Source organism: Corvus cornix, chromosome 3 (genome assembly GCF_000738735.6).
Source record: "Corvus cornix cornix isolate S_Up_H32 chromosome 3, ASM73873v5, whole genome shotgun sequence".
Classification (NCBI taxonomy): domain Eukaryota; kingdom Metazoa; phylum Chordata; class Aves; order Passeriformes; family Corvidae; genus Corvus; species Corvus cornix.
This window is the reverse complement of record NC_047056.1, coordinates 90302246-90428636: the sequence shown is the minus strand read 5'-3', so window position 1 is coordinate 90428636 and position 126391 is coordinate 90302246. Positions and strand designations below refer to the sequence as shown.

At 37.6% G+C, this 126391-nt stretch overlaps 1 protein-coding gene across 2 annotated transcripts; it reads right to left on the bottom strand.

The window, feature by feature from the left end:
* Positions 1-37164: 37164 nt before the first annotated feature.
* BMP5 (bone morphogenetic protein 5) lies at positions 37165-94728 on the bottom strand. Of its 2 annotated transcripts, XM_019286072.1 has the most exons (8): positions 94508-94728; positions 93529-93896; positions 69590-69782; positions 63649-63797; positions 53112-53309; positions 45126-45202; positions 43152-43262; positions 37165-39475 (listed from the first exon to the last, which is right to left on the bottom strand). In XM_019286072.1, the coding sequence occupies exons 2-8, from the start codon at positions 93776-93778 to the stop codon at positions 39326-39328; spliced, it is 1128 nt and encodes a 375-aa protein (XP_019141617.1). In that variant the 5' UTR covers positions 93779-93896; positions 94508-94728; the 3' UTR covers positions 37165-39325. The 2 variants fall into 2 exon arrangements, with proteins under 2 accessions (XP_019141617.1, XP_010404313.1); XM_010406011.2 differs by having other exon boundaries at positions 93529-94728.
* Between the last annotated feature and the right edge of the window lie 31663 nt (positions 94729-126391).

Sequence of the window (126391 nt, the reverse complement as noted above, 5' to 3'; positions counted from 1 at the left end):
CATACTATGTACAAGAAAATGATACTCAATAGCACTTTCAGAGCGAACATCAGGTTTCAGCTGCATAATCGCTGTTGTTTCGCAGAAGATTATATATCTAAAAGACCTATTAAACGCTTTCAGAATTTATGACTGTATAACTTTTCCCAGTGTTAAGTTAGTCTAACTGTAAGCAAAAATATGTGGTACAAATATGTCGCTGTCACTGCGCAAATAAGTTTATTGGCTGCTGGAATATAGAAGGTTTAGAGAGTGCTGCTCCTACTGAGGTCATTGGGAAAACTTCCAATGACTCCACTTGCCACAGAGTTAGGTGTGGAGGGAATAAGATTTTCTTTCTCTTTCATGGACTATGGAGTTGAGTTGGGTTGGGTAGGGTTGGGTTGCATTGTGTTGGGTTATGCTAGGGGTCGTTGCCTGCACTGAAGAGAGGGGAGGAGGAGAGAAACTGCTGCCCAGGGTCTTGACATTTCTGAAAAGCTTCTGGGCAGGAGGCACCACTAGTAGAGATCTGCCTATTCAGCTCATGACTCTTGAAGAAGAAATATATAGTAATGCCAATTACTCCACTGATCACCTGGCAGCTGTTACTGGGCAACAAGAGCCAACAGATTTACCAACTACATAGTTAAGGAACAGCTATATGTGGTTATGTAGATCAGACACCTAGCATTGCAGCATTTTGATGTTGTATAAACTGAAAAAGGATGCTATACCTAATTTTGATAATTGCATAAAATTTCTACATTTTTCCATTCTGAAAACATCTGTTTCATATATTATTAAATATTTCTTTTTAGACATAAGGGAATTTAAATATATCCTAATGAAAGATCTTATCAGATGCCTGTCTTTTTAGCAATTTTTTTTACCCAGATACGCTTTCCGTAGTTTGCAATCTCTTCAGCAAAGACAGAAACACCATCTGAAGTAATTAAAAGGAAATAAGTGTCTCTTTAAGTATAGCTTTGCAAAATTTTGGAATCTCAGAAAGACAGCAGAAAAAAAAAGGCTTCAGATTTACCTTAATTGATAAACCGGTTTGGCAACTGTACCTATTCAGAATGTTTGTTATGTCTTGTAATGAACTGTAGAGGTTTTGAAAACAAATCATTCATTAGAATAATTTTCACAAACCTTAGGAATTCATTTTAAAACCCAACCAAAATAATTCTCCTCCCAATTTATGTCTTAAAAGTCCTAAAGTCGCATCAAAAAATTGCTATTTTGGAAGCCCTGTTTAAAGTGCAGCTGTTCCATCTCCCGTTTTAAGAAGGTTCAGCACTTTTCTTGGAAAGATTGGTTTCTCTTAGATACTTTAATAAAATGTGTAGGCTTTCGGATTCATTATATTGAAGCCTCTTTTTTTATTCATTTCATTTTGGAAGTAATTACGTTTTGGAGGTGTTATCTCTGTTAAATACTTCCTGAACTTTTGTACATCTGTCAAATCTATTTTGCAAATATGATACTGTTCAGAGGAAGTCTGAGGCACTCATACAGAATTCAGCTGGATTAAGTGCTGTAATGAAAATGCTGCCCAAGTGTATTACTACAGTAAGTACTTATTTCAGAATTCAGTTATACCTACAGGAATATATTCTATGTCTGGTTATCTGGGAATGCCAAAGATACACAGTGTTTTGGCAGAATGACTACAACTCTGCTAACTAAGCTAATGACTTTGAAGAGGAAATTGGGTGAAAATATTACGTACAGCCTGAATTTCTTCCTCTGGTCTACCAAACAATGGCATTTACGTGATAGAAGTGAGAACAAGAAGGCTGGTGTCTTTGCTACCTCTGTAGCTTTTCCACTACAGCTATATAATTGGAAATGTTACTGCTAGACCTTTTTAAATCACAGCTTAAGAAAAATAAGAAAAAGAATATGATAGTCATGGCTAGTACTCAGTAAGAGCTAGGCTAGGATCCTCCCACAGCACAAACAAGAAAAAAGGGAAAAGAGAAAGAAATTGCCAGGCAAAAGGATGGGTTGCCTTGATATTCCGTTCTGAATATGTTTTGAGAAGTAGCAATCTTAAATTTTTACTGTGTTTGATTAAGATTTTAAAATTTTTACTGTGTACTGAAGAAGAAAAATAAATAACATTTCTGTTTGCATTTCTTGCCATTTATATCATTCACTCCTAAGCAGAATTCATTGATAGTCTCTCCCCCTTTTAGCTGTAGTGAGTTCTTTCAATGATATCTTGATGTACATTCAAGAGCTTTTCAGATTTAATGGTTCATTGACTACTTGGAGACTTCATATTCAAACAAATTCAATTTTACCATCAGTTTGAACTACATTTTGGGGTTTTATTTAGAGGTTGGATTTATGAGCCATTTAGGACAGTTCTACTGTTAATTACCTTTTTTATCATCTTTATTCATACATTTTAATTTTGCAAAATAGTTCTTTATCAAAATAACATTACTTTTAATATTAAATATATTGCTGTTGTGGACATAAAGAACAAAATATACAAAATCTGACAGTGAATGTAATTCCCGTTAAATTGTATTATCATTTTATTTATAATTTTGCGCCTCTTAATCTCTAGCAGCTTTACTATTCATTACTTAGTGACCCATCCTTTTGTCTTTATTAAAAGCAAGCTAACACATTCCTTTCTTATCTTTCTGGCATCTTGATACAGTGAAACATTTTAAACTTTTAAAAGTTTTACAATGTGTTACATGATAGTTCCCACATAGAATTGCCCATGTTTTATCTTTAAAAGAATTTAGAAAACTCTGTATATTTAGCAGATATCCAAAATGAATTTACAGACAAGCTCAGAATAGATCTCCTACAGATTCCTTAGTCTGTGGTTTTCAATAATACAGGACAAGGATTTTAGGGGGAGTAGGTATTTACTAGGTCAATGGTGTTAGAAATAACAGATACACTTAGAAACACAGGATCTGTCTGATCTGAAATGCAGGCAGCAAACTTCAAATTAATTGCAGACTGATTTTAACTCTCCTGAATTAATTATATTGTTCAGACTATTTGAATAAAGGAGGGTGTCAGCCACAGGAAAACTTAGGAAGTTTGTAGTCCTTAAAGAGCCAAGAGAGACATAGTAAGGAACCATGTTTTCTGAAGGATTGTAGTTCACAGTTAGGGGGTTTTTTTGAATGTAGCTGAAATGGAATGTAGAATATTCTATTCTATCCATTACAGTGAACAACTTCTGTCCTGATTCCCCCAACACCTCCTTGCTCAAAGCAAGTCAATTGTTATGTCAGGCAGGTAGTTAAAGAAACCTTTCTAATATATTCAGGATACCAAAATATCAGGTATAAGGGGGGAAAAAAAGTTTGGAAAGCAATATAAATGAATGCAGAGATGAGTTGTTCTCCAGCCGATCCTCTGCATGCAACAACCTGTGCAATTCCAGCTGCAGTACATTGTAATGTGCACTTGGTGTGAGTGATACTCTTTTGCTTTGGAACATTCTGAGAAGAGCATATTGATGTGGCTTAACTACATCTGATTTGCAGGTGCCAGTTTTAGGAACTGGAATTATAACACTGAGTCAAGACTCTGCATTCCCTATAGAACAAATTGAGAAAAATAGCCTCCTTGGGAAGTAGTGGATAACACCAACCTACATGTGACAAAACCAAAGGAGAGTGCCCAGACTTCTGACCCTCACACATACTTCACCTGCTCTTTAATGTGGACGCAGATGTTGAAACTGCTGTCCTAAAATGTTACATTTGGTTTTTTGATGCCAGTGGTTGGCCTGTTCTTCAGATAAGAGGTGACAGTAGTACTACCATCATTCAGTAGTATTCTGATGCCTATGGTATGCAGCCAAGGTCCCACCTTAACCTCAGGTGATCTGGATCCTTATCTTCTTCAGAAGATGAAACCACTTAGTGACTGTCCTTCTGGCCTGCCAAGAACATAAATTGTGGAATCTAAAGGAATTATGGTTCTTAAAATAAGGGTGGAGAGACGCTGGAATATATTGCCTAGAGAAGATGTGGATGCCCCATCTCTGGAAGTGTTCAAGCCCAGGTTGGATGAGAATTTGAGCAACCCGGAAGATGTCCCTGCTCATGGCAGGGGGTTTAGCACTAGATTATTTTTAAGGTTCTCTCCAACCCAAACAATTCTATGATTGTACAAGTGCTGTGTACATAAGATCAAGAACATTCTTGCATTTTGTATCTATATACTTTACATGCATAGACAGAATAAAGAACATAATCTTGATAGCAAAGACTAAAACAGATAGTTTGTTATTAGATTATGCTGATAGATTTGGCTAGAGAAATATTTTTTTTAAATCAGTATTCTGATGCTAATTGGTTCTTCCATGAACTTGACAAATATAACCATCATCATTTTCACTTCATGAAGAGCTATGTTATAACACAGATTACTAGAATCACTGACTACACTACACTTAATTCTATTGACATGACTAAACCCAGGAAATGTGAGCTCATGTCAGAGAAAGTTCTATTAATTTCAGAGTATTAATATCTTTTGGCTTGTGATTGTCTATGCTAATTTTATGCATAACAGTTTTCTTTAATTAAAGTTCTGTAAAGATACAAATAAAAATGAGTAACTACATCAATTTGTAATACATTAAGATAGAAATATCTATAGCGCTCAGCAATGAATCTGGCAATAAATTGTTACGCTTTGACTGAAGAATTCAGTGTTTGGCGTCAAGATCTTCTTAGCTCTTCTCTCATCCAGGCTCCTACGAAGTCCTCAAAATACGCAGAATGATATATGGAGTTCTGTTTAATCACTGAGCATATGAATTGATGGGAGTTTTTTAGATGGGAAAAAGGGCTCTGAAGTATATTTTTACGGTCTACACTTCTTTACTCATGTTTGAGCAAACACAGACGAGTCAAACATTATATATTCTCTCAGTGAAAGAATATTATAATCAAGCTGATATTCTTCTCATTTATATAAGCAGGGGCTTTTTTTTCCTGTTTGGGAACCTTCTTGACTAACATAACCCATCTGTGACAGCTGCTGTTGATAAAACTTTTTAAAAGCTGCTCTACTTGAAAACATCATGTGCTGCTTTAGGGGTTTTTTCTTCCTTTCACAACACTAAAAATTATTAGAAATGATTGATTGGCTTTTTAATCTGCTATTTCCAGTACCTAAATGTCTAGGTTCGTTATCCATGGAAGGCAATTCTAGTCAGAAGGAGCAATCAAACTGAGGATTTTTTTCAGCAGTTGATTGGAAACCTATATTGGATAACTAATAGATAGTTAATTGAAAAAAGAATAAAACAGTTCAAGAAAATTTTGTAAAGCAGACACTGTAATAAAAGATTACATGTTGGGAAACAGAGAATAATGCACATTGTGATTAAGACTTGTAAAAAAATCTGATTGCGTTTTATACTGATGCAAACTATATAGTATTTTCTATATTAATGTTTTATTAAATCATAAATAAAATCACATATTTAAAATATGTACTAAAAGGTTAGAAATGCCTTTTGATCTGGAATTTCCCAAATTATGAGTATCTGAATACACTATTAGATTACTATTTTTTATGTATGAAGAAGGTCTGGGTTTTTAATTCTAAAGGAAATTTAATAAATAAATAAATAAATAAATAAGATAAAAGAGAAACCTGATATAATAGCCCTTTGATCTCCCACTACACCAGACAAAGTTTCTTCCACTTGAACAAATGAAGTAACTTGATATCACACTTGAATGGGTCTTCTTCTTTGTTGATTATCACTGGAAGGGATAGGTCACACTGTTAGCATTTGCTGATAGCAGCGTGATAGCAGGGACAAGTGTTGGGGTCTGGATAGAGAAGAGCTGCCTTTGGTGAGTAAGGACTGCCTGCTGTGACGTAGCCCCTTCTGGTCTTCTGAGCCACCTTGATTTTGGCCTCTTCACCAATCAAGTCTGAATATATGATTACTGAATATCAGAGTTTTGCTATAAATACCCTTATTTTTTTCTTCCACGAAGAATCTTTGTCCTGGAGAGATTTGCATACCCCGCCTGTCTGCTTTTCTGGTCAGAGAAGTAGCTATTTGGGCTACTGAATGCTGAGAAACATCAAAGGAATGGTTACAGTGCAGAGGCAGATTCAGAAGAGTTGTGAATTCAGTACATCAGAGAGAAACATCAGTGCAGTAATTTTAGCATGTCACAAGTAAAAAATTGTCCATTAGGTGCCCATATATATTGCCCGTATTTGGGGACCCTAGATTGAATGTTATGTGATACGGATGCAGCCAAGTCATCAGGTGTCAGAGCTAGAGTTCCTGGCCCTTTTAGATCACTGAATGTTGGCCACAAACATAATGTGCAGCTGACAAATGCATGATGCATTGTGAGGCACGTCCTAAGGACTTGTAGGATGGGTGTCAGCCACTTGAGTTTTGGCAGCAGTAGAACCTGGAGCCCTGTCAATCAAGGGACGCTAGAGTGCAGCCTACAACCAGTAGATGTTCCTTCAGGTGGCTGTAGCAACAGCATACAAAGCTGCAGTTACAGGGCAGGTTGCAATTTCTGATGTGTTTGCTTAAATCTCAGCCAGATTTGGACACATTACCAATGAAAGAGTATTCACTTCGATTAGCAGCTGCTACTATGCCAGCAAATGAGCTGGCAGGCACTCCTGCTACTGTGAAGGCATCCGTTCTCACCAGAGAACTGTGGTTTTTAATGTGGGAAAAGTACTGCTTGTAAAGCAAAGCACTGGTGTCCTTAACTTTCAGAAAACTACTGAAGGGTCTGATAACTTCAAATAAATATGCACATGCCTCTTACAAACTTTTGAATCGGAGGTAGGCTCTTGACTTGAAATGTGTCAGACCAAATAGTTCAATTTCAGCAACTGGAAATTAGATTTTGTGGTGGAAACTGCCAGGCAACTTTAAATAAACAGAGCTGCCAGCCCTGCCGATAATAAAAAATTGCACATACACAAGTGCACACACATGCACTTCCTCAGAAACCTCATTTGTGCCCATGTGTCTGCTCCTGGATAGACTCAGCAGAGCCAGCCAGAGGAAGATGGGAAGAGAGTTACAAGAGCAGGAATAAACAATCTGGAGTCAGACAGAAAATGAGGCTCCCACCTCTGCAGATGTTGCTCATAGGTCGTGGTTGTGCAGCATGTGTGAGTGATAAACTTGAGAGCTATGAGTATTTAGAACGTCTTCCAGGTCATATGTGTGCAGACGTGGCCAAAGGGCAACAGCACAAGCTGGATGTCAGTTCTGCCTAATAATGAGGGTGGCACCATTCCTTTCTCATCAGCACTAAATAAACCCCTCTGTAATATTCCCTGACTGAATAAATAGCTGTCAAACAGGACAAGGTCCTCAAGAAGACAGGAGTAAAGAGACACACAGAGTATTTCATTGCACCCCTTGACATCATTCCCATTAGGCTAGCTGCCATCAGGAGTGGAGAGAAATGTGAACTGTACTTCTTGAAGGGTGGGTGGCCTATTTAATGCCTAGACTAGTGTGTGGTTATTAATGTAACCTCTCAAAACAGAGGAAAACCACTAAAGCTGCATGTTGAGGGAGTTTAGGGGAACTCCCATGGACTGACAGCTTCAGGGAATGCTCTCTAATAAACACAGGTCCCTAAGAAACAAACCAAATGGCAATGTATTATGAAAATTAAACCCACATTATTAAAAGAAGGACTTTATGAAAGTACTTGGACTATTTTTCAGGTTTCTTGGCTCACACTTTCCTCCCTGCTGTTCCAGACTTTCCCACAAGCATTGTCACAGCTATAGGATTCGACAGCCCTTCGTCTACTCTTGAGGTTCTTGCAACTTTTTTTCACCCACTAAAAACTGCACATAGAGCTCTTTACTAGTGCCAGTTTTGTTTTCTTTTAATTTAAAAAAGTAGCTTATAATGGGAAAACTTCTTTCTTGAAATGAGCAGTAATAGTAAAAAAAAGCTTACATAGAAAGAGAAAATACCAAAAATATTCTTCTGTTTCTATTTTGCATGCTTTTTTTTCCTGGCTTGTATTTCTATTGCTTATTGCATTTCTCTTTTTACAGTGGTAGCCTCAACTTTCTCTCCATGATGGCTTTCAATCCCATCACTGATAGCTATGAGGGGGGAAAAAAAGAAAAAAAGGAAAATCAAATTTGAACAGTAGTCAGATCCATGGCTCAGAAAACAATTGTTCTCTGCATTGGGCAATGGGGGATTAAGAAGTAGATAAGTACTTGTTTGGGCTGGCAGAGGAATGTATGGGTTCTATATGTTGGAACCAATCATCCATTTACTAATACTTAACTTTTACTGTATCACATTTAATCTCCAAATACCTAAGCAACAAAGTGTGTGGGGATATAATTTTAAACTTGTTCTTATAATTTGTAAAGAGTGCAAGAGACTGTTCTAATACTGTTGTACTTTGATAAATAGGCAAAGAAAGGAAAAAGATTGTCATGTTATAAACAGTTAAGTCTGTTGCAATTGGTACTGCATTTAATACCAGAGGGCAGAGTCAAAAAGAGGTATTTGCATACGTTGTGTGTGCTCTAATTATAAAACAGGATATCCTTTTTTCTGTTTGTTTTTAATCTTCTAGGATCATGACACAGTTAACTTTTTTGTCCCTTTGTAAAATAAACTGTAGACAAGCAATGTTCCCTGGTCTCCTGATGACATTTAGAACATCATCAAACCTCTAAACAATACTTAGGACATTGTTCTCATAAGAGTAACAGCTGTTGTCAGGTCATATCTTTCCAGAAAAGAGTGAAAACATTATATTTACCGAGATCATGTCCAAACATGAAGTATAACTTTGTATACCTAAATGTGTTAACACTTTAACATAATTAAAAGTGCTAGAAGAACATCTTAGCAGTAGTTTACAGCGGTAAGAAGGCACATTTTTTTTCCCTTGAAAAATTCAGTTTCAGTCACCTAAAACTAAATATAAATCCTGCTGAATCTATACAATAGCTTTGTTTGGTTTGCTTCGAGCCAAATTTTGCACAAAATATCTGGTGTGAAGAACCTTTCTCTGTTCTTTTTCAGTAGTTCAGGGGTTAAAGCACTAATCTAGGCAGTAGCTAATGAATTTTCTGGGTTAAAGGATTTTAACACATCTTTAAAGAAGGGCTTGAAAATTAGAAACCTTCTGGGAGCAGGTGGGTAGACTCAGCTTCTTCTGTTGAAGCATTGCTGTTTTATACACTAGATCAGGGACTGAAATCCAAGCAATGAACAGTTGTGTGAGTAACTCAACTAGAACCAGAATTTATATTACTGAGTCAGGAACATAAACCAGCCCTGTCCTATGCAGTACTGGGTGTGACTTCTTAGTCTCCTCCCTCTCGCAGGCCAGTCGCAAGACCAATATTGATACTGTCCTGCAAAAACAAAGCTCATTAGTTGGGACTTGATTGCTCATTCACATTTGTTGTGATCATGCCTTGTCTCCCAATTTGGAAACCACTGGTCTAAGGTTTACAGAAGTCATCTGGAGGAGGATGACCAAAACTTAAAACTTCCCTGGTGGTAGAAGACAAGATAGCACGCTTCTTGAAGTTTAACACTATTCATTCATTCTTCCCAGATAAATCACATTTTCAAGACCTCTGCTCTCCTTTCTTATTTGAAATGCATCTTTTTTCCTGAAGTGTGAGGAATAAAACTGGGCACAGCAAGACTTGATCAGAATAGGATTATTTAATGAGCCCTTCAGTCTGTTAATCTCACATTAGAAAAGACCTTTATTTTAAATTCAGAGACTCCTGAAAAACTCTTGCTCTGTACATGAGTTGAGTACATCTTATAGAGGCTTCAGAGCCTTCTTTCTACTCCTGCTACAGCTCCCAGCAAACACTGAGGGGGTTAACGATTAATTAAACCCAGGTGGCTTTTCCCTACATCCGATAATTCATCCTATCTCAGCAACCATGGAATTAAAACGAAATAAAACAGTCATTAAGAACCTGGGTTTTCCTATGTACTGCTCACTAAGAAGTAAGCAGTCTTTAGGCCAATAATTAATCCAGCCAGTTTTTAGACCTTCTCCTACCCAAAACACAGCATCGAATTTCTGTATTATGGAAATGTATCCAGGAAATCATCACCCAAATATTTAGGGTGTGAGTAGCAGGCTGTGCAAATAATTCCTTTTTCTATATGACCACAGAACCAGAATATACAATGCAATTCTTATTTCTTCTCTCACTAATCAAAGTAACATTAAATAATTGTTTCTTAGATATTTTAGGAGTTTAAACAGTTCACCAAGAGTGCCAGTGAGAACTGTCACACTGCATTCAACTGGAAGAAGCTGGAAACACTTCAAAAGTGAAGATAGAGGGCTTGAGTAGGACATCTTTTAAGCAAATATCCAAGCTACCATGTTGCATCTTACCTATGGGTGCACTGACAGTGGCAAGAGAGTTATGAAGGGCACCTTAGACTTGCTATGAACAAAACCATAGGATTTAAAGCCTTTGGAAATTTCTCATTACCGAAATTTGTCTTTATTTTTCACTTGGCAGGAACAATTAAAAAAATGCAAGTCAAATTTGCAACTTTTTTATAAATGCCCTCAAATTGTATTTTAGAAAAGGAAATGAGGGGGTAAAGGTAATTGTTATGGGAAGAAGAAAAATCATCCAGCTTCAGTAGTTAGCATAAGCAGAATGCACATCTGAGCCTCTATTCAAAGCAAAACACTGAGAAAAAAGCCTACGAATTTATCATGACAGTATAATAAAAATTTAGACAATATAAACCACTTTAAACTGCTATAAATAGTAACTTTTACTTAAACTCACATGTGGATGAATTTTTCTTAAAATGGAGGGCAAGAGATTAAAGATGTTCTGCCAAAAAAACAGGATTAAAAGATAGAGTTCAAATGTATATTTAGGGCTGGGAAAGATGAGGGATGGTAGTGATTATTTTAGAACTCCACCAAGCACCTTTGTCCAATTATCCAAATGCTTTCTTTTTCAGAATTATTTGGAGGAGTCCAGGGTTGCTGGCTGGCCTATGGAGCAGATGTAAGTACTGTTGCTGGAGATTGTTAATCTTATTGTCTTTAGATTTGGTATTCTGTAGAGTGAGAGAAAAATACTTCCACTTATTCCGAAAGGTTGAGTGCAGGTACAAGAGCTGCATAAACACAACAAGACTTTGCTTCATAAGAATTTTGAAAATGTATTCCTTCACTTCACATTTTTTCTCTCTCTCACCTAGACCCCAAGTCTGAGATTCCTCTTTCAGAAAAAAAGATTGGGCTGTCTCCCTAAGGGGCCCATTTCTCTGATTGTTTCAACATTCTCACCCTGATGTCTATTTTTCTTGAATTCCATAAAACCTTGCATGTGACAGTTTAAATGAACTAAAATATTTTGATTAATGTATGGGAATCTTAATAATGATTATTTCAGCAAATACTTTTAATAAAGCAAATCATCTTCAAATCAAAAATATTAGATGTGTAAGAAAACTCCATCTGAACATTGCTGATAACATCAGAAGGTTCTTATGGAAAAGATTTAAATTATTACTAAGACTGAAAAACAGTAATAACAATAATAGGGTTTCCCTCTCCTTTTCAGTAAAAACTACCAGAATAAAATGTGGGTAGGTCATGCTCTAACTTTCTCATTGCTAGAAGATGGTGGTTATTTTCATATCCAAGAACCTTCAGATAGCTCCAGAATCTTGCTGCATTTTTTAAATTACAGCAGCTTCAAAGTACAAAACCCACCCCAGGGGATTTCTCTTAAGCACTAGAATAATTAACACTGTGGTAGCTGTACCACTAGAGGAGTTATTATCGACATAATGAGTCAGCCCACTGCTTTTTTTGTTTGTTTGTTTGCTTTAACAAACAAAAGGGTTGGGTCAATACAAAATGATTAGCTAGGCTCTTTTATTTAACTCTTTTCACTTAGTTCAATCTTTAAATTAAAATCTTTTCAAATGCAGAAATAAGCTTTAGCTTTAAAAGTTCCAAAGCAAAAAGATTTTCCACTTTCGCTCTGAATTCATTGACATTTGCTAGTGGTTTCAGTCCTCATGAAACTCCTGCTCTGGATGAGTTTACAAGGTCAAAACGTTTCAGCAGATGTACTTAAACACAGTGAGCAAGTCACCACTTTGTCTTCTTTTTGATAACCTAAGCAGATTGAGGGGGTTTAGACATTTTCTCCAGCTCTCAAATCATGTTGCAGCCCCTCCAGTTTCTCAACATCCTACGCAAAATGCAAACACCATAGATGTCTATGATGTTTTTTTAGTATCCATCTCATGGATGAAGTTGGAAGTTAAAAGTCTGCTCCCTAGTGTGTCAGGAGAACAGGATAGGAAAATAATATTGGGGAAAATTCAAAATATCAAGAGACACTGTAAACATAGTGGAACTACTCTTCCCTTTCAGCTGAGGATGAGTATAGATGGTAGGAAGATTACGGCTGTGTCTGTGGGCAGTGAAGCAAGTTTTCTGTGAACAAGTTCAGCACATCCTGCACATCTCTTTGGAAGCAGTATGAAGACTTGTACCTTTTAAACATCACTAGCACAGCACTGATTTCAGAAAGGTGCTTCCTCAGTTTCAGAAGCAAACTGATACTGAATGAGGAAGAAGCAGTTTCTCCAAGGATTGTGGTCTCCCTGAGGAATGAAGGTAAAGATACAGAAATGTGAAACTGCCCATTCTATTTGATCAAACATATCTACTTCAATCTCTACATCCCTGTGGATTTGACTGAACACAAAGCATGTGCTGCCTTGAGGGCTCAGTGTGTGCTTACTGGTATTTAAGTAATGGAAATGAAGGAGATGGCCTGGAAATCAGCACATTCTGAAGCTACTTGCAGAGGAAGGGGGAAGGGTTTAGTCTTCAGGTACACACTCTTTCGACAAGCCTGCCGTTAGACCCATCTCCTGTGGCTCCTTTGGAGAACAGCTGTGTCACAGCCGTAAAAGAGAAAGCAAAGTCTACCACGAGAAACAGCCCAGCATTAACATTCCAAATTTTATGTCCCTGTAGCACCACTACATTGATCTTGCAGACAAACACCTTCCTTCTGCACAGGCAAGTGGACAAGATTCCTACCACTGTTGTCAGCCTTATCTTGATGATGATGACTATTCTTATTATTAGTAGTGGGCGTGGTTTCCTGCTAACTTTATTTCTACACCCTTTTCTTTTTGTTTTGCAGCATCCTCTTCCATTACAAATGCCCAGAACATCCCATTAAGTACACTGGAAAAGTCAACTTCCTGGCATGCCCTGGCAGATGTAAAAAAGGCTGTTAGAGGAATAAAAATGCAAATATAATTACAAATATATAGTTTCTTTATCATCACTCTTTTGGAGTCATATTGGAAATTGCACATTTGTTAAGAGTGGGCTCTTTAAATTCTCGGATCATGATCCCACTATGGTGTCAACTGCCCGTGTCAAAGCCAGTTAAATCACCCAAATTCCTGGCACTCCTGTTCACTGCAGCAGACCATCTGCGCCAGAAATGTCCACCAGAACACTTCCATTCCAGGAGGGGTAAAACATCTCAGGCAGGAATAAAAGGAGCAAATCAAAGAGCAGTGGCCACTAGCGTGGAAACCTAAACCCGTTAAAGCCCAAGAAGTATAGTGGGGCCAGGATTTCACCCCAGCCTCTTTTTTCCTGCTTTAAGTGTGTGATTTGGCAGGGAAAAAGTTCAATTGAAGGCACACAGTCAGGCTATACATACAACAGAAAGGCGGGGGGGGGGGAGGGTGGAACAACACAAAGGATTACTTTAAAGTTAGACCTCAGCTCCTTTAGCTTTACACAATGAAGGAAAGCACATAGGTTTCAACAGGATAAAAGCAGACTTTATTTTGTAAAGAGATCTCAGGATGAAACAAAGGACTGTAATTGTACCTCCTATCTGCAAATCTGAGGTGGTGAAGGAAAAGAAGGTGGGTGGATGGTTAACAAGAATAGCTTGAAACCATGCTTTGTTAACAGAGTAAAATTAGCTTGCTGAGAACCTATATTTTCCACATAACTTTTAACAGGACCATTATTTAATATACGTCTGTGGTAGAGACCCCATTTACAAATTTGCAACAAGAACTCCACTGAACACTGAACTTCAGCTAATTTTTCTCTGTTTTCTGTTTCATCTGCTTAATTAATGACAATACTTCTGAGTTGGTTTCCTAGCACATCTATAGCTGAAAGTTTGTCAGCATTTCCATTCTGGGCATCTCAGGCTTTCACACTGGCTTAATTTCACCCTGTGAAATCAAATCTGGAAAAGGTTTAGAGGTAAAAGTATTGTTCATTTAAAAAAACCCCATCATTCATATAGCTCGGTTTGAAATGTTGCATGAACCAACTAAAATTAAAACAGCGGAGGAGTCAATTCGTATGTCCTTTTTGTTTGCTCATTTTTTAAAATATGAAAAGCCACAGATAGGTCAGACCAGATATTTGTCCAAGCTCAGCATCTGCCTGCTTAGAGAAAAGTGATCCCTCTGCCCCCTCCTGCCATGCCTCCCAGCTACTGTCATAGCATTGTCCCACATGTACACCATAGAAATGAGCTGAGATCTGTAATTTCTCTTTTTCTTCCTTTACAGTTGCATTTTAGCAGATGTATACTGTACTTGGCATCATAAAAGTACAGTTTTTTACCTGCTTCTAAGTACAGTTATATTACTGTCAATTCATTCTGCCATGTCTACAAAACATCTGCGGTGGGGCATGTGGGAAAATACTTTTACTCTTGAACATTTCTGTTTGCCTGGTGCTTAACACCAAGGAAGTGGTGAGACCTGTCAGTGCTGCCATCCAAAACCAGAACTCACCGTCCTGTTTTAAAAATCTGGCAACTTGTCTCTTTTTCTTTTCTAACCCTTTCCACAATCTTGCAAATGCAAGATGCAGGCTATCCCTGTCATCCATTTCAAAACCTGATCGGTTTTTGGCTGGAAGTCCCCTCTACAACTCCACTTTCAAATTCAGAAATAGAGATTTTCCACTCATTTTTTAGGACTTTTCTACTTTGTGAAGTGAATTTCATTATGACTTATGTCATGGCAGGTGTTCATCTCCCCTCACCTTCTTAATGCAGGAAGCATATGGGGCATTACCCACAATAATAACCCCACTGAATGTGTCTACCAGTAATGATGACTGGAAAGCCAACTGGCCAGTCTGGAGTTCCCTTTCGTAAGGGAAATTCTGTGGGAGTTATGGGGCTTGCATAATAAAAGCCTTATTCTAGAATATTTTCCTATATGAACTTCATGTTCGGGTTATGGACTTGGGGAAATGTTTTTTTAAAGAAAGAAGTAAATGTTTCTGAATAGCAATTCAAGAACACATCAATTCAGATTTAATTTCAAATTGTCATGTTCTGAGGATTATAGATTCAGACTCTTGATCTTATCAGACTGTATTTTTCACACGTTTCATTCTTCTTTTAAGTGTTTTATTTCATTTAAATTTATTTAGCAGATCCCTCTTTGGAGGAGGAAATCCCAACATTATTAAATTTAAGGACTCAAAGAAAGGAAGGTAGAAAAAATATGTTACTTGGAAAAATCTGTTGATTAATACAGAAGGGCTCTCAAACCAATTTAAAATTAAGATTAATCTGAATCCATATAATATATGGAAAGTCATTCTAAAAGTGCAACTTGAGAAACTGTATTTTAATCTTGAAAAGTTTTATTTCTTCTGCTACACCAAAGCGAATGTGTATTTGCACTCTGAATTATACATGATTCATCCTCCAAATAATTTTTTGGAGTATTCATTAACTGTACAGTAATATTTTTCAAACATTTTGTACAAGCATTTTTTTGCAGTACAAGAGTTGCAATATAAAAATGCAATACAAACCATATAATATAGATAAATTTTAGGGGGGTTACAGTGCTTCATTATTCCTTGAAATATTTCCAAAGAATTTTTTCCTTTCTAATTTCCCTTTCTAATTTAACACATCAGTCAATCTTTCTTTTCTTCTTCTGTGGTTTTAGCCGAACTGTGCTGCCCAGTTCAGAGTTGTTTATACTCTGCTCTCAGACTGGGACAAGGCAATCTGTTTCCCTGGTAGTGGGAAATACAGAATTTCCACTGCTCAGTGGAAGTGCTATTCTAAAGCAAGTTTCTTGCTGGGACAGACAATGCCTCTACACTACACAGCACAGGTTGAAAATTGACCCAAATGCATAGATTTCACAATGTTTCCATAAAATTTTGTGGCACACCCTGTCTACATATTCTCCTACACTCCTTCTAGCCAAGAAATATTGGCCAAGCAACCACTGAGATAACATATGAAAAACAGATAATGAAAACTATTATTTGTTTTCTCTTTTCTCAAGCACAAAAAAAGATAAAAGTACAAAAAGGACAGAAAATAAAGATGCATAAGAAGTAAATTATTAAATTTAAAATAAATATTATAGCTACTCAAAGATATTTATTAACACAGCTGAGGGAGACTGTGAGTTGGGGTAAATATGACTTCCTACTGCTACTATGCTCCTGTAACAGGGAATGGTGCACCACCAGACAATGCTCAGCTATGGGATTGAATTTATAGCAATAAACTTGTGCAGAGATTTACTTATATAATGCTGCATAAAAATCTTTCTAGTGCTAAATCCTGTGTTTTCAATCATGTATACTTTTCCAGTATATGTGCTCAGGTATTGTAAGAAAGATTTAAGTGCTATATTGGAGGAGGATTGAAAATACTTTTATTTTCTTAAATCTTTGGAAAATTCTCTTAAACCTCTGTAACACATACTGATCATTTGGAGACAAAACCCTTTAAAAATGGGACGTTTAAGGACCCTGGTATATGGGGAGGAAGAAGTTGAAAAAATGCAAGATAGGACCACTAACTGTGCTTCTGTATAATCCATACTCTGCCTAAGGGTGCAGGTAAGTAGTGCCCTGATGTGGAGCAGAGCTTGGTTCTTTTGCCTTTTCCCGTTATGAAGAGTTCCCAACAACAATACTACAAGACCAGGACAGGAGAAGACTCTCAGTGCTAAATTTGAGTGTAGTGAATAGTTATAGCCACAAAGACTGAATGGTGCCTTGATGCTAAAACTTAGGCTTTTCTCAGATTTCAAATTTCACTTCTACAAATGGTTTAGCTGTTGTTTCATTATAAGAGTTCAGTAACACATGTAAAGTATTTTCAGAGAAAATGGAATAGAATTTTTTTCATCTACTTTAAACACCAAATGGGTACAGATGCCATAAAGTAGTAACATTAGAATGAACAGTAGATTTCAGAAAGCAGCATGAATAGCGTAACTATAAGGATTCCTCCTGACTGGCTCTGCTCTCACACAGATCAATACCTCTGTACGAATTGTCACTACATTGCATTTTAAATTAAGAGATCTTTATCCCCTGAACTTTGCTGGATCTAATTAATGCAACGTGAAGCAGAATATAAGTTCACCACGTGATTTCCACTATTTTTAACATTTGGTGGTCTTATTTCAGGCATGCAGAACAGACAAATCAGGTTATCATCAGGACAAAAGGTTTTGATACAATAAGGAGAAAAACTGAGATTGTTCACAGAAGCTAGAAACTAAGATGGTTTGCTAGTTAAACACCATAGCATTAAAACTAGTGTTAGGTCTCAAAAATGGTGGCATATGTACTTGATGGGAAGTGGTCACAGCACCAAGCATGTCAGAGCTCCAGGAGCATCTGGATGAGGTTCGTAGTCATTCGGTTTAATTCTAGGTAGTCCTGCAAGGAGTCAGGAGATGGACTTGTTGATCCTTACAGGTCCCTTCTAACTTGAGATATTCTGTGACAATACCAATTTATTTTTGATGCAGACTGCTGCAGAAGTTTTTGGTAAGGCCCAAATTGTATTGTAAGCAGCTGTCAAATTATCACACTGTCAGTCACCTGACAAGATTGGTCCAACCACTGTTTCTAATCCAATTACAAATACTGGTGAAATAAATATGCAATGTCAGAAGATGCTCCTGCAAGTCACAGAATGACAGAATGGGTAAGGTTGGAAAGGAACACGAGTCCAACTTCCCTGCTCAAGAAGAGCCATCCTAGAGCACATTGCATGGAATTGCATCCAGATGGTTCTTGAGTATCTCCAATGAGGGAGACTCCTCAACATCTCTGGTCAATCTCTTCCCATATGTGATCACTTTTGGTAACTTTCTCAGATTCAGGTGGAATTTCCTATGCATCAGTTTCTGCCTGTTCCCTCTTGTCCTTTTGCTTGGCACCACCAAGAAGAGCCTGGAAACACCCTCTTGATACCCTCCCTTCAGATACTCATAGACATTGATGAGGTTCTACCTCAGATGTCTCTTCTTGAGGTGAACAGGCCCAGCTCCCTCAGGCTTTTTTCATAAGAATTGGTCCAGTCCCTCAATCATCTTCATAGCCCCCACTGGACACAATCCAGGAGCTCCATGTCTCTCTTGTACTGAGGATCCTGGAACTGGACACAGCACTCCAGATGTGGCCTCACCAGGGCTGAGCAAATGGGCAGGATCAGCTCCCTCAACCTGCTGGCAGTGCTCTACATAATAGAGCACATTTGCTTTCTTAGCAACAAGGGCAAGCTCTGGCTCATGGACAGCTTGTAGTCCAACAGGATCCCAAGCTTATTTCCTGAAATATGTGATGTTTTATGTCCCCTAACATTCTCATCTGGATATTTGGGCTTTACTACTCTATTTCTTGAGGGTTAGAAATATACTGGTAGATATCCAGCCTCCCTCAGATCCAGTCTCAACGAAGTCTTGCAGCAATGAATTCCACCAGCTAACCATGACTGGTATGAAGAAACATTCCGATATGTCACTTTTCTTTGCAATTGCTGGCAGGAAATCACTGTTTTTCCTTCTTTATTTCAGCCAGTTGATCTTTCTACTGAACAAGGTGATCCACCCAGACCTAGCAGCTGTGACTGGCTGTGATTCACACGGAGAGGAATGTGGTGAAACATGGGATTTTGTACCGAGGCAGAAGCAGATCCATGGGTTTGGAGGCCTGATCTACAACATGCACCATGGCTTTCTTTGCAGACAGATTCTGTAGTAACCTGTAGAACTAGTTTGTGGTTTGAAAGTAGATGAGTTAAGCGTCATTGAGGTATTTTTTTAAGTGCCACAGGTATTTTTAAAGTAATTGTCTGTATTCCTTTGAACTTTGCCTGAAGACTAACAAGTGTAAACATTCCTGCATAATAAGAGGCCTCATTAGCAGATCATCAGCGATTGTCTTGGAAAGAAAAAAAAATGTGAAATCTGCATGGCTTGAAGGAAGCAGTCTTTTTTTCTTTTGTTTTGTTTTTCTTTTTAAAATTTTTTTCTGGTGCACTGAATCTGATGATGTTTTGGTTGCTTTTTCAGTTTAAAACAGTATGTGTTTAACACACTTTCCCCAGTGACATTATGAAACAACTATGTTTTTGTGATACTAGGAAGCTATGCGGTTTGCAAGGCAAAATTTGGATGCTTATAATGACACTGTCTTTTTTTATTTTTATTTTTTTTAAGATCAAATTGTCCTCTAAGGAGTTTATTCATATTCTACATATTTGTTGAAAGTTGTTGTGAAATCTGGCTTAGTCAGTAGCATGACCTGTTTCAGATGCTTTCCCCAACTTTCTGGCCAACTAACGGTATTAGTCTTTATTAAGTGACAAACAGTGTTATATTAACTTTTATGAGTTTCTACCACAAGATATGTAACATAGGTAAAATCATAGCGAATAGATTCATCCTGGAAAACACAACATACATGGAAAATGTTCACCCTGTACTTGAGAGGTTAATTATGCATACATTTATTCCACATGCTTTTTTTTTGCGTGTGTATAAAGTGTCCATTATGCGATCTCTTGAGAGCTGAAGGGTAGCAAATTTTTTCCAAAATATTTTTGAAGGTTTTGCCCTTTTGTCGTTATGGAACATTTGAAGGAGACAAGTGTGGAGTCTTTTTTTTTTCTTCCGTGGAATAGACAGTGATACAAAACAATTTTTCTTCAGTCTTACTCAGGGAAATTTTAAAAATAGAGTTAACTGAGTAATAAGTGCAAAATCAAACAAATACATTAAAAAGACATACATGAAAACATTCTGAAAATTAAAAAGAAATACTTTAAAAAAGAACAGGAAGTTACAGAAAATACAAGACTTTTTAATGGGTTTTAAAAAATTAATAGTTGGTAGTTATGTAGACAAAACTTCTTCTATATCTCCTAATCAGTGGGAGCATGGATAACCTTTTCCCAAATTTTATTACGTTTATAATAGTTTTGGCATCGTACCACAACTGCTGTCAGCAAAGGCAGAAAGCACACATAGCTGTTTCACTCCCAGAGATACCATGGCAGCTACTCCACCTGATATGACCTGGCTTTGCTTGACAGGAATCATCTTTGCATGCCCACAAACTCTGCTATTGTTTTCACCACCCTCCTTTGCCAGTAATTTGACACTATGGATTGCTGGCACCATTGAAATCTTTCAACATGGAAGCACTTCATCACCAAGGTAAATAAGGAAGCCACAGTTTCAGTTGCTGAATTTTGTGGCATGTCAGCTTTAAATTACCTCAGTCCTGTACCGGCTGCTAATCTCCTCACCTTGAGCCTTACTGTACCTGCTGGTTTCTGCTCGGTGTATTTGAAAAAAGCCCAGTGGTGGAGTCTCCTCTTCCAAGCCATACTGTTGCTGACTTTCCATTGTGGACCCATTGATCCACCCCTTCTTAATGGTTTAAATGCACAGAAATGCTGCATTTATCCACATTCTTGACATGCTAAAATATATGTTATATTTAGGCCTTATATGGTAAACTAAGAGTAATCCATAGGAAGACTTGGTAGCTTGTCTTTCATTGGTTGGAGCCGGTTTTCCCTCAATGAATTCAAAGTTCATTTGCTATTTTAATGGAGCCCAGTAAGATTTTATTCTGTGGGAGGGCAGTACAGTGGGGAAACAGTGAAGTTTGGCTTGCAGCCAGAATTAGCTGGAGAATTTCTGGATTTTGGCTGCACTTGTTGTAATAGCAGATTAGTCTATGCTGAGAGACTTATCAGGGTCTGCACAAAATTAGAAAACCAAATCTGCTCATGGTGAAAACTTCTCTACCATGTCAAAGCCCGCTTAGGTATTCTTGGTGCAATCCACCACTACTTGTCTCCCTCAGACATCTGATGACTGAATAATAGCAAAGCCATCTGAGAAGTCATTTATTTTGATCCCTTGGATGAGCTTCTTGATTATATTCAAATGAAAACAAAGACAGAGAAAGAACAGAAAAAGTCTAGAACTTCATTCTCTTCACTGTTTCTCCATAGCCTAGCAATTATTCAAGAGATAAATGACTGAATTTTAATATACATGGCAAAACATGTTTTCATTAATATTTGTGAATGAGCTACAATTATGAAACTGTTTTGCTGTCTCTGATTCTTTTGCCAAGCCTCTTCCAGGCGGACTATTTTTTGTCATGGGAATTGGCCATAAACATTTTATGCTTAAGCATAAATTTAAGCTAATTTATTCTGGGTTTATATCAGTATATCTCATTTTAGTTCATGGCATTTTTCCTTATTTAAAACAGTACAAATCTCAGCAGTGTATAACTTAGTAAAGAGAAGTATGGAGGTTCTGTGAATAGTGAAAGTAATTTTTTTTCAAACGAAAAAGCTCTATGCCTATGTCAATACTATTGAAAAATGTTTTGTGTCACAATAGTTAGTGCATAAATATTCATTAAATCTTGGTTTGCTGTAAGGGATTTCAATCATTTCTGCAGCTTTTTTTTCCACTTTGCTCACACAATTTGTATATTTGTATTTTATACTGAGTTACTTCTAGAAGAGTAAAGGTATTTGCATATATAAGTCAAATTTAGAAATGAGAAACATGAGAAAGCCATTTCATAGAAACAGCATCAGGAAATTGTGGAGAAATAAAAATTCTATCTCATCTCTGACCATGAGGTCATACTACACCCAGTTATGAAAAGTCATTTATATTTATAAGCTCCTACCTCTGTGGTTTTGAAGGAGGGGGAGGGTATTCTTAGTTTGCACGCTGCAAATCACAAAACCAAGGGATTTGCTCTTATGGGAAGAAATTTGTGAGTTATATCAGTCTAAAACTGGATACTGCTCTTAAAACCAGGGTTACATTATTAAAATACATAAATAAATAAATACATAAATAAACAGAAAGCCTCACAGGGACAGAAGGAGCAAGTTATTTGCACTGCAGCAAGAAATCCTCAGATCAAGTCGCCTCTTTTCAAAGTGTGATTGTGGAATGTAGCAGCTGCTCAAAATTCTGCTAACTGTGGAAGATTCATGACCAGTAGATTAATTTACTTTTCACCAATTATAATTTATCTTACATCAGACTGTTTACAATTTCTCTGCCATCTACATGCATTAGCACCAGGTTAACATGCAAACCATGTACTAAATTATGTACTGGATAAATCTCTCCTGCTAAATACCACAGTCCTTGTCCCTACTTCCCAAGAATAACCTTTGATCTTCACATCAACAAAAAAAGTATAATTACTATCTTTGCCCAACCCAGGATAAGTAATTTCACTCCTAAATAACTGCACAGCTGGAGACAGATGTGTTCTTCTCTCTGGGCAGACCCTACAGGGTCTTCCAGAAGGCTTTATATCATACTTGTCATTCGTTTATCAGTATCCAAATGTTGTACACTGAAAATGTGTGTAAAACATTCTCAGAATTTCAAACAATAACAAATCAGAATGGGGGAGGGGGAGAAAAGGCTGCAGGAAAAAATAGAAATCTCCCAGCTGTGCAAACTTAAGTGGCTGGATTAGCAGAAAATGCACTCCAAAAGTTACATTTTTGCCATCTTCAGCAGAAGTTGATTAAAGGAATGCATTATTAAATTTTAAATCCAGTCCCAAACTAATGAAAAAAATTTTCAAATCTTCCTTTAGCATGCACAAAGACATCCAGACTATAGTATTCTGTTCAGAGAACTCTTGGAACTTTTTTTCCCCCAATGACCTGGTATTTTCTGATTAAGACAAAGAATTCTTAATATCTTCCATTTTTTCAGTTAAGGAAGATTTTTCTTTGACGCATATGTGTTAATGTTTGGTTCTGATTTTCTCTTCTATCATCATGTCTCTTTTAGGCACTCTGGGTACAATATTTTTATTGTAGAATATTGAAGAATTTAAAGGAGAACAAAAATAGAAAATATAAAGAAATATTTTTAACATTAACTTGTGAAATTCAGTATTACAATCAATATGATTATTACAATATATATATACTGTAATATTGTAGTATTGATATATATACTGATATATAATTTAGTAAAGATTAATGAAAATAGTTGTATATCCTAAGAGGAATATAAAATCCTTCTAAGCCAATTTAATGAGCCAGCTGATATTAAACAAAAATTTAAACAATGTTCTGAGATCAAATGTCATATGAATTCGATCCAATATGACATGTGCAACTCAAAATGAAAAAGAAACATGAAGTTAAGCAGCCTGGATAATTAGTATTTTAAATATCTTTTTTCTTTTAATTCAGAAATCATTAGGATTCAATCAGAAAATGTCAATCATGTCTAAATGAGGGAAGAGTTGCCCAATTTCATTAATTTTTTTTCCTGTTCTTTTTAACTATCTACTTTGTTCTTCCCTGGTCTCTGCAGGAAGCATGGAGAGTCCTGGATTGCTGCTCCTTTGTTCATTATAACCTTTTCCACCTGACAGTGGCACCTCTCCCAGCTCTCTTAAAACATCAGGGTGAAATCAAGTGGGAAAACAATCTGGAGGGAAAAAAGTGAAATGGCCTGTTATCAAATGGCCATGTTCAATTGGCTACTCTTTCTATACTCTGCTATTTGAGAAGTCTGGACATATCAGTCTTCTCTGTCTGAAAAAAAGGTCTCACCCTTGCTGAATGTTGTTTTTCATCCTGGCAGTGGGCTGTTGCCCTCTGTAGATCCATACTAATGAATAAAATCACTGAGGGCTCAAAGGACAAATGGTTTGGCAGGGTGATGTCCATAGAGACAAGTCCACTGTGTACTCGTCTCCTATGCAGGATGGCCTCATACATCCTGCCTGTTGGCAGCAGTCCTCTAGCACATACCATCCCTGAACTGAGCCTATGAGACAAGCCTAGCTAGTATGAGCCAAAACTGTGTCCAGAGAAAAACCTGCAATTATTAACCAGCAGTTTGGACATGGACAACAGAAGAACACAGAAACAAGCTGATCCCATGCCCCATCCGTGTTAACCTAGTGCAGACATAGTTACAGTGACTAAAATTGCCATTCTGCTTCATATTTCAAGATGAGGCAAATGGACAAAACTTTTGTGAGCATTTTCAGATCTGATGTTCATGGTCTTACACTCTTTTAGTTATAGGCAATTCTCAAACACCACAGTCACAAGGAAAACACAATTTTTACGGGCAACCATAGAATAGAACTAAAGCTAACAATGCAAAACAAGAAGAAAAAGCTCCCATACTTTTAAACTGCTTGCTGAAATACAGTCATGGAAGCAATTCCTTTATTTTCTGCAGTGAAATCTCCTAAAATAGGGAGCTGAACCTGATGAAAATTAGATCAGCTACTATGTGAGGGTCTCACATTACACTTGCCAGAGAAATGCAATAAGCTTTCTTGGTCTACATCTCTCTAACGTGTCTGTGAATGGGAGGCTTCACAGTGACCACAGGGTTCAGAGTCCAGATTACATATCCTGAAGCAACCAGGGAGTATCACATTCTGTATAAAACATTTTTCAGCTAATATGGCAGGCAATGATACTTTCAAAAGCTTCTAAGGGACTTAGAAGTTGTAAGCTCCCTTTCCAGCCAGGACCCCGGTCTCTATATAGGATATACTCACCAAAAAGCTAAGCGCCATAACCCCAAGGGTTTGCATATGTCACTATCCCCAAGAGTAATCAGCAAGACTGAAGTTGCTGTCTCTGAGCAGAAACTGAGTGGAGAACTGACTAAGCTAATGAACAGATACTGCTAAAGAAAGTTTTGAAGATTTGCCAGAAAAGAAGGCCCTGTGTAACTGGAATTCCTGCCATCAATTCCTTTGTGAACTAATATTTTTGCAGTCTTAGGCAAAAAAAAGTGTGGTATTGGTGGTAAAAAGTAGTCATGCCAGTGTTCGTTTTTATCCAAAACACAGTGTTAGAGAGCAAGATGCAGTAACGTGGGGTTCAGAGCAGCCTGAGGAGGTTACAGCCCACACATCCCATGTGAGTTCTTCAGCCATGAAGGCAATGACCTTCATAATCATAAACATATTTTCTCTGCTACACAAAGATTTAAGTATGCTACTGAAAGAAGAACAATTCTGTCAGACAATTCGGAGACCATTTTATCCCAAAATATCCTTCAGAACAGAGAGTCAACTTGCAATACCTAGTTAAGGCCCATGTGGCTGAGAATGGCAAGAAGTGTGGCACATACCTGGGAAAGCAGAGAGGGCATGGAGGAGCTGCAGGAATAGTCCGTGGTTGGAAGATGACACTGGCTGCCCAGATTCCATAGGGTGGAGTAAGCTGGGCTGGATGCTCAGCCAGGTTCCATGAAGGTCTGGCAGTGTCTGCTTCAGTTCTCGAGTCACCTGCTACCGCAGAAAAAATTTGGGATGCACAGTAGCTCATGTGACAGGGTCAGGTGATTTGGCCTCCAAATGAGAGCCTAACTTATACTGCTCATGAGCAAATAAAGACAGATGGAAAAATGAATGTGCAAATCTTCCATGGTTTAAGTGACTGGAAACAACCTTCACAACCACCAGGGTGAAGAAAACATCTTCATTCCTGCTTTTTCCATATGGTCTAATCCAGCATTTGCTGATGTTGGGTTCCCACAGCAGGCTGAGCCAGATGGTTCTGCCCACCCTTTGCTTCTACCCTTTCTACTACACTCACCTGAGCATTTGGTTGGTGTTGTGTTGATCCTGGTCAGCATGCTGAGGCAAGAAGTGCCTTTTTTCACATCCAACATTTTCTGTTGCATTTGCATGCTGAAATGATTCAGCACAGACAAGGCCAAACAAGCTCTGAAAGGGAGAGGTTAGGACCCTGGCAAAGGGTGTGATCTTGGAAAAGCTAAGGCAGGTTATGCTTGCACACCAACCCATTGAACCAGCAAGGAAACAGGTAGGGAATACCTGCTGTAAGCATTGAGGCGTCAGGCTACTAAGCAAGTGTAGCCAGTACTAAAGCTCTCAAGGGGAGGTATTTAAGCATTTTATGGAACTTTGCCAGAAGAAATTAGAGTTCAGGCAACTTAAGGGTTTAGTGATGCCTACACGAATGTTTATCTGAACTTATGTTTGGACGATGGTTTTTGCAGCATTTAAATAGCATTTGGTTTCCTATATCAGTCTGAGGTTTCTGACTCATGATATCAAAGGTACTTTTGAAAATGTTATGGAAGTCCTTAATTAGCCTGAGTATTTTTGAGAATTTTAGCCATTCTATTTCCAAGCCATTCAAGGCTAATTATAAAGGCTGTAATAATTTCTATGTTGTACAAGAGACTCCTGATTCCAAGTGCCATATGTTACTAAGCACTATTTTATCTAATACTCAGCTAGAGCCTTTTTGAAAGACAGATTGTAATTGAGTGTGATAAGTTCTGTTTTCTGATAGCTATTATTACTACAGTGCCAGAATAAGTGGTTGAAAAATATATTTATATGAATCAATTTTGATTGTATAACTTACAGTGCTTACTTTATTAACTTAGTCTCATACAATCTTGTTTCCCAATTCTTAAGAAAGACATTTTAAAAAACACAACCCCTAATTTCCTATTCTTCATTAGGCACATTTATCCAAACCTTGATTAGATTTCTCTCACTTTCTGAGTGATGCTGCCCTATGGAGCATCCAGCAAGGCCAACAGTCTGCCATTCCCATACTTTTACTTATTCTTCAGACCTTCATGAAGAAATTTGAAATGCAATTATAGCAGTCATAGCAAAAAATATGTTAGCCAAAAGGACAATGGAGGATCATATCTTTATGCATTTTCATGCATTTTATTATTAATAATATCTTCCTGTGGATGTCTGATCTCTGAGAAGTGAGAAAAAAATCTGAATATCACGTACAACAAAAATATAAGAGGAAGGCTAAATTCTCAAATTCTATTTCAAATTAAAACAGAAAAATTCATGGGAACCAAGAGGAAAAAGAGTTTATACTAGCATTCTATTCAGATTTCCATCACCTATTAAAATTGTTAACTTACAACATATGTAGCTTTTCATCAAAACAACAAGAGTAAGATTAGAAATAATCGAAATTAAAGAATTTTCAATTGCCAGTACAACCCATGGAATTAAAATCTGGGCTTTTTATATCTTTCCATTATTTGTCATTGAGATAAATGCTTGCTGTTGGATAAACTATGAACCCAGGTTTTCTTTCTGTGCACACAGCACTATATGACATAGGAAAGCTTCATTTTTCACTGCTGCAATGAAATGACAGTGTAAAATCTCTAGGGGATGCCAGTCAAACATAGTAGCACTGCTCCAAAATGTCCCAGCTGCAGATCTAGCCCAAGGACCAAAGCTTCGAGTCTTATGCATAATTAGCAAAGTAATAGAAAGTGGTAACAAAATAGAAGCCCAAGCACTACTTTTTTCCTGCAAAGGCGTTGATGCCTTTTGACAATGTGAATTTGAGCTGATACCTGTGGTCAACAGTCCCAAAATAACAGCAAAACTTGTTCAAAGGAGGACAGGGGAGCCCTAAAGCATGGGTCACATGCGCAGTCCTTCAGGGAGAAGTCTTGTTCTACTCTTGAACACACAGTGCTGCATACACTGTCTGGAGAACCCACAAATCAGCCAAGCACAGATCCGTCACCCAGAGAGACATGGATTTTTCCATGTGATTTTTACCTATATTCCAGGGAATTCAGAAAGATGAAAGCAAAATGTAGAGCTTGGGATCTTCACATTGTGTTCTGACCTTTCCAGCAGTATACTGAGTCCATAAACTGATTCGTTTTGCTCAGTGGTTCTCTGGTTTTTTGAAATGGATGTAGTGAAAAAGGCTCCATCTATTTTTACATCCTTTCCAAAGACCAATCTGTATCCCAACAACAGATGTTTTCTTTATTTATACATGCAAATAAAGTACAATAAAAATAAATATCACATGGAAAGACACAGATATACAAGTGCTGAGAACATATGTTAACAAATAGACATCTAAAACCATTTTTCAATGATAATGTGTGAAGAGGAAAAGTGCTTAGATATCAAAGGGATGTGCATGGTAAAGTCAATAATGTATTGAATACGAATTCAATATGCATTACAGTTCACCAGTGTAAACAGGGTTAGAGCCAGGAAAGTTAAGAAAAAAATTAAGAGAAATATGTTTTTTGGGGCATCTGTATTCTTCACTATGGGCTTTTGGTCCCTTGGGGTGTTCTGACCCTACTTTTTGTTGTGCAGAAGATGAAACAAATATGTATAGCTAGATACCAACATAAAAACTAAATCCATCTGGGGTATCATCTCACTAATATGTTAATTGAATACATAGTCTTCTTGCTCCAAGCTAAGATAGTTCTTTTTTTCTTGACCTTTTAGATGAGGTCTACAGTTACTTCTACATTTCTTTTTGTTCTAAAGATGCAAGAAATGGTAGCAGTGAGTATTCTGATCCAGCAAGTTCACCATGACTTTGGAGATAGGCTTCTGAAGTGAACAACTGTAGATGGCCCTGAGTGTGCACAAGCCCCAGACTATTTCATTTTTAGTGACACTCAATATCCTGATGGAGCTATACAGTAAAGGATATTACTATAACCAATGACATATATTTCCTTTTCATTTATTTACTTTTAGGTCATGAGGGGAATAAAGATCAACACAACTACAGTGTCTATTGAGGCATTTATTTCAGTTCTCTCTGCCCTGTACCTTGCATTAACGCGTGAGCCTCTGAGAAGACTGCTACAGTGCAATGAATCATCCCACTAAATCACTAATTAGAGAAAACTCCTCTCAGATTCAGTGAGTCATCAGCTTTGCATATTATGTTTTTCAGACTTTTTCACAATATCTAGGATATTCTGAGAACAGGAAGAGTAACATTTCATAGACTGGAGAAAGTCACTTGGGAATAAACAACAAAAATAGGTTGAGCAGATAATTTTTTTTGTTAATGACTAAAGGAGCTCTTTAGGATTAAAAAAAGTAATACCTTGAATTGAAGTGAGCAAATTAGAAAAAATAAACAATTTTCTAATGAAGGAATATTCCTCTAATTAAGATATCTATCAGATGGCATGTGTTTACGCACTTGCATTTGTATATGCAAATAACAAATACGCACAAACAGGACTATCTGTTACCTGAGCCCCTCGTTAATATTAAGGTATTTATGCTCTCAATTCTTCTTTGATACTTGTCGCTGTTGTGGCGGTCATGACACGCATGGACAGTGCCTTGGATTAAGTGCCAAAAGCCATTTATTTAACAAAGCAGCCTCTTTCATAAACATTCTGTATGTTGTCATTCGTGTTACAGATTCATTGGCTGCTAAACTACTACAATACTCCTACTGGCTGCTGTTAACTAAAACATGCAGTCATTGGCTACCTATGGCATAAGCGTCCAAGCATTCAGAAAAATAACAGGTGCAGATATGTTGCTGTTTTTCTCCTGTTGTTTAACTTTCATGCTTCTGTTGATACTATATTCTCATGGATAAAAACTAACTGCTTTTCTTCTCATGGGCTTTTCTCATGAATAGAGGTTAACCATGTCCAAATTAAGGTCTGTGAAGACTCCAGACCTGCTGTCGGCCTCAACAGATACTGGTAAATGTTTTATTATTGTATTAAAAATGAGAACTGAAAGAGTCAAATATATCCTTGAAAATTTTGGTTTATCACAAAAAGAAGTGTATGGCAGATAAGAATTCAGAAAAAAACCAACAGCATCTAATGCCACAAATAGCACTATTTTTGCTCTGCTTAATGGATCTGAATGTCAAAATGTCTCACAAAGCCTAATTAATTTCACTTGCCCTTTATAAATGCGTGACAAATCCATGCAGATATGGAATATTTGTTTTCCAAAGTTTCATTGTGAATCAATGATTGAAGCAGGGAAGCAATCCAGAACTTTTAAAGCTATCTCATTTTCTTGCACCAATTAAGCTTCTGACTCTGCTTTTATGCCCTTTAAACTGTATCTGAAGTTTTAATAATTTTTATGAAGTCAACTGGATAAGTGACTTCAAATATCAAAAATTAATTGACTAAATTGCTTTTATAGTCAGCTGACAGTCACTTCTGTCATTTCTTTACTGTCCAGATAGAAATGGGAAGAAAAGACCCATATGTATTAGAACACAGCCAAGAGTTAAAGTGAGTCTGATATGAAAATGATACTGTTTCCTCTTGGAAAATCTATCCAACAATTTCTAGTAATTTGAAGATCTACATCTTTGTGCATAAGCAAAGGTTAAATAAGGTTGAAACTTTACTAGCTGGGCTGTATTTATACTGTAGTAGACTCTTCAAAATATCCAGCATACAGTCTTGACCTTGGAAGAGACTGAAAATGCAAGTGCTGTCAGTGGTACTGACAGTAAAGTACTTATACAAAACTGAGTCAGCATCAAAAATGTCAGCAGAACATTTTCTGTTTTAAATTAATTCTCTCAACATTTTCATTGGAAATGTGTGTACATTTCAACATTAGGCTGCCAAAGTTAAGGAATTCTCAGCTCTGCACAGATGATTGTACTGTGTGGTTAACCACTTCACTGCATCTCTGGAGCACTGCATAAAGCAGGAGAGCAGTCACCTTCTTCACAGAAGTAGGACTCTCAGAGTTCCAATGAACCAAAGATAAAAATACTCAGAAGTACTCCTGACAGGATGTTAGTCAGAAGATGGTGCTATTATAACAGAACTTCTAAGGCAGCTGAGTCTCTACAGGAAAATGCAAAAGTAAACCCCAAGTGTAAATTAAAAGCTGATTTCACTGTGAGCTGATGCTCTGCCTGTCACTGAATACACCTCACAGAAATGCACTCACTAGGACACCCTTTAAGTCTACACCTTGGCTTGCTTGCATCAAAGAGGAAATGCACCAGAGAACACACTTTAAATTGCCATTCACAAACTTTTCCACACCCACTTGGATCTTAGCCCATTTTAGTGACCCTCAAGTGATCAACAACATTTTAATGTATTTCTGTACCACATAGTGTATTTCCATGTCAATATATAGGTTCTGACTGAATTGCTGCTGGTATTGCAAACAACCTGGAAACAGGCAGTAATACAATTTTATGGCTTCTGGAGCATTATTAGCTCAAATATCTACATAGAACCACTGCTTTGTGTCATATAGAAATAGCTTTGAAAACACTTCCTTTTGTCTTCATAAGGGGAAAAAATGGAGGTTGCCCAAATCTTCATAAACAGAATACAAAATTTTCCGAAATGTGAAAAGATTGCATTTTGGCTGTGAAGGAGAAAAAGCTGATGTTGGTGGGAAAATGAGGAAACAAACATATAATTACTAAAACATCTGGATGCAAGTAAATGAGCATGGTAATTACCTACACAACAAACGGGTGATTAGAAATGCATGAAATTAGAGCAGCGCACAGGAAAGCTAATTATCATAATTGATATGATGAGTGATATGGATTCTGTAGTCTTTGGCCAATTGTGAAAACTAGATTATAGAGAAAAAGGCAGAACCACTAAGTAGAAAAGACCACAGATGCATTTTACTGTCTGACAGAGATCTCTTCCTTGCTAGAAAATTCATAGTGCTGTTCTTAATATCTAGAATATAATGAATGTACATGTACATAAAGAAGAACAAACTGGGGACAGGTGTTCTCATCATGATGCAAATATGTTAATGAAAGAGGTTACCACTCCTGGCTGCACTCTAGTGCCCCTCTGAAGAATGTCACTCTATTGACTAAGCTTTCAGTGGAACAATCTGTTAAAAAAATTGCAAAAATCATATCTGTGAGATGAAACAGCTTGATAGCCTGGTATTCCTTCAAAGTTCAAGCAGACTGCTCTCCTGGAAGGCTGATAGGCCTTAGTGTTTAGGGCAGTGCCATGAAACTAATGACTGCAAGGAGAATGATATAAAAGCTGTATATCATGTTTAGTTACATAATTAAAACAATTTAAATATGTACATTTCACCTGATTTCTGCCTTAACAATTATTATTTGGCTCATTTCTTACAGCTTTTTTCAACAGCAAAGGTCAGCTAAGGGAAAAGATTCAGAGGAATAAGCAGGAAACCTTGTAGGAAATATTTTGCAATTCGCTATTCTTAGCTATTATTAGTTACTTAGCTATTCTAGAGTAAATCCAGAGGAACACTGCTGCTTCTACTGCCGTGTGTGTTTACATCATGGGAAAAACTAAGGGAATGGGAAAAGAGACAGTCAGTGGAAATGGGGTGTAACGTGATTGAAGAGAAGGGTCAAATTCTTTCCTGCCAAAAATGAGCAAACCTCTGTGAAAATGTCAGTGAAGCTTCACTCAGAAATGCCAGGAGATATTTTAGCCAGAGTGGGAATTTCACAATGAATACGTTTCTGGTTTTGAAATAGAGCCATACTTTTAAGCACTTTTATGATTAAATGCAAGAATTTTCAGTGGGCTCTACTGTGCACCATTCTACGAGACACTTCTGTCTCCTTGCCGGACAGCCCCTGTGTCTGCACTGGGTTGGAGAAGGGAACCCTGCAGCTTCCCGGCTCCTTTCCATGAATGTGGGCTGCTGGCTCCTCACTGAGTATGTCAGTGCCCTGCAGCCACAGCTTCTGCCAGGCTGATGGGGCTCCTGCCAGGTGTCAACACAGTCCTGGCTTCTCTGCGTCAATGGCCACTTCTACGGCACTGGTGCGAGCTGTGCAGAACTCCAATAATCTTTTAAAAAACTTATTAATAACTGCTTTCATTATTGTTTTTAAAACTTCTAAATAAAGTTTGGGAACTTCCACATTCAGTTCAATTCTGAAGCGAGAAATTAATTTCCCATAATTTTAAGTTACTTTCAGCTGTATTTTGTTGTTGATAAGTGAGAAGAAAGAGTAAAAACATAAGGCCTTATTTATAAGGAGAGGAAATCTGAGTATTAAGGAGTTAATTGTATTCTGGCATGAATAACATTCTCATTACTTCACTGTCCAATATGGGTAAACAGAAAGAATAAGAAATACGTTTACGAATATTTCAAGGGCACTGTTAATTTTGATAGGTTTTGTATATACACCAATATATCTGAGAATATTGTTCTGGTCCTTGGATACATGTCCTGAGGTGCACAACGTAGGTCCTGCTAACGAGAAACTCTTACATTTTGATTAAATTTCAAAGCATGAAATATAATCAGGCTCAGTAGTGTGTTAAAAACTATTTGCTAAAAACTGTTTGCTTTACAGGGAATAGAAGTAGCTATATTAATTCCATTTCCAAAGAGGAAACTAAATAGGGAGCTTTTTTCTTGCTAAATGCACAAATCCTTTTCACAGACAGGCTTTGTGGAACCCTATGCACTTACCTACATATTTCTATCCACAAGAATTCATACCAAGACACCAAACCAAGAAAAATCCAAATGCATGCAAAAATGAAAGAAAAAGTAAGCAAAAAGTTTTCTCAAAGATTCACATCCCAGTTAAACAAGTAACTGACTTGGCAGGTCTTGTCTTTGTTCTGTCCCTGCAGCACAGTCTAGGAAAGAGCACTCCCAGTGGGAGCTGTTAGTCTTGAATAATAAAACAGATAACGTGTAGAGAAGGCTGAAAAGAGCCATTGCAGAGGTTAAGGGAGAAACACTAATTTTGGAAAGGAATCCCAGTGGTGGATGTAAAATTGGCCCGAATAAAAGGGAACACGTTCTTGTGGCAGAACAGCTCAGCAACCAAGAAAATAACCAGGCATGAAAAGCTTTATTTTCCAATTAGATCAGTTTAGGGAGTTTGATATATGCACTGTGTTTCTCTACCATGTCTTGTCCAACCTTTGGTGTCTCTGCAGTTGAGTAGCTCCAGGTTCAAGTCTGGACTTCTCCTTTGTCAAAGAATTTATGGGGGCAGAGATGCCAGAAAGATCCCCCACAAAGTTTCCTCCTTACAATGTAGTCAAAGACCTTTTTCATTTTCACAAGTGTTTCTGCTCATAAGTCAGCTGGAAACCCAGAAGAGACCAGGACAAGTTTTACAGAGATCTGCTCCCATATCTCTGCTTCAATATTATTCTCTGAGAGCTGTTCCCTAGAAAATATGTTGCTCTCACATCTCCAGCCAACATCTGGCCCGAGAACCCCTGCTACACAGATATGAATACAGTCCCAGTCTTAACACATTGCTGAACTTCCCACTGAGGAGGCGGAAAATGTAAGAAAAGAGAGGGATGTAACACCGCCTTCAAGTCTACTGGTACAGATTTATGACCCTGCTGAAAAGGTGCTCCAAGATCTGCTGCAAGATAATCTCTGTTGGCTCCCTAAAAGTAGCTTTTAAGTATAGCCACTCCCACTTTGGAAAGGTGTGGTCTACATTCTGCAAAAAAATAACAATGAAAATAGAAAAATACTTTGTAAATGCAAAGTATAGGTCCAGGTAACCCCTAAGACTGCCTATCTTTCCTTAAGGTTATGAGCTGCATGGACAGAAGTGCCAGGTGTATGCATCACTCGCCAAGAGCGTGCAACAGGGTTTAGAGCACTGGGACACTGCAGGTCTGGTTGTCTTCCCTATACTGCCTCTCATCTGCTCTTCTCTTTGCCAAGCCTGTCCACTTTTCTGTACACATAATGCTTAGCAATACTAATAACACATGCTTCTTTAATAAAGCATTAACATCTGCTAAAACAATGAAAATATTCATTCATATTAATAAGAATAATCAGTGGTGCCTATTGGAAGCAAAAACGGGAAAAGAACAGAAAGTATTTAGCTGGAAATATAGCAGTTGGGAGAAGTGTCTCTGTCATGTATTATGAATGTGGAAAACAGAATACAAAAGGCCCATTTAATTCACATGAGATTCATGACCCCTCATATACCATGTTTGGTGCTGATTTATTTGAATTAAGATGGCCAGAAAACCTCCTCTAACTGTTTTTTGTTGAATTATTTAGTTCAGTTTTCTTTTGTTTTTAATCAAGCTCTTGCTCAAGCCCTGTGAGTAAGAATTCAGTAACACATTGTAAATCACATTTTGCAAGTTCTGTGACTTCAGATGAGATAGTAAAAGATAATGCTGTATAATTCACATGTGGCTGGTTTGTCATTCAGGCACCACATGTCAGATTCTCTCTATACACAGCTGAATGTGTGAGCAAAAAAGCTGAGGAGACTGCAAATAACATAGTTTTAAGGTCCTGGTAAATAGAATGCTTTTGTTATTGCTGAAACAATTCAGAGTCTTATGAGTACAAGCCTAAACCATTTTTTTTTAACAATCCTTGACTCAAATTCAATTTATCGTGAAACTTTTCCAAAAGAGGAATTGACAAAAAAGCCCAAAAACCAACAACTAACCAAAACAAAACACAAGAAAAACACAGTCAGCAATTCAACCTTTCCCAAGTAAATGGTAGAGAAAATTATATTCCAAAACAGAAGTGTGACATCCCATCATGATAACAAAAGATTTCTCAAAGCTTCACATACAAAATAAACATCTGAGTAAAACTTTTTCAACAATGTAATGTTATTTTTAAGGTGTCAGGGATTGTCACTGACTGCAGTTGCTCAAACAAGGTCTAAGCAGAGTCACTGTCCTAAAACTACTCTCGAGTCTTTGGAGAGAAATAGGTGAATTGCAATCCAAAAAAGCAACTTCTCTATATTGTCCCTAAAGAAAGTCTCAGTTAAGGTGTCTACGGCATAGATGTAACTCACACCACTCATGGATCTACCATTTACCAAAATGAGGCCCCAAATGGTCTGACAATTGATTCACGTAATCTAAAGACTAAGTACTCTTCTATAGTGTTATACGTCCCAGTATGCAAACCAAACAGCTGCGCTGTCATGTGCAGCTAAAAAGGACTGGTGTCTTATTCCTAGAGATACCCAGACTCCTCGTGTGGCTCCATTTTCACTCCCTACCTAATCCCTCACACAAATACATATTTACCTACACAGACCACTGCAGAAGGACGAGTCATGGCACTGTTAAGGGCGTATCAGTCCAAACAACCTTTCAGATAGATGCACCATGGAATGAAGTATGATCATCACTTTGTTTGAAGACATCCACACCAACGACTCTCCAAGATGTCTCTAGCTGGGCTTTGCACTAATCTGATACATTGCTATGTTGTCAGCTACCAGACAGCTTTGAAACACTGATTCTGTACTGGACTTCTACTGGGTGTTTTTGGCTTTCAGCCATTGAGGTTCCCACTGTTAAGGATGCCAAAAGCTTAAACAGCTTGAAAAAAAATAAAGCTCGTGTCCTAAATGATAACGGAATAGTCTTTATGACTAGAGGAATAGATGTATCTACAGATAAGGGTATATTTTCATATAATTATATACCCATTGCATTAAATCCAAGTGTATATATATTATGCATAAATATATATAAAATAACAGATATTTGATAGGACCAAGCAAAAGAACAAAAGGTCTTCTATTAGTAGGTGCTACTGAAGAATATCTTACCTGAACAAGTTTACAAGAAAACATGTATATATTTACTTCTCCAGAGCCTGCAGAATGTTTGCTGCCCCTATCCTTCATTTCAACCAGGGGAATGACCAGTTATGGATTTATAGGGAATTTTAAAAAACATTTCTCCTCTCTAGTGTATTTTGAGGAGAGTACTAGCACTTGGAGGTATGATTTGAAGGCATGATTTTTATTAGTAGTGTAGATGGTTCACCATCTGCTGTTTAAGAAACAACAAAATAAGAGTAATTTTGCAAAATGTTTGTACTAAAAATGAACTATAAAAAAAGCTGTCCATAACCATTGGTTATCTGCTTTTCCTTTTAAAAGGATACATCAAGTCAGTGTCATTTTGTCATGTGTCTAAAAAGCAAAGCCACAGCAGAGGAAAATATTATTACAGGTTTATTATGTCTCAAAATATAGAAATATATTCCGACAGCATATTTTAAAGAATAATATAACAATAATCTTCAGCTTCTTAGTCTCAAAATGGTACACCATTATTTAAAAATATATTACTTAATGTACCCAAAATTTAGGATCCATCAAATTCCATTTAGAATAAATTGAATTCAAAAAAAGCATAACCACCTACCCAATTTATACAAAAAACCATTAATTTTTTTTAAAAAAAACAGAGGACTTTAACTTTTCTAAGAAGGTAATTCAGATGGAGACCTATTTTCCTATACACTCTTGTGCATGAACTGCAACTAAATGTAGATATGTAGGTAATGTCAGTATAAAATACAGATGGGAGTGTAAAATGGTACTGTTCTATTAAGGGGAAAGAGTTCCCAAGGCTGAAATCAGAACTGATAAATTTTTTTTAATTGAGTGTATGCATAGAAAGGATTTATGTTTTACTCCAATAGCAAGATAAAATAAATTAGTTTCTGCAAAAATGACAGCTGCCTATTCACATGCATACGCAGTCACACACACATGCTGATTTTATCAGTCTGTAATCATCTGAGTTTTCTGAGATATGTTTTAAATAACCAGAGAAGTCAGAGTTTACATGAATATACTAAGAAGAAACTTACAAATTCTATCCATTTTCAGCAACTATTTGAGAATTGTTTAAAGGAAGCATTTTTAAAGAAGGCAATTCATGATAAAAGCATATGTTATAATTAGCCATGTAATAGAGAGAAAAACATTTCTATTTTCCCATTTTCATAACACTAAAATAAAGGGGTACCCAAAGACATTAAATGTAATTAACTCAAAATAAACATATGTGTAGTGGTGGTGGGAATGGTAATCTGAAATTGGTTGTGTAATTCACAGCCAAAGGATTTAACTTCGGGCCGAAATTTGGTGGGATTAAAAAGTTATTTATATGGATTTAAGAACTATCAAAGTTGCAATAATTAATGCTAAATAAAAGGAAAAAAATCCCATATTAAGTCTCATTATTTAAACCAATCCCCACCTGATAGAAAAGCAGATGGGACTGAAAGTAGGCTGCACCTTCTTATGAAAGATGTTTTTTATCTTTTCCTGAAAACAGCCACCACTGGGGATAAGATTTTTGATTAAACAAGTGACAGCTGCTGCACCCCATGTACCTTCCCTTGCACACTCATAAAACACATCCAGAAGTGGGAGCTAAATAAAGCAAAGCACTTCCATACCCTGTATTCTGTATACTTTGTGTGTATAGTAACTTGTGTATGTAATGGGAAGGCTTTTGTTTGATTTTGGCTTGGTTTACACTATTATAAAGATACCTGCCAGAGCAGTGTAGTAGATAACAAACTGATATGATTTGAGGTAAGAATGTTGTAGTTCAATTTTTAGCGTTAACTTGGAAAGTCATAGATAGAGGCAAGTCTGTCTACACGGGATTTCTGAAGCCTGGAGCCATTTACAAACTCTTCATCACACAGGCCAAAAAGTAACATACTCCTCCAATTACACTCATCTTGTTAAAGAAAATAGTTATAACAATTATGTGCAATTTTTTCACTTCTATTTTTTACCTGCTATTTATTTACTTAAGCATGGTTCAACATTTCACTTTTTCTAATGGAGCAGAACTTCTAAAAGAAAAAATATGTTCAGCCAAGAAGTTTTGTTTAGTTTTTTTCCTCCTGTGCCTTTTTCTAAAGAAATATCTTGCCACAGTTTTCATTGGCACAATATGACCAAATGCATTTTAGTTCCTCTAACAATACAAAGCAGTTACAGAAGTTCTGGAGTTTCTAGTTTAAAAAAATTCTATACAAAAAGGCTTTACTTTACAATATTGGAATGGGATAAAGCAGATTTCAGCATGGTCAATTGAAAAATTAATTTGTGAACTTCTATTGCATAGTGAGGTGACCCATTAAATAAATGGTTCTGAAATTTTGCTCATACAAAAGAAACTATATACTTTTAAATAAATAAAAGCTACTATATACATTATACTGTACAATTAAATGAGAGATGACATGAAATGGAATAAATTTAGGCCTGCCTTTTCATCAGCAAGGCTCATATCTTGACTTTATTACAATTTTGAATAAAACCCTCTGCTTTAGATTATTTTTTTATTTTAGTGGCAGCCACATGAACGCACCACCATATTCCTGTATTTTTTTAAAATAACATTGGAACTGTCATCAAAGTAGAGCACGGAGATTGCATTCAGTTTTGTTGGTGCACAGCATGGCTTTGGTACGTGATCAGGGAACATCAAGTGAACCTGAAAGACAGATGAATACATAGCTCATATATCAAACAGAGAGGTACAAGGACAATGTCAGTGCAAAACATGTCTTTGCAATTCAGCGAGGGCTGTGGTCACAAATTTTCCTCGGTTAGCAACTTTAAAGCACGGCTTACCTCCAGCACATTTCTCTGATTTCAATTGCGCGGGCAGAGTTATACAATAAAAGCAGATGCAGAGATAAATGAGGAGAAGCAGCCAAGACAGAAAGTTGGTTTTCAGATGAAATTTAGAGAAGAATTGGAGTTAGGCGGCTGCTCAGGAAAACATTTAAACATATTGTCTGTACCATCTTTGCTGAGGGCAGGGCATAATATGAAGCAAAGCTCAAGCCCCAGGTCTCACCAGGACCCCAGCATGTGCTAAAATGCTTTCCTGTCTTGGGGGCTGCATGTGGAGGAAAATCTATTGCAGACAGCAAAGGCTGTGCAGGCAAAGCCTCATAAAGACACTGTTTTCAGCCTATGAAATGGTAAGATGTGGGGTCTCAGACAGTATGAGTGCATTTTAAGGTCTTAATCTAGGTACCAGTGGATCCAATTCTACTTCCACTGGATTAAAAATCGGTTTATAAGGTGGGTGCCAGCTGGACAGAATGTTTGGGGAGGGGCTGAAGCGGAGAAGTCTTCATGTTCACCAGGCTGAAATATATCAATGAAAGGTTAAAGAGAAAGAAAAGAGTTTTGAAAAGTGTCCCAGAACAAACAAGATCTAGTGGAAATAAAATGGGGGAAGTACAAGTTCTTTGTACTTGAAAGAAGGTTGGATGTAATATTCTACACATGCTGAAGACTTGGAAACTGGAGAGGCCAGAGAAGAGGGAGTTGTAATAGAGAGGGCAAGAGATTATTAAGGCATGGATGAAGACTTCAGCAGTAATAGGTTTCATTTGTATGTTAAGTCTTTGTAAATCTGTTAGAGCCATCTGTCTTGCAGTGATATAAAGCCAGAGCCTTTGCCAGACAACAGAGAACAGTCTATCAGGAAACGATAGACTGTTTTACATAACAGTTACCATGAGAAGGTCTTTTGAAATGTGTAATAATAAATCCTGAAGCAGCAGTTTTGTAACAGTTTAGGCACACATTTAAAAACTATTTAACAAATGAACAGCAAAGCACTGGAGAAAAAAATGATTGTGCTTCACCTAGGCAGATGTTTGTCCTGCCACAAATCCTGGTCCCACCAGCCCCTGCCACCCCTGATGGAAGATCCGTGGCCCCACAATACCCCCATGGAAGTGATGTCCACAGCATTTTCAAGAGTTTACCCCAAATTCAGTGCAAGTCGACCTGATGATCCACTGCCTTGCATGACCAGGAAGTCAATGCTACCCCTGTGCCTGTTCTGAGGGTAATGGAAAGCAGGAGAGGAGAAGACAGTTTATAGAGCTCATTAAATGCACCCTATCTTTCATTTATATACATCTGTATTCTCTGTTTGCCTGAGTTCACTTGCAGAAAAACAAGAGAGAGAGAGTGTGAGGTACTGGCCCAGTTTCTCCTATTTTTTGTTGCAAAAGAAAATAAAAAAGAAGCAGTAAAGTTTGGAGGGGTACCAAGGAACAATCACTTCCCAGCCCAAAGAGTAGGCTTTTTCAGAATGGTGTAATCAGTATGGCTGGGAGATGACTGCATTTGGATTAGGGTGGAGCGTATGAATAATTGCTTCCCAAGCCATCCCCATATGCACACCTTGTGTAAATCTGAATTTTGTATAATTTAAACCAGAAAGCATTCAACTACTGTTATCTCATCTAATTTATGTACAGCTAAAATTTAATTAGCCTCATGATTTTTTGGCTGCACAACTGAATGCATGGACAGTACATGCAGAGGGATACACACAATTCCAAAATGGCCATAAAAAGGGGGAAAATTAAGTATCCAATTTAAAAAATAGGACAAACTACACACATTTCTTAACAATGGGAAAATAACCACTTTTGGACAGGAAAGACACACGAGAAAGTAGCACTGGGCCAACTCTTATTTAACAGTCCATAATTGCAAGAGGGAGCTCTAACCTGGGGATCTCAGCGATATTGGCAACTTTTCTGGACAATGTTTGCATAATGCTAAACTATCGCTTTGCTGACCTGCGTCTTTTCAGCTCAGGATTGCAGATATTCTGTTCTTCATTGTCTTCTAAGCATATTGCTATATTCCTTGCCAGCTGGCATTTTCTGTTCCCTTTCACCTGAACCCCTTAACACACTTCTACGTATTTTCAGCCTCTGACATTTTCCTCTCTTTTTGTAAATCTTGCTGAGTTGAATTCTAGTATAGAGGAATAATGTTGCATTGGTAACTGGCCTTGGAGAAGGTAAATGAAAAGTTGAATGGAAGGGAAAAGGTCTCAGCACATGCTGAGTTTTTAAAAATGTCCCTCTCATGTAGAAATTCTTGGCAAATTTCACAAACAGAATTTGCTTTCGATCAGAAAGAAATCAAACTTCATTTTTGTTTGTTTGCTTGTTTGTTTTTGGGTTGGTTTTTGATGTGAGGTTTAAATTTGAGGGGGATGTTGGGGCCAGTATCCCAGGTAGTAACTCCACTCATTTCTCAAGGGGGAAAGGTTTTTCAGGTCCAGATTTTTAATGTGTAAATAAAAGAAAAAGATCACTATCCATGGACAGACTCATCAGCATAATCTGATGGTCAGGATACCTTACCATTATCAGTTTAAATCAAAGGGAACCTTAAATTCACGGTTCTCTAATCGAAGTTGAATGCCTTGGTCTTTCCAGAAACTAACTGGGGATGGCAACCCTTTCCTGTTCTCATTTCATGCTGTTGCTCCCTCCTTGTGTATAATCTCTCATTCCTCTACTTCTTAAAATCATTCTGCTAATACCAGTGCTATTCAGAGTCAGTTCTTCAGCTGGCACAGGGGAAAAATCAGTTTTTGACCAGACTGACCAGACTTTGACCTCACAACATTACATTTAGTCATAGTCTAAAGATCATGATTTCTGTAGCTGAATGCTGCTGGGGTAGAGGAGGCCTAGCCAGCTGCCTCAACTAAGATCATCTTTTTGGCTGCTCCAGCTGAGGCACAGGACTAACATAAGAATTAGCAGAGGCAGAAAGCTGGCTGCAAATCCCCTTTTACATGTACCAGGCAGAGCAACAGATCCAAACACACTTATTTTTAAATTGCATTTGTAAGCCAGGCATGACTGAACACAATTTCTTACATGCAAATGCATCTGTTTGCAAAGCTTCACATTAAATTACAGTGTAAGAATCTCTGCCAGCAGTTGACAACAGAGGTCCACAAAGTGGCCAAGTGTCATCATTTCTGGAAGGTATAACATGTAGATGTTAACACTGAGCTTCAATAAGCTGCAAAAACTCTTGGAAGTCAGACCAGGGGGCCCCTTTGCTTCCTGTCTACACAATTCTCCAGTAATATAACACAGTCTTCTCATGTGCTATTGCATGCATGAAATGGAGGTGAAGCCTACCACACAGGCCACTCTGAGCAGCTCATCCTCTCTCCAACAAAATCACTAAAGCAGGTTTTCAAAATGAGCTATGATTTACCCAGAAATAATCAAAATTCAGTAGTGGTAAACAGAAGAGTCAGACTCTAAGCAAAGACACAAACAACTGAAGCATAGGCAACTATAACACAGTCAGAGGCGTACCAGAGTCTGAACAATGGCATGGTTTGTTGCATTCATGTGGGCATTGAGGGGGAAAGAACACTCTCCATCACAGTAAAACGCAGCATAGCCCTCCGGTGCAATAATCCAATCCTAAAACAAGAACAAATAAATCCACTCATTATATTTTCTTGCTCAGGGAATTTATAACTATCTCAAACTAAGACTTGCTCAATGAGAAAATGAACTTCAGAAGGTGGCATGTGAAATGAATGGGTTAATTAATCTTTTGAACAAACAATGTTTTTTTTAAAAAAAATACTTGCTTTGTTCATGAAAATTGAGATGAAAACTAAATTGAACTTAAAAATCTGTACCGAATACCAACTAATGAGGCTATAAGGGAGATTAAAAATTAAAAAATATTTGCAGAATACTTTCCCTTCCAGGCTAAAAATCTTGAGCACTTCTTGGTGCAACAAAAGTCATTAAAATGCATTCTCCTCCTTCAGCTTACTCAATACTGTTAACTGTATTATTGCGTGAGACTGAGGGTTGCTAGTGATTACCCGTTGGCAAGTCAATGAATCATACATTTTCAGTATTTCGAGCAACACAGCATGGGCAAAAGACCACAAGAGGGAAAATATTTAAAAATGTTAATGAAAGCTCTGTGTTTAGTTTTCTGAATTCCTCCTTTGCCAGGTAATGGAGGTGCTGCAGGAAGGCCAGAGAGGATCAAGTAGCTACTTCTTGGGATTTGTATCTTTTTTTTTTTGTATCTTATTTCACTCCGGGTTTCACTGATCAGATATTGTACAGTGTAGCTCTGGCTTTCTGGCAGAAACTTTTAACTCTTCTGGTAGTTTTTGTGTTAAAAATAGATTTTCTTTTTTCTATGGCTACCTTGGGCACTATGGCCACTGATCTGAGAGCCTGGCACATCTTGGAGCATACCAGAATTTATTGTTTAAAAAAAAATTTAAAACTTTTGATAGCTGAAAAAAACCCCTGTAATCTAGAGACAATGGCTCACTTGTTCAGTGGCCTGAGTTCAATACCACAAGCCTGCTCTGTGGCCCTGGACAGAGTAATTATGCTTTGCAGGCTTGGGAAAACATCCTCTGCCTACTTCTTCAGGCTGCTGTGGGGATAAATATACTACAAAATATCAGACAGGATAATGAGGCCATATGAGAATCTGAGCTGGATACATAAAGGATGAGCTGTCACTAGGGAGGTAGCATACTTTTTCTCCTCATAGACTTGTTCTGCTCCTGGAGAGTGGTTTTAAAATAATTCAGAGAAATGTGAAATGCATAGACAGCCATCCCAGAGTTCTTACCTACATATGCAATACTTATAGGTTGCTGATGGCCTTCTTGTTGTTTCTTTACAGAGAGTTCCTTGCTTTCTGGAAAAAAACTCTAGATTGATCTCTATTTTCTTTTCCCATAATGCACTGCCTTTGACTTCATGACCTTTTACTGTAAGTACATTTTTTTTTTTGTTACTGTATGGCAGGATTAGTTTTCCTCAGAAATTATATAAAATTAGCTATGGTGTTGCAAAGATCACTGAGCAGTGATCCAAGATTTATTTCCCCAAGGACCCTACCTCAGCGAAGTCTCTATGGCCTGCAGTAGACAGCACTGAACCAGGGAGGTTTAAATCTGAACTAATGAAAATTTAAAACGTTTCATTACTTGGTGTGGGGATTTTGGTTTCATTTGGTTTCATTTGGTCTCTTGAGCAGTAGTTCAAATTTATCTTTATGTAAATGAATCCAAATTATAAAGCTGCTAATGTATGCAATATCTTTGAGAGAACAACTAAACAGGTAAAGTTATATTGATAGCAATGCTGATAAGGATTTGTTACAAAATGCATTTAAAGTATTTGTCTCTCATTATTGAAATACTAATTTCCATAAAGAAAACAGAGTGTAAATAATGGGAGACTTCAAAATAGATTGTCCCAGTTTGAACTGATGGGAAAGAGCATTTATCATCTTACCTGCCATCCTAAGTCTCGGAAACTCACATAAAGTTCATGTTTCTTACATGCTTGCTTTTGCTCGCTTGTGTTATAATCTACAGGAAGTAAATAACATTAATAAATTATTTGGAAGCATTGATAGAACTGACAAGTTTTATCTATTTTTGAGATCCTGACCAAGCTATATAAAGGAAAGGAAAACCATACTGTCATTTATATTCCTAGGGTTAGTTGTAAAGGCAACGTAAACCTGGAAATCCAGAATCAGCATAGTCAGACTGATACAATTTCTGTACACTGGCATACATTCTGTACAATGCATACAACATTAGGGGAAAGAGGTTTACAAGATGTCTATTTGCTGGCTAGCTGGGGAACACCTCTGATAATATCCACACAAGTAATCAAAGAGGACAAGTGAGAGCCTGATCCAAAATATGGGGAAGTCATCTGTAGGTTGGCATGTTTTTTATAGCCAGGTAAAGAAAGCAGCTCAATCCAAAAGATGAATTAACAACAATAAAAAATGTCCTGAAACAAGGGAATTTCCAAAAGTCTCTTAGTTAAACACGTAGTAGCACATTTTATACTTCTTAATTTTTACCATATTTTGTGGAAATATTCACCACTTGTTGATCTTCGGCTGGTAATACTAATGTAAACAACTAGACTAACAGGTGCTATTTAAAGGAGTGAAAGCTCACTGTCAGAGATGTGTCAGGACAGGAGGACACAGAGAACCTTTCATACATGCTTCTGCACAACAACCTTACTCCTGGAGAAATTCTAGCACTTGCTCCTTTCTGCTCCTAAGTAACAGGAAAGGAAGGGAACAGGGTCATGCCTTAATCACATTAGTCCCCAAACTTGGTTTATAGAGCTATTCATGTGATGCCATATGTGAGGCATGTGACAGAGCAGGGAGTACAGGCTGTCTCCTCTGTTTCCAATTCAAGAATTCTTAAGGTACTTTTTTGAACCAAAATAACCATTCTGGGAAAAAAATTCACAAAACAATTCACAAAAACAACAACAAGAAAGAGCAAACAAACAAGCAAAACTCCACAAAACCCAAACAAGGAAGACATGGAAAAAGAAACAAATCCTTCAGTTTCAGGAAAAGAATTTTTTAAGGAACATTTCTTTTTAACATTGTAAGACTTGAGACTGAAATGGGAAGGTCTCTGAAAAATTTCAGGATAATTAAGAGAGAAACTCCTTTTTCACATAAAATGAAAGGAACTTCTGCAGTATATGAACTAATCTGTGTAGTTCATCACTATTCTTACAGAAAACTCTTCTAAATATATGGTCTAGAGGAGTTTTTCTGCAAATTTTCTGCTTCTTGTCAGCCATCCTGACCTCTGCTACCATTGCTTCTCTGGGTTCTCTTCAGCTTCTCTGTGTCTTTCCAAAGACGTGATGGTCACAACCAAACACAGTGTGAAATAAAGTAAAATAGTTGTTTCATATTATTTCAGGCTTATTTTCTAGTAGTATAACCCAGAATAGGAGTTTTGCAGCAAACCCACACTGTCAAGTGATCTGCTTCCAAACTTTTTTTTATATATTCCTGCCTTGTCAGCCTTAGGAGTCTTTTGTAGTTATATAAATCAATTAATAAAGAACAGATTGGGGATGAGGATGCTGATGAGAACTGTAGCATGATGAGGCTGCAGCAACCATGGTAGAGTTATGGTTCTGAGGGATGACGTCAACAACAGCGCTGCAACCCATTGCAAGTCTAGCAAGTATGGCACAAATCCCCTGTGGCTGACTAGGAAAATCTTGACTGAACTCAAATTCAAAAAGGAAGCAAAAGTAATGTGTAATTGGGACAAACTACACAGAAATAATATAAAAAAATTGCCTGGGTATGCAGGGATGGATGTTAGGAAAGTTGAAGCTGGACTTGAAACATGAGGGATGTGAAAGTCAACAAGAAGCACTTCTATAGGTACATTCACAGTAAAAAGAAAACATAAGAAAAATACAGCTTTGTTGTTCTGTAGAGCAAAGGACATAGTTACAAGGACTCAGAATAGGTTAACGTAGTCAATGACTTCTTTGTCTTGTTTTTTACTGGCAAGATTTGCCCTCAGGACTCCCAAGTCCCTGTTCCTAGTGGCTGAAGCTCTACCCACAGTAATAGAGTTAGGAATCAGTTAAGCAACTTGAAGATACATGAGTCCATGTGAGCAGAACGGATGAATTTCAGGGTGGGGATTGAGCTGACCAACACTGCAAAGTCACTTCCTGCCATTTTTGAGCATTCATACACTGAAAGACATTTCTGATGATTCAAAATGGAAAATATCACACCCATCTTCAAGGCGGCCAGTCAGCTTAACCTCAGTTTCTGAGAAGCCTTTGGAACAAATTCTCATGGAAACTGTCCAGGCACACAAAGAACAAAAAGGTGTTTTGGGAACAGTCAGCATGAATTTACTAGTTCAAACTGGGCCTAACCAATCTGACTGTTTTCTGTGATGATCTGACTAGCTTTGTGGGCTTTTGAAAAGCTCTGGGTGTTGTTCCTATTACTTTTAGGAAGGTTTTGGATATCTTCTCCCCTAGTATTCCTTGAGTCAAATTGATCAAACCAATGAATAACTTTAATAGGTAAGAATATAATGGATGGAAACTTAGCAAGACTGCTGGGCCCAAATAGCTGGGATCAGTGGTACAAAGTCCAGATGGCAGCTGGTGACTAGGGGGGTCCCTAAAGGATCAGTACTGGTATTAACATCTTTGTTAGTAACTTGGACAATAGAACAGAATGTGTTCTCTGGAAGTTCACAGAGGGTATGAGATCTGAGAGGAGTGCTCAGTCATCCAAGTTACCAATAAAAGGTCGGACTGAACCAGATGCAGAAGAGACTCAACAAGATGTCATTCAAAATACACAGACAAATTTTTATCTTATTGTTAACATGCTCTTTGAATAGGCTTTTTCTTTATTTTTTAAACAGGGTATGTACCTACTTTCTATTGAATACACATGAGCCCAATATGACTCTCAAAACTGTGGCAAAAGCTGTCCTCAAGTCAAGATATGTCCATTTGCAATACTAAATAAGCATCAGGGATGTTAAGTTAGGCTTTCTAAGCTATAACACCTCAAATCCTCATAATTTTAAAGACAAACACTACATTCTTTCCTGTGGTATTTTCCTAGCCCTTCAATGACAGTCATTAAAGGATCTCCACATATAGCTGGTTATGTGTTGCCATCTCAGATACTCTCAGTTGTCCCAGGGCATGCAGAGTCGAAATATACACCCACATCCCATGGGAGTTCTGTGTCTTTTTGGAGTAGCAACTGGAAGTGAGGCAGGATGCCCTAAGATATCACAAGTTTTCAAAAATCTATATGCCTTTATTACAACCAAAATCCCTAAGTCATACCTTGTGCTGAGTTGTCTGTAATAATCTAATGGGTTCTGAACACACTCTAGAAGTACAGTGAGGGTAGTTGAAAGTAAAGGAACTTAAAAAAATGGAACTGAGACTACTGGTCACTCTTCACAAGGATCTATACATTCATTTTCACTGACATCAGTGCTCATACGAGGTCAATATTGAGCTTTTCTGTCTCAGCTATTAGCGGGAATTTAAAACTCATACATATAGAATACAAGTCACTTTGCAAAAAAACTGTAACTGAAAAATGTGGAAAAGATGAACATGAGAAAGTCAGGAAAGTCACAATATGATTTTAGATAGCACACAAGCAGGCAAACAAATGAAAGCTGAAGATTGTGTTTTTGCCAGTTTTCTCTGCAGTGCCATTTTTATATTCAAGAACATGTACAGAAGTTTTACTGCCAGGATGTAGCAGAAGTCCATACAGTTAAAGGAGAAAATCTGAATAATACGTATGTAAGTCATCGCACAGATGTCGCCATTGTTGTGATATCCTGAGCCATTTGAATATAGGTTCAAATGATGTGTGGTCACACCAGAACACCTGATAAAATGGCTTGTGTGTACAGAATGCAAGCCATCTAATCCATTCACCTACAAAGAAAGTGAGACTCAGGAAGGTCTCTATTCCTTCCTTGAACTCTATCTTTCATGAAAGACAAATGTTGTGTGTAATATAACATTTCATGTAAGTATCAAATGTGACATTTATAATAAGATCTGGTGCCAAGGATTCAGTTTCACATACTGTAGCTTCAAGTCCCATATGCTTATTCTGTCAAGAATCAAAACCATAGGCTATTGTGATTGAGAAAGCATTGTTCCTCAGCTATTCAGGCACTGCAGTTGGAATCTAAACCCCTACATAGGAGAAATAGCTGTGGAAGGAGGGCAGTAAAATATATGTATAAGAAATTTAATGAGATTTTTTTTCCAGGGGAAATAAAGACATAAAAACATGCTTATACATACTATTACAATTATATATTATTATATACATACTATTTTGAATTAGTTAGTGTGACACCAATCAATAACATACACAAAATGCAGCCTTAAGTATTGTCTTCTGGTTTTATTTCACTCCATATAAACAAAAATTATGTAGCTTCATTTTTTAGTTTCCTGGTGTAAGTCACTATTCAGTATTTAAATGTGGATATTCTCTAGTGCCAATTACACTGTAACTCTTTTTAGACAATGTTAAAAAAATTAAAGTTAAATGAGCTTTTTTTTAGAGGAGAGCTATTTTATGTACTTTGTAAACAACCTGTCTGTTTTGGTTTGGTTTTGGGGTTTTAATTATTTTTTCTTTTATCTACAGTTTGACAAAAATAAAACTGGGTAAACAATAGAGTTCCATCCTCTGTGCATAGCAGGCAGGCAGAGCCTGAATGCTAAGCTTAATTCTGTCTGTCTTTGCACTGCATTGATGTCATCTCGAAGTTCTTAGCAACACAGGGATGATGACCTGTGACCCCAATTTCCCAGGTGTTATAATAAGCAATACATAAGATTTTATTTTCTTCATATTGCGATTGTGTATATGACAGAATCATAGAATGTTAGTTGGAAGTGACCTTAAAGATCATCTAATTCCAACTCCCCAGGGACAGGGACTCCCCTGATTTTCCACTATACCAGGTCTCTTCCAACCTAAACTATTCTGTGATTTTGTGAAAATTCATTAATAATTTTAAAAATGTCTTGTCCTTTGGAAGGGAAGAGCTGAGTTGCCCAGTGAGGCTTTCCTTTTTGACATGCTGAGAAGACAGTAAAGCTAATTGCTGAAATTGAAGAACTTAAAAAATAAGAAGGGAAAAAGAAGAAGGCAAAATACAAAAGGCAAGAGGCAAAAGAAAGATGACAAAAGGCAAGGGCAAAGGGAAACACGGAAAAAAAAGATAAAGAAAAAAGAAAAGGGAAAAAAAGGAAGAGAAAATGAAGAAGAAAGAAGCAAGGAGAAAATGAAGACAAGATTGTGGTAAAGTTGAGACTGATGTATAGAGAAATATCCAAAGTCTGCCACATATGAATGACAACATACCTGTCTGGGTCTGGCTACACTACCTCTGGCTATGTAAGTGAGCGTTTTTCACTGTCAGTGTCTGTCTTAGATGCTATAGCTACAAGATTATGGAAGAAGCTTAGAAATGAAAAGACCTACATCACAAAATTATCTTTGCCCATCACTGTGTCAAGTGTCTTGCATCAGGGAGTGAATGAGAATTGAATACAGTCTATTGACAGTCTTCCATGAGAAAGAGGATGGACACAATTCTTTGTTTTTTTCCCCAAAAACTTTTGTGTTTAAATATGAAGAGATGAATTATACTTTTGAAGTGCTGCTCATTACTGAAGCTGTAGAGAACTTGGACAATTAGCCTTCTCCCACAAACCTGAAAGGAGCAGTATGTCCCCCAGATCCTGGGACTGGTGAAGAGAAGAAAAAGAGCATAGCAGAGCATAGAGCCTCTGATAGCAGGCTCTCCACATGGAGGGACTATATTCTGAAAAGACTCAAAGATCAGAGAAATTAGAACATGTTCTCTTCTGTGTGTCATTTTTGCACACTGGTAGCATCTGGATAGAATCCATAGCCTTCAGCATGCTCATCCACAGCAGTTGATGAGTATTGTTGCAATAGTTATTAAAAGTGTTCTGGACACCTATAATGTGAGAAGTTCAGTGAGCAATCATTAATGACACCCAAATAAAAGAAGTTTGTTATTTGTGACATGGGGGTTGTTGAGGCAAAATGCAAGGCAAGAACGTGGAAGCTGATTTGCCACAGTGCAGGAGCTACACCTCCAAGCAGTTCTGCTGCAGAGGATGTTGCTGTGTGAAGCTGTGGTCACTCATCAACCTTCAGTTTTGCCGTCTTTTCCAGCCTGCCCATATCTTGCTGCGGCCCTCTCCAGGCAGTGGTCAATGACTCTGATGAAATTGCATGAGTAATTGCTTCTTAACGTGATCTTGTTTAAACAGTATGGTTTTCTTGAACTGCAATCTCTTTTGAAAGAGACCTGCCCATGGATCAACATATGTAGTGATTTACTCTGTGCTTATGTAGACCTTAAAGAGATTAGGATAAAATTTGTTTCATAATGCACATTTCACTAGAGATATTCTGATTTTTCTTGTTTTACAACAGGTCTGGAGCACAACTGAATTCACAGACAAGGTTGAAAAGTATTTTGAGACTTACAGACAACTCCCCCTGAGGTAATTCTTATGTCAATGCAACTTGCCAGCATTTGATAAGGTTGTGTTTTTCCCAGTTTAAACCAGGAAGGAGTTTGTGTTCAGCTTTCCAGCTACAATCAATGAGGACTAAGAAATCTGTTCAATTCTCATTTTTTCATGCTCTAGATACATAAGATTCAATATGAAAGTGCGATATTTATATTTAGGTATCTTGTGTGTACCATGTACTTAGATGATTTTCCCTTCACCCAAAATAATGCAATTCTCAAAGTTAACAGACTTTTTCCAGGGAATAGGAAAAATTATTTAAGTTATTTCTTTGACTTCTTTAGCAATGCAGTAGTAGTTTTTGGTTGTTATGGTAAAATTACCCTTCTGCAAAAGATCTGGGAAAGGTTTTTGTGTTGCATTAGAGTGGTCTCTAGCCTGCCTCTGTCAAGGTTCTGAGACAGATATAAATAAGGCATATTGCTCATAACACTTCTCCTCAAATAGATGAGCCGCACTCCCAGGCTAAATTCCTTCCACAAAATACTGATTTCCCTACTTGTAGACATCCATGGGGTTTAAGAACAGCACTTATATTAAGGTTTTGATATGCTGTTATTAAATCTGCCATGCTTCTAGAAAGATACACTTTCACACCCTTTTCCCTAAAAGTAGAAATGTTTGTTCAAAAGTGAGAATATTTAGAAAGTTACTTTGTGCCTTTAGCTGAAAGGACCATTTCAGGAAAAACTGGAGCAAAATTTATTCCAGGCTCTAAAGTGATTAAGAACATTTTCATGTGCATTATTGTCAGTACCTTTCAGGTAAGGGACTAAATTCACTCAATTGAGGGATATATTGTATATTTACAGCAGTACTTGTCAGCTGATCTGAACTCCTAAACAGCTTACAATTTTTCAGATAGGTTAAGCTTCCTCATTTCCAGTATTGAGATTTTTGTGTTACATCTTGTCGTCTTCAGCTGGGAGGCAGTTTAACAAGAGTCTAAACACCGTCCTTTGCTGAGGCTTCCTAGACAAGCAGTAGGGGTGCAATCCTTCTCTTTACCCTCTACTTTTTAGTTACACGTAACAAAGATATCATCCAGCTGAGTATTGCGTAGGCCTAGTTTCAAGTTCAGACACAGCCTTTCTTAAACTACTTGGTCATTTCACCTTCCTGGGGCCCATGATGCATGTAACTGATCTGACTTACAGAAGGTAGACGGTGTCCAGGGCCAACATAACAAAAGAGGAGTGGGAACATGATTTCTGACAATTCATCCAGTGAGCAGCATCTTTTTGAGCTGTCGTGACTGCATTGCATTTGAGCAGGTGCCCATAATTCCTATGAAAAGACTAATAAATCATTGCTCCATCTTACCCCCAATGCTTGGCATCCTAGAGGACTCCTGTTGACTACTGGATTTGTTGCGGTTCTGGTTTTTCCTTTTATTGTTGGCTGCTCGGACAGAACGGAAAAGCACTTCACTTGCCTTGAAGAATGCAACCATGAATGGTTGCTTTGACTGAGGCCCATGTCTTCCAACCAGGCCAGCAGATTTAACATTGATACTTCGACCTGTAAAGCAATGGAAGTTGCAAGTTGAAAGGTGAACTTCTGCCCTTCCCTAAGCCACAGCAGCAGTTCAACTGCTGACTGACTCATAGCAAGGAATTTGCTATAATCCTGAATTTACAGGATTAGGAGTCCTATCTGTGTTTTGTTGAACAGAACTTAAAAAGACAAAAAGCTCAACCATTTGCAAAAGTTTCAACAGCTTTACAGGTACAATTTGTTATTGCATAAAATTGCAGTCTCTGTGTGCTATATACCTTATTCATTCCACAGCATTTTAATTCAGTCTCGTGCATACATCTATAGAACTGAAAAATAAATGAGCCCCATTAAAGTCTATTTTCTATAGAAGGGATAATGTAATGCAGTCTTCTAATTTTGAATCGTTTCAGTGTGACCTGGAACCTTATATCCCCAAAGCAAATCAGTAGCAAATAGAAGTGTAGATAATAAATATAATTCTCCTTTAAAAATAAATATTGTGCAGTGTTACTCAAACTGATGTTCATTCACCAGTAAAGGTGGGAAGCCATTCACTCGTTCAAGAGAAGAGAGTTTGAAATATGTACATTATTGACTCTGGTTCTGTTCCCAGGGGATGTGCATATTTCTTTAAAATATTTGTTCAGTCAGGACTGTGTGGTAACCTCACTATATTATGTGATCTAAACCTCACTGAAAGAAAGGAAAGCAAAACAAGTCACTGAAACTGCATCAGTGACATTTTAGCAAATAAACCCTTGCTCTTAACAGAATTTATTTTGGCAGCATAAACACTTTTGTGCGTACGTGTATTATGCAGAGCCATTCAACCGTCAGAAAATGAGACAGTGTCATGTGAAGCTGTGCAGCTGTGCAGGGTGGGGGACACAGAGGTCCTTTAAGCAGGAAGGTATGGGCACTGGCACCGCGTGTGCTGGGCGGCATCGGGGTGCCTCAGGGCTCTTCTAAACCCACTGGAAATGTTTGTTATGTGGGCAATGAAGGAGCATCTGCCTCACAAACGTATAATGCTGTTAACTCAATCACCCTGAAAAAGAACTTGCAAACAAGCATAGGAGTAAACCTTATAGAAATAAGCATATAGGTTTCCTTTTCAAACACAAACTTACAGTGGCTGCATGCCAGAGTCTATATTTCTTAAAAAAACTCTATCACTGGCATAAATGAAAGAGGCAGTTTGATTTGTGGTTAAAGTAGTTTCCATTCTACTTCCACTGTAACAAATGTATTAATTCAGCTCAGACTTCCTCCTTCTGGCAGCCCTTTTGCAGTAAAAAGAGAAATTAGAAGTTCCAGCCAAATACCATACCTTGAACTGACCCACTTCAATACATAAACACTTTTACAACATGTTTATTCAGGTGTAGCACTTTAAATTGGTTTAAGATGTTTCCAGTGACAGAGAGCCCAGCAAAGGCAAGAGAAGAACTGAGAAAGTTAGCAGTTACGGAGCAGAGTAATTGGCAACATATTCTGAACAATTTTGATAATTACTTTTTTGACTGCAAGGGAAAAATATATTTGTTGAAGCTTCTGATTTCATTTAAAGTGCCTTTTTAGTATTTTGTTCCTTTAATTCTTCTTTTCATGTGTTTGAGTTACTATTAAATAATTCAGTAACATTAATTTCTGTATGTTCCAATCTTCTGTTGCAAGCCAGATATGAAAAACTGTATACACTATTCTCTATTCATAACAACGTGGACAAGCTAGCTTCTTACCACAAAGTTCCATATTTCCCTTCATTTCTAGAGGGAATATTTTTACTATTTTTCTTTATTTTTCATTCCAATGACTTTCAGAATTTTAATTTTATCTGTAAAATATTAATGCTTTGCTGGTGGACATTTTAAGAATACTATTATATTTATATATTGAGAACTGTAAAGGTGTGTGAAGCTTTTTTGAATTTAAATCTAGGTTCTCTGAATTTACAATGGTGGATATTGTGTGTGAAGCAAAATATCCTTCAAACCAATGTGAACTCCCTTTAAAATAACTTTTAATATTATTAAGTTTCCTCTGGGTTTCCTTCAGACTTCAGCAATGAGATGGCTATTACAATTCCACAAGTTAAGGCTTAGTTGGTTATCCAGGGTATAGGGATATAGTATAAAAAATTAATCCTGTAACCCACAGCCTTTTTACACACAGAAACAGCTTATGTGACTTTATTCCTCTATGTGCTTAATCTTCTAAGCAGCCAGCATAAGTTTTTAGGACCCATTTGTTTAATTCATAAATGGTGTATGCACTGGATCTGCTTCTAGTGCAGAGGAAAGCTTTTATTGACTTCTGTGGGTTCATCGTTAAACTTTTCTCTCTCAGTTTATCATAGACCTTAGCTTAACTGCAACTTTCAGAAGACGAAGCAATCAAAATATACACTGCCCTTGAGACTCTATATTTCTTCTGAGGAGGACCTCTGAACTGTTTGGTTTGGAAATTCAAACTACATATGTTATCTCCATTTTTGGTTGCTTCTTTTCAGAAAAAGGTTGCATTTACAGAACTTCTATTATCCTTTATTTAAAAAAAAAAGGAAAAAAGAAAAAAAAAGTGCATGTGGGATAGTTTCCTTCAGTCTAAAAAGCATTGCCCCTTCTTGAACAGCAGGTTATTCAAAGTATTCTGCCTCTGAAAAGCATCAAGCTTTCTGCCCCAGCAGTAGCTCCACTCTGTGTGCCATAGTCTTGTCAGCTAGCCCTTAACTTGTCTGTAGTGTCAATTTCACAATACATTAAGAAAAATTTTACTCTATCCTGAATTTCCCCTTGTAGCAAGAAGCATTCATGGGCTTCATTTTTGGAAGTAGTTTTAATCTATCGTTTCTTGTAAACATTTAGAAAATGCTTAGCTTCAATGACAACTGAAAATCCACGTCTCTCAGGCATGTAGTTGCTCCATACTGTGGCATTAAAGCAATACTTTCTAAAATCAGCTGAATGACTCAGGCTGACCTGCTTAACTACACTCGGAGCTTCAGCCACATGAAACTTGTAAAACCAAAACAGCAAAGTTTGTCTTTCTGCTTCTCTTGAGCATCTCTGAACAAGAATTGAACTCGGTCAAGCATTCCTGAAAATTGGTTTGGTTTTATCCTTTCATTATATTTTTAATTCTGACGATTTCAAAGATTTTCTTCAGATTTCAGAAGAAAATAAGGAAGTTCAAGTAACCAGCAGTCTGCTTGTGCCTGCTCCATTGAACTTAGCCACTGCAATTGCCCCTGCACCTAGGAAAAAACCCCAAAAACATAATAGATGGATTTACACTATGCGGTGACAGTCCAGAGCCTTTGTATTCTTCACGTACTGGCATGCATTTCTCAATACTGCTGTGACAATTAATTATCTCTTCTACATATTGGCAGGTATATTTGGAGACTAAAACTTATTTAAAGCATTATGTTCCAAATTTCCTGAACTCCTTAGTCCTTATTCATAGGATTCTGAGCCTTTGGCAAGATATATTTGTTTGACTTGGCATTTAAACCTTTTTTTGGCTTTTATACTATTTGATAGTAAAGTGCCCTTAGCAGTTTGCATAAAAGCTTGCATGGAAGTTCAGGTTTGACTGACTGAACTGAATGAATATTATTTGCCTTTTCACATTTCCTCAGCTAATAATAAAGGAATCGCTGCTGCAAAAATAACTCTGATGTTCGGCTTACAAAAAGGTCCTATCTCAACAATCCTCACAATTTTGTGCCTTTTGGTTTTTTACCCAGAAATCAGGAATAGCACTCAAGGTGATAAATGCAGAGCTATTTGCTGTGTCACTATGTCACATGCAGTCATATCATACAAATCTTTTCGTGAACTGATCAAGTTCTATCTTAAAAGTTCATTTCCCCCCCAGCTGCTCCAAATGGAAATGCAAAAGCCCTTCAAGCATTCAGTAACAATCTGTCTCGCAGTCTTGACTGGGAGACATATCCTTGTTTTCCATAACATTCAGAAAGCTGACTTTTTCTGAGATTGCCAGTGTGGATGCCAATGACGGCGGTAAGATTTGTGCTTTGGCTTTATCTCCTCAGACAGCATATATTTTAAGCAAAATATTGATCAGACACTAATTTTGCAAGAGCTTTCAGTCATTATGCATCCCAGCCAGATTTACACTGGCAACACAGCACAATGAGTAATTCCAAAATCCATTCTTTTGTCCTGAGTCATCAGACTGTAGCAAACCTCTCATTTTGTTATGAAAAACAAGAACTTATTTACTTTCAAAAGTGTTTGAGAAGCCACAAAACACATTTTACAGATTAACCACCACTGCTAGGTCACAGTAGTTATTTTGGTAATAATTTTTCATATTTGTACTTAGAAATAAAAAATTTAGTGATTCTCAGAACTCATTTCAACATGGTTGGCTGAAAAAAAAATTAAAATTCCAATGCCACACCTATGGTTTGCTTCTTTTGGGGAGTGACACCTGAAATGAGGATTGGGAAAGGCCTTTTGAAGAAATATCCTGGGCACCCAAGGTCCAAAAACGTCTAATATTTGAGAAAAAAACTGCCCATAGGCTCTGAATCTGAAAGAACACAGTAGTTTTCAAAATTAGATAGAAACTTTTGTGGTTTCTCACGCCCAAAGAGAACTCTTGAGAGCAAGGGGACTTGAAACAAAAGAACTGAGGTAGACTTTGGCTACCTAAGTTTATTTTTAAAAAAGAGTAGAGAAAAGCTAATAACACCAATGTGATGGTCCATATATAAGACATCCTCAACACTCCAACTCCAAAGTACTTTTTACTGTCTCTGTTGTATCATCTACATAAACTGCTATGCAAACTTTTCCTTTGGTGAACACATTTATCTGTAACAACATAAAATATGCTTTTGACACAAGCTTTATGTGTTTCATTAACTCTTTTTCTCCCTGGAGGCTTTAAGGAATTCTGACAAACGGGTGGTCTTGGATGCTCTGCTCTGCCTTTCTTAGGCTTCACAGCTATAGTCACTACTAGATTTATCTTTTGTTTGTCAAATCTTACATTTAGTTATTTTTACTCAGTTCATTTTGTGTATCTTTTTGTGTTAATTTTGATATTTGTAAAGTTCTTGAAGAAAGTGCTTGGGAACATGCAAGGAGCCCTGATATGCTGTATAATATGGCAGTACCATATATGCTTACACAAAAAATCAGATATAATTAGACACAAAAATGCTGTGGAAGTATTTGATTTATCCTTTCAAGTTAATGCCCTTAAACTATGAGTGGCTTGTGGGAGTCCTGGGGCTTTTCTGCACCATTAAAAAATGTGTTTAGGAAGACAATAAAACAAGGAGAGATTAGATTAATTGGTCATCCACCAAAGAATAAAATGGATAAAAGCCTTCTGAATGGAATGGAACACAAATGCCATTATCTCTAAACTAATGGTGCTGAGAAGCAGAGGTATCCTTCATCTGTCTGGGGAGCAGGGTGCGGGGGGATTTGCACAGCTGTACAGCCAGGACCAGTGTGCACCAGTGGTGGTAGGAGAAGGGGCGGGAGCCCATTTCACTCCCCTCCTTGGCCCTTCTGCTTAAAGTGAGTGTGCCCTTACTAACAAAGGATGTGTTCACCTGCTCGAAGCTGACACAATGAGGACCATATTTGTGACTCAGCTGGAAACAAAGGTTTCACCTATCTGAACAAATTAAAGAGTGCTGGAAGTGGATCATCCGCTCTGCTCTGGTTGGGAGTGTGCTCCTGGTGCATTTACATCCTGTGCCAGCTCCACTGCAGAGTCAACAGAACCTCAAGGCAGCACTGCATGGGACCTTTCTCATGGGGACAACTGTCATGGGATCACCCTGTTTTGGAGACTGAGAGAGTCATCCCTCCAGCTTGTTTCACACCACAGTATTCCTGAGCATGTTTAATTTACTAGTGCAATTTTGGCCAAAGTCAGCTCTGAACCAGAAATGAATGTAGCTGTACTCAGGCAGTGCTTGAGCCCAAGCTAATAAAACCTGCTGAGGGGCAGGATGTATTAGCTCGGGTTCAGTGCTGTGCTAACATGCCTATATGGCTTCCAGATGGCTCCGAATTTAGTCAGAGCTATTGCCTGCCAAAGTCCATATACATATCAATATAAATACATATATCCCAAGTTCCCCCACTACAAGGACAGTAATGAAGGCGAAATTGCTCCTCATACTTTGCCTTGTAGATACCAGATCCATCAAGTGATTTAAAGGTAACGACCCAGCTGCACCCTCCGGAGTGCTTGATAGCTACCGTGGTCATGTAAGCGAGGTGTCACAGTTGTCTGGGGGCAGCTGTGGGATAAACTGATGACATTTCGTGTGGTAATGGTGAAGCCAAAACAATGTCAAATATGCAGCCAAGTACATGAAGAGGCCAGGGTGCTTCCACAGGTTGTCATGGCTTGAAAGCAAACCAGCCACTCCATGCGGCACCAAGAACATGGTTGTGCTGCCTTTCTGAAGGCTTAGTTAGTGAAAGGGACCTTGAAAGATCCAGGCTAAAAGGAAGAGAGGCTAAAAAAGAGGGAGTGTGTTTTTTGGTTTCTTCCCCAACATCTCTGGAGAAGAACTTCACCAATCCTTCATGCCTCATGTAGGGTTAAGATCCAAACCCCCTTCCAGGGACACAGATCAGAGTGTACCCAAATACATGATGGAGTGAGAATTGGCCTTCCACAGAGTTCACTTGGATCAAGGAACCTATTTTTTTCAAGTTTCCCTTTGCTCTGAGGAAAAAAAATATTTAAAGTAAGACTCAGAGTCAGGGAGCTGAGGGTTCCTGCTGCCTGCCCACCTCAAACAGCAGGAAAGACCAAAGAAACCTTCTATGGGACTATGTGGCAACAGAAATCACCTTAATCTGCTTTGGCTTTTCAAAGTCACCACGTTTCTTCTGCTCTGATGTGCGGGTAGATGGAAAATAACTGAGAGCTGCAGAAATCTAATAAAAGGCACAGAACTACATGACTGTGGGGCTACAGGATGTTGTACTGACAGCTGTGTATTTGGAATCCATTTTATTCTGTGGATCACCAACAGTCATCATTTCATGTTATCTCCCTCTCCCATTTTCTGTAAACAACTCTAGATTCTCCTCAGCAATGACAGAAACAGAAAAAGGATTATTCTTGTAGCTGTTTATACCCCTTCAGCAAACTTGATGTTCTGACCACTGCTAACGTCCACTTATAAAAATGCTAAATGTTAATATAAAGATGCTGATTCACTGGAACATGTTTTAAGCCTTAGGAGACATATGGTATATCTATGGGAAAAGCATTGCATGGAGCTTTTCAAACTGTTTGTGCATCTGCATTGATTTCACGCTGCAATTCCTCCAACACCCATGCATCCATCAGCATGAAAAAGATCACCTCTCGTTTGAATCATAACAGAGTTTTGGTGTCAAAAGGAGGGAATCAGCCAAAAGGGGATGCTGCTGAATGTTGAGGATACATTAAAAAAGAGAATCAAAAAAACCTGATCCTTAATTTACCATGGCCTCAGGGAAACAGTGCATTATATGTTGACAGCTTCCATATGTGTCATGCAAACCTTTATTCTTACTGTTCAAAATAAAATGTCCCATTAAGAGAAAAAGTCTACATTTCATGCTAAAATGAGACGTATGATACCAAATACTGTCCTAAAGAAAAAAGAGAACACATTCCAATGTCATGTGGCTTTTGTAGATTTTCAGGGTTTTCAAAGGGGGAAAAATATGAATTGCAGCAACCAGACATTTTTCCAAAGTTTTTTTTTTCACACTGTTATGTTAAATAGTTACAAAATTTTTTTATTCCTTATGTAGACATTATTATTATTTATGTGCCATCTTCAGGGATCCAAAGAAATATATCTACACAAGTAATTGCCTAAAATGTCTCTGATAGATAACTGTAAGAAAGATTACTTTTAATGGTAATGATAACAAAGTAGTCGTACCCTGGAGTCTCAGCCACTATTGGCATCCCCTATTGGCTGTATGAGTAAATCGGAAAATTAGTATGCATTTACAGACTTGATTATCCACAGTGTAGCACCTGAATAACTCAATCAGGGATTCTCTTGCTTAATAGAATTCCATTTAGTTTAATGATTTGTTGCAATAGAAAGGTTAATGGATCAGGTCTTATCATAAATATCTCTCCAGTTATGGGGGCAGAAGTCCTATGCCTCCTGTAAACTCAGCTGACAGCTGGAGGCATGAAGAAATGTGCTTCAGACCTGCCCGGCCTGAAGTTCACTTGAGCCAAGGGAAGGTCTTTCAGTTGATTTGAACCAGTCCCTGAGCTCTCACAGAGAACCGGTTGGAGGGAGGGTGGGTGGGGTTCTCTGGGTTACGAACCGAGTCTGCTACATACTGAGTTGTATAAAAATTCATGTTCCATCTGTACACAAACGTGTCATTTAACTGCTGGTGTTTCTAATAGCTTCCAGAAGTAACAGCAACCCAATAAAAATAATCAAAGCCTTAAGAGCAAAATTGTAGGAGCATGAAAGGATGATTTTGCTTGTGCTAAGCTGAAGTTGTGTAGCACAGGTCTATCCTATAGTTTTGAAAACTTTAGTCCACAGAACTGGACTCCTTGGACGAATAAACTGAAAAAGGGAACAGAAAGTGAGGGAAAAGGCAAATTCCTTCTTCAGTGAAGCAGCTATATTAAGTCAAAGAGGTAAGATGCAAAAGGTAAAGCTGCTTGTGGCTTTGGAACTTAAAATAGAAAATTATCTATCACCTTTCTGATCTTAGGAGTAGGACAGGGGAAATATTTGCCTGAGCTATTATTTTACAATTTCTTCAGTGTATTGACCTAAAGGTTTCCTTTTACGCATACAAACTTCCCTGTAGTTTACTGAACGGATGTAATTTTGAGGCTAGAACCAAAAAGTTGCTGGTGGCAGGGTTTCTTAATGAATGCCTTTCATGGATATTTAATTTTCAACAATTTCTCTGTTCAAATCTCCTGGAAAAAAAAAAAAAAAAAAAAGCAAGGATGGAGTTTATTCTGGAGCAGGAAAGCTGGCCAGAAGCCAGCCCACCTAATTTGGATTCCTGACGGAGGTGTCCCCAGAATTGTAAGAGCTTTAAAATGGCCTCACTAAACCAGGCTGCCTAAGAGATGTACTCCCTATGCAGCCCAGGCTCAGGAGTGGTGCCTTTAAAGGCTGGTTGAAGGCAGCAACAATGTGGTCTACTTTGTACTGGTGCCTCTCTTGTCCACTGACTGTACTCTGACCGTAAAGGTAACATCAGATGAAATGGCCATGTGCTTTGGTGCAAGCCTGCCAGCTCCCTTATTAAGCATCGTGCCTAAAGGACAGTTTTTGCATAACTCTCCGGCAACCGGGGCACTTGCTGAAAAAGTATGAGATGCTTTGTTCACAGCCCAGCTGAGCCTGAGGGAGAATTTAGATCAAAACCAATGAGAAAATGTAGCCAGAACAAAGAAAAAAACACTAATCCTTACACCAGGGTTTCTTCTGCTACTCATTAACATTATGTCAGCTAAGGTTTAGATTAACTGCCATCATAGATCCCTTGACCTCTGACATAAAAAGCTTTTTGACAAAAAGAGTTAAATCTGAGTTTGCTTGTAAAGTGGTATGGATTAAGTGAACCATCACAGAAAAAACAGTATATAAGTCTCTTTTTATTAGTTTCTAAAAAGTCTAAGTAAAGAACATTTCTTCTAAAAATATTGTTTTGCATTGAGATGCATTTTCAAATTTAATGAAGAGCATAACTGTGAATAACACAGTAGCCCAGTAAATTTGTACTAAAACCTCACACAGCTTGGACTTCAGTTTTGATAGTGGTTTTTCTAATTTTCAGCTAACTAAAATTTTCAAGATTTCAAATTTCTAACCCATTTCAAGATAAAAAAGAATATCTTTTTAAATTAAAGAAAAACAGTTCCCACATTTCCCTATTGTTAACCTTTCTCCAACATCAATATCAACAGATGCTATGCCTTCTGAACAGCTCTGAGGTTATTTTTTAACTTTCTCCATGCTTCCGCCCAGAAAGTTCTGCAAATTTGTCTGAGTTTCATGAGTGTAGTCATCAGTGGTAGAACATTAAAATGGAACTGAATTTCATGTGTAGGAGCACTTCTCCTGAACCCAATTTCACTTGATTCAGTTAGTTTTATAATTGACATCTTCTACAGAATTAAAAGTAATAGAAAGCTTTCAGACCACAGCAACAGCAGGATAAGATTTGTGTTGTTTGCTTATAAACTCTCAGTGAATTATCACCCGGTCAAGTCAAAAAACACCCATCCAGAAAAGAGTCCCAGCAAGGTATGACAAGAGCATACATGGCATTATGATCTGTGGCTTCAATCTTACCGTCCCCAGTTTCAGCACAGAGTTGCAAGCCCAGGTTGTTCTGTGGATTAATGACCCAGTGATTGCTGGTTGCAGTAATGTCAAAGACAAACCAGCCCACATCAGAAGCTTGAGCCTTTCTTGTGTCTAACAGGAACAAGTCTGCATCCCTAAGTTAAAGAAAGTAGAGTTAAGGCATTCAAATGTTATTATTTTTGTCCTGAATTTCCTTGCTGACAATAACTTCTTGGAGTCCAAATTAATAATCATTTAACATATCCTCATTATGACACAGTACAGCATGTGCTGCAGCTAACAAGTAGTTGTTAAGTATAATACAGGTATTTCCCCTAAGAGGCCTTTCTGAAATAAGTTTCAGCATGTAAAAACCTACAGCTCTGGAAAATCTGAAAAATACAGTTTCCTGATATAACTACACAAAATACATAATTGAGGCTGTGTATAAAAAATTCATCTTTCAACATCAGAAAGTCTCAGGAAAATTAACTTTTATAAACCTTTCAGTGTAAAAGACAAAAAATGTCAAAATCACATTCCAATTTCAACTAAAACTCAGAGGCATAGCGTTGCTAAAAAGATCTGTTGTTAATAACATATCACAGCAGCTGTATCCTATGACAAAACTAGAATAGATGGCAGTTCAGACCGCTTCCTATTACTACAGATGTTTAGAAAATAAGGCTCTATATCAAAGCAGAAATTACATATATATTCAATAATATAATTATTACATTTTAACCCTCAGTTCCCTGGTATATTTTCAAATTTGTTCCCGTGAAATCTTCCAGTAATTCAGAAGGGCTGCTCAGGGGAGTTAGTATAATTGTGTTACTAAATTTTTTGCATGGGTCATTTATTTTTTCTGTTTTCACATATCTCCTGACACAATTGGTTCCAGATCATCGTCTCTATTACAAATAGTTTACTACAATGACCAGACTAAACCCAAGATATTTAACTCTCATCAGTTTCATTTTACATGCTTCTACAAAGCAGTGTGCATTATTAAAAGCTGTTTTCACCCTTTAACCTTTTAAACCTAAATCTATAGTTACAGAAATCTATGTCTTTTATGCCATAAATAGTAGTCAAAACAGTAAGATACAAGAAAAAATGTTTTATTTTATTTTTTTACTGTACAAGTCAGCTGAACTCAGACTTGGCTGACATAGATCTGGGAATCGTACCATTGCCTTACAGACAGAATGAATATGTGCTTTAAAAGGAAAGACAGACAGAAAGAATAGAATAGAATAGAATTTTTGTGGAAAAAGTGGATTTAAAATTTCTAGTGTTCTTGTCACTGTATTCTTACAGTGCTTAATCGCAATGACACCTTAGTTCCTGTCTTATCTAAACACAGTAAATGCACCTAGAAGGTCTGATACTGAAAAAAGTTTCAAGTGCACCTTTTGAAACTGTGGTTGCTAAATACTGAGGAAAATAAGACCAAATTAACTATAACAAGCATATGTTTACTTACATGTGAGATATATCTGCAAAACCAGGTTAAAGAGTTCAGAAATTATAAAAGAAGATTATTAAAAGAAAAAAAAAAAGGAATTGAAAGGGCTTTTATTCAAGTCACCTTTTTTATTCCTTCTGTTAAAGGACAATCTTTTGCTGGGCTCTTATCACTTCCATTCTAGTAGAACTGTGCTAATGACCACACAAGGAGAAAACATACATTCCCCCTCTGGAGCTAACATGAAGAAAATCTTACCATTCAAAAGAGCCTGACCTGCTCTGCTAGCACTGAACAAATTAACAATGTACCACAAGCTCATAAATAGTACTCTCTGGACTCTTAAATGCCAACTTTTTTCTCTAATAAGTAGTTTTATCAGAACTTTAAACCTGCAAAGTTTAATTCTGACTGTAGTAGTCTTTGTGATGTTTATTTAGAAATACTTTTGCATCACTCAGTATATTTAATAGAAAACTGTAAAATTGTTTGGAATAGAAAATACTACAATATCACAGTGATATAATTCCACACTTGTCTTTTCTCCTCCTAGAATACATAATGCTTTCCCATATACAGTCTTTCCATTCCAAATCCAGGATTGATACTAAATGTTCTCAAAAGTCAGGATGCACAATGTTTCCCATGCCAAATAAGGCGCTACAAATGGTGCAGTCCAGAAATTCCTATGAAGGACAAATTTTTCCTCAATGTGACTTTATTACTTTGTATTGTAGTAGAAACTCCAACTAAAGTGTCTTTGGTATTGATATGTCAATTTTCTTGTTTGTCCTCCTGCAAGGATAGTGATCTGGCTAAGGTAATAGACTTTAAATAGAGACAGATTGCTCTTACTCATTAACTCGCAAATGAAAAAAAAGTGAGTTGGGGATACCTAGAGAAAACCAGAACTGATTCTTGAGAGCACATAGGAGAACGGAGAAAATGTATCTGGACCAATACTAATGATTTAGCCCACATAACAGCATGCTACTACAGAAATTCAAAGTATTTGTTAGGGAAAAACCAACTTCTTTCCCAATTGATACAAACATAGGGTGAAAACATGACCACTGAAAAGGCAGCAGGAGTTCTGGGATCAGGGTTCCCCCATTAGCTCGTGTCTTTCATTCAAACTACTCATCACATTTTGTGACATTTTTAATTTTAAAATTCTCCTTTATTCTGCGAAAAGAAAAAAACAGTCACACTTGAAATGAAAAACAGCTGCAAATTTTGGCTGTAATTTAAAAAAATATTTCTATTTAAAAAATAGCCCACAACACGTAATAAAAAACTAAGGCATTGTGTCGTAAATAGCCTGAAATGTTACAGTGAATATATTCAGGCAGAATACAGCTGATTGGCTTTACCTTTACGGAGGCTGTTTAAGTTTAGTGATTTCAGTCTGGTCCCCAATGACCAGCTGTCTCCAGGAGAAATGCTACCACAGTCAAGAATTTCAGCAAAGAGGCTGCAGGCAGAATGTCTAAGTAGCTCCACATCTCCTGGGTCACTTAAGGAAGTAAAGGTGGAACAAACCATCTGTATGTTCCTTGAAACCCAGAACAGTTCTTGATCAGATCACATAATCATTACAGTGTAATAGGCCATCCCAATAACGCTGTTTTACTTCTCGCCTCATTCCAGAAACCTGCTTTTGTATCTTACTGCCACTTGAGGATTCCCTAATGCGGGAAGAGCCCTCAGGGTTTACTTAAATTAGTGGCTAGCTGCCACCAAAACATGAACAAAGATTTGGCATGTTGGAGTATACTTTTGTCATGAGAAAAGATCTGGGTAGGAGAACATTGGCAAGGCTCCATAGGAAATCAGCCTGCCATGGGCTGTGCTGCACATGCTTCCTTAGACCAAATAGAAAACTTCAATCCCAGAGAGTGGAACTTCAGAAAACTCCAATGGAATTAAGCACACCCATTTCAGTAGCCGTGCTGCCATAGAGACAGAAAAATGCCTGAGACTACAGCACAATCCTTAGTATGCAACTTGGAAGACCTGAACCCTGATCACTCCTTGCCTGAAAATATTAGAGGACTGTGTTTGGGATTGCAGAGTCCTGTCAGACACCCAGGTTTCCTGTTCAAAGCAAAGAAGGGGGGAGGAGTAGTTTTGCTGTGCAATGTCACTAGTAAGGACTGTGGGACATTATAGAATCACAGAATCACAGAATGGTTTGGGTTGGAACGGACCTTAAAGATCATCAAGTCCCAACCCCCCTGCCATGGGCAGGGACACCTTACACTAGGACATGTGGCTCAAAACCCCATCCAATCGGCCTTGAAAGCTTCCAGGAATGTGGTATTCACAACTTTCATGGGCAACATGTTCCAGTGCTTCCCCATCTTCACAGTTCTCTCACTCTCCCATTCTGTAGTTGCAGCTTCTGAAAATTTGTACATATGTAGGACAAACCTGAGGTGACAAAGTCAAGAAAAGAAGGAGTGAAGTCTGGGCCCAAAAACAAAAGGTGTGGCTTTGTTGGAAAAAAAATTCTTAGGAGCTCATCTTGGGGTCTCTTCTGTCTGGAAACAGTAAGGGGCTTGTGGAAAAGTTTTCTTGTTTCTAATTTGAACTGTGAAGAGCTTGAGATCTTCTCCCATCCTGTTCCACTGAGGCAGTTGCCTATAATATCTCTATATATGAGTAGAAACTGTCAAAATCAACAATAGGAGAGAAACACTTATTCTACATCAAAGTTTCTGTAGTTAACACTGATGAAATCAAGTGCATGGCATATCATTCCCTGCTCCTCCTTTCAGCATCATGCTTCCATTAAAGGACAGGGGACTTTTATGATTATAAATGCAAATATAAAGCATTTATAAATTTCTGGTTATGCCTTGAAAGAAGTCAAAAGCCTTGTTTAATGGCTTCACAGAGACAGTTGTCATTTGAACAAGTCAGATAATATTAACTGTGATTTTCATCAGAGTGGTAAACAGTTTTGCTTTCTCTGAAATAGAATACAAACCACCTACTGTGAAAATATTAAAAAACTAAAAAAGAAAACATCAAAAGTTTTAGAAAAGATAACTTTTCCTACTAGTTCAATAAAAAAACTGAGTGCTCCAGTGAAGAGCTTTCATCACCTCAGCCTCGACCTGTATGCTTCAAAAAGATGTGTTTTGTTCCTTCCTGCTTTATTCCTTCCTCCAAGAAGTTTCTTTTAGAACCTATGTCAAAAGAACTTTTGGGAAGCTGAAGATAGAGGTAAAAAAAAAAAATAAAACCCACACTGTTTTCTTCATCCCCAAATTTACTAGGTATTCTGGAAGGATGAGTGCTTTCCCTCCTGTTGTTTCCATTGGTATAAAATGAATCCCTGTTTATAGCCATAAATATTTTATAACTTGATGTTCAGAGATCTCTGGAGGGTACAAGCTCAAGGTTCTTTGGGCAGAAAAGAGATTTGAATTCTGGCCCAGCCTTCAAGCTAACTGGTGATGGGGCTTTTATTTCCTCCAGGATATTCTGCAAGTTTAAGCTGACATTTTCTTTGGTTTTGCCAAACCTTCCTGGGATAGAAATGTTTTATCAGTTCCAAGATGAAGGTGAATTTTTGTTTATCGTAAAACAGAACTTTTTTCCCCCACTTTTCTGAGAAAAGACATAAACTAATTTAATTTCAATCCCCCCATTTTGGGTCTATGTAGCTTTTTAAGAATCATCTTGGAATTGATACTAGTTTTCAATCATAATTTTCAGGCTACTTTGCCTGGTGAAATCCGCTAATTTACTGAGATCTTGTAGAGTCTTGGAAGCATGTCATACACAGAGCTCTGCAAACTCAAATTCAGGGATTTGCTCATGTGCAACATCATATGTGGCACCTAGGGATGTGGTTTAATGGCAGATTTGGCAGTGTTAGGTTTATGGTTGGACTCAATCTCAAAGATATTTTGCAACCTAGATGATTCTATGATTTTCAGTTATGGTGAAAGTTATGTGTCAAGTATGCACATGTCATCTTAAAGTTAGTGCATGAGTTTATCTTTTAATTACATTCTGCAGAACTGTAAAACACAAGCAAAAAAGCCATGCTTCTTCAAAAGTAATCAAAGTTACACAGTCTTTCTGCCTCTAAGGAGCTAAGTGGATCTTGGCTTGTAGTACCTCAGTGTCAGCAAATGGTGCTTTTCCCAAATCCAGACACTTAGATTGTGCACAGGACACCACCATTTGCTCACTGAGAACATTAACCCTCACCTGCTCTGTGCATGGGCAGATTATCTGGTGAACTGAACTTGGACATAAAGCTGGAATAAATCACATTTAAGATAAGTGTTATTCTTGTTCAGTGTTTACTGTTGTTGCCTAACAATCAATACTGCACAAGCCACAGTGGTAACAACGATGCCTTGTCAGGTGTACGCTTACGATTGATTATTGCTTCCCACTTAAGACAGGCAAATGGGATGGTATTCAACATGTGGTGAGTTCATGCCAAGAGGGTACCTGTTGGGATACTCCTTGATGATCTGATATATGCTAATCTGAATGGTTTCATTCTCAAAGCGGCTGTTGCTCCGATCTTTGTATATCCGGAATTCGGCTGCCGTCACTGCCTCTCCGTGAGGGATCTGAGTAAGGTCAAAGCGAAATTCTTTGTAGTGCCTTCGGTGGTGGGAGAAATCCTTGTCCCTTTCAACTGTGAGAAAGAGAATTCAGTGTAAATTAAAGATGTGAAACAAATGCCTATTTCCCATGATTAATTCAGCATTCCCTCTGTTTGGGGGTAAACAAACATGACAATATAAAACTGTGCAAATAATAAAACCACAAGCCCAGACATACTTCCAGTTAAAGGAAATTCCAGCAGCCCAGTGTCTTCAGTTCAAAAGGAAAAAACCTCTGTGGCTTTTACATAAATTCCAGAAGCTGGAGTGGAAAGAATATCAAGAAAAGCTGAAAGGGGGCATGTTGTAAAGTAGCTAGAAATATGGACAAACTGAAAGCTGTGACAGGATTTAGGACTTCAGTGTAGCCATAAGCACAGCAATAGCAATGTCAGAACTATAGATGACTTTGGAAAATACTAATTGCCACTAATAACCAGGCTGATGAGAGGAATGCAGCTCATTTCCGTTTAACATAATAAAAGTGGTACTAAAGTGCGCTGCAACAACTTTATACTTAAGAAGCAGTTAAGTCGTATAAATTAACACAAGTTGTACTCTAATGGCATGCACATCAGCTTTCCAGTGGTCAGAAGAAGGAACTGAGGGTCAGGGCCAAGTGGTTCTGGCATCCCAGCAGCACAGGAAGTAAAATTCTGGCTTGAGAAGTCCCCTCAAACCTGTTCTGGGTGGGCAGGTGCAGCTCCTACTGCTTCTGACACTGCCACTTTTTAAAATAAAAAAGTAAATCTCATTATTGCCTAACTGAGTTTTCTACAGAATTTTAAGAGGAACAAACCAGAGGATTTTAATTTACAATTGGTTTGGGTCTAATTCCATTGTCTGCTGCAGTTCTGACTCTGAGTTAGGAGCAACTTTTGCAATGGAATATATGTTTTGATGTGGAAACGGACACTACAGGCCATAGTACTGGCTAATGATCACCTTATGGGATTAATACTTCAGATTTTAAGGATGTGGAAAGGATAATGATCCATGGTTTCCACTTCCACAGAGTACAATGTATCATTGACCTATGAATAAACTGTGCTCTGTGGGATGACAGAATTTCTCTCTTCTGGAAAAGTTCTACCTGCCTCATGACATAGGTGCGTTGTTTTACTGATGGTGGACAAAGTCTAAAACTCAGAGTTGGAATTTGGTTTAGACAACCAACTAAGCATTTATGGCTGCACCCAGCTTCACTAAACACTCCCTCCTGTAACCCCAGCTCTTTTATTGCATTGTAGTCCTCAGATCTGAGGGAGGAACAATGTCAATTCTGAAAAAGCACACATTTGGATTACTAAATGCTACATGTATAAATAATGTGTAAATTATTACGATATTTATATTTACATGGTCATATATACATCTCTTCCAAACAATTTTTTCTACATACATAATGTGTATGTGTTCGCATGTATATACATATGATTATATAATTTTTTATATAAACCTGCATATCTGTATTATTATAATGTATATGTTGTCTTACAAAATAGAAATGCACTAAAAGGAAAAAAAATGATTTTGTACATACAAGTGTACAGTTATGGACATATTAAAGTGAGAGCTATTGAAGAAAAAGGATTTAACATTATTTTCAGAGCAGTAGTTGCGAGTTAAATCACCTGTGGTCACGTAGCTAGTCCTTTACAGTGTAATTCCCTGTCACCTTTCCAAAAATGTAAACTCTCCTTGTTTTCATTAGGTTGTTTTTATGTACAAGTATGTGTTGCCTTAAGAACCACCAAAAATAAAATATATAGGCAATAAGAACACTTTATCTTCAGTGAAAATGAACTTTCTCCTGGCTGACAAAAGGAAAATTGTCTGCTAAGTGTGAGGTTCACTTGGCTCAAGCACATATTTAGCTTACATGGGTTTGCCATCGAACACTATGTAGAAAAAGTAAAGCAGAAAAGCAGCAGAAGCATGTAAACTGGCTGCTCTGTACCTGAAGATGAATGGGCTGCTGCTGAAGAGAAACAGGATACAGTCTATTTAGCAGCTCCACTGCCCGGTTCTAAACTGTGAGATATATACAGAGATCTGACTTGAGGTTTGGGAGTTGTTTGCTTTTTTTTTTAAATACCCATGTAAAGCCTTTCATTTCAGAGGAACTTGGCAGAGATTAGCATATGCAAAAGCACTGAGCCGAGAGGGTTTTTTCTAATACAAAGAGTCTGCTGCAAGTTTCTGAGGTTATAACTGAGCGTTTCAAAACTGTCATGGAACAGATATGTCAGTAACCTTCAAATGAGAACTATGTAAGACAGACTTAGTGTAGCAACCCTTTCTGCTGTCTCTGGATAGTATTTATTCAAAAAGTATTTACCAGCGTGCATGGGTAACTAAGCACTACTCACTACAAGTAAACACTGAATAATTAGACACTGAATAAAAGGTTTAAATGCCACTGCTCCTGGACTGATTGATTTTTATTTGGGTTTGAAGCTTCTTTTTGTCTAGTTTCTACCAAGTACTTTCTAATTAGTAACATCAGTTTGGAAACAGTAGTTGTCTCCCTATATGTTATAGTTTGGACAGAAACCTCCATAATACCCCTAATAGCATCAGTGGGGTCCTCTCAGGACCACTCACAACTGCTGAAAGAATACTGATAGCCACTTTCTGATGGGCCTCAAAGTAATAGTTACAACTCACACATGTAGTACTAGTCTGTGTTTCCATGTATATACCTAAGGAAGATGCAGCACTGTCATCTGAAAGGGATATGAGTTCAACATTTCTTTGGTTCAAGACAACATTCACAGGCAGGCCAGGACTTCAGAGTAGCAACAGTCTACAGAAGTGAAGTGTTGTAGGAAACAGGCACTGAACAGCACTGCAAAAACCCTTGAGTTCAAGGAGGTCCCACTCCCCACAATGAAGCCAGAATCTCTAACTGCAAATTTATGTCAGCCAATGTACAAAGAAAAAAAAAATTGTGTACAAATGTAGACAAGTTAAAATCTTGCATTACATAGCAGACTGAAAAAGATGGTGATGGTGATGTTGCAATAATGATCAATGGTTAGAATGGTAGCCAAGCTAAAAAAGTAAAATATTATTTAATGGTACTGAATATTTTAATAGTGAAAATACTACACAAATCTTGATCCCTTCTGCATCTAATAAATGCCTAGTTAGGCAAGACTGTGAATGCTTAGTAGGGTATCTCTCAGGTCCTTTGTCCTGCTGAAAAGGCATGAAGTGCAGGGAGGCATCACGTCTCAAATACTTTTCTTTCACAGGCGAGAGCTTTTCAGCACTGGCAGCCTGAAAAACACAGGTTAAGATTTTCAAGTATTCAATCCTTTCAGAATATTCTCATGTCATTCCAGCCCTGCTCAGTACATCTGCGTTTCTGTGGGACGAATCACAGCATCTAAAAACCAATTGACCAGAAAATCAGTAAGTATTCTTTTAATCATTGGAGGAATATAATTTTTCTAAGTAAAAACTATGTTGAATATTAGGGTAAATGCTGATTACAAAAAAATTATTCCTTTGCTCTCATTGGTGAGGATTCTTTGCATTGACTTTTAAATTATTTTTATACCACCTGAAACTAATATATGCAGCACTATGGTTACATCAGACAAATCATGGCTCAGGGGAATATCACAAACACCTGTGTGTAAGATGGGAAAGAATGATATTTTCCACCCATGTGGCAAACTGATGAAACATTCACACTGTATTAACACTAAGTCCAACTCTGACAAGAAAAAAGTCAAATTTACATGAAAAAGGTATTTTGGAAAAAGGGTCTTCTTTTACACCAAGAGAAAATATCATGCAGTGATTTTCGTTAAGAAAACTATTTATCTTATGGGGGAAAAAAAAAAACAACAACTAAAAAATATCCAAAGTACTCATATGGATAGACTGTATAACTAGTAATCAGTATTTTAGAAATTCAGCTATAAGTATCTGATTATGTTAACTGAACTTAAAAATATAAAAACTGCTAGCAAAGAGTTTAGGTCATAGTGCATGTGGGACTATTAGATGTGCTCTTTCATTAGTGCTTAGCTCCACACTGATATGTGCTTCACTTTTTCTGAAGATGTTGGTGTGTGGCTGTGACACATAGGTGAAGTGAAAGCTGCTTTGGCAAATGGGTAACAAACCAAAGATATGCTGAAAGATATGTTATAATAAGCTGATTTTACAATATAAGATCCCCGGGTCCCAAGGAGGTTCACAAACAGTGAAGCCTCACTAATCAAATTAAAGTCACTTTTTAACTACTAAATGTACCAAGGCAAAATGGAGGGTTTTACAGACCTGTGTAACTATAAAGGGTCATTTACACTCATCTCACTGGATTTCACTGTTTGACTCGAAATTCTTTGTATAAGTACTAAGTAAACCAGTCAGTTTTAATCACTCCAAGGTGATAAAGTTTACAGTAAGCTGATACACTACAAACGACACTCATTTACATCTTGAATATAATGAAATGATAGTTTATCTACAGTGAACATTTGTGGTTATCTGACCAAAACAGGTCAAAGGTTCCAGGCATTTTCTCCTGAAATTACTCAGTGCTGCCTCTAATGACTGATAATTGAAAGCAGAGACTGGAAATATCAAATGTGGTAGGTGACAGATAAGCAACAGATTAATGCAAGTACTCTGTTACAGGACACTGAAAGGTCAGAGGCCCTAGGAATTAGCTATTGTGCTACTGTGAAAAGACAGACATCAAATAGCTGTTTGCCTCATTCTTGTTCTTCTCTCATTCAAATTCCAGTATCATAGATGGGACTGTTTAAAGTGACTCACCTTTTATAAATTAGGGCAACAAATGTTTTGTAGGGTGTGTGGAAAGGAGAAAAGGGATTCTAGAAAAGCATACAGTGTTTAAAAAATCTGCCAAAATAAAACAGCTATGCTAGGTGTAAACATTTTATTGAAGTGCATCTGAGAGAAGGACATTCATTAGAATGTCATTCTCAGTTGGAGAGACACCAGGTTACAGATTCTGAAAGATGTATTTTTATATTTTTAATATTTGTAACTTTTTTGGCTTGTAGAGAATTAATATCAACTTTAGAAAATCAGCTTATCCCAGCAGGCATCCCTTTCATCTTTTCACCCTGGAAGTCCTAAAAATGTAAAATCTAGTTAATATTGAAGTCAGTAGCAGCTGTTTCATTCTGCTCATTGGTCATTGAATGAGCAATACAGTCTTCTAAAAAAGATTTTAAATCAAGTGGATTTTAAAGTCCAAGAATGAAGAAAAATAACTTCCCGAACTGGTGATTAAAAGACAAAAAAGTAGCAGACTATAATTCTACTTCTCTAAGCACTACTGCTTTATGACATTTAATTTGTGTTTTAGAATGGTAAGATTCCTGATCTGAACTCAGGAAATCTGTTTTGAGCTAGACATTGGAACTGATAAAATAGTCACCTGTCCTTAAAGCATTGCTTTGGACACCAGAGATACCTGCCTGATACAGTCAGTGGAGAGAAAATTCTGTTTGTTAAGGGTCAGCTGTCTTGTACCAGCCAGTAAACAGAACAAAGCAGTTTATCTACATTTCCCCTTTAGTGTGCTGCAGCTCCAGAGAATCAGAGTAAGAGATAGTCTTTGCTCAGTAAAAGGACATTTCAATCCTTATCAGCTGATTTCAATGACTGGATCCTAACTGCCATGATGCTGAGTAGCCCAGCAGTGGGACATCCTCAGCCATTGCACAGAAGAAATGCAGGGGTTGAGGGCCAAAATGAGAATAAAATAAGTTTTTGTTCCCACACTTGACTTTTTCTTTATTATTTGACATTTGATATTTACCATTTACATTACCATAATCATTCAGGTGAGGGTTTTAACTACAAAACTTCAGAGTCATGCACCCCATTGTGTGTCTTCCTTTTAGTATGAAGTAGTTGTCAGCTCAGAAACATGGTGGGATGGCTCTCACAACTGAAGTGCTGTAAAAGATGGCTATAAACTCTTGAGAAGGGATAAGGAAGGAGAGGCAGTGAGGTAGCCCTCTCTATTAGGGAATGTTTTCATTGCCTAGATCTTAATTATGGTGACAGCAGGATTGAGTGTTTATAGGTAAGAATCAGAAGGAAGGTAAATGGCAGATATCTTGGTAGAAGTCTCTTAGATACAATCTAGCCAGGATGAAGAGGCAGATGAAATGTTCTACAGGCAGCTGGGAGAAGTCTCCCAATCACCAGCCCTTGTTCCTGTGGGGGACTTCAAGTTACCAGATGTCTGCTGGAAATACAACACAGCAGAGACAAAACAGTCTAGGAGGTTCCTGGAATGTGTGAAAGAGAAATCCCTGACACAGATGGTGAGGGATTCAGCTAAGGAAAGTGTACTGCTGGACATGCTGCTAGTGAACAGAAAATGACTAGTGGGTGATGTGATAGTTGGAGGCCTCTTGGGCACAGCAAACACAAAATTATGGAGCTTTAATGGAGTTTTTAATTCTTGAAGAAGTAAAGCAGGGGATCAGCAGAACTGCTCCTTTGGACTTCCTGAGATCAGACTTTGGCCTGTTTAGCAGGCTGGTTGGCAGAGTCCCTTGGGAGGCAGACCTGAAGGGTAAAGGAGTCCAGGAAGGATGGACATCCTTCAAGAGAGAAATCTTAAAGACCTGTGTGCTGAAAGACCAGCCAGTGGGGAAGAGGAGCAGCCTGCCTAATGAAAGAGCTTTGGCTGGAAATCAGAAAATAAAGGGGAGTTTATGCACCTTGGAAGAAGGGACAGGAAATGAGGAGGACTACAAGAATGTCATGAGATTATGCAGAGAGAAAATTAGAAGGGCCAAAGCCCAACTATAATGTAATCTGGACACTGCCTTAAAACACAGTAAAAAGGTTACTGTAAATACATCAGCAACAAATGAAACGCTAAGGAGAAACTCCATTCTATCTGATGTGGGAAAAAACAGAGTGACAAAGGATGAGGAAAAGGCTGAGGTACTTAATGTCGTCTTTGCCTCACCCTTTAATAGAGCTGGACCAGTTGTCCTCTGAGTGCAAGCTACCTGAGATGGAAGACAGGTACAGGGAGCAAAACGAAGCCCTCAAAGTGGTGGACTTGTTGGTGAATGTTTAATTCTTGTAGACAATGATCTTAAAGGCCTTTCCCATTAGAAATGATTCTATGATTCTGTGATATCTCACATGAAATATGTAGGCAGAGGTTGAAAATAGGTGTCCCCAAAATTACATTCCACACATACCCTATCTTGGACACAAAAGTCATCGTCAGAAACTTAACCTACATTTGGATCCCCCTCAAACTGAAGAAAAGCTGTTTCCATTATCCGTGGGGATTTTGCTTAATTAGAAAGGGCAAGTCTGGAGATTTTTTTTTAATTGCAACAGTTCTGTTTCTTAAAAACTGTTTTATTGCAGTACTTTATATTTGAGTTTCTCTGCATTTATTATTATTGTATTGGTCGTAATTAAAGTAATTACATATTTAGAGTTGTGGTTTTGAAATAATGATGTAAATTACTTTCACATGAAATATACTTTCTTTTCAAAACAAAAAGAATAAAGTTTGGTCAGTTATATGCTGCAGCTAGATCTATTGCTGTAAATTTAGAGTTATTTCACTAAATTCTGTATTTTCAGGTCAGCTACTGACATCAATGACCAACATTTTCCTATTTTGTTTACCAAAATTAGAGGCAGTATGAAAATTGTTTGATGAAATACTGTGCAGCTAGTGACAGTTTTAATAAATGAAATACTGTTTATCAAATCCAAATTTTTTACGGTAGAACATCCCTTCCATAATTGAACAGAATTACTGAACTCTTTGAATTGCAAAGGAATTCAAATCAAAATAAAGTCAATGAATAAAACCTTCAACAATGGCAACAGGATCTAGAGCAAGAATGAAAAGAGAAAGCAAATTAAAAAATCAAACCAACAAAAATCCCATTGCCTTTTTTCAAAGCAAATATTTCACTTATTGGTTTTCTTTCTTTAACCCTCAAAAAATGCATTTCAATATCCCATTCTTTATAAAAAACGAAGAAGTTCGACTATATTAATGTATTTTAACCAAGCACTTAGTATTACACCTTTTGAGAGTGCTGTTCTGTTACTAAAATGTTCATTTCTTCATTTTGTTATTGTAGTCAATAAGATCTCATAGATCCTTACCAATTAACACACATTTGAAAAACTCAAAATAGTGGAAAGACTAAAATATTATTAAGGTGTACTTTGAGATAATGTGATTTCTACTTTCTAATCCCCTCAAAATGCACATGCAATGTTCTCATGTTAGTAAGTGATAGAAAGTAAATGATAAAAGTTACACACCCAGGTAAATAATGAAAGTCACACCCATACTAGAATATAAGTGAATATATAAAAGGATAAGTTTCTTTTTTTTTCAAGGTTTATTTTAAGAATTAGAACTCAGTTAATAGTTAAAAGCTTCCAGCTTTTCCAGAAAGAAAGAGATCCCAGAAATCATATAACAGTGCCTGCCAGCAACTTTTATAAGCAGATACATAAAGAAATGCCTCAATCAAAGAGGCATAACTGGGCTTGGCTTTCTCACATGTAATCTTCCAGGTGATCTGGATACTGTGAGATTACCCATGATACCTTCTTGTTACTTTACATTAAATTATGCAATGAAATAGAAGTTTTAATGAAATTGCTGGTCTTCATTCAATAGCCAATGTTTTGTTAAAAATTTCATTGCTAAACATGTGTTATTCACTCAATTTACCCTTCTTCGAAGTCAAATGCACTTGCTCAACAAGTCAAAACAAGTGCTGCACTGCAGCTGGTCCAATAATAATTAAATGCTGGAAGGCTTTCAGTTATTGATGCAAAATAAGTGGGAAAGCAACACCCTGCTTTTCTTATGCTGCCTTGAACCCGGCCAATACAAGGAGGAGTAAGTAACCAGACAAAGAGATTGAGTTTTGGAAGTGAACGGAACTTTGAGGGTCTAAGTTTGGGTATTATCACAATCCTAACATAAAAGATAGCTGGTGAAGCAATTCCTCAAAATCCTCTTTTTCTGATCGTTTTGACAGTATGATGCACTGTATCTTTCAACCTCACAAATGCAAATTATGCACTCCAGTTGTTCAGCTGTAGCACAAATCACAACAAAAGATACAACTGCGCATATGTGCTATTTAATCTTTAACAAGTAAGGACCCCGTGGTTTCTTTATTAAGTCACACTGTATTACAAAGGCAGTCCAGTCACAAATACATATGTTAATCTAAATCTACTAAATTCCTGATTGCATTCAGTTTCATCAGTGATAAATAAATCTTTACCTGGAAAAATAGAACCAATCAGAGAAAAGATCCCTCTATTACATAGTTCTGAGCTAATGGATAGGTAAATTAGCTAATGCTTACACCACCGTGCCTCAGGTTGCTAATTTTATCTACTGTTTTCAATGATGTCTATTTTGCCTCACCTTTGGCAAAGCCAGTAAATTTTGATACCATCTGTAAATAGACTTCCTTTTTTTTTTTCACATTTAATTTTGTTTTTCTATAATCACAGATCATCACAAAGAAAACTAACAATTATTGCCAGGTTTCTGACTGTGTGTGAAAGTCAGGATGTCAGATCAACACAACCTCAAGGTTAGCAAAAGACAGAAAAAAAGATCCCTCTTGGGTTCAGCTGCAACTGAATAGAAACAAAAGTTATACCTCTGGGATCCAATGGTCAGCAAATAGGTGTAAGTTATAACTGTTTTGACACTGTAAAAGTATACAGATGGAACATAACTTCTGAGGAGGGTGAAAGGGCATATATCATCATAGGGCAACTGGCAGGGGAGGAAAAGCTAAACATTAAAGTGCACTCTATCTTCTCACATCTCCTTAGTTTCTGCTCGTGTTAACCCTCTGCTCACTTCCACCCAGAGGTGGCAAGTCACTCTACCATTTACCATTCACTCATATTGTCTCATAGACTCCATTTATTTTCTGCTGTGGAATTTGTTGGAAATGCTTCCATGGAAGTTGTGTCTGCACACTAAACTGGATACGACTGGATAGGCAATATTTTCTGCTCACTATGTGCTCACATCTGAGTATTTTAGTATTACCCATACCCATTAACACTGACCAAACATCTCATAAAAACAGTCCAGCCATAACAAGGATAAGGAAGGAAGCCCTCAAGAATGTCTCATTTAGAGAGCAGAAGGAGGCTTCATTACATAGAACAAATCAAAACATTTTTTCAGACTATATTATAGATAGGATGTTAAATACAATTGCAAAAAATAGCTGCTCGCAGGCCATGTACATAGTTACTATGTCAGCTTGGCTCATATAAATTCAGAGGTCCTCTGATTTATACTTTTGTTGCACAAATATATACAGGGCTAATCACTATACTGAGTCATCACCTTAAAATTAAAAATGTAGGGAGACCAAACTTCATCTTTTATAATCTGTTGGCCCTTGTTTTGAAGGTTTGTCCTGAACAGTCTTGCTGTTGGCCAACACCAAGAAACCACCTAAGAGAGCCTAAGCAGCGGTGCTGAGAAACAGCAATGGGGACAGAAGCACAGCAGGGACAGGCCCTCCCAGACACAACACTGGAGGCAAACAGGAGGAAGATGAGGAGGAAGAGCAGACAGAAGACTGGCCAGGTGTGGTGAGGAATGGCACTTTCAGACAGCAGGTTTTAACAGCCAGTTTGGGATCTGGCTGTGGTTTTAACAGCTTGTTAATACTGATACAAAACCCTCTCCTCTGCAGCTCTGCCGGTCTAATCTGACCATGATTTACTCCCACAGAGATTATTTCACCCCCATATGGAGTAAGTCCCCTCAACAAGAAGGAAAAAAACATTTGGGTTGGGGTTTTTTCTGAAAGAAGTTTAAAACTTACCAAAGTTAACGATCATTTCGACCCTCTTTCTGGGCAGAAACTCACTGACCATTAGTGAATAAAATACGTTTGTAATGCCATCCAGCATTACACCTGCACTGCCAAAGGAAAGGAAAAATAATCTTCATGAACAATGTTTGTGCCATGAAAGAGCTCAGATTAGCTCCAGGTAACCCGTGAGGGTCGTGATCCCTCACGGCAGGTTCTTTTGGACAGACTTGGGCAGAGAGACACAGGAGTCTCAAAATTACATAAAAAGCAAGAAAACAATTTCCAAACTAGAAAGAGAAAGTATGGCATTTTGCACACACAGTACTGTTCATCCAACAATTGTCTGATGCAAGATCATCACTCCTCTCCAAAAAAAACCAATGGTTGATGTCAATACATATGAGACAAGAGTAAGGTCCCCCTTCTTTGTAGTTACTCTGTCACAGAGTCACAGAGAGGCTGCAGTTGGAATGAACTTGAGGAGGTCATCTGCTCCTGGCTCAGTCATGGCCACCTAGAGCTGGTTGCCCAGGACTGTGGATATTCTTCTAACATTTCTGCATTTTCACTGTTACTCCACCTGGGACTGCATTTCTCATATTCCTCACACAGTTACTTACAAACACAACACCCAATCCAATTCTAGAGGTATCTTTAGGTGTAATACTTCTCTGGAACAGCAAAGATTGCCTCCTGAAGCTTGAACTGTCTGCTGAGCTGATGTGCCCCAGACAAAGCTTGTGTGTGTTTCTGAGCAGAAGGTAAGAATGAGCAGGGAGTGGGAACCTGACCTGCAATCTTTTTGGTACACCACCACTAAGAATATTTCACATTCTTTTTGCAGCAGCTGATCAACCTTTGCCTTTGCACGTTTGCGCTAAATCTGTGTTTCCACTAGGGCTGGAAGTGACAACTGCTCTAATCTTTGGGGATAGACAGCTCCATTTGTCCATCCCCAAAACTGGGAGTATCACAGTCTCTCCTTTTGGAGACATGTTTTTATTCCCATTTTAATGAAAACACACTGCCTACCTGCAGACAAGGAGAAACAGCATGATTTAATGGAGTTTGTGGTAAATCTCACTGATATAATGATGTAAAGTTAGTGATATAGTGGTATGTTAATAAAAGAATTACTGTGCAGCAGCAGATGGTAATGTAAACACAGGATGAACATCTCATAACTTGTTTGGGAGCTGTGCCCATGGAGCCAAGATTTCAGTTCATGAGTGTGCCTGTGTACCCGTTCCAGCTGAGTGATGAACCCCTTTTATATGAGGTCTCCCTGTACACACACATATGCTAATAAGCACATCTTTTGTATTTTGCATTTATAAGGAATACATACAATATGGAGGGAGCAGAATACAGCTGCTGGGCAATGAAAATGGTGGCAATACACTGTGAATCTTAATGACATTACTCTCTTCCTTCTGACCCAATGAATTGCAGCATGAACTTGAACCACTTGACCTCAAGATTAGCTCAGTTGGTCAGAGCATGGTACTAACATGACCAGGGTTGGGGGTTCAATTCCCATATGAACCCTTCACTTAAGAGTTGCACTTGATCCTTGTGAGTCCCTTTCAGCTCTGAATATTCTGTGATCTCTGTCTTAGAATTCACTCCACAGCATCAATCACCTCTGGATTTTGCATTAACACATATCTGTATTTCTATAGAAAAATATATATGTACATATATTTTCTAAAATTATAAATATATTTAAGATATGCTTACTTTAAAAATTGATATATCTAAAAATGCTTGTCCTTGTAAATGTGATGTCATTATTGTACACAGCCTCATTAAACATGATTATTAATTCAATAGTTTAAGAAATTCTGGGAAAAAAATTACCTTTTGAAGAACCACAGTTGATAGCTATAGAATATAATATAGGAGATAACCAAAGAATTAAAGAGAAGAAAAAACTTTGTTCTGAAATAAGTAATTTTAAATTCCTGTGATGCACAATACTATATAGTGTCACATTATACTACCTCTCAAAATTCTGAAAAATAAACCAACCCTTCCTGAAGGTCATCATATTTAATAGTATGTTTTCAGGTATACTTTCTATTGCTTAATATCAAAGAGAACTTAAAAATTATGATCTTTTGAATACCTTATTATGACATCCAGCAAATTCTGTGTTTTATTTTTAATCATATAAGCTTGTGATTTAAATCAATACATCAAAACCATTTCACTATGTAAAAACAATTGTGTCTAGTTGAACCATAGGTTTAACCTTTGCTACATGAAGTACAGTACAGACTTTTAGCGTTCACAGTAGTGTTCAGTTCACGGTGACAACCATGGGCAGTACTGCATCAGCCTAAGGGCTCACAGCATTGCCCTAAGTAATTTGTCTTTTTTATCTATATTTTGACTCATGCTGGATGATAAACCATTGCAATAATGCCATAATTATGTGCAGTTAACCACTAAAAACAATTAATTCTTTATGGCACTTCATTCTGCAATAAGTCTATTATATCGCTGTTATAATAAAACAAAATGGAAGTTGTATTCTTTTGCCTTGTGCTCCTTAAAGTTTTGGGACTAGACTTTCACTTGGTAATGATAATTTTGTAGCTTTTATTCCCTTTTTTCTTCATTCATGTTAGGAAATCAAGTTTACTAAAAATTTGTGGAAAGTAAGCTATGGAACAATAACAGTAAAAGAAGCATATATATATATCTATATAGATGTATATATATCTCATCACTAGTGAGAAGAAAAGTGATATGGTCAATGCCAAGTGTTTCAAAAGCCACTGACTACATGAAAAGCATTGTAAAAAGTGCTTGAAGTTGCTTTCTGAACCTTTAGAGTGACCATTTTCAAGAACTGCGGCTCTTTCTGAATGTTGATTTGTTTTCATTTTTGTTTTTCTGCAGCTACAGGGGATAATTGCTGCTCTGTAATGAAACCTTAGATGTGCTCATAAATCATCAATGCACAGAAAATCTCGTAGCGAATATTATACAAGTCTCAAAAAACTCGTGGCAACTGGCAAGTCTATGCAAGCGTAAGAAACTCTGAAGTTTTGGAAAACCACCCAAGATATCACTTGTGGAAATAGAGGCTTGTGTCTTATATATCACCAGATGTGAACTTCAGCCCTTGCAGTACTGTTGATATCTCCCTCCTTTCTTGATCTCTCTGGAGAAATATCCAAGCTGTTAGTCAGAGAGGAGAAGCCCTTCACAGAGCAAAAAAAAAAAAAAGTGTGATTTTATTCACAGAAGTACCAATGGTCCTAAATGGGAAAGGACTGGTTTAAGGAACTAATTTTGCCATCAACTGGACGAGCCACAGCTCTCATTACCCTCACTACAAGATTACTCAGCACCTCATACCACTGACTTCAGCTGCCGTTTTAGTCTTCAGGTCTTTGGAGCAGATCCATAAACTCTCCTCCTTATTTCAAAATGTTACAACAGGATGTAATTAAGTACAATTAACAAGGAGGTCAAATGGTCATCTGATAAACACCGGTCCAAACAGGCAGCTTGAAAGGTCAGGGCTGCTAAAGCCACATAGTATTGATGGGAAAGAATATTATGATTTAAGGGGGAAAAAATTCCAATGACTAAAACTGAAGAGGTTTACATGCTTTCTATATTACATACACAAAGCCATGCACACAGGCTGATATGCATGCACACATGATTCAGGGAGACACAAACCTATATTCTAAGAACAACAGCTAAGCTAGCCACATTTCCTCTCTCCATTACAACAGAAGACAAATCTGTTTTGGTGCTTAAATTCCCGTGTCTCTTTTTCATTTTCAGTATTTTGTAAACTGTCTGTTCTAAGAACAGCAAACTTGTTGCCCTTATAGGAAAGCCTTTTTTAGCCCTTTCTAAAATAACACTTGAGATCACCATGATGAAATGCAAGGTGGTGTGAGACTTTTAGAAGCAAAGTATTTTACGGAGCACACAGCCAGAGTAAAAAGCAGCTTCACAAGAAGAAAGCTATACCAGTACTCTGCAGCTTCAAAGAATGACATCACACAGAAGAGAAAATGAACACAGGAGTATTTGCCCATCCTCATTTTATGGACTGGAAAACAGAGGCACACTGTTTTCATTCTCTATCTGAGGCTCTTCAGGATTCTCGTGTTAGGTTGTTCTGACATTTCACTCTCTGACTTTCAGGTTTTGACTTGGCTGGGGGCGGGACTGACTCACTGCAAAACCTTTGCACACATTTCCTTTGCATGTATGAGGCAGCAGGGTAACCTGGTCAGGAGCAGCAGATTAACCTTTGGGATCACTAACATGTTATGACTTGTAGTTTTTGACAAATATTCCAGCTGAGCTAACCTTGGGAACAACCTTCCCAGAGCTATGTTCCTGCTGGATCTCCACCATCATAAATCACCCCAAAGACTACAGCTGTTATGGGGTTGTACACTGGGCTTGGACTTGCTCCCATAGCAATATCATCCACACTACTGTTCTCCCACTCTTTCAATTTCTCAGCTAGTATTTTTGAAAACTGTGCCACCAGAATCCCACAGCTCTAGGCACCAGATGCCATCAGATACCATCTGCCCCCTGCTCCAAAATCAGAGTCCCTGCTCATTCAGTGTCTCTGCTCCTTCTTTTTCTATGGTCGAGAACAAAACAGAACACTTTTTTTTTTTTTCCAGAATTTTGTTCTTTGTCAGAACAGAATTTAATACCTCTACCTCCAAAAATTATGCCATTCACCATTGAACAAGTCCAATACAATAAATTTTTGAAATTATTTTGCAGTTTCTTATAGCTCATACCCCACAGGTATTTCTCCTCCATTTTAAAAAAATAATTGTTTTAATGGATATGCCTATTCAAATTGCTCTTAATTTACAATAATTACTCTGGAATAGGGGTACAGCTTTACCAGATCATATGAATTTAACTTCATTAACTTGACTACAATCAAATACCTGTGAATTAAAACAACAATAATTTCATTTAGTTGACCCAGCCTACAAAGGGATATAATTACAGAATCATTGAAGCTGGAAAAGAACTTAAGATTCTCATGGAGTCTGCATAGGCAATATTGTTAAGCCAGATAAAGATAAACCTTACAGAAATTTCAGTTGTTCAAATTTCTTCCTCATCCTGATTCTCCTTGAAAAAGAATTATGTGGAATTTTGCTTCTGCAAAGTCACTGGTTATTAGCTAGAGAGACACATCATGAACCAGCACTATCTGTCCTGGTGAGTTTTCTGGGTTCTTACTCATTAATAATTTTTGCCTCAGTTTGCCTTGAATTACAGTGGGAAAAAAAGTAGAACCACATTTTGGTGAGGTACCACATGTGGCATTAAGTTGTACAGCAGTGGTTGATAAAGCCAGGTTCTTGATCTATTGCACCAGAATAATCACCCAAAAAGAGCTGGGAAATACACACTTGAATTCACCTCTTGTAGCATCTCTCAATAACTGGGAAATTTCTGAGTGGAGAGCGGAGCTATAAAATCTCTCTTTTTCTGCTTATATTACAGTCATGTTTTGAATAGAAACAAATTCATAATTCAGTACAAAACACAAACCAGCTCTTGCTAGGTGTACCCCACCCACAAACTTAAATAATGTAGTTGTCAGGGTTGACAAGTTCTGCCTGCTGTAGCATTTCTGTGTTTTATAGGAAATTTTAACCAGGGGTGTTATTTTAAGAGATGAGCAAATGGGGAAACCCCATGGCCTAGCCAATAAATATGAACTTTAGGTGCAATGGAGCACTCATAAATATGACTCAGAACAAGGGGATTCATTGTTTCTCTCGACCCCTCTTAGCTGCTCCTCTGATCTCAACCTCTGTGTGCGTCATGGCAGCCCTCATCCTTTAACCTGCGGTTTTTAAAAGCAGCTTCTAAGTTATTTATGGCTGCAAATGTTAGTAGCCCGTCTGTGTACTCCCGGCACACGCATACCGAAGGGTGGGGGAAGCTGCATTTTGTTTTGCAAGGATGAAAAGTTTTGTCCAGGAAGCCAAGTGCCTCAGGAGGCTGAGGTAGCTGCTCTGCCACAAGGGATTCAGAAGAAAAGTGCTCCCTTTGCCTTCAAGACTTACTCAGAGAGGAAACCCATACTGGCATTTATTTTGCCTTTAATTTGTACATTATCTGTCTTTATCACACTCTTTGCTCTTTCTCCGTCTTCATTCACCTTCTCCCTATCATGAAGAACTTCCATTTTTGGAATTCTATTGGCATGGGAAATGATCTCAGTGCTGTTACATCACACTCCATGTGAGGCACAGAGGAGTAGGACTAAATATTCCAGCAATACCAGCTCCTGCAGAGGCTGTTTCTCTGTTGTGAGCCTTTCCCATGCCCAGCAGGTCTGTATCCAGCCCTGTACATTGGCTGTTGCCTACTGAGAAGAGGGATGTCCTCCTTCTGAAGCCCAGCCTGTGCTTTGCTGTTTTTCTCTCATGCCTGCTCTCATTCCTTCTCTCTCCACCTCCCGCACTGTCGCCTGGTCTCACCATTTCTCGGCCTTTAATCCTTTCTACAGGCAAATGCCACTGACATAAAACTAAAGTTCAGTGACCCTGCCTAGACAGCAGGGGTTAGAGACAAGGGAAAGGATAAGGAGGAGAGGATAGGGAAAAGTGTGGGAAATAATTATAAAGTCTGGTAGCAGCCAGAGCTCTCCTGAAGCCCTGGGGAGCCTTTCTTTAGCTGGAGGCTGCAATTGGCACTTCATAAACTGTTCATTCTCAGCTATGTGGAAACACCAGACGACACCTAGAATGATCAGACTGCAATCAATCAATTTTTTCCAAATTCTATTAGTCTGTGGGCCTATGAAAGCAAGCTGAAAGGAACTGCCATGGCTAAAAAGAAAAGAAAAAGGAACTGCTCCTGTCATAATTACCACCATAACTCAGGCAGTAAGTAGGCAGGTAGCCATGGTAAAATTCTTTGCATAATTTAACATCCAGAGAAAATAACAACAGGACCAATGAGAGTGGGAGATGACAGAGATGCCAAAGTTGTCCAGTTAACTAAGAAAACAACCCAGAGTTTGGGGAGAGAACCAAGAGACTCTCCATCCAATCCATGGCAGGATTCCTCCCCTAATAATTTCCACACAGAGATGTCTCCACAAGCCTGCTTCTTTCTCTTTCATGGTTAGCCAGAGTCACTGCCAGATTGTGTTTTCCTGGGAAAATATGCACTGTACAATACATACAATCCCCAAAACCCCACCCAAAGTCTGTGTTTAGTCTGGAAAGGAACACTTTCTAAAGAAGAAGCGGAACTGGGTCAGCCATTCTTCCCAATGGGAAAAATATTAATAATAATATATATTTATATATATCCATACATATATATAGCTTTTCACCATGCACGTCTAACCATCTGCTAAATCAGTTTCTCTTCAGTTATCTGCAATTTCTTTCAAACCTGTCGGCAAGGAGAGTCAGACAGTTTTATACCCCAGTTAATGGAGAGCTTGACATTTTTTTGGCTGGGTAGATACAATAATTTACTCGGATTTAAAGTGTTAACTTTGGCAAAAAAATTAATTGACAGTTATAAAAACATTATTTAGTTAGATGATATTTATGGATCACACAAACCTATTTTGAGGTAGAGCTATGTAGTTCTTAAGATTCATGTAACTTGAGAGATTTCAAAGGAAATATAAAATATTTCAATATAAAACAACAAATGTAGTGCAATTCAAAAAAAGAATATGTGGAATATTTCTTGCTAAAAATTAAAAGTAATCTCTAAAAACCTGCTCTGTCGTTGCACAAAAATGGGTTAAAATTCTAATGAATTTATAAGTATTAGACGAGAATTTTTATGTCATCCTGTGAGTAAAGTCCTTTTGTTCTGAAAACAAATAAAATTCTTTTGCAGAGAGTTGTCTTAATATTTAACTGGATCATAGAAAATTATTTCATAATTCATAGTTATTTCTAATGCCTGACTGCAATAGGTCACAAGAAATTCATTGTGTTCACTGACTGGGTGACAAAACTTTAATAAAGGTGAAAAAAACATCTTAGGATTTCCAGATGCCAACTGATGTCTATTTCTGATGAAAATTAAGTGAGACCTGCTTGATCCAATTTGCTCTAAATTTAATGTAAAAGAGTGAAAAATGATGCCTTATTGATTTGGGGTTGCCATCAAATAAAAGCTTCACAAACTTTTTCTCATTTTTTTCTCAGTATTGATCCAAATCCTCAATTAAAGACATGGGGTCTATTTGTTATTTAACAAGTTTTATCTCTGTAATAGCACCCCTCTGTTCAAGGCAAGATAATAGCACTATTTCCATCACTTCAGCTAAGGCTGTGTCAATATTTTCATTAGAAGCCTGCATTTATATACTAAAACTGTACCACAGCCAAGGAAATTCACGTACGGTTAAAATTAAGACAGCTACATCTGAAATCCTGTGGAAAAGAAAGAAAGTGTGCTCATTCCTAAGCTTTAGGACAGAAGTTAATGATCCTGAGGCCTTTTTGCATCTATCCTTCAAACCCCTTCCTCAGCTCCTGGCATTTTATAGCTTAGCACTCCATATCCCTCGCTGATGATATGTTAGCTGTGAGTGGAAGGTTGTAGAAACTGAATTAGTTTAATTTAAGAAACGAGCTACTATGTATGCTCAAGGTCTGATTGCAGTAAGGAATCCTTTCTTTTTTGTGTGTAACAAAAATATATTTGTACAGGTATTTGGTGTGGATTGATGGACTATAGGTTTCTCAAAGTAGCTGTAAAAAGTTGTTCTATGCCATGTTAGTGTTCTCCAGTGAACACAATGGGCTATAAATCTTTCAAATTTACGTATTTGCTCAATGATTCAGGTTTTAAAAAAGAATATAATCTGTAAAACAGTGTTCAAACTTGGGATAGAAAAGTTGGAGAAATATGAACAGTCTTCCGTGCCTCAGACAAAATTTCCATTGATTTCAGTGTCTGGTTTAAGAACTGAATACAGCACGAGCAGTTTTAAAATTATTCTAAGATTGTGGAATCAGTCACACTGTGTGTGAAGAAGAAAAAATGTCTTTCTAGGGCATACTGGTTACTTTAAAAATCTCAGTAATATTGTATACTTCTTAGCACGTGTACATCAGGGTCACAAATTTTATTGTGATCTTCACATTCAAGTTTTTGAAATTAACTTTATATGCTAAAAAAGAAAACATAACAGAAAACCACAAACCCAGATATATATCTCCCATTTTATGAAAGGTTCATATCAATTAGCAGGAAAACATGAAGAAAGCAAACAGACTTGCTTAGCAAATGAAACAATCTGTTAGGAGAAAAACTAACAGAGGTGTTATTAAAAAAATGAAAATACAGACCATTTGAATTGCATGAGAAGGAACACTTAAGTATAGCAGATTTAATGATCACTTTGATGATAATGGAAAAATCAGTATTTGAAATGTTTAAATGCAGTTTACAAAAGTGCTGTTTCTGCAAGCCTCATCCATGTAGATCTATTTTATTCAATCCCCCTCTTTCTGTAGGAGGTGAAGTGGGAACACTAACATTTATCTTTAAAAAGTCCTTCCCTGACTAAATTTTGAGTGCGCAAAAAGCGGTAGGAGTGCATAAGTATTATTTGCCTGCTCTCTGGGGAACAGGGTATCCTATATATGTCATTTTGGGAGACCAGCCACAAAGAAGATGCCAGAACTCTTAGGAGTCAGGGCTTTGCAATAATATAATAAAATATAATAATAGGATAAAAAAACACCCAGTTAGGAAAACAAAGTTCTGAATTTGTAGGTGATATAATCAGATCTTTGAAAATCCCAGTGTGTTTAGTGGAGGATTTATTTTTTGACTGCTGGACCAAACCCAGTTAACTCCTCTGTTACACTCATCAATATTTATGGAGAGTTGCCAACACACACAGTCTTACACAAAACACAGGACAAGACAAAGTCTCTGTCTTGTTGTATCTTTCAAGAGAAAAAGAGATGGAAATTCTGATATAAATTCCAGTAGAAAGAGCAGGTGTTTACAATTTTAACTTCAGGAGAAATAAATGCATTCTTATTTTTCTCCCTGGTTGGTTGACAGAATTATGATTGCAGTTCCCTTGATGACTATTTTCTAAATTTGTTTTTGAAAGTGAGGCATTTGCAGCTCTGACAGGTTGTGGGTTTAATCAAAATTAGCATAGAAGTTCCAATTTTTATTCTTTAATATAAAATTATTTGGTCTTGTCTATTTTTTCTTTACTTTTTAATCATGTTCAGTCTTTTCCATTCTTATGCTTAATAATTTCTATCCAACATCTCAGCCACATATTTCTTGTTTCAATATATATGTCTTAAATTGTTATAATTGGTACAATTATGTACAAAATTTCAATTTAAAATATCATGATGATTAATAGAGTTTTATTATTCCACATTTTGTAATTAATGCTGTGCAAGTATGAACATCGTGAATATTATTTTCAGAGCAGATTTATTTGATGCAAGTTGTCTGAGGCTTCAATTCTAAATCCATTTAAGTTATTACTCTGCTTCATCAGCATTTATTGATTTTAAGGTACAGCATTAGCATTCACTTATCACTGCATATTTTTCCCCATTCTCCATTAAAAGAGCTTGCCCTCATCTGTCACAATCTCATACTGCATAAATCATATAAAATGGTTACTTGTTTCCATGATTTATTTCATTCTTATGTTAATTATACTGAAACATAGGATTGTTTAATAAAAATGTTGAAGCTAATCTATATTGGTCATCAATATTTTTTACGCATGTTACACGGTGGAATGTGTGATATACCACAATATCCAACTTGTATGGAAGGGCATTTAAAGTGAATTAGGATTTAAATTAACTTAGAGCTGAGACACATTTTAATTTTACAGATGCCAAATCAAACCCGATATTTACACAGTATTTTGTTATAAGTTAATGGTGTCTATTAATATTTACCTCTAGAAAAATACAGCATCTCACCCCCAGTTTTCACAGTCTCGAAACATAAGATGGGCTTTAGCTTCTCAGAATTACTTTCTTAAGGCAACAGTGCTTCCCAACAAAATAAGACAAATATTAGAAATTTCCCACCCAAGGTAAGACACTCAGTGGAAACTTGAGTTCTTCCAGAGAAGGTTTTTGTCTGGGGAAGCACAGTAGGATCAGCCTAGGACATATCTGACACTGAAACTTCAAAGACTTCTACTTGTTCATTGCAAGAAGTCCTATTGTAATCAAAGAAATCAAAGGCTAGGTCCCATGTAAATAGTCCTCAGGGATGCTGATGGAATGGTCCCTGACATATTTACAGATGGTACTTCTCAGGACACACAAGGAAAATTTTTGCAGGATCTGTGCCTTTACTACTGCTGAGGATAAGAGCATTTCCTATTTTTCTGTATAACTTTTCCATTTTAAATTCAGCTGACTCCAGTTACTCTGGGTAAATAGAGGCATGCAATGTTAATTTAAAAGTAATACATGGGCAACGTATAGCTGTTTCTTAATGATAAGGAAAACATATTCAAAAAATGGATTCCATTTTTTTCCTAACCTGTTATTTCTGGAGCAAAAACAACAAGCAAATGTATTTAGAGGTGTGGACATGTGTTACTCTTAAGGTAAAGGATCTCAGACTTGAACACCTCCTTATCAGCCAAATAATTAATGAAAAGTGATTTTATTATTACAGCAAATAAACTCTAGAGTGTTACTTTCCTTGAATTTTAGTACTTGGAGTATTTAGTATTTACTAAAAACCTGGTAGACATAAAAAGTACAGAATGTGTGTGATAAACTGAAGGTATTTTGGAACATATGCTGCTGTTAAAAAGTTTCTACAGAAAGTATTATCCTGGAAAACAAGAGTTCATCAGAATTTGTACCAGCTTATTGTGAAACTTCCAGTTTTCAATTAAATCTCTTGCTATTCAAGGTCGAATGAGAAGGGGTTTTTTTAGCCAAATTTATGAGTCCTGCAGCATTTAAAATACTTATAAAAATACTAAATGAATTTCATTAATTATTTGCATCTTTCTAGATGAGACTTAAGTTGCCTTTTAGTAAAGAAATCTGTAACCACTTTTTTTTACCTACAATGTAACTGGCAAGCATGTTTATTACACTCAGAAGCCAATATAATTTAGTTTTATCAGGTTTTGTATCTGAATTGATATAATTTTCAAAAGCATTCTTTGCTTGCATTTTTCTGGTGTTTAATACTCCACTTGTCATTTAACATACTTATGACAGATAAAATAAGAACCATTGTAGATTCTGAGCACCATAACAGTATAATAAAACACAGCCTGTTGTTATTACATAGAAATAACAAAGGAACAGCAACAGATTATTTCAAATACAGTCATCCAGCTGAAAAGATAGTAAAACTCTGACTCTTAACAACAGGAAAAACCCCACTAAATAACCTAAGAATGGGGTTTTTTTAATGGTTTCACTTTTCCCTTTTCATACCTTTCCAGGCTTTAAAATATTAACAACTGATGTTTGTTCATGTGTGAGCTTTAAGGAAAACACTGAGGGAAATAACTGAGCAATAGGCATAAGTGTTTGATTTTTAGAGATTTAAAAAAAAAGGAGTTAGCTGGCCTAAGGCTAGAATTTTCATTACATCAATGAAAGAAAGAAAACAGAAGCCAGCAGAGGGAAGTTATAGAAACTGACTTTATATAAACAGTGAGAAAAATCTTTTTCCATGGCCACCTACAATGTAGCTACTTTACCATCCGTTATGATTTTTCTTTTACCAGTGGCACAGCAGCCCGGGCCCAATCCTGCTGTTTTAGAACAGGTTACAGTTCGGCCGAGAGGTTTGCCCTTTACAAGATCAGGCTAACAGTTTGTCAAAGAGAGCAAAAACAAAAAATATTTCCACATACCTAAATTGACAAAGCTCATGACCATGTCAGCATCATTCAGAAAGTTGGTGTCGTGCACGCTGGCTAAGGGAGGATTCTGTGTGGTCAGGGGGGTCATGCGAGACAATTGTATTCTCCGCGAATATCCATTTGGAGAGGCAGGGTATCCTTTTCGTATCCCTCTGCTCTCCCCTGCCATTGATCCCTTTAGTGAATACTCCAGCTCCTCAGAATCCTCTTCATTTGTCATGGCATTATACAGGTCCAGCATGAAGAGGGGTGCAGAAGAAGCCTGCTTTCCTGGTGAAAATGGTCTGGGTCTGTGAGGTAAACCCAGGATAGAGAGAATCTCTCTCTGAATCTCCCTTCTCTCATGGTTCCGCAGCCTCCTGTAAATAAAACTTGAATGGACATGATTGTCTCCTAAACCTCCCTGTGCGTGACCCACCAGAACCCAGCAATTCCAGAGCAAGCCCACGAAAGTTTTGAGCGCAGTTAGGTTCATCTTTGAAAAGAAAAAGAACAAGGAAAAAAAAAAACCGACAACTTTGCTCCTACTTGTTCTGAGTTCCTATGAGGTCTGCTTTCCCAGTAGTTGAAAAACAAAATTTACCTATTTTTCATGTCAATGTCATCTCTAAACATAACATCGTAACATCTTTGGTGATTCCTCTCCCCCCACCCTGTTTAAATATTATGGAATGTGTCAGGTTGCAGTTATTTCTAAGAAAGCTGAAATTCAGACTTCCAATTTTCCACTGTTGTTATCGTTTTTTCTGCATTTATGGAGCAGAAGACCAGTATTTTGTCAGCTGACCTAGGCATTCCTATATAAACCTTAGATAACCAGGTCTTTGGTGGGGAGCTGTATTAGCAAGAGATGTTCTTCTGACACATTGTAGTTCCCAGAGTTATCTTCCCTCGTTATTCTGAGTTCTTCGTACACCTTGCGCTCTTCCCAAGATAAAATCCTGAGTCACAGATTTGTCTTGATCTGTACCTTGGTGGTGTAACACATATTTGTCCAGCAGCCTGGTGATAACTTTAACATCTTTTGAATCGCTTGAGTGTAAAGTAATTCTAAAGCATTTACTAATCAAATTAATGTGTTGCCATGAATTTACTTGCAAAAAATAACCTTCTGTAAATCCATTCAACCCTTTTCAGCTTCTGAACTGTTATTTCCAACTGTAGCAGGCACAAATATAACAGCTCTCTTCAAGAGAGATCTAAAGACTAATGTAAGCACAACCCTGCTGGGAAAGAAGAGGCTTCTCATTGTAATTTGAAACGGGTATAGCAAAAAAGTCCTTAACCCTTCTCTTGCCAGATAGAGCTTTAAACCTCTCCCCCGTCTCTCCAATCTACAGTAATATACCTCATTTTGGCTATCGGCTGTTTTTTGGTAACAGCTTGCACAATCAATTTTAATTTTAACAATTTTAGGATATATAGATGGTGTAATATGGAAGCTCTTGTGAGTCTCCTTATGGGTCTATGGTTTAGTAAATCTGAGTAGGAAACTTGCATAACATACTAAAATAGCATCTCACTAATTCAAGAAAAGTTTATGTTTTAGGTAAATTTAGCAAACAAAGGTGACCTTTTTAATAAACTCTGTAGGAAATTTCATCAGTGAGGTTTGATTTACTCTTTTTAAAAAATGTTGGGAATGCAATCTGAATGAAAACAAATTTATCCAGCAAGCAAGATTTCAAATTGTGCACAGCCAATGTTGTAATTATGGTTATAGTCACAACTTTCATAAACTGTAATTTGCAATGATAATTTATTCAAAGTACATTTTTACTCATAAATTGCTATACTACTTTTCCCAGTAAATATGAAAAGCTAAGATTTAGTCCCACAGCCTGTTCTTAACTGAAGAAGGAAACAGCTTAACTGAAGAAATAAGAATATTAAATAGATTTTAAAGCTGCTGCCCATGAAGTTAAGGTTCAGTGTAGAATTTTTTGACAGCCAGTAACTGGTGTTTTCCTCTCACTAAAACAAAATTACTGTGTTAAATTTCATATTGCTCAGATTATTAGTGGTCATTTTCCTTGCTGCTAAATTTTGTCTTTAACCTTGAGGAGACTTTCCTTTGAAAAAGGGACAAAAAAGGTTTTATGTCAAGATGAAATTAGGGGGAAAAACCAGGTATATAAAATCCATCCCTCTGGGCATTCCTTTACATGACACCTACTCAGCAAATCACGCAGTCCTTGAGTAAACTTGGGAGTGTGACAGCAAGTATAGTCACGCCCTAGGAAGCCAGGAACAATTTATCTAGTATATTAAGCACAAACAAGCTTTACAGTCTAGTCTAGCCATCACCAAAATACAGCTGATTCTCTGTCATAAATCAGCGCATGTAATGAAAAATGCTTGTCCCAAGAAAGGATTTATCTCATGCTAGGCCTGCTGAATTGGCACTAAAATTAAGAAGATATTTAGCAAAAGTCTTGTTTTTCTTAGCAGAAGAACAATCATAATCAGAATACATTTTTTTTCCCTCACTAAGGTGTTCCCTCAAAATCTATTCATTATAAGAAAAGTATTATTTCCTGGTTTTTCTTCTTTTCACTTGTTCTGCTCGGTCAGTTGCAATGATACATGAGACTTTACCATATGTCTTTTTTGAATTTGGCCATCGCATATCCTGCAACAAGATTTCTTCTTCTTTTCCAGCAATACATTTCCTTTTTTCCCTAAGCATTCATAAAAGCCAGTGGATTGATTTCTCCCAGGATTTAAGTCCTCAGCCCCTCAGTTCTGCCCAGTTACAAACTGAACCCGCTACAGTCCGGCAAGAGAAATTTCCTATATTATCCCACTAGAGCGTCTGAAGTTCCACATTAGTTAATTTTTTTTCATTAAAGAAGCCAAAAATGCCCTCGAATTTGAGGATGCTTTTATGTAGCAAACATCTTTCCAAACAGAAACTAAGTAAGAACACATCTAAAGTAGTAATCATATGTTTGATGAAAACAGCTCCTGTTATTTTTTGATGGAGCCATAACCAAACAAGTAACGTAAATACAAAGCATTTATTTTACATTAACTTGCACTACAGTGAGGCACCAAATGTCCCACACTAGAATACAAAAATAAAAAATATTTTTTTATTACTATAAACACAATGCCCTTTTGCATAATCGTATATTCCATCAACACTCATTAGCATGGGTATTTCATACAGGGGAGAGACAGCTCTAAAACTGAAAGTCTTTGTTAGTGAAGTGAAAGGTGTCTGTAATAGCTGGTAGACCCCATTTTGCACTTCCAATGTGAAACAATGAACTTCGAAAGAAAAAATACCATGCACAATTTCAGCATGTCAAGATATACATAGACAGTCTTCTTTCTTCCCCAGATGTTAAACCTGGTAGCAACATAAGAAATCGCCCGACCAGCCCTTACCCAGACCTTTAGAAAAAAAAAGGAAGACTAAAATGACTCCAGAAGTGAGTTCCCCTTAGGGACAGATATCTGACAGAGGAGCATAACCAGTGGTGCACCTGGAGAGCAGGGACTCAGAGGCAGGAAAGCAGCGGAGCACCGTGCAGGCACCCCTGGCAGTACGAGATAGGAAGCAGCTGCATGAATTTCTTAAACAATGTGGCATGTATGTACATGATGAGTGAATTCAGAGTTCATTACGTTTGTACTAATCTAAACAATGTTAGAGAAAATATCATAAGGGAAGTAATGAAACCTGGGAATCCAGATCTTGCCAATCTTGCATTCCAATGGATCACCATTCGCTATAATGGTGAAAAAAATTATAGCTACCCAGCAGATCACCGTAATCATCAAAGGTACAAGTGTTTTTGTGGGCAATGCCTACTACTCAAAAATATGCAAAAATCAGTGGATAGCTACTCCATGCAGGATCCTTCTGGTTCTCAATATCACATCAACAGAGGGTGATTCCCCACCGCAATGGTTCTCTGCAACTATTTGACAAATTAGGCTAAAATGCAGACCCTCTTCAGGAAATTTGCAGTCTAAATCTGAAACCTATGCATGCACACAGTGTTTCTGATGGCTCTTTCCCGCCTTAATAACCAGCTAAATTTGACATTCAGATCAATTTTATGCATAAACAGATGACCCAGCATTAAAAATACTTAAATCTGTTCTTATCTCTCTGCAAGGCTATTGCTGCAAAAGGTACATGGAGAAAGACTCCTATAAGAAGGTTTCATGAGAGCTGGAGAATAATTAGTTGTTAAAGCTACAGATTCCCCAGCAAAAAGAAAGCAAGTAGTCTGGACTTCTCCTGGGGCAGAAACATGACACTGACACTATAATTTGGCAAACCTGTTACACTGCCTGTATCCAAGAAAGATTTACAGTGGTATGGACTGCATAAGGTGTGCATTTGAGCCTTTGGACATAAGTATGCATATGTCCAAATGTTCCAAATGTCCAATCAAAAAAACATGTATGATGGCTTTCACTCAGTTTTTTATTTTATTGAGTTAGATGTTGCATGACAGATGTATTCTTACCCTACTAACATAAGAATGAAGCACAAATAGATTGTTCTGCATCATTGAAAGATACGTCATACAAAGAGAAATCCATTTGTAACAGGCACAGTTTGAAAACTGGTAGAATTAACTGCAGAAATTGGCAGCTGAGACATAAATTAAGTATGATGTTTGTAAACTCCTTTTTTTCAGAGTATTATTTATTTATAGAGTACTTTCATTTTATGCTACTGCAAGAGGAATGCATTGCAAAGTAACACTTACTATGTGGAAGTGTTCAATACTTAGATTATAGTGTTATTTATTCAGTTACCAACCAGTTTCCTGTAGCAAAAGAGTTTTTCATCCAGGCGCTCAAAAGCACAGGCAAAATCACAAATCAGCCTAGGAGGTAAGTCATCAAGCATTTTATAGATGGCATTTAATAGAGCACTTTGTTTAAAATTTACAGGAAGGGCTCCAGCTTTAAGTGCAATAATTTGTGGAGTTTGTTCTATTCACAGTACATACATGATGCTGTAAAACTATCAGCACAGAATATTCTGCAGCATTAAAATTATACTTTTCTTTAACATTAAGAAAATTGAGAAAAATAATTTTGCAGTCTGCCTGAGGACTATTTTTGAAACTTATTGTACTCAAGGACTGGGAAATAAAAATTCTTGTTTCACACATACAGTTCAGAAATGAGAACCACAAAATATACAATTAATAATATGATTCAACATCACATCACTGTCATTTGCATAATTTAAAAACCCAAAGAGCTCCCAGAAATCCCCTTCAGTTTACAATAAGCCTCTAATTATCTTAAAGAAAAAAAAAAGTAACTGCACTGAAGCAAATACAAAGCACTTGGACAAGAGCAACAACATTTGCAAGTAGTAAAGCACTTTTAAAGAAGATTGTTCTTGGCTCAGCTTGTAGAAGGGTTTTATTGTGCCCCAGCTGCAGACTGGTACCTGCTGGTCTCCTTGTTCTCTGGCTGCAGCACGGCCAGAAGTGTCTTGTGCTGTTCCTGGGCTGGCTGCAGTGCTTTTCCAGGGAACCTCTTCTGCCTCTTGCTGGAGTTCTTTTTGTTTTCAACTACAGATTCATACAGAAATTAATTTTTAAACAGATGCCTTCTAGGAAGCTGCACTGCATTATTGTTCATATCGTGAAATACTCTACCTATCTAAATATTGGAATTATTTCTTCCCTTGAGCATTTTGCTACTCTATTCCATAGCCGTGGCTTTAGCACCTCTACTGGCAATGGGATGGTGCAGCAGCCTTTTAATCTCTAAATTATATTGGGGGTTTTATACCTTTTTCCTGTGCTTCATATTATATACACTCTCCCTCTCTTCCCAATGCTTTCTCCTATTACGTCTCTCTACATTTAGTGTGCCACTTGAATGTGCTGCCTCTGATCCCACATGGACTTTCTTTTCAGCTTTTTAAACTTTAAATCTTTTTCCCCCACCATCTCCATTTTCACATTTCTTCTTTCCCTCCCCACATATCTGTAGACAGATGTTATTTTCTTCTTTTAAAATTACTTCCTTTGTTTAGCAAAGTTTCCCCTTTTGTAAGAGATCAGCTGGCCTCTCAGGCAGTAAAAAAAGAGCTGCTGCTCCAGTACTTTCAATTGAAAGTGATCACTACCATGAATCACACAGTCCTTGAGAGACTAGTAATCTCCTGCTGTTGGAGGAGGATTGTGAAAGAAAAAGATGTGCATGGGACAACTGCTAGTTTACATACACCCTAAAATCTTTGGTATGTGCTAACTGATCTTCCTACATAGAATCATCGAATAATTTAGGTTGGAAAAGACCTCTAAGATGATCAAGTCCAACCATTAACGAAGCACTGCCAAGTCCACCACTAAACCGTATCCTGAAGTGCCACATCTACATCTTTTAAATACCTCTGGGGATGGTGTCTCAGCCATTTCCCTGGGACAGCCTATTTCACTGACTGACAGTCCTTTCTGCGAAAAATTTTTTTGTCTAAACTTCCCCTGGTGCAACTTGAGATCACTTCCCATTGTCCTGTCGCTTGTTACTTGGGAGAAGAGATAGACCCCCACTTCGCTAACCCCTCCTTTCAGGCAGTTGTAGAGAGCAATAAGGTCTCCCCTGAGCCTCCTCCAGGCTAAACACCCCCAGATGCCTCAGATGCTCCTCATAAGACTTGTGCTCCAGGCCTTTCATGAGCTCCATTGCCCTTCTCTGGACTCGCTCCAGTCTGGCCACAAGATTCAAGGTGTGGCCTCACCAGTACTGAGTACAGTGGGAAAATCACTGCCCTAGTCCTTAGTGGCCACATTATTGCTGATACAAGCCAGGATGCCACTGGCCTTCTTGGCCACCTGGGCACATGTTGGCTCATGTTCAGCCAAATGTAAACCACAACCCCCAGGTTTCCCACTGGGCAGCTTTCCAGCCACTCTGTCCCCAGCCTGTAGTTCTGCACGGGGTTGTTGTAATCCAAGTGTAGGACTCGACACTTGGCCTTGTTGAATCACATACAATTGTCTTTGACCCATTGATGAAGCCTGTCCAAACTCCTTCTTACAATCCAGCAGATCAACACACCTGCCCAACTTGGTGTCATCCACAAACTGACTGAGATGCACTAGATACTCTAATCCAGATCATTGATAAAGATATTAAACAGGGCTGGTCCAAATACTGATCCCTGAGGAATCCCACTAGTGACTAGTTATCAAGTGGATTCAGCACTACTCTCTGGGCCCAACTATCCCGTTTTTAATCCAGCAAAAAATGCAACTGTTCAAGCTGTGGGCTGCCAGTTTCTCCAGGAGAATATCATGGGAGAAAGTATCAAAGACTTTACTGATGTCCAGATGGACAACATCGACAGACTCTCCTTCATCCAATAGGGGCATCACCTGGTCAGTAGAAGGACATAAGGTCCTTCAAGCAGGACCTATCTTTCATGAACTTGTGCTGGTTGGGCCTGATCCCCTGGTTGCCCTGTAGGTGCTGTGTGTTTCTGTGAAGGTGTCCTGTTCCATGACCTTGCCTGGCACTGAAGTCAGGCTGACAGGCCTGTAGTTCTCCAAATCCTACTTCTGACCCTTCTTGAAGACGGACATCACATTTGCTAATCTCCAGTGAGCTGGGACCTCCCTGGTTAGCCAAGACTGTGGTAAATAATGGAAAGTGGCTCTGTGAGCACTTCTGCCAGTTCCTCCTTTCCCTTGGGTGACTCCATCTGGGTCCATCTGGCTCCACGGACTTTTGTGTGTCTAAGCTGTGTAGCAGGTGCTAAATCCTTGGATTATGAGGGTTTCATTCTACTTCCCATCACTGTTTTCCAGCTCAGGAGGCTGGTACCCAGAGTACAACTTGTCTTGTTATTAAAACCTGAGGTAGAGAAGACATTAAGTAAATGTAAAGTAAACTCAGCCTTTTTCTCATCCTTTGTCATCACTATGTTTCCCCTCACATCCAGTCAAGGATGGAGACTCTTCTTTGCCCTCCTTTTTTTGCTAATATATTTATAGGACTGTTCTTGTTGTCTGTTATAGCAGGGTCCACATTAAGTTATAGCTGGGCTTTGGCCCTTCTAATTTTCTCCCTGCACAGCCTCATGACATCCTCGTAGTCTTCCTGAGGTGCCTGCCCCTTCTTTCAAAGGGAATAAACTCTCCTCTTTTAAGTTTTTTCCCTGAGTTCCAGGCAAAGGTGTCTGTTCAGGCAGGCCAGTCCTCTTTCCCACCGTTTCATCTTTCTACACATGGGGACAGCCTATTCCTGCGCCTTTACAATTTCCTTTTTGACCTATACCCAGCCTTTCTGGCCTCCTTTGCCCTTCAAGACAGCTTCCCAAGGGACTCTGCAAACCAGTCTGCTAAACAGGCCAAAGTCTGCCATCTGGGCGTCCAAGGGAGCAGTTCTGCTGATTCCCATGACACAGACTCTTTCAGGTATGGGGATCCATCAGGGAAGCAGGCCACACCCAGCCGAGGAATTGGCAACAACCCAGCTACAAAATGTTGTAAGCTTTTCACCACAATAGCATTTTTAGAAAAAGAGAAAAGACAACATTGCAATCAGCTAAGTATCGACAATACGATACAGAGATTTTATTAACTGTTTAGTAATATTAGTAAGTGGTGTTCTGCTGGCACCATTTCCACATTAGCTCAGACAGAACAAATATTATCAATGTGTTTGTAGTAAATTATCATCATAAGAACCCTAAAGACTGTGGCAACCAAGCAGCATTGAGACAGGCAGATATGTAAATATGTCATGGAAACTATTTGAAGTTTCCAGTGTGGGGTCTATTTAATAAGCCAACATGTGGTAGCACTGTGGTGGTGGCAATGGTCAAAGCACAGATCAAGAAAAGTCTTTAAAATAAAATACTGTTTTCCTGGATTTCTCTCATTCAACTATTACTCTCTTCTAGCATTTAATGCCTTGATCTTGCAAAATTATTTATCAGCAACAGCTGATGAAATTTATTTAATGGGTAACCATTGCCAGTATTTACTACAGCAGTCTGTTCAAACCAGAATTTGATAAACTGGCAAAGCAAAGGAATAAAGTGGAAAACCAGTTCATGCTGCTGGTCTAGAAAATCTATTTTTTTCTCTCAGACATTTGTTGTGGTGGTTGAGAAAAACTGAAATACTGGAGAAAGTACATACCTAAAATCTGCAGTAAATTTGCACTAAAATCTTTACATTGAAGTTGAAAGATTATTGTAGCTGCTAAACTTTCCTTTATGTAGCCAGAGGTCTGAAAACATGACCTGCATGATATTAAATAGAGTAATCCAAGCCTCTTGTAAAGCAGGCTTAGGCAAGAGGAACATGATTTACATTGCAACCCTCGCATCTGAAACTGCATTTTAATCTAAACATGGAAGAGACACACGAGCAGTCCTTCATTTCTGCTTTTTTAGCTTTACTACTTTCAGTTCTTGTTTCTTAATATTTAGACATTTAAATTGGAAAAAATGGTATTTCCTGAAGGAATTCTAGCTAAGCCATGCAAATTTTAAAACAGCTACAGATGCTGAGACTGCAGAACAGTCTTTTCCTTTGGGAAGTGGATTCCCAATGATACTTTCATAGGTTTTGCTATCTGTTGTTAGCACTAATCATCAAAAAATATACCTGCCTCTCTATAAACAAGCACTGAATCATAAAAAATAGAGTCTTGTTCATGAATAGCTTAGATTAGCATGATACACGTGATAAACTTACTTCTGCATAGCCCGAGCACATGGGTGTACCTTCCCACCATGATTTCTCACAGCAGATGCCCAATATATTCTGTGCTCATTTTCTCCTCTTTATCACTTTTTGGTGATGAAGTATACACTGGGACAAATCAATGAGAATTTCCTATGACCTTCAGGGATTTTGGATATTTTCTTTATGCTCTTGTGAGCACTGCTCGGAGAAGCAGATGCAATGGCCTGCCAGGAAAGCTTCCACCTTTGAGACATTGTTGCCTCCTAGCTCTGACATCCTTCTTTGGCATGGTGATAGAAAGGAAAGGTCAGTCTCATGGCAGAAGCACTTTGCAATGATGTGTTCTGAGGCCCAAGGTTAACTGAGTTCTCATTTCTTCATTGTAATTCAAAGCTACTCAGTCTTCATTATTTCTGTAAAGGATCGTGAAGTTTGTTTTCCTGTATTTATGGATGTGTAAAGAACTAAAACTCTCTGCTTTCAAGCAATGACTGATCCTGCTAACGCAGATGAAAAAAAATAAAATATGTTTATACTACAGAATGGCCAGAGACCCTCAAAGCCATAAAATTTCTGGCTTGTTTAGTGCTCTCCTAAAAAGCATAAAGATGATCAAACAGATTATTTGTATTTAAAAAAAAAAAAAAAAAACTTTTCAGTCTAAGAATTTATTTTCCAAGTTCAATCTAAAATTATGTTTTATGGCTACATTATAAATTGCTTAAAAATGGGGTTTATTATGGAAATGGTGACAAACTTAACTATGGCAAGCACTAGCAGGCGCCAGCATAATTACAGTCTTCTCAAGACATAACTTATTACAGGCTACACAGCAGAGCCAGTATTTTGTATTTTAATTAAGAAACCTGGATTTTGTTTGTAATAATTGACTGTTATGCTGCCCCTCTTGCCAGGACACTCTTTTACAAGAGACTCTTGCCTCTAGTAGTCTTTCTTTGTTAAATATTTTAAATACATTTTATAATTTTGACTAGAAGATTGCATGCATTTTATAGGCCATTATTGACTGTCTTGATGACTTCAGTTGTTCTATTTTTTTTTAATGGAGATTTTTGTTCCTCTCATCTGTGACCAGAAAAGGTTTACAGTTTAGGTCTCTGAGAAGTATAATACTATAATATCTGTGTTATCTGCCTCAATCTGTACCATGCAGGCCTTCCATAAGAAAGCATGTTCTTTGGCAATGCTCTCCTAATGCCCTAGGCAGGTACTACAGACCCTGTTACCCAGAGATACCAAAACACTTAAAGTGTCTCCATGCTGTCCCAGCAAGAGCATTGCGTCAGCTCCCACCATGTGGCATCTCTTCTGCGATGCCACAGAGAAGTTCAATTCCTGGCACTGAGGCATATTTCCTACTCGTTACAAGCTCCTTGTACATTGCTGAAATAAAAAATTGCTTATTGCTCTGAGAAACATCAGCTGTTTGTCAGTGTTGGGGGGAGACAGCCAGGCAGGGGGGCAATGCCACATGGGCTGCTGCCAGTACCTCAGACCTTCAGTGGCCTCTGCTGGCCACACTTCCCCTGCCTTGCCCTCACCCTTGCTCTTTACCTCTGCAGCAGTTGCTGCTACAAACATACTCCCTCAGTTTTTCAGCTTTGCCTTTGTTTCCTGATTTCTTCAGTTGTTCATGTTGCAGGAGTGTGTGTCCTCCACAAACAGCAACTGCTCCGTACATGCATGGTCCACAAGCACTAGGTGTCTAATTTTGACAGGAGGTAATTAGATGTTCAGAGAAGGACCTTGATATGCACAAAATTAAGCAGGTCACACCAGCACATGTGCATTTTTATATGCTGTAGTTTCACAGGCACATGTACAAATGAGATCTATAGAAACATTCAGCATTTTTAACTGGAAACAACATATGAATTAAAGCAGTTCCGAACAAATAGAATATTTTTCTCAAATTATTAATTTTTTTCTATGCCTGACTGGCACTGAGTACAGCAGACTCAGCTAAAAGCATTGTTCACAGTCCTTTTCCCTCTCTCTGTTTGGCCTCAGAACAATGCTGTTCTAACTAATACTATTCAGTCATTTTCCCCCAGGACTGTCTACCAACCAGAGAGATTATCAAAGTTAATTATGTCACTTCCTTTCTTTTCTCCAACACACTTGCACACTAAGAAAAGAGACAAAGGAGTCAGCCTTACCAGCAGATCTCTCTCTGCTTCCACCTACAGAAGTTTGCCTCCTGCCAAGAGGACCTTTCCACAAGACTTTGCTGATTTTGGATCTTCCAAGTGGAGCACAGGAAGAAGAGCATAGGATATAATTTACCACTACATGGTATGGGAGGGAAAAAAAAATCTAGAAAACAGTGCATTGTTTTGTGATTTTCGTTTGGATTCTGAAGCAGTTATCAGTATTACATTACCAAAGATTTATAATTTTGGCCAAACATATGAGTAAAAATGCAAAAAAAAATTTTATTTATATTTTGTGTCCTTGGAGAACAAATCCAAAGTGAAGGTAAGTGAAGGAAGAAATAGCAAAAAAATTCATAGAAAACACAGAAATTATATCACAAGCCTTTCTCAAATATCTATATTTGAGAAATCAAATATCTTAAATATCACTCTCCACCAGCTATTTATTAGGTGGCATTGATTTCAACTGTGTGAGGGCAAAAAAGCTGGAAAATATACCTCAGTGATAATGTTCAGTCAGAAGAACTGATGAGCAAGCAATTATCTGTGGGATGACTCGAGAGGCTGGAGTCTGAGCCTAGAAAGCCCGCATCTAGTCAAAGCCTAGTGGGGTCCCTAGGAAAAGGAAAGTCTATTTGATGTACTGGTGGGTCATTTTCTGGATGACATGCACGCTGCTTTTAATCATGAGAAAGAGGGAAGGTTGTAAAGTGAGATGTCAAGCAAGTTCCAGTCAGCTGATGCTACACAAGGGAAGGAACAACTTTTTCCAGGCAAGTTGTCCAGTGAGAGAGGCACCCAGCATCTTTCAAGCAGTGTTATGGAGCTGAGAGCAAGGAATCAGGGTGGGGTATGACCACCAGACCTTACAAAAGCCAGTAGATTTGAGGACTGCTAATGAAGTATTATTGCAGAAAGTGCTAATGTAGGTTCAGTACCATAATTTTTTCTCTGCTTGGTCATATGTAAAAAGACCTTTTCAATCTGATTCTCCAAATACAGCTCGAGCAATATTTCATCACCCAGGAAATGAGAGAGACCAACAAACAGGCTGGATGTGACAATGAAAAAGAAAAAGCCCAGCCCCATCATCTGACTCCTTTATCCTAACTGAATAGATTGATTGCCTTGACATTACGTTTATCAATTCCACATGTTTTACGGGGAAACTTTTTCTAATTCCCAGAAAAGGATACCTACAAAGGTGAAAGTAGAAACAAGTAGAATCCATTTCCTTGGAGTATGTATTTGACTGCAGCACTTTGTTATTTTGTTCAAAGGGAAGTTCATAAGCCCTTTTAAAAGCAACAACAATTTTTGAAAAACCCCATGTATTTTAGAAACAAAACTTACAGAAAAAGAGGTGTGTGAGAAAAAGCAAATAGAGTATAATTGTCTCTTCTGTGATCAAGAGGAAGACAGTTAGACAAAGAAGTCCCTGAAAACCAACAGCGTTTCCTCTTGAAGCATCTTGCAATGTGAACCTGAGTTATTGTAAAGATTTAGGCTACTCAAGAAGAAAAGAGAGATAATTAAAAATACTATTAGGAGTGATTGCTAGAAAACAAGAATTAGATATCAGTCTCCCAAGAATTATATACAAATAGAAAACTGATGAACCTAAATGTCTGCCACCAGATATCAAAACCAGGAAAAATATAGTAAGTAGAATAAAAGACTAAGGGTTTTTATTGGAAATATAATACTATTTTTACAGGATTTGTCAAAACATAGTTTCCTATACAAAATGTACAAGAGGTAAGAGCAAAAGTTTCGTTTTGTTTACCTGGCAGGAAACCTTTTCTATCTCATGTCATGTGCAAATAGAAGGGTCATTACACCTGAGAGTTCAACAGGAGCTGAGCAACAAGATTATGTGCTCTCATTATCAGTTGTGAATCCGTTTTCAGGTTCTACAGTCATCTTCCATTTGTTCTCCGAATGTAGTGTGGAGCATGACTCCTTCTCAGCTGGAATTGTTCTGGCAACTTCCGTCATAACGTTGGAATGATAGGAAATGTTGGCCAAATCATGCAGGCTTTAGTCAGGCAGTGCACCTAATTAAGTCAGTGAGAAATTTTCCCTTCATTTGAGCTGTGGAAATGGGCCTGTTGCCTTTATTCACCCAGAGATCATGATTCTTACCTTTTGTTTGTTTGTTTTTGTGCAGCACTGAAGGATTATATGAACACTGTCTGGCTCTTTAATGCAATAACAACCCTGTCCACAATGCACCAACACCATCCTTCGCAGGGGTGCTGTTGGATAGAAAGGTGTGTGCTACAGCACATGCTCAAACTCATTCTAATCAGCAGCAAAATGTACTCTGGCCCCATTCCAGCAGAGCACTCAATCATGTGCTTATCGGTTGAAAGGATAACTCAAATACTCCAAATTATGAACATGCTTTCATGCCTTGTTCCATCGCACCCAGAATGTTTGCACCATTAGCTTGGATTAATATTAACCAGAGACTGAAAAAGATGAAATGGGGGAGAGAGGTTTAGAGCAAACTGACATTCCAACCACTGCAACACACAACTGCGATATTTTAATCCGACTAATACTTTTCAAATGGTTTTGTACAACCACCTGCTTAACAGATGAGATCTCTGATTTGAAACTTAAGTCTCTGGTCTTGAGGAGTACCAATTTTTTTAAGAAATAACCTCATTTTTAAGTCATCCCAAACCATTCTGCATTTAAGTTGGTGTCATCAGTATTTCAGTTTCCTGGGCTGAATACTGAAAATGTCCTAAGGTCTTTACTTTTCCTAAAATTATTTCTCCTATCTGCTGTAGATGACACAATATCCTTAAAATCAGGACCTCTTGCAGGTGGCCCCAGCTGTCTGTGGGTGATGTCTGAGTGAGGCTAGCAATAGTGTTACTGATCAGATTCCAGTCTGGCACAGCTTCTTTTCCACAGCCACACAAACCTTTCACTTCCTGAACCATGGGCACACCCTACTTTTACCCATTGATTTATTTGTAATGAAATAATATTCAAAGTCAGAGAAATATTTATATGATAAAGTAGTAAAGAAATGAATGCCCTGTATGGATGACAAAAAATAATATTATTTTTAATTACTGTGCTATTTGATAACAGGTGATAAAATAAATGCATCAAACCAAAAAACTTCAGTCATTAAGACTTAGAAGTCAGTGGCTACAGACGGTTAGAGATGAACAAATGCATAGACAAACAAGAATTAATGGTAGACTTGGAAAATACTCAGAATAGGAGAGAACCAAAAGTCTGTTAAAAGCAAAAGTAGGAGAGCAAAAAAAAGGGGAGGGATTCCAAGGACACCTGAACAAGATTATATTTTATAGAAATTTCTTCATTGTAGCTCAAGAAAATACACAGAAATTGTTCAGTGTAAGTTTCTAAGGAAAAAAATGAAAATCAGAGTTGATGTTATGAACCAAAGCTTTGTGGTTACCATCATGCTTCAAATATGGCACCTTCAGGTTACAAACCAATATTTTTGTACACCTTTGAAAAAAAAAACTAGCAGGTCTCCACCATCACATTTAATGGTAGTATGAGGCTGATACCAATGGGAGTGGCTCACTCCCATGCTCACTAGGCATATTTAACAAAAGAATCAAGAGTAAAAGCACAGATATCCACATACATTTAATTCAATAAATGAGAAGTTAAAACATAACAGTTCACATTTACATGACATTTATACTTGTGAGTGAAATTTGCACAGACACTATCATTTATGCTTCTTATTTCACCTCCAATCTACAGCAGTGTGAACTACCTGCCATTTTATTTAGATTACTACCTGAATAAAACAATCTACAAATTGTCCATTGCTTACATCTCCCCTTATTTCCCTTAAGGTGGCTTGAACAACTGGAAATTGGTCTCTGTTATTTTTCATCTTAGCTTCACCGTTCCAGTGCCCAATTTGGTTTGAGAGAAACAGCCTAGTTCCCTGTTGGTGACCATTAGGGAACTCTGTAGGACAGAGAGCCATTTGTCATTGGGCCACCATCTCTCTGGAGGTGGCTGGGACTTATATCCATCCCGCCCAATGGCAAGCATAAGGCTAGGCTCTTCACAGTCAAAAGAGAGGAATGGGTCTAGCCAGGATGCACTTCATTCCTCAGGCATCCTCATTTCTTCTCAAGAAATTACAAGCCAGTAGAATTCTGAAGTCTGTAATTCTCCTCAAAGGACAGCGCTGCTCCCCCAACACTCCAGTTTTTTTGTTTAACAGGAGCTAGGTGTGTGAATGATTCAGTAAAGATAGTTGTGCATGGTTTTTTCTATGCTAGGATTTTTACATAAATATAGAGAAAAGAGAATTGATGAAATATACCATGTCAATAATCTGCAGTGGTAGAAGGCATTTATCTGACTTTATCCAATACATGTAGAGGTCATTTTCAACACACGCATGCCATTTATATATCACTGTGGAAGTACCAATGCAGTGCTCCTCACTTAAAAAATGTGATACACTTACAAACTCTGTATGTCTAGAAGACAGAATAATACTGAAAATTAACAATGTCTCATAAAAGTCGCTGACATTTTGATTAAGTTAATTGCGGAAACTATTTACTAAATATCTCAGTGAATTATTAAACCCAATACATCAAATATCTAAAATGTATAAATAATGAATTTTAAATCTGTCAGAGTATGGGTTAAATATATTATATGATAAATATTATTCATCACCACTAATAAATTTTCTTAAACAATCTTAATCCTGTTTGCTGGTTTATGCTAAAGTAATATATGGCAAGCACTGGGGTTTAACTTAGAGCTTCATTTTTTATCATAAGAGAGCTCACGTTTTTGGAGAAACACAGATTTATAATCAAGGAGACAGCTATATGACAATCTTTATAGAGAAGCTGGTCATACTGTGGGCATATTTAATAAAGAAATAAATCAAACATTAAAATAATTCTCTGAGGAAACTTACTTCATTTGACGGGAGAAATAAAGGTTCACCAGTAACCATAGTGAGTTCATATTATTGCCTTTGTTTTTATAAGTTGTTGCCATGACTTTTTTGACTTTTGGGCTAGATTGGACTTAAAACACAACAGATGGCTACAATTATGTGTCTGTAACTCTCTTTTAGAATAACTAAACAGAGCACAATAAAATAAACAGGCTTATATTCCAAAGAGACTCACACAGTTTAAGAGAGCTACACATGGTTATTAAAAAAATCCAAAACATTCTAGACTCTGTATACAATAGGAATAAAACATAAATGAGAAGTTAGTTTCCCAATGTGCTGTATTCCATAGGCACATGATTCATACCTATAATCTAATTCCTTTGACTAGCAATTTCAGGAATAAAATGAAATCACATTATAATTTTGTGATTATTTGGGGTCCAAGTGTGCATTCCTTTCAACAGCACAGCTTACATTAAATTTTGTCTCAATGAGAAGTGCTATCTTGGGCTTTTTGTAGGGTAGCTTTTAAGTAAGTACAGCTTAATTTTAATATTTTTTATCTAGGATGAGTCTTTGGAATAATTGTGCCCTAAAAATAAATTTATTTAATTACCTCATGGTACCTCAATGTGTGTACCAGCAGACTTAGCAAAGGGCAAAAATAGACTTTAATAAGGGAACTGAAGAAGTCATGGAAATCTTTTGTAACTAAACAACACCCCACTGAATCAACAACACAACATCATTGTGCCTTTAAGGCTGTGTTGTGTAACATAGATTAACACAAGCTATTTTGAAAAGCAAAACTCGGGGTATATTTTAATGGAATATCGGCTTAACCTTTGAACTTTCTGACATTGTTCTTTATTTTTTAAATGAGGCTGTTAATTATTTTTCTTCTCTATAACTGTTCAAGTTATTAAGGCATTTATAATCATAGATTTTAGACACATGTGTAGGTTACTCGGGGTATGACTAGCAGTGTCCTGGTCATGGTCTGCCTGGGCTAGCCAGCAAAGAAACATTCATGGCCCCGGAATGAGCCTTTCTGCTCCTGTCACACTCTAGGCTGCTAAGTCCAACCCATACAGCACATTCACACGTTCTTTTTCCCATCTGTGACTGAAGCAGAAACTTGTTTTTTTCAGAAATCACTGGTATGTTCAGTGACTACATGACCATACCTGCAAGACTTACGTCAAGCTGAAGTTTTGCAAGTTAAAGTCAACAGCTTTGCCCTCATCAACAGCACAGTCTACCTAAACTGTAGACAAATGCAGAGCAACGGTGACTTGAATAGGTCAGTCTCAAGCACCCATTCATGTAATCTTCTATTTCTCCTATGAAAAGTAACCATAACTTGCCCAAGAAGAATACTGGGGGGGGGTTGGATCCATTAATGGTGCAATGTCTTCATTTCTGCAGGCTTCTGTTACTCTAGCCTCATCCCTGACCACATTTAGCGTATTTTCAAAGACATACAAAAAGCTTTGAATGGACCACACTGAAGAGTTTTTGACATGATGGTGGCAGCACACTGAAGGATCAAGACATTTTAGTAAAATGTCTCCTTATCTCAGAAGATAGGAAAGCAGTTTCTTGATTTCAGTCCTGCTGACTCAACAGTTCTCATTGATCTTCTCGTCTTTTGTTTCTCATCCCTGCTGTACACAGCTTCCATGGGATGCCTTTTGCTTTGAAAAGTGACATTTTTCACTACTTATCACGAGCAAAGTGAATTTTTAAAGTAGGAAATTATCTAAGCTGTGAAAGCAAAGGTGACAAGCATGAGAAACTTAGACATCATAATAAAGGCATGATAAATCATAAGATACAACCAAGATATCTAGCTCAGCAAAGCCCTCCAGCATATGCTAACCTTTAAACACATGCAAAAATCCACTGAGGCCAATTCCTCTTAAGCACTTTATTGGATCCAAGACAAGTTGTAGAACACAGTAAGCAACAAAAAATGACAACAGATATGTCATATGTTTCAAGATTTATTTATACACATTTACTAAAACTCTGTATACAAAACAAAGTAATTTTGCCTTCATGGTGTCCACAACTAATTACTATGATGATATCACTCCAGCATTTGCTGTATTGTCCTAATTCTAGTCAGAGTAAAATATCTGGTATATCTAAACACAGAAAATTTATTCAGTCTGGCTGTATATATATTCAAAATTGCCAAGGAAAATGGGAAAACCAAATTTGTCAGTACCGCTGACACTTGATCCGGAAGTGTCATGGAAAAATGGAAAAATGCAAAAGGTGAGAGGCAATAGTACTGTTTAAGGTGGGGTAGACCAAGACTGACTGATTAAGTGTAATCACCAATACACATTTTAAATTTATAATTTTACCGTCACATTGTCAGTATGGTTCATAGAAAAGGCTTTGTTGATGGATATTCACATATACTGTATGTACAGAGTCATTTTCTGTAATTGTTATTCCTTGAATTATGAAGAAGTATAGCTTTTCCTTAGTTTGGTTGATTTTTCAGTTTAATTCTGAGTTCTAATGAATCAAACATGTTTTGCTCCTTACTTCAACAGCTCCTTTAAAGTCATCTCTTCACTTTAACTCTGGCTAGTTAAATGTTTCCTAAGAATCTTTATAAGCAGTTGAGGTCTAAATGAAAAAACACCGAGGATGCCACATGAATAGGAAAGCTCTACTTCAGTTCCCTCAAACCAAATTCCACCAGCTTCTGTTGAAATCGTGTACTCACCACTTTCTTTATGAAAGCTGACACTTGCGAACCCCAACACTCCCCAGAAGCTTCATTTTATAAGCTCTGATGAAGGATGAAACAGCAAGGTCTCTAGATTTGTTTAATAGCTGAAGAGATAAGACCACACCAAAGTGTAAATGGGAATTGCTAGGTTGCTGCAAAGAGTTTTTCAGTCTTGCAGCACTATTTATATGAGACTTCTTTCTCCTACAAGAAAACTGATGGGGGAGTTTTCTACAACTTGCTCAAACACTTCATGGAAAGGAGATTAGTTTGGCTTTAATTTAGCCAACTAAATTGAGTGTTATTACTGGAAACAGCTCTAAGCTTTTCAATTCCCCTAATGAGGTCCAAACTTCTATGGATGCTATCACCTGAGACTACTGTAATATTTTATTTGGATTTAAATCTTTAACTTGGCAGCGCTGCTGTGTCTCCATGGACACCTCTCATTTTAGTTTTATATTCTCCCAGGTGGTTGATTACTTATCCCCGTAACAAGATTCCTTTTCATATTGAGGAAGCTCTGACCTCCATTCCAGCACCGTACTGAAATTTTAGCAGACACGGGATGTTGTTTTTGTTTGTTTTGTTTCGCTATCAAGACCAAACAACCCATTATATTGGATTTATTTGACAGATATTTCAAGGCACCTCAATTTGCCGAGTTTCTTTGATTACTAATGTTGTTTGGAACTAATCTCTTCTGCTAACATGAAAGCAAACTAAGAGCCAAGATTTTTATGGGAGACAGGAAACGTATATTTAAAGTAGTGCTGTGTTATCTTTTAGAACAACAACAAAGAGAATATAGACCCAAATATACCCCCAAGTGACATAGTTGATTTTTTTAACTGGTTTTAAGTGTAAGTATTTCTGGAATATTTATATGGTATCAGCAAGAGCATTAAAATCTGCTTAGAGCCACAACTCCAATGTAGCATTACTGTCTGCTCAGAACTGTAATGGATACACAATCAGTTGGAAATGTTATTTCACAGAAGGGATTTCCCTTTGATGAACACTTGCCCTCTGTTTTATGTTTACAAATAGAAAACTGGAAAAAAACCCAAACCACCTAGACAATCTTTTCAATAAAATTATTTATATATATTAAAACATTTTCTCATACCCAAGAAAGGCCATTTCTAGACATGGATACCATTCTGTGTTACAGACCTCACTGAAAAAGTTCCCTAAAGCAATGTAGAGAGAAATAGCATTATACTATCCAGAGAATCTTCTTCAACCTAGGAATAAAATATGTTTATTTAGCCTAATTGGTCTCTATGAGGTGTTGAAGTCTACAGTGCTGTTAAGATATCTATACAAGAGTTGTTTCTTGAGATGCATGTTTTGTGAAATAGTAAATCTGAAAATGGTAGCAGAGAAAGCAAGGTTGAGCTCAATTAAGAAAATGGTTGGCAGCACAATGATTCTACAAGAGACATGAGTTAAGGGAAACAAGTTTGAAAATGTTTATGTTTTCTGCCTGATAAAAGGATTAAGAAACAACAGCATAAAACCAAAATCCAAAATAAAGGGCAATTTCCAAAAGTTACAAAATAATTTTCTTGTATCAGGATATCATTTCAGTAGTTAAAAGTTATACAGTGGACATCCTCAAACTACACAATGGGGGAAGGGCATCCTTTGAAAAAACGTTTGTGTTTTGCTATTTCATATGCAATGCAAGAATTTAGAATTTTCAGGGTAGTGTGAGGGTACTGACATCATTCTGCATGAGACAGTTCTTGCAAGAACACAGTCTCCTTCTAAGGCTCAAAACAAGCTAGAGAGAAAACAGCATAGTTAAATTCCAGCAGCATATCACTGTCTTGTCTTTTGGCAACTGTTTCCTTTCATTTAAATGAATCTTTAAACCTTTATTTTAAAAGAGTAAGAGATTTTCCATTCTTAAAGAGATGTGGTAGTTTAGGAGTTCTTAAGGCACGATGGACCAGCATACTCCAAGCAGCCTGCCCTTCTCAGACCAGAGGAGAGGATTGTCACTAAACCGCAGGAGCTACATCTGCCTGATGCCAAAAGTACCAAGGTGCCTTCAGGTATTGTCGAGATGTCTCCTTTGCCTAGCAAAACATTGCACCTGAAACCAATTTATGCTGAGAACACGCATTCTTTTATGCTCAGTCAGCCCAATTTTCCTTCTGCAGAACTGCATATCCAGTTCTCTCACTGGAGTCATCAGATCAGATTCATCCAGATCAGAAATATATATATCTGAGCTGAGTTACCCCACCCACTGGCAGCAGACTTGAAAAGACAGGACATGTATTGTGCCTAAGAAAGCCTATGCAGGGAGCAGCACACAGTGGCTGACATGGATGCACTAAATGGGGAGTGATGAATCCATCCTGATCCTTTCCTGTCTCTGGCCACAGTCCCATGGACGGAGGGCAGGGTGCTCAATCCTGCTGTGGGGGTGCTGTGTGCCCTCCTGCCAGGCCTGGGATGCATAAATATGTTTCCTGGACACATTCACCCAGAAAAACCACGGAGATTATACAACCTATGTGCAAGAAAGGTTTTGCAGAGGCCTGTGTAACAGACTTCCCCTTGAGTAGCAAAGACTACATTCTGACTCCAAAATGCCTTTCCTTAACAATTCCTCTTCACTAGAATTTCAAATCCCTTACTCCAGAGCACCAGACAGCAAGACTCATTCAAAGAAAAGATCCCAGATTTTATTTTTAAAAAACATGAAACAAATAATTCACCTTCCCTAGACCTTATTAGAAATGACTGAACCTTCTCAGTCAAAAATTTTCAGGAATTTCAGCCCAAGGCACAGGATATAAAATAGTACCCTGAAAAAGTGTTACATTTTAGGAAATCATAAGGAGATGAAAAATGGGGGTTAGAACTGGCAATATTAAAAGCATGGGTGACTCAACTACTCTGAATAATAAATAATTTACATAATATCTAGGATATTTTTTAAGTCACAGAGACAGGTTAACTAACTATCAGTTAATTAAATCAAACTGACCTCCAAGTATTTTTCTGTTTGGAAACTTTCTACTGACACTCAGCAGTCCATCTGTTCCATAGATATAAAACAATAAAATAATTTTAGCTGGAGTTAAGGTCTTTGACATGCTTTTGCTTTCCACTGACCTTTTCAGAAAACATTCTATCACCTTCAGCCTGAGAGGTAGCTGGGTTTTTCAGTGTTTCCAGCCTGAAGACGATATTGAAGCCAAACTTGTAAGAAAAACTTTCCCAGTAAAACATTGCATTATCAACGGTGGAGTTTGTCTGATGCTGAGAGAAACGCTTAGGGAAAAATAAGTCAAAGCACAGATCCATATTTACATAAATGCATGTATGCAAGAGAGAGGGAGATTTCTATATCTATGTATATGTGCAGTGCACATTTGCTGCATTATGCAATGAAGATTCCAGCTGCTGGAGCTGCAAATGCTCTAGGAAGAGCTGGCAAAACAAGAATTGCTGTCTTGTCACAGTGCTGTACCTAAACCACGTTAAACTGAATATCCATGCACAAGTTAGTGAAAACTATTACAAGGTAAAAAGCTTATCGATTCAGTATGCTACCTAATACAAAGCACTTAAAATAAAAATATTGTATTATATGTACAGTCTCAAAACATGGTACATATTATAATGGAAACGTTGTAACAATAGTATTTGCATCCATTTCTTTGCAGCTTCTTTTAGATAAGCATTCTATAAGCATTTCTGATTTCAATGCCACATAAGTAACAAGAGATTTTTGCAACTAAACTTTTGCAACTTAATTTTACTTATTTACTTACTTTTCTACTTATTTATTTATTACTTACTTTATTTGTAGAAAGAGAGTGGGGCTGTATACTCAAAGGCATTTGGATAATGTATAACCAAATAAATTTTTAATAAATAAAATCCCTGTACTTGTGGGCAAAACATAGTATATAAGTCCAGTAATTCTTTATGTTGTTCAAATTGTTAAACATTCTGGTCCAAAGTATCTTCTGCCATCTAGTGGGAAAAGCTCCTCACAGGCTGCCTTCAGGCGCACTGCTTCCCTGCTGCTCGGAAAAGTCGCAGATAAATACTTGCACTGACTGGAAAAGCTTTAGCAGAAAAACAGCCTCACTTCAGAAATCTTCTTTGAGATAAGTATCTACCCAGAAAATTTGTCATTAATACTGGATTCTATAAATGCAAAATTTAAACATGGGATATGTTTATTACCATAGTTTTATCTCTTGAAATACTTCAGAGCATAATTCTAGTTAAGGATATCAAGTATGTACCAAGGACCAAAACATCATAATAGCAGGAAATCTGAAGGAAGAATCCAAAATAATAGCTTCAGTTTCAACTAAAAGCCTGAGATGGTTTGCTGTCAAAATGCAAAGGATTAAACATTAGTGTACCTATATACTGGTTAGAACCTCTTCCAAATAATGGTACAGTGCTTTCAAAAATCCTCCCAGTTTCTTGGAGATGATTACATACAATATATTCAACCTAAAAAAAGAAATACTCTAGTATATAATGAGATGAGAATTTTACGTTTAGTCCAAACAAAGCTAGAAGACATCATAATTGTAGCACAGCTAAGAATTAGTTTTCCTCTTAGCTGGTTTTCACAGAATCACAGAATCAATTAGGTTGGAAGACCTCTGAGACCATCAAGTCCAACCTATGACTGAACACCACCTTGTCAACTAGACCATGGCACTAAGTGTCATGTCCAGTCTTTTCTTAAACATTTCCAGGGACAGTGACTCCAACAGCCTCTCTGGGCAGCCCATTCCGATGTCTAATCACCCTTTCCATGAAGAAATTCTTCCTAATGTCCAACTTAAACCTCCCCCGGCACAGTTTAAGACTGTGTCCTCTGGTCCTATCACTGGTTCCTTGGGAGAGAAGGCCAAACCCCATTTGGCTACAACCTCCTTTCCAGTAGTTGTAGATCCCTTCCAAGGGATTGAATATCTCAGATACACAAATCAGAACTGTCAGTCCTAAGAGGCAATAGATTCTGGTATTTACATACACAGTGTAGCCTGGAAAGCTGTGCTGGGGACTTTTGTTGGAGAAAAGTGACAGGAACCCAATAGACTTCCTGCAACATTCCTCCACATTCCCAGTCAAGCAATAAAGGAAATTACAGCTTATATCCATAAAGACTGTCCACAGAGAAAGGCCAATGCTAGATTCAGGAGCTCTGAACTCAGCAGAGAAAGGGTTGTTCCAATTCACATCCAGCTATGAAGAACCGCAATTCAGGCCTATCCAAACCGGAGATTTTATCCTCATTGTGCTGCTGACTAGAGAGGTGTTATTTCTCTGAACACTGAGAGCTGTTATTTCTCACTGACACCAGAACTGGGCCAAATTCTGTCCACAAGGATGCACCTGCAGGATGAAGGTGTAAGAGACCCTGGTGTCACAGCAACAGCCATTGAGAAAGGGTTTGTATGGTGGGATGGCCCCAGCCCTCACACACACTTGCATGCTTATTCCCCTGAGCCAGCGGGACCAGGGACAGAAGATGACAAACTGAAGAGAGAAGGCCCATGGATTGAGATGAAGACAGGGAGATCAATTACCAAGCACTGTCCTGGGCAAAACAGATTCAACCAGGGGGATTTAATGTCAATTAAAATAAACATTTAATAACTGATCCAGAGAATGGGGGGAAAAGGCAAAAATAAAAAAAGGAAAAAAAACACCCCTCATCCTCTCCCACGCTCAGCTCCTCTTCAGGCACCTCTCCTCCCCTCAGCTGGTCCCCATGTCACTTCTTCCCTCCAGTCCTTTCTCCTCTCTCCTTGTTCTTGCCGCAGGTCCATTCAGTCCCTGTAGTGGAGGTGATGGGTGGTACAGGGGATGGGGGTCAGTTCACAGTGGCTCCTCTCTGCCAATCCTTCCTTCTCTCAGTTTGCCTGTGCAAACTCCCGTGACATGTCCCCTCCATGGCTCCATGGGCTGGAGTCCCTCTGGGATGGCCTGTTCCGCCATAATGTTCCTCCTACTCCTCTGACCGCATGTTCCCTCGATTGTCCTTTTCTCAGTCCCCTCCTCCTCCTCCTCCTCTCTCTCCATCTCCCTATCTCCCTGGATGTCCCTCAGTGTTTTATTCCTTCTTGCATACATTTCCCCGAGGTGCCCCTGCCCCGGCCGTGGGCTCAGCCGCGCCCTGCGGTGGGTGGTTGGATCCGGCTGGAACCGGCTTCGTCTGGCTGGGGCAGCCCGGCCTCCCCTCATGGAGCCCCCACTGGGAGCCTTGGGGTCTAGAGGAGCTGACTAATATCAATCTAGATTGTAAATAGCTATCTTTTATAATATTGAAAGCAGCAGTAAAGGAAATCATACATCCTACATGGGAAGGTTATTACAGTAGAAATAATATTAATCCTAGTGTAAAGCTAACCATACATGTGTAGGTTGCATTATTTGTTTTTCCTCCATGGGGTCCCTAGTAACTAAAAGCATCAGGGAAATATTTGTTTACTGTTCCTATCTGGCTCAAACCCACAGTTTTTTAAGCGACACAATGGTCTAAGCATTTACTCTAAATCTTGCAAACAAATGTAAAAACAGAAACAAAATTTTCAAGTATACTGGCTGAATTATTTTCTTCTGGATGATAAAACATCTTTGCCTTGGGTATGACAGCAGAATCCAGTTCTCTTCTCTGTGGCCATCTTGACAATTCTCTAATTCTGAAACAGGCTCAAGAAAAACACCTGAAGATCCCTTTTCTGAACTTAAGTCTTTAAGTCCCTATATACTCCACAGGAACAATTCTCTTTCAAGTGGCCGTGTAGAGATGGGGGCAAGCAGATTCAGTGGAGGCATACCAGAACATGACTTAAAATCAAACATTCAGATGAGGATTACCCGACTGCCCTGCCTGCCAAGAGGAAAGAAGAGATGAAACAAACTGTTCTATTTTGACATCTGAACTTCACGTCACATATTTCTTCTAATGGGAGATGATCCAAAGAAAAAGGAAGGGACAGCCAAAGTTGCATTAGCTTATGTCTCAAAGCTGCCATCCTCTCAAGTCATGCAGAAAGGTGCGCTTTCCACTAAGAAGCTTCTCAAGCAATTTACAATTACTGTCATTTACAGATGTAACATTATAGATAACACCCGATTTGTTAGTGGACCTTAAACCTATGGACTTGTTCAGAGCACACTAAGAGCCAAAGGTCAACACAAAAATATTTGGGAAATTCATCTGGCGTGTGAATACCTGCTACAGATGTTACAGCTCACGCTTGATTTAGAGCAGAGACTCAACTGCCCATCTCCCACATCCACAGTGAGCACTTATTACTATTTGCCGTTTTTCACTGGCAAAAAATCCTAGACATAAGCTACCTGTGCAGCTGGCCTGAATTAGGATTTTAACTCCAGAAGAAGAAATATAGATGAGGAGAGATCTAGATCTGGCACTGGCAGAGCAGATTAGGAACAGCACTATAATATTAAAGTTACTTAAAGATATAGATCAAGATGAATTTACAGCTAAAACTGCTAGCAAAACACAAAAGGGAATAAAATCTCATCTTAGAGTCTGTAGAAAAAATACTATTATTTTAAATATTTTCAGATCCATTAAGACTTTTATTTCATTAAACATCCAAACATAACTGAACTGAACTAGCTTGCCATTCAAGGCGAATTACAAAACTTTGACAGAGAAGTACAAATACTTACTATTCTCAAATAACATAATGACCGGCATAGGCTAAAAACATTTTTTTCCCATGAAAACTAAGTAGAAACAAAATAATAATAACCAAACAAAACAAAACAAACAAACAAACAAATAAAAGGCCTGGAAATAATAGGAAAAACTAGTTTATTCCATGACCTGGAAGTTCTTTCAATTTATGCAACATGTTTCTAGATGAACATCTCACTTTAATTTTCTGTTCCCGTGTTAAATGTAAGTGTTGCAACCGTGTCTGATATGTTGCAAAGCTTCATGAGGTAAGACTTTTTAAATGTATTAAAATTGACCAAGAAGAATAGTGTGGAAACAGAAATCAAGACTTCATGGCTTCCTTCCAACCTTAGCTTCTGCCTCACATGAAAAGGCAGTCAAGTGAGAAAATAAAATGCTTCAGTTTATGTCTTGATTAACTTGGTATGATTGCATGGGTATATTGGAAAAAAAGAGATTGCTGTCTCATTTATAAATTACAATGTGATCATAGAATTAGAAATAATGTTGCAAATCATTCTGAGGGAGCAGAAATAAAGGTCTATACTTGATCTTAAAACTGATTTTTTTCTTGATTCTTTTGCCTGATCAAACAGCTTTAATTTTTCTTATTTACATTTATAATTAAACAACTCTAATTTGTACTAAGCTTTCCTCCTTATTTTTCCTGACTCACCAGCAATCAGGTTCAAAGCATAGTTTAATGGGGATAAGATAAAGATGTCATAGTGAGATGGGGATCTAGGAAGTCTTCCTTCTTACATCAGAAAGTGCAAACCATACTTGTGCAACCATATCTTTATATTCTCATACAGAGCCAGGACTAGATTTCCTTGAAGTATTAATTATCCTGATGCCGTGAAGATTTTTTGCCTTTTCTTTTATACCCCTGTTATACCTTTTTACAACTTCTGTATTCTTAGTGCTTTTGCCTACATTCTTGGACTTGTTTGTTCAGCTAGGAGACTAAACATTTTAGAAGCTTCTTAGGTAGGGGTTAGTGTGCCCCAGACTCCAAGGTCCTCTCCAGAACACATTCTGTAAACCAAGATAGAACCATCCAGGGGAAGGTTCCTTGGGGAGGGGGGCTCACTTGAGCCTCTCATTGGGGAATCTTTGATAGATATGCTAATTAGTAAGACCTATAATGTTATACCAGATCTTTTGGGGGTGTGCATTTTAGTGCATATGACCTGGACGTAGTGCACCTAGGGATCCTTAATTAAATACCAAGGTAAAATCCCTTTTTCCCTTCTAACCGTGTTTGACTCTTGATTTTAAGACCAGGGAAAGGCATCAATCCCAAAAGAGAACATAGAAAAATCAAGGCAACTCTAGCTTTCTGCAGCCTGTGCCAAAGCATTTCTCTGTGTAGAAAACTGCTATCTTTTTAAGGGTCAGATTTACACCATGAGTTCCAATTTGACTGTAGCAAACAATTTCAGGATAAATATGAGGTAGAATTTTAAAATGCAATCCACTAGAAGTTTACTTTAAACAATTATTTTTTCTAAAGGGATTGCAATAAGTATTTTGTAGTTTTTCATTTATGCAGTGCTTACTCTAGCATACGCATAATAAATAGTAATAACCACTAAAAGCAAGAGCATAAACTGACCTCTAAGCTCCACAAAAGTCATACTGAACAAGAGCTGGTCATAACTGTATTTTTAATTGGATTCACTTTTTAATTAACTTTTAATCAAACAAATGTCTTTTATTATGCTGCCCACATCCTCTTAAGCAATCAGTGAAATTTTTTTTATATACAACCTTACCAAAAGGTCACAACAAAAGTAAGCCATTAAGTTATCACAGATAAGTCTGGAAGTAATTATGTAAAGCCAAACAAATCCTGACAGATGAATTAAACAAATCAAAGTTCATTGTTAGAAGAACTAGAGCCTGACCCAGTAACCTCATGTGTTTGTTCCTCAGATTCCATGAGAAGAGAAAAAGAGGTCCTCAGAAACCCAAGATAAGAAAGATTAGTACTAAACATGTTTATTAGCATGGCAGTCTTTCATGACCAAGGAGAGCTGGACCCCATTGTAGTAGATAGACATTGTAGAGGCACAGAGCAGAATGGGTAGTGCCATTATTAGAAAGTCACTCAGCCAGTTTACCTTAAATTTATCCAAACTAGAAATCAACTGTTAAAAAAAAGAGCAACTTTTGAAAACTTCATTAGAATAATTTTAAAAATTCTTCACATGGAAATTCAGAAACAATCCTAAAATTATCCTTTTGGGTCTCTTCCAACTCAGAATATTCTGTGATTCTGCAACTGCTCCATTTCTCATCAGACTGAATGCAATTAGGGGGTTGAGGGCTGTGAGTTTTTGCTTGCTTTTAAGAGAATTTAGAATCTTATTTACACTTCAGAAAACTGTATATATTTAAGCAAGCCATCTTTTTATTATTATTATTGATAATATTTTTAACAGGAAAATCATTTTATGATGCCTACCATGTGACAAACATAATATTTCAGGAGCCAGTTTTACTAACTTTCATAATACCATGATCAACCTTGGTCAATGCTTATGGAAGATCCAAAGACATATACTAAAAAGCTGATACAAACTCAGAGTTGCTTATTGTGACACCAAATGAAAATACCTACTCAAAATCTGCTGTTTAATCAAACTAGAAATTAGGAATCAAACCTTTTCTTAATTTAAATCAGTGAAACATCCCCTAAAATCTGTCTGGGATGAAGATCTGCTTTTTGTGTTTTTAAACTTCCTTTTGCACAAGGTACAAGCAGTAAGGATGCTGCACCCCAGTGCAGTGCCTGTCTTACTAATATAAGCATGATTTTTTTTTTGTAGGATTGTGTTTGATTTCCTCTCTTAGCTTAGATATAAACCAAGATAGATATTTCAGCCACAGGGAACCAAAGCTGCTACATGTAAGTAGTCTCTGTAGCAATTTAAATGTACTATTTCCATAGTGTGAATTCACAAATGTTCAGAAAACCTTTACAAAACGATCGCATTGGAAAGTACAGTAGATTCAAGATCATTGAGGCCAATAGGTTGATTTCAGAAAGTTAGAATCAAACTATGGAAGATTTTCTGCCCAAGAACATTATATTTTAAATAAACTGATAAAGAAATTTGAAATTTTGTACACCAGATGGCAATGTATTCTTAAAAATGTCTAAATGAACTGTTTCATGGAGATTGTTAGATCATTGCTGCTTATTACTCCATACTTAACCTGAAAATAAGACCAACTCAGAAGACATTGATCGAACTGCTCCAATGCACAGATTTCACCTGACTCTCCACCTGAAACTCTCAGCAGAGATGTTATTTCTAAAGGGTGGAATTTCCATTTCCTATTTTAAAGGGTAATTTTTGGTATTATATACTCCAATTACTCCAAGTTGAGATTTCAGGTTTATATGAACACTTGCATTGTAGGCACTTTTTTTTGGAGAATTTCTAAAATGAAAATATCTCATGAAAAAGGATACTCAGAACAAAATGCTGTAGCAAAGGAGTGTTAATGTTAGTGACAGCAGCAAGTCAGCAAATCTACAAGGGTTCATCTGACAACATTCAGCCTTGTACTAAACCTTGTAATCTCTAAAAAGTTGTCGAAGAAGGGTGCCTAGCAATATGCAGCAGAAGAGGTCAAGGCATATGTGAAAACCTAAAAATCTCCTTCTATGTGAAAATTTTTTAAAAATCTAGGAAGTATTTCTTAGTTTTTTCTTCCCAGAGTAACACAGCTAACAGCTAAACCATACAGCTTTGCGTGGTGACTGTGCGTTTTACAATCCTGGAAAGAGAGCCTTAATCCTAAAAAATCAAATCAAGTGTTTAGCAGACTGTCATAATAATTAAAACTGTTTCCCAAAGAAATTCCCTTGATCTCCATGCAGTGACTTTTTTTAGCATTGTTCTTCCTGTGGAGAAGAAAACCGAAATAAATTCTTCAGACGTGGGGATGAGAATTACACCATTCCCCACTAAGGGTAATCCAAACAAATGTTTGTTCCAGCAAACTGTAGTTTCACCATCTCCAGCCACAAACATTTCCTTTACAGTTCGTGTGATCTTTGTCTCTCAGTAGCAGGGACTTATGTGTCATCGGACAGTCAGTGTGGATCCAAGCTTTTTTCTCCAGATTCTTAATCAGATCTTATTTTTCTACAGCTGTGGCTGGGAAACCCCCTGATGGCCTCTTTTAAGGGCCCTGTCTTAGTCACGAAGCTGGAAGTCAGTATTAATCCTGCTTATCTCAACTGCCCTGTTTCACTGAAATTACAGGTTCCTATCTTTCACTTTTTACCAGCTTCACCCAGCTAGACCATAACTCTGCTTGCCACAGATTTCTGTCCCGTATCAGAATTTCATTCTGGGAAAAAGCAGAAGTCCTGCTTTTTTCTTAGGGGATCAGAGCTCAAAGCTTCTTGCATCTCAGGTGTTATCTTGATTCACAGCACATTCCAGACTTTCACTGAAGAACTGCAGGTCTCATTTTCTTCCTAATTTATACCACAAATATTGGCTTTACTGCTACTTCAGCTTCCTAAGGTATGCATTGCTTTATGGCTACTTCAGGTCCACTCAAATTATACCTTTTCTGCAAAAAAAGGTTTTCAGGGTAATATGTCCAAAAATTCTTCATCCGCTTAAGAATACAATGGAAAATTGTGGGCCACATTTGTTTGTCTTAACTTTTGAAACCAAAATCATGGGTGTGTGCATGAAGTTAGGAGCAAAACACCTCTTTGGGTTCTTTGGAACAAGATAAGAAAGACCTTCTTAGGCTCTGAAAAATTTTAGATGATATTAATTTCCTTCTAAAACAGTTTTACTAGTAATCAGTATCTGCATATCTAACAGTTTAAATTTACCTCTTTTCCAAAGTCCCTGAAGAGCAGGTATAACCTGAAGGCAAATAGTCATGGCTGTGGAGACAAAAAGATGCAGTGGCTAAATCCATTGCAGAGAATTGTGAACCTTCCATTCACTTAGAAGATCATACAACGAACAAACTTCCCCCCAGCAAAAACTAAAAAAATTCCAGGAGTAATATACCAGGAACCATTGTTAATGCCATGATGTACCTCTCTCAAGTCGTGGCATATATGTAGAAGGAACAGCTTAGACGAAAAACCAACCAAACAAACAACCACATACCTTTAAAATGTAAAGCTATTCACAAAGATATCCCCTATTTAAAATTTTTAAAGCCCCAAACAAACAAACAAAAAAACACCCCACAAACACCCAAACCCTAATCCCCAAGCAAAATCACACATCTTCAAAAGCAGGTTCATTTTCCTCCATTTTTAGCATATAATAACAAACATAGTATTTTTGTCTTACTGTTTCTTTCTCAAAATATCACTCTCAGTTATTAAAAATTTGGGCTCAGAAACTGAGCCGCTGGGATGCCATCTAAGTTTTGCTAGCACAAGTGCTGATTCCTCTTGCTTACTTGGTAAATACAGAAATAACTGATATGAAGAATTATGTCCTACAATTATTGGCATAAAAATGCTTTTACAAAATAAATTTTATCTTCCTGGACAGTGGAAACTACATATTGGTTTCA

Coding starts and splice junctions, on each gene's coding strand:
- BMP5 (XM_010406011.2), bottom strand. CDS start 94,012: ATGAACCTAACTGCGCTCAAAACTTTCGTGGGCTTGCTCTGGAATTGC. Junction 63,798..69,589: donor ATCAAGGAGTATCCCAACAG/GTACCCTCTTGG, acceptor TCTTTAACTTAG/GGATGCAGACTTGTTCCTGT. Junction 39,476..43,151: donor ATGCCATTGTTCAGACTCTG/GTACGCCTCTGA, acceptor TCTGTCTTTCAG/GTTCACTTGATGTTCCCTGA.